The sequence below is a fragment of the Prionailurus viverrinus genome, chromosome A1 (assembly GCF_022837055.1).
Source record: "Prionailurus viverrinus isolate Anna chromosome A1, UM_Priviv_1.0, whole genome shotgun sequence".
In the NCBI taxonomy this organism is placed as follows: domain Eukaryota; kingdom Metazoa; phylum Chordata; class Mammalia; order Carnivora; family Felidae; genus Prionailurus; species Prionailurus viverrinus.
This window is the reverse complement of record NC_062561.1, coordinates 205,443,588-205,565,483: the sequence shown is the minus strand read 5'-3', so window position 1 is coordinate 205,565,483 and position 121,896 is coordinate 205,443,588. Positions and strand designations below refer to the sequence as shown.

At 39.5% G+C, this 121,896-nt stretch overlaps 2 protein-coding genes and 1 non-coding gene across 9 annotated transcripts; 1 reads left to right on the top strand and 2 right to left on the bottom strand.

Annotated features, from left to right (window-relative positions):
- Positions 1 to 1,213: 1,213 nt before the first annotated feature.
- NNT (nicotinamide nucleotide transhydrogenase) lies at positions 1,214 to 97,418 on the top strand. Of its 7 annotated transcripts, none has more exons than XM_047849563.1 (22): positions 1,214 to 1,256; positions 6,613 to 6,816; positions 11,724 to 11,953; positions 14,254 to 14,471; positions 19,115 to 19,202; positions 25,409 to 25,497; positions 30,695 to 30,882; positions 49,632 to 49,765; positions 50,070 to 50,261; positions 50,883 to 51,036; positions 54,317 to 54,478; positions 55,760 to 55,870; positions 56,880 to 57,025; positions 58,267 to 58,462; positions 61,015 to 61,248; positions 62,419 to 62,579; positions 64,593 to 64,772; positions 72,673 to 72,832; positions 73,960 to 74,041; positions 91,889 to 92,007; positions 93,251 to 93,366; positions 95,055 to 97,418. In XM_047849563.1, the coding sequence occupies exons 2-22, from the start codon at positions 6,660 to 6,662 to the stop codon at positions 95,202 to 95,204; spliced, it is 3,267 nt and encodes a 1,088-aa protein (XP_047705519.1). In that variant the 5' UTR covers positions 1,214 to 1,256; positions 6,613 to 6,659; the 3' UTR covers positions 95,205 to 97,418. The 7 variants fall into 7 exon arrangements, 5 of the variants coding, with proteins under 5 accessions (XP_047705519.1, XP_047705547.1, XP_047705535.1 ...); XM_047849579.1 differs by lacking the exon at positions 1,214 to 1,256 and adding an exon at positions 1,494 to 1,511; XM_047849570.1 differs by lacking the exon at positions 1,214 to 1,256 and adding an exon at positions 1,707 to 1,813.
- Positions 47,425 to 48,527, bottom strand: LOC125160566 (ubiquitin-conjugating enzyme E2 N-like). The gene has a single exon (XM_047849614.1). It carries the CDS (start codon positions 48,449 to 48,451, stop codon positions 48,035 to 48,037), a length of 417 nt encoding a protein of 138 aa, XP_047705570.1. The 5' UTR covers positions 48,452 to 48,527; the 3' UTR covers positions 47,425 to 48,034.
- Positions 90,213 to 90,297, bottom strand: TRNAR-UCG (transfer RNA arginine (anticodon UCG)). Its single transcript has one exon. It is a non-coding gene; the product is annotated as a tRNA-Arg (tRNA).
- Positions 97,419 to 121,896: the final 24,478 nt, after the last annotated feature.

The following is a 121,896-nucleotide window of genomic DNA, read 5'->3' as shown; positions in this document are numbered from 1 at the left end:
AGCTAGGAGATCATGACCTGAGCAGAAAACCAAGAGCAGGATTGGATTGAGCCACCAGGCACTCCGCCCTCAGGTTTTAAAGCAAGTGGGTTTTTTTTCCCTCCAGTTTTAGTTTTTCCCCCCAGTTTTATTGAGATATAATTATTTTTTTCTTTTTTAATTTTTTTTTATGTTTATTTTATTTTTGAGACAGAGAGAGAGAGAGAGAAAGTGGTGGAGGGGCGGAGGGAGAGGGAGACACAGAATCCGAAGCAGGCTCCAAGCTCCGAGCTGTCAGCACGGAGCCTCATGTGGGGCTTGAACTCATGAACCATGAGATCATGACCTGAGCTGAAGTCGGACACTCAACTGACTGAGCCACCGGGGCGCCACAAGATATAATTAACATACAGTACCGTATATATTTAAGGTGTATAGCATAATGATTTGACTTACATATATCGTGAAAGGGGCTTAGTTTTAATCCTTATCAGTTACTTCTGCCTCATTGAATCTACAGTATCTGGAACCTGTTTCTATGGTTGCATTTATCATAGTTCATTATAGTTTTTAAAACATGGGGCTTGTGTCGTTTCCTGTCTGTGAGCTCTTTCACGAGTGGGGCAGTGTTTTCCCTTGACATCCTCTGGATGTCAGTGAAAGTCCATTAGTTGAATGACCTTTTATGCTGGTTAAACACAAGAGATGTTCTTAAAGGAAGGGTTTCTCTGACCTCTCTTTCTTTCTTTCTTTCTTTCTTTCTTTCTTTCTTTCTAAAGGAATATCTGTTTTGCCAATCTCAAATATTTCACTTAAAGTAAAATGCAGTGACCATGCTGACACTTAATGATGATTCAGCTTTGGGCAAGTGAACCATTTTATACTGTAAATTTTATTCTTCCCACTTTCAATCAGAAAACACCTGCAGACTAACAACTATGCGCAAAGAACAAATAGGCTCATGTTTTGCTGAAGTCAACCTAGGCCTTCTCAAGACACTTAAGGTCCACCAAAGACGCTCTCTAGCCGTTGGATATTAATACTACCAGCAGCACACGGCTTTCTCTGGGCCCATCGGGGGAAGATGAATACGTAGACGTGTGTTAATTTTCGGGCCTTGACATCGTTTCCGAGGAATTTAACTCCACCTCTCCCGGCAAAAAGGAACAACAACGCCCTCATTCCCGCCCTTCACCACCCCTTGGCCTCCTCCCACTTTCCTTTTGGTCCTCTTCTGTTACAGAAGTTCTGATTTTTCCTAGAGTGCTAGAGGAAAGGTACCAAAGTGGAATTATATTACCCTCTTACTTGCTCTGGTGGGACACTAGAGAGGAAATCACACTTGGGATTGTAACTGGCTCTCCAGGGGAGAGAGCAAATGTAGCCTTGAAAACTTCAGCGGCCGCGTTGGGCTCCAGGTTTGATTGACAAGGACGCGCCGAGGGAAGGCGCGGAGGCGGGGCAGGGGGCCTCGGGTCGAGCCCAAGACAAAGAGGTTTTGGTTGCCACCCAGGAGTGGAGGGCCCTTTGGGGTAACTAGCCTTGGCGCGCTAAGGGGGCGTTTGGTGCGGTCGCTTTCTTGTCCGGAGGGAGGGCGGTAGGCTCTGGGGGCCCAGAGGGCAGAAGGGCCTGGTGGGGAGGGGGCTCCGGGCGGAGGAGGGGGCTTGGGGGTGGGGGTTGGGGGGGGCTGCGCCACCGTCACGTGGCCTCCGCCGCCGCCGGGTTGGGGCTGTTCTTCCGGGTTGGAGGCGCAGCTCCGCGGGGCCCGAGCCCAGGGCTGCCAGCGCGGCTTCCCTCGCGGCGCGCTGCCCGGCCGCCCTGCCTCCCAGCCAAGGTGAGCCGCGCGGCGCGGGCAGTCCTGGCGCGCGTTTGGGGCACGGCTGGGGAGGGGGCGCGGGGCTGTTGGGGATGGTCCGGGCCCCCGCAGGGGAGGAGACCTGTCAGGGAGAAGGGGGCGGGGTCGGTAGGGACCTGGATGTGGGGTGCACCCGGGCGCCCGCAGGCCAGAGGCTGGGGTCCGGAAGGAGAACCGTGCCTTGAGGGCCCCATTCCTTGTCTTTTGCCGGGGCGACGTGGAAGGGAGCGGGCGGGTGGTTGGGAAACTGGGTCCTTGCAGAGGGCAGGGAACGAGGCGGCAGCTGTGTAGGTGCAGGTCTTGGAGCTTTGGGAGGACAGCGGGAGTCCTACGGGGTCATTTCGACTGGCAAAATGGGAGGAGGGGGGAGGTCATAGAGGACTTTCCATAGAGGGTGCGCCCAGAGAGGTGGTAGCTGGACGCCCCGAAATTGTGCTTGAACCTTGAGGGAATTCAGGGTCGGCGATCGTTTGGTGACTTAGGAGGTGGCGAGCGAAAGTTGTGAGTGTGTATGTCTGTGAGGGTTGGTGGTCTGAGCAAACTTCATCCAGGCAGAGAGAGGGGCCCGGGCTGGCGACCGGGAGGAGACAGCAGTGGGGGCAGAGCTGATCTGAACCCCGGAGGAGGAATGACTGTAAAGCGACCGGGGCCAATAGGCTTCCAGGGAAGGTTATAAATAGCGGTCCCGCGCAGATGCCAGCCAAGCTGTAGTGTAGTTGCCCAAGGAGGGGCGGGACCGGTGGGTTTGGGCGAGGTCACGCTGCCTGCCAGTCTAAGCTTCTGTAGGGTATTGTGTCCTTGGTTGGTATGTTTCGCTTTAAAAACGTAACTTGTTTACGGTGGCAGGCGTCCTTTATTCGCCCTGTGGTGCAGGGCAGTCCTAAAGCGATCTCTTTATAAGGAGTCTTTTAGGACAGACTCTTCCCATGGTGTTTGCATGCTTTTATTAAAGTGCTTCCCTCTTTAAAAATGTTCATGTCTTCTGCCATTTTTTAAATGTTTATTTATTTTGAGAGAGAGAGAGAGAGAGAGAGAGAGAGAGAATCCCAAACAGATCTCGTGCTGGGGCTCCAACTCATGACCTGAACGGAAACCAAGAGTCCCTCGCTTAGCCAACTGAGCCACCCATGTGTCCCACTTCTGCCCATTTCTTAACTGGATTATTGACTATAGAGAACAAACTGAGGTTTGCTGGAGGCGGGATGGGTTAAATGGGTAATGGGGATTAAGGAGGGCACTTGTTGTGGTGAGCACTGGGTGTTATATGTAAGTGATGAATCACTAAATTTTACTTCTGAAACTAATATTACACTATATGTTACCTAACTGGAATTTCAGTAAAAATCTGAAACTATAAAAAAATTAAAGAAGAAAAAATATTCCCCTTTTCTCTGTTGCACACCTTTTATTTGCAAACCTGGCTTAAAATTTTTTTTTTTTTATTAAATGGACAGTTTAGGACTACTTTTTTATCAGCAATGTGCTAAGCTGTTTACCTTTGCTGATGGAATCAATCTTCCGCAAGGCTACACAGCATTTCGTTTTCGAAGGAAATTTCCTGAAACTCTGGAGAATGTGTTTTTATAGACACGCAGGTTTCAGGTTACCTAGTCCTAGTTATTTATTCATTCAGTTAAAAAGTACTTGCTTTTCTCCTCCTTTGTGCAAAGTACCGGGCCGGAGGTAATACCAAAGTGAGTAGTAATAGCAATAAAGATATTGTGTCCTTTTACTCCTTACAACAACCCTATATAACACAGGTGCTATTATCATTTTAAAGATGAGAAAATCAGGTTCAGAGAAGGTAAGTGACTGACTTGCCAAGGACACAGCTAATAATTGCAGAATGAGGGCTTGCAACCCACAGTTCACCTTGTTAGCCTCCTAGGCTGTCATCATTCTGACGTGCTTGCCCTCAAGAGTTTTAGTACCTATTAGGGGAGATAGTTGCCCAAATAACTTACACTGCTGTATGAGTGGTATACTAAATTTTTTTTTTCAGTTTTGAGTTGTAAAGCTTTCCCCCATTGCTTCAAAGCCATAGAAGCACATGAATAAAATAGCTTTAAAATAATGAAAGGGGAAATTCAAATATTCTCTGAATATATTTCAGGGTCATTTGTATTTAATTTAGTCTTAGCGATAGGGACTGTTCTTGCCAATAAACTACTTTCTTAAACATTATTTGTTTGTTTACTTTTTAATGTTTATTTATTTTTGAAGGAGAGAGAGACACACAGTGTGAGCAGGGGAGGGGCAAAGAAAGAGGGAAACACAGAATCTGAAGCAGGCTCCAGGCTCTAAGCTGTCAGCACAAAGCCTGACACCTGGCTTAAACTCATGAGCTGTGAGATCATGACCTGAGCCGAAGTCAGACGCTTAACTGACTGAGCCACCCAGGTGCCTTTTTAAAATTTATTTTTAAGATAGAGTATGAGTGGGACAGGAGTAGGAGGGGGGGGGGACAGAGGATCTGAAGCATGCTCTGTGCTGACGGTAGAGAGCCCGATATGGGGTTTGAACTCGAGAAACGTGAGATCATGACCTGAGCTGAAGGCAGACACTTAACTGAGCCAATTGGTGCCTTACCAATAAAACTACTTTCTGTTCACTGTCTTACATGTTTATAACTTAAATAAATTGGAATTTTGGGGCGAAATTGGTCTCTGAAGTCCTCTGCCTTAATTGCCATCGGATGCTAGGGATCTATTCAACATCAAATTACCATTTTCCAAGTAGGCAAGGCTGTTTTTCCAGATGGCCCGAAACAGGACTTCTGCTTTAAAACATTGTAAAATCTTATCTATTCATAAATGTTTTAGAGCCTAATGGGGCCCTACAAAAAACTTTCTTGTGCTTTTATATGTGAGCAGACTGAGGTGCAGAGAGATTCAGGGAGTGAAGTGGCCAACTTAGACAATACACGGGCTCTATTATATCTAGCTTTGTTCTCTCCCTGATGAGGTCTGGGTAAACCTCATCAGCCCCATGAGAACAGTGGTTGTTGGGGAGCTGGGATGATCTAAGAAGAGAAACTAGAGTGAATGGGGAGGCGGAGATAAGACTAGGTCATTGGTAATGGTAGGACAAATCTCCCCCAAGGCAAGAATTACCTTTTATATATCTTTGTATCTCCCTTGGTTGTTGGCATAGATTCAGTGACTGTTTTGAATATGTGGCTGAGTTTCGAATTTTTGGCTCTCTGTTTTCAGCCATGAACAACCCAGAAGTGACCCATGAATAAATGAGGAGTGTATTTATGGGATTCAGGGGTGCTTGGGATTGAAATGAAATGACATGTGGAAACACTGAAAATCTAAAAACCTGTTCAAGTGCAAAGCATTATTATACATTTTTGATTGCATGCCTGAACCCATCTTGCATACTTCCTCTTCCTTAGCTTTTTTCATATTACTCTCTCTATCTCAAATGTGTTTTTTTTTTCTTTTTCTGAGCTCTGTAGAAGGACATAATCTCCTTTGATCCCTCAAAGAACTTTGGACTTGCCTTACTCTGTAGTGTTATTACTTGTTGACTTTTCTTATCTCAGAGCGTGTGATCTATTCCAGTTTGATTCCACAGATGCTTCTAATGACTGTGACTCTGAAACTCAGCCCTCTATATGTGTTTGTTGAATTAAAGGTCATTTTAAGAATAAGCACCATCTGGATTAAGGATTTCCATCCCCCGTGTTGCTTTCTGGTATTTGTAAGAAGTTGCTTCAGGGAGTTGTGGCAGCAGTTCTGAGTGAACTAGACCTTTCTTCCTCTGGAGACTGGAAGAATGTTCATGGAACTGCTGGGATTGGGTGCTGGGCCCCCTGAGGGCCCACATGATGGGGCAGAGCCTAAAAGTGTAGTTGGTGGAGTTAGCTGAATTTGACTGAGAGTTCCAAATCTTCTGCTTCCTGATTTTGAAGGAAAGAAAAGAAAGATGGGGGAACTCTGAGAATCAAGGGGATGGTGGGCGTGCCTTCCATGCACCCCTGGGGATCTGCCATGGAGAACAATGGAGGTTGGTCAGTAACAGCAAAGGTCAGTGATCCTCCATCCAGCCCAGTTAGAGCTGGTGCAAAGTGGCTGCTTGTGAGAACCACTGATGGAAGAGTTCCTAGTTACACCCATATCTACAAGCACAAACCTATGTGATATTGACATTCTTCTTTTTTAAAATTGGAGTCATATCCCACACATGCTTAATTTTCTTGAGATGAGCACTTGGCAGACACGAATCTCATGTTCACTCAGGCTCAATTCAGGGGGTCTTACAGGATAAGCATCTTGCTGCACTGAATAGGTTGCCAGTGTTTTCTGTACAACATTTGTAGCTAAACAAGTTGCTATTGTACTATACAGCATTATAGACAATTTAAGGGAAATCCAAGGGTGACTATGCAATTTTTGCTGCGCATGCAGACTTAGAAGATAACTTTCATGTAAGATGTGATTGGACTCTATAGCAATTTTCTTTTTTAGCTTCCCTGCTACATTAAGGATCAATTAAGGTGACCAAGGCTTGGAATTGAATAGTGAGTTTATAACCACAGTTTTAAGTGGGAGAATGGATTCCGAGTTTTAAATATATGAATTGGAAACAAACTTCTGAAGCCATCTTCTCTAAGTAAAGGACTTGGCAAATAAAATTCACTGTAGATGCCCACATACAGCTGTTATATCCCAAGCTCTTTGAATTAGTATTTTTTAAAAAAATTTTTTGATGTTCAAATGACAAAGTATGTTTTTCTTGGCATATAAATATTTTATTTTCTTTCTTCTTAGTGATTTACCCTCAAGGAAATTTGGGATTCAGGAAGTTGGGAGCTCATATGAACATGGCGAACCTACTGAAAACCGTGGTGACTGGCTGTTCGTGTCGTTTACGTAGCAATTTGGGGTCCTGTAAGATTATACCCGGGAAGAAGGATTTTTTACGAACATTTCATACTCATCAGGCACTGTGGTGTAAAGCCCCTGCCAAACCAGGTAAAGTCTCACTTCAGTGTATATAGATCAAACCTTCAAGTTGTAGGAGCGAATAGATCTCCTGATGATTGATAAAAGGAAAAGCGATGCAGTTTTATAGCCTGGTGTTGGTGAGTCATCATTTTTCGTTAAAAAAAAAACAACCCTAATGAGTGCTTTTAAAAATATTTTCCGTGTATAGAAGTTTCTGTCAGTGCTAATAGAGAAGAAAATAAAATAGAACAAGAGAAATGATAAACCAGTTGAGTTGTATCCGGGAAACTATTGCTCATAGTAACCATTTGTCTTAGTAGCTCTTCCTCTTTCCTTGTCTTTTTTGAGGCATTGTACTGTATATGGCTCATCTATGCTGAGGAACAACTGAGTGTATCAATTAATTTGTAGTACTGCTTCTCGATTTACTGAATGACAGCTTCATCTCAGTTGCTCAGGTCAGAAACCCTGGAGTCATCTTGGTCTTCATAGTAGGTATGGGTTAGCTCTACCTTGTATCCAGGGTCTGTTCTCATCATCGCCATTGTTATCGTCCTGTTCCGAGCCACCATCATCTGTCCCCTGGACTGCTGTGCTAGTCTCCTAAGTGCTCTCTATGCTTTCTGCCTCTGCCCCCACGACAGTCTGTTCTATACACAAAAGCATCGTCTTTTTAAAATGAAAGATCATGGCGCTCTTCTACTCAGAATTTGCCACCAGTGTCCTAGCTCATGCAGAGGAAGAGCTGAAGTCTTTGAGTAGCCTACAAGGTGTTCCCTGCGAGGGTCCCCACTCGCGTCTGTTCTTGTGCGCAGGTCAGAAGGAGAGGCTAAACGAGGGCTCCCTAAGCTGAGGGAGATCCCTTTATTATGCATTTTGTGCAAAGACCTTCATAGCTCTCTGTACTTCATTGGCAAAAACTCAGACAGGCGGCAATTATTTAGCTGTTAAGGGAGACTTGGACACAAAAGAGGTCCTTTATTCCAGATGGGGACAAACTCAACTAAAATTGGCATTCTGTTATTCAGGTGGAAGACTAGGATAGATACCTGTCTTTGCCACATAGAATAATGCCCTTCTTTTTAATTTAAGTTTGCAGGACTCTGGGCAATCAGAATCCCTACACTGCTATGCTTTTTGAGTTCTTATGTTTGTCTTTAATAGATTTCACAGCCTCTTTTCTTGTTCTCATGTGACAAGTGACTGTTGGCAGGGTACCTGTCCCTGAGAGCCCTCAACTCTATCTTCAGATTTATTTCTATTTATTTTTATTTTTTTATTTCTATTTTTTTATGTTTATTTAGTTTTTGAGAGAGAGAGACACACACACACACAGAGACAGAGAGACAGAGTGCAAGCGAGGGAAGGGCAAAGAGAGAGGGAGACACAGAATCCGAAGCAGGCTTCAGGCTCTGAGCTGTCAGCACAGAGCCTGATGCGGGACTTGAACTCACGAACTGCGAGATCATGACCGGAGCCAAAGTTGGATCCTTAACCAACTGAGCCACCCAGGCATCCCTCTTCAGATTTTTATTTTAGGTGTTTTAGAAAGCCGGCTTATCCAAGCGTGATAAAATTGTGTCTAAGATAAAAGTAAGTAATTGCACTGAGGACATGAAAATTTTCCTTGTGAGTAAAGGCATGGACATCAAGATCTCTATATTGACTATGCAGGAGACTTTTAATTTGTAGTTCTTGACTATTTCCCAGATAATTACTTTTTATCTCTAAAAGATAGGGATTCTGTTTTAAAAAATACATAACCGCAATTTCATTACCACATTGCAAAGCATGAAAAGTAATTCCAGTCAGTATTCGTATTTTTTCAGTTTCTGTTTTTACAGTTGTCTTATCCAAATAAAGATCCAAACAGGGTCCACATGTTGTATTTGCATACTGTATCTCTCAGGTCTTTTTTGATCTCTGTTCTCCTTTTTTTTCTTGTTTCTTTATTTCTTGAAGAATGTAGTTGTTGCCCTGTAGAATTTCTCACATTCTGGGTTTGGCTGAATGAATTCCCTTCATATTATTTAACCAGTTTCTCTGTTCCTTGTGTTTTCTGTACCATTTAGCTAGACCTAGAGGCTTGGTTAGACTCAGGTTTGTTTTTGTTTTTGTTTTTGTTTTTTTTTGACAAGAATACTTCATAGGTGGATGCTGTGTACTATCTGTGGCATTTCGTCAGGAAAATTAATCAGTGAGTTTAGATGTTGATATTCATCCATTATGGAGCTCCCATCAGTTTTTCACTCAAAGGCTATAACAGCCATTTAATGATCATCAACTAAATCCATGGTTTTATGGGGAGGGGGTTTGAAATGGTGATACACTATCATTTTATCTTCATTTATTAGCTAGAATTTTTCTATAAAGAAAAACTTTCCCTCTGTTATTTAGTTACCCTGAGGTTGTAGTGGTAAGGTGGGATAAATGTTTGGTTCTGTCCCATTCTTTTTTTTTTTTTTTCAACGTTTATTTATTTTTTTTGGGACAGAGAGAGACAGAGCATGAACGGGGGAGGGGCAGAGAGAGAGGGAGACACAGAATTGGAAACAGGCTCCAGGCTCTGAGCCATCAGCCCAGAGCCTGACGCGGGGCTCGAACTCACGGACCGCGAGATCGTGACCTGGCTGAAGTCGGGCGCTTAACCGACTGCGCCACCCAGGTGCCCGTCTGTCCCATTCTTTATAGTTTTGGTAATAATCTCTTGGTTTTCTTAAAGTATTAGTTTTCTATTCAGCTGTAACAAGGTAACACAACTTCATACATACACGAATTTATTATCTTACACTGCTGGAGGCCAAAGTCTAGAATGGCTCTCACTAGGTTCACATCAAGGTGTCGGTGGGGCTGTCTGTATTCCTTCTGGAGACTTTAAGGGTGGTCTGTTTCCTTCCCTTGTCCAGCTTTTGGAAACTGCTTATATTCTTTGGCTCGTGGCCCCTTCTTCCATCTTCAAAGCCAGCAGCATAGCATCTTCAGACTACTATTTGACTCTGGCTCTTCTGCCTTCTTCTCTCACACTTAAGGACCCTTGTGAGTACAGTTGGCCCACCCAGATAATCCAGGCTAATCCTTATTTCAAGGTCATTTGATTAGCAACTCTAATTCCATCTGCTACCTTAATTCTCCTTTGCTGTGTATCCTGACACATTCACAGGTTCTGAGGATTAAAAGTGTGGACACCTATGGAATACCATTATTCTGCTTATCACACACCCGCTAAAGTTGGCCAATGAAGCTTTTAAAAAATATTTATTTTTTGAGTATCATAATGAACTCCTGCATTTTAACATCCTCGGATGTATTTTATTACATTGCAATTAATTATTCTTTTTCATGCTCAAATTGTTTCATATTTGGCCTTTCAAGTTGGCTCCTGAACCTGTTTGATGGGACTTCATTTGTCTTTGGTGGCTTCTTTGACTTATGGTATATAGGGCCTAGGTAATTTGACCTTGTCAGATAAGTGAACTCCAGATGTTTATGTGATTTAACTTTGCACATCAATCTGGAATATTTTCCAGCTTTCTATTATTTTCCTCCCTCTCCTTCAAACAGAGGTTAAGGTTCACCACATGTTTGCCTTTGGCTTACTTTTAGTTATTACTGCTAATGGAGTATGGGGTTTAAGACTCTGTTTGAATGCAGGTATTTTTAGGTTGACTTAATTTCTCTAAGGCCTCAATATTGTTACTCTGTAGAGATAATTTGTTTTTTTATTATGTATTTTCAGAGTTTAGGTTGCTAGAGTGGATTTCCTGAACTTTGGTACAACATACAGAAGCAGATTTTTTTTAAAAGAAAAGTCTATTTGTGCCTGCGCGTTGAATAAAACAACAGAAGCAACTTTAGCTAAAATTGTTCAGAGCCATATATAAATACTTTATGTATTTTATACAGGCTCTTTTGGGTTACAAGGAACAGGATTGCATCAAGGTCCTATTTTGTGATGAGGGTTTATTGGGTGTATCCTTGGGAAGTACAGAAGCCTAGGAAACCCCTCATCTACTTCTAGGAAAAGTGGAATGGTATTCTGGATTCCATAGCTATGGCTCATCTTCCCTCTTTGTATCGCCACTACTGATGTTTCTGCTACTGTTGCTGTAGACCTCCCTTTGTCTACCTTTAACCTCATGGCTGCTTACAGATAGCTTTTGTACCCTTTACTCCCCCTGTCCTTTTCTGTGGGTCTCGCATTCAGACACTCAGAGTACCTGAATGGGTTGGGTCATCACTGGCCAACACAGAGTGTCCTTGGGCAGTTCCTATGTAAGTCATCTCAGGGACTCTCTGGCCTATAGACTATTATCTTTGACCCAGCTGTTGATCCTTGGTCTTATTCGCTGTGGCCAAGAATGTAGGGTCTCAGGATACAACACTTGGAAATCTGTGAGGAATTGCCTGTGGCCAAATTGCCAGGAAGAAAACTTTGAGTGTAGCCAACAATGTGTCTAGTATAGGGTTGTTCTTCAAAACAGCTAATTAGTTCTGTCTTCCTTAAAGGTGAGGACAAGGAGACCATAAATCCCAGAGGATTAGTTTGAAGAGTGGAGTTAGCATTTTGATTGATCTCTCAACCCATTTTTTTCCTAAGAATAATCTAGTCATGTGCCTTGAAGAGAGCTATTTGGTTAAATGAAATATTTGGAATTTAAGAGAGTGGGCATAAATATTTCCCATTATTCAAAAAACTCAATTATGATTATGAATCAGGAACATTATTTTGAGCAGCAACTTGTATGTTCAGTATATTTTGAACAGACTGCCCATTTTCATTTTTTGAACTGTTATTAAAACATTATTTTTATGTTTTTTACTGAATTAATTTTTCTTTCTTTTTCTCTCTCTCTTTCCCTCTCCCGTTCTTTTCTCCTTTTCTTTCTTCATTTCTTCCTTCCTTCCCTCCTTCCTTCCTTGCCCTCACTTTGTAGGAATTCCATATAAGCAACTGACTGTTGGCGTCCCCAAGGAGATTTTCCAAAATGAGAAACGGGTGGCATTGTCTCCTGCTGGTGTTCAGGCCTTGGTCAAGCAGGGTTTTAGTGTTGTCGTGGAATCGGGTGCTGGCGAAGCTTCCAAGTTTTCTGATGATCACTACAGAGCAGCAGGTGCCCAGATCCAAGGGGCGAAGGAAGTGCTGGCTTCTGATTTGGTGGTCAAAGTAATTATTCCTTTCCACCCCTCATTTATAGCTCGCTTTTTAAAAAGTGTTCATGGAAAAATCATATTGTTATAACTCTTCATATTTTCAAACACTGCCTTTTCTCAGAGAAATGGTTGCCTGTTGTGAATATTCTTCATAGTCTGGTAGAACTTTTATCAGGCAGTGTGATCTCTGTTTAACCATGAGAGTAGAAAAAGTGATCTTCCTTTTTAGATTTTCATGTGGAAATTCCCTTCTTATTGGCTAGGGAGAATTTGCACTTCATGGTTCATACATATCCAGAATACCCACAGGTGAGTATTTAACTGCTACCAGAATGGAAAAAGGGCATGGGACTCCTCCTAGGACTGAACGTACCCTGATCTTCTGATATGTAGAAGGAACAGTGATTTAACTGACCTAAGTGCTATTTCTAGAGAGGGCAGGGCTGCCTTGGAGAAAGCAGCACGGGGCTGAGTAGAGACAGCCTTACCTACTTTAATGAAAGGTCTTAATGTGTAATAGAAATCTATGTGCTGAAGAGCTTCAGACATAAAATCTGAAGTAAAAAAAAATCATATGGAAAAAGGAAGGGACTATCACAAGTGTACCTTAGATAATTATTAGGGAGTAGCATTAGCCTAAATCCTAAGCCTTCTGCAGCCAAGACAAAGAGGGAGATAGGGATTGTAGTAGCATGATTATTAGGCAAAAAGAAGCTCCTCACTTGCTCAGGAAAGACCAGCTTTTTTTTGTATGTGTGTTTATTTGTAAGGGGCATCAATCATGTAACTGTTTTTTTTTTTGTTTGTTTGCTTTTTTTTTTCTTTTAACATAAATTCTACTGAATAACTTGGTAGAGTAGTGATCTTTGCAGAAGACAAAACAATTTTTTGGTGTGGAAATTAACAGTGAAATTTACGGTATGTGGGGAAGTTGCAATTCAGCCAAAACTTTTAAAGTGTTTAGGTGTACAGATACTTGGTGGTATAACTTAGTATAGTAAAAGAGCTTAGGGCAAATAGAAAAATGAGTATGATCCATTCCAACATATGCTCTAGGGATCAAAACCTTTTGAGATACCCCACAATAAAGGGTTAGTAGGGTGTATATAAGTTGTGGAAGCACTTTGTGTTCCTTTAGATCCACAGTGTGTATGAGCATGCTACAAGCACGGAGAAATCCTATGATATAGTAACTTAGATAACTTTATACTTGCATTAGTAAACTATTTTTGAGTCAAGCCTGTTAATATCCTGGGGAACTAGTGATCCAAAAAGCACATTCATGAAAACATTCTGTTGACTTAACTCACTCATATGCCAACAGTCTCAGCTGAGCATTTGATAAGGGCCAGTAGGATTAATTCAAAGTTGACCTCTAATTTTTATTAAATATATATTTTAGATTCTCAGTGAGGAAAAATAGACCTTGCCAAGGAGTCTTTTTAAGTTTATTTTAGAGAGAGAGAGAAGAGAGAGGGAGGGAGGGAGGGAATGAGTGGGGGAGGGGTAGAGAGAGAGAGGGAGACACAGAATCTGAAGCAGGCTCCAGGCTCTGAGCTGTCAGCACAGAGTCTGATGTGGGGCTTGAACCCACAAATCGTGAGATCATGACCTGAGCTGAAGTCAGATGCTTAATCAACTGAGCCACCCAGGTGCCCCTAGAGAGTCTTAAAATCCAGAACCTTAATTAAAATCATATGTGTCACCAGATCAACAACTGAAGTGGCAGTAACAAAGATGTTTCCTAGGTAAATGAGATGAAGTGCTATGAAATGAAAATATTGACCCAGTGTTTGTGTTTCTGTTTCCTTTAAAAATTTAAGTCCCTGAGCTATTGTTTTCTGGGCTTACTTGCCTAAAAGTGCTACTGCGAACTTAGAGCTAAGGACATGATACATGTTAATTGAAGATCGATTTTAAACTTGGATATAAAACACACCTTAAAAGCCCACAAATGAATCTGCTTATCTGAATGTGTTTCTGCAGAAACTTAGGAAAAGCTGGCAATGGTAAAGCCATGTTATGAGCCTTACTTAAAAATAAAATTTTGGGTGGGGGGGGGGGGAAACCTTCCAGAATGATAGCATGTCTTTACTCAGATCAGTTCCTAGGTTGGTCATCAGTCAGAGGACAGATGGCAAAGATCTTGGTGCTCCTTACCTTGTTTAGGAATTTAGTCCAAAATTTATTGCTGAAAGATTACTTCTGGCCTATTATTTCAATCATGGCATGTCATTTAGATTGTCCTGTTAACTTAAAAATATGATAAAGGTATTTACATTATTAATCAGTGACTTGACTTTTTTTCCTCAGGTGCGAGCTCCCATGGTTAATTCAACATTAGGTGTTCATGAGGCCGACCTTTTAAAGACATCGGGAACATTGATTAGCTTTATTTACCCAGCCCAAAATCCAGACTTGCTAAATAAACTTTCTAAAAGAAAAACTACAGTTTTGGCGATGGACCAGGTTCCAAGAGTCACGATTGCTCAGGGATATGACGCGCTAAGCTCCATGGCCAACATTGCTGGGTATGTTGATTCCTTTCCATTTTGGTTGAACAAAGCACAGTGCTACTCTAGAAACATGCTCATTGTGACTCTTCTCTCTTACAGTGTTTTTACTTGTAATAATTGTTGGGGATAAAAGTGCCAACACTTTGAGAGTGCCCTTATTTATTTTTTTAATTAAATTTTTTTTTAAATGTTTATTTCTGAGAGAGAGAGAGAGAGAGAGAGAGACAGCACAAGTGGGGGAGGAGTAGAGAGAGAGGGGACACAGAATCCAAAGCAGGCTCCCGGCCCTGACCTGTCAGCACAGAGCCTGATGCAGGGCTTGAACTCATAAATGATGAGATCATGACCTGAGCTGAAGTTGGAGGCTTCATTGACTGAGCCACCCAGGTGCACCAAAAGTGCCCTTATTTTTTAAGGCTCGGTTTATTATTTCATAGTTAAAAGAAATGACTCTTCATATTCTACTCTTCATGGGTAGAAGTCTTATTTCCTTCCACCAGGGCAAATGATTGTGAAATTATTTGTATGAGGAATAGACTGTCTTGCATGTATGTGTGTATATACGTGTATACACATGTATACATTAGGTAGAAATTGCTACTTTTTTTCTTAAAAAATTTTTTTTTGATGTTTATTTACTTTTGAGAGAGAGAGAGAGAGAGAGAGAGAGAGACCGAGCACAAGTGGGGGAGGGACAGAGAGAGGGAGACACAGAACCCAAAGCAGGCTCTGGGCTCTGAGCTGACAGCTCAGATGCAGCCTGATGCAGGGCTTGAACCCACAAACTGTGAGGTCATGACCTGAGCCAAAGTCGAATGCTTAACCGACTGAGTGACCCAGGCACCCTGCTACTTTTTTTCAGATTTTATTTGAGATGATTGACATATAACATTGTGTAAATTTAAGGTATAAATATAATGATTTGATATATCAGTATATTGTGAAATGATTGCCACAGTAAGTTAGTTAACATAAATTGCTGTTTTTATAGGTCAAAAAAGGTCAGATATTGGCAGTTTCATATTCTTCAACCTGACACATACATATTAGCATTTACCATTTTAATTATGTTTTGCTTAGGTAAATGCATAAAATATTTAGCAAATATGGAAAATGTCTGTATTTGGCAAAGTTCTACCTGGTGTCAAAACACGTATTAATAGGGGCACCTGGGTGGCTCAGTTGGCTAAGTGTCCAACTTCAGCTCAGGTCATAATCTCACTGTTCATGAATCTGAGCCCCACGTCAGGCTCTGTGCTGACAGCTCAGGGCCTGGAGCCTGCTTTGGATTCTGTGTCTCCCTCTCTCTCTGTACCCCCCTGCCCCCACTTATACCCTGTCTCTCTCTCAAAAATAAATAAATGTTAAAAAAGTTTTAAAAAATTATTACCCCCCCCCCCCCCCCCCAAACCACATATTGATAACTGAGGGCTAACTACGTCCTCTTACCTTTGCCTGCCACTGCTGCGTTCCCACTTTACTGCCTGGAGAGCTGCTCTGAGAGGAGACTAAGGCCCCTCCTGCTCTGAGGAACAGGGCTCTGACTGAGCAATCACGCCTGCCCGGGGGGATGGGGTGTATCGTGTTGCTGACTGACTAGAGAGCGGGAAAAATCTGGAAATTGAAGATGCTTATGAAATCAACTCCTCAGGAGATAGTTGAATTAGATTTTAAGCATGCAAACTGCTGATAGTGACAATTTGCTAATATGAATGAGGCACCAACAAATGAAAACGGTTAAAAAAAATCAAACAGTGCATGCAAGAGAGACTAACGTGAATAAAGCCTTTTATGGCCTGACACATGACCTGAAGGTTTTCTTAGGTTTTATAGCTTAGGTGTAGCATATCAGCTAGGCCAATAGATCAAATAGAGTCTACTTTGGGTTTCATTTTTGAAAGAAAAGCAGAAAACAAAAAGGACAAGCTAAAAACACATTTTGTTATCCTTACTATAATATAGCAAATGGTTGGTTTGAAGATATTTTTTGTGATATGAAGTATACACCAAAGGACCAAATAAATTTTTGCCATATTATTTTGTTTGTAGAAAAGTTACATTATGTATCATGGGACTTCAAAGATTTTCTTTTATTTTTTTTAAAGTTTATTTATTTATTTTGAGAGAGTGAGCGACTACAGGGGAGGGGCAGAGAGAATCCCCAGCAGGCTCTGCACTGTCAGCCAGGAGCCTGATGCGGGGCTCGAACTCACGAACTGTGAGACCATGACCTGAGCCGAAACCAAGAGTTGGATGCCTAACTGAATGAGCCACCCAAGTGCCCTGAGACTTAAATGTTTTCTGTAGAAAACGTACAATGTGATCTTTGATTTTGTCTTGTTAAATGTAGAATATGAAAGGTTATCAAAGCCAGTGGTTCCAGCCCAGTGCTTTTTAGCCGTAGAATCTTTTGGGCAAATGACATATTATGAGGCAATATAAACAAATGCAATAAAAGCAGAGTGGCCTTAGTTGAACTGAGGGACGGAGGGGTGTCCAGAAACATGTTTGTTCTCTACCCCACCCAGTATGGCCCCAGAGTTGGCTGGAATTTGAACCTTTGGGGATCCATGGGACACAGTTTGAAGAATCGCTATCTTACATCCTGAGCTGATATATGCAAAGGGCATAGTTTGAGGTGCATCTTCTAGGATACTTATCCACACAGTACGTGATAAATCATTATCTAAGTCACACACACAGCCATATTACAGTGAAGACACGCTCCTTCTAGTTCATTCATGTCCATTCTGAGCTTTTTTTGCTGTCATCAAAAAGAGGCAAACTGTTATCACTTTTCCCCACTATCAACGTTTTCTTGTACATTCCTGTGTAACTCATCTCATTTTTGTTATTTGTTTCAGAATAGCAGCTGAATCTTTTAAAACATTAATTCTAAAATTTCTTACAGTGGCCTTTGAATCTTTATCATGTTTGGTTTTTTGAAAGTTTCTGTCACTTGGATTCAGAAGTAAGACTAACAAGTAATGTGATCTCTATAATATTGCCTTTCTGCTATAATATGATTTAAAGTCGTAGTGGTTACCATTATATGCTTTTGCATCAATTATTATATCAAGTATTATTTTATAAAAAATATGGCCAGGAAAAAAATATGATCAGGGAAAGGTTTTATTGTCAGCTAGCAGGTAGATTTTAATAAATAGTTGCATTGTAATTTTAATTATAATGTGTTATAGTTAATGTGTAGAGGTGCCTTTTAAGGATAAAATGCTCTGAAAATGAAATTAGTATAATATGTTAACAGTATCCTCGTAAGAAAAGATTGTATGTATGGTATATTTTACTTGTTTTTGCTGCACAGAATGTTTCTTTAGCCAAAAACACCAGTATTTACCAAACACTTATGATGGCAGGCTTTGTGCTAAGTGCTTTACCTGCCTGGTCTCACTTAGTCCTCATAACAACACTAAGAGATGCTCTTTTTGTCCCCACTCTGTAGATGAGGAAACCAAGGATTAGGGACTTAGAGAAATTTACCCAAGGTCACAAAGCCAGTTAGTGGTAGAACTGGGCCCTGCACGGAGGTCACTGTGTCTCAAAATTCCATACTTTCAACTCTTAGTGATCAAGGGAAGTTTTTTTTTTTTTTTAATTTTTTTTTAACGTTTATTTATTTTTGAGACAGAGAGAGAGACAAAGCATGAATGGGGGAGGGTCAGAGAGAGGGAGACACAGAATCCGAAACAGGATCCAGGCTCTGAGCTGTCAGCACAGAGCCTGACGCGGGGCTCGAACTCACGGACCACGAGATCATGACCTGAGCCGAAGTCAGCCGCTTAACCGACTGAGCCACCCAGGCGCCCCTTGTTTTGTTTTTTAATTTAATTTATTTATTTTGAGAGAGAGTGTGCACAAGTGGGGGGGGTGCAGAGAGACAGAATCCCAAGCAGGCTCTGCACCATCAGCGTGGGTCTCGAACTCATGAACCAAATGGCGACTCATAACCTGAGCTTAAGTTGGATGTTTAACCAACTGAGCCACCCAGCTGCCTCAGGGGAAGTTTTTTGTTTGTTTGTTTTCTGGTTTTTTTTGGTTTGGTTTGAGGTTAGAATTTTATTATGTACAAGCATATAGCTATATGTCATTTCTTTTTCATTTTAAAGTTTTTCCCTATGACATAAATACTACATAATCATTAAAGAAAATTTGGACAATACAGTGAAGTAAAACAGAAAGTCTGAAGTGTCTGTAGTTTCAGCACTGGAAGAAAACCGTTGTTAGCATTTTTTTTGGTCTTTCCTTCATTTCTTTTTTTACACCAACTGATCTTCTTCAGTGTTCATTCTGAAAAGGCCAGGGAACATCGTGGATAAGAGTGTGCTTGTGGAGGTAGGATGCTAGCCAGGTTTAGGCTTCTGGTTCTGCCATTTGCTAGCCGAGTGACAGCAAGTCTCTTCCACTCTCTGTGTGTCTGTTTACTCACCTATAAAATGAAGGTAAAAACTGTACCCGTCTGTAGGATTGTGGAGGAGGTTAAAGGAGTAGTTATACATGTAGCACTCAGCGGTTTTTGACACATAGTAGGTACAATTTAAATGTTAGTGATTATCTTTGACTATTAAAGCTTCATTGGTGGCTTACAATAATATATTAGTCTAAGCTCTTTAATTTTATGGAAATATTTATTTTTTCAGCTACAAAGCTGTTGTACTAGCAGCAAATCATTTTGGACGGTTTTTTACTGGTCAGATCACAGCTGCTGGAAAAGTTCCTCCAGCTAAGGTAGGTAGAACTTTTAATGTTTCTTCAAATACGAATTATTTATAATTTTTTTAATGTTTATTTATTATCAAGAGACAGACACAGAGCATGAACAGGGGAGGGGCAGAGAGAGGGGGAGACACAGAATCTGAAGCAGGCTCCAGGCTCTGAGCTGGCAGCACAGAGCCCAACGTGGGGCTCGAACCCACAAACCGTGAGATCATGACCTGAGCCGAAGTCGGACACTCAACCGACTGAGCCACCTAGGAGCCCCCATAATATGAATTATTTAAAGGTGAGGGTATGTGTAGTACTAAAATACAGTTATTTTAAAAGTTTTGTTCTGTGTTAACTTCACAGTGTTAACCCTGTGTATATTTGGTACAAATATATGGTAAAGCCTCAAAGCTGTTTATGATTGCTTGACAAAAAAGAATTTTGACATTTCTGGAAGTTCTAGTTTTTTTTTTTTTTTTTTACTTACTAACTTGAATTCTTAAAGGGGTTTTGGATAACTTGTTCTGTGTATGTAGGGTGTTTATTACTGATGTTTGAAAAAGCTTCAAGATACCATTCAGTAGATTCTTGATTTCCCAATGTTGTGACACTTGGTTCATGGAAAAGATTGTCTTAGTTTTGTAGATTCTAGATTTCCCAATTGTGACATTTTGTTCATAGAAAAGATTGTTTTAGTTTTTTCACTGGGCAGAGAGAGAGGGAGAGAGAGAATCCCAAGCAGGCTCCCAGCTGATAGCGCAGAGTCTAACTTGGGGTTCCCTCCCACGAACCATGAGATCACTATCTGAGCCAAGGTCAAGAGTTGGATACTTAACCAACTGAGCCGCCCAAGCACCCCTTCACTTTTTTTCAAATATGGGTTAAGAGGATGGAAAAAGGGAGGTGGTGTATTTGGGTAATTGGCAAAGAGAATGGGTGTGGTTTCTTTAATGTAGATTGAAAGCAGAGAGGAGCAGTTGATGACAGGTTGGGATGGCTAGGTAAAAGAATAGATTATGTTATGACCCTTCAACATTACATATACTAATTGACCATATAAGCATGTTGTCTCGGTATAGAAAATAGGACTTTAAATGTTGTTCATCTATCTGAAGAGTATACTCTCTGCCTGTAGGCATAGGTTTACTCAGTGCTTCCTGCTCTTATGTACTTTGTTATATAAACCGAGAATGCACATGAAATAAATCTCCTAGAAAAAAATGAAAAAAAAAAAAAGATACTAGCAGCTTTGAGAAATAAATTGCTTTAAGAACAGGCCAGGTAAAGAAAATGCAAGTGCTTCGAGTGAAGGCCAGAATACATAACAAGGAAGTTAGCAAACAACAACAGAGATGTGCTATGTGAAGTGACTATTTTTTTTTTTAAGTTTATTTATTTAAGTAATGTCTACACCCAAGTGGGGTTCAAACTCATAGCTCTGAGACCAAGAGTCACATGCTCTTCAAGCTGAGCCAGCCAGGTGCCCCTGAAGTGATGACGTTTTGACTCCTTTGTCAGGATTGTGGGAATGGGTCTGGCACTTACCGTGGCCAGAAGTTGAATGCTGGTTTTATTTTATTTTATTATTTTTAAAGTTTATTTGAAAGAGAGAGAGATCGAGAGCACATGCGAGTATGCTTGTGCAAGGGATGGGTAGGGGGAAGGGGGAGAATCCCAAGCACAGTGAGGAACTCGATGAGGGGCTGGAACTCACAAACTGTGAGATTATGACCTGAGCTGCAATCTAGTTGGACGCTTAACCAACTGAGGCACCCAGGTGTCCCTGAATGCTGTTTTCAAACTGGCCAAATGCTTTGATGCACAAATCTGCTACTCAGTTTTGGTTAGACTCTTTCTCGAACTATGTGGAAGCTGAGAGGAAAGCTGTGAATATATAAGAGATTAAAAAGTGAAACAAAAGACCAGAGGCTTAAAGGAAGGAGAATCAATCAGCCCTTAAGAGGTAGAAAAGTGACTGTCTTTCCTGCGAATTTAAATTGCAGCTTCAAGGACTTTGGTTACATGTCAGAAATAGTTACATATTGAAGAATTAGACATTAGGTGAGTTTATCAAGGTAGATTGAAGAATACTTTATTTGACTTTTCTTTTAACATGGAAGGTTCTTACTTGTCTACAATGAGCTATCAGTTAGTTATTTGATGGCTTCCAATATGCCAGGCACTGCTCTAGGAGCTGGACTATGGGATGAACAAGGCAAAGGAGATCCCTGTCATATGAAACTTACACTCTAGTAGGGGCCATGGTGAGGTGATAAATACATAATCTAATCAATAGGTGAGATCATTTTAAATATAAAAGAAATGAACAGGATGATAGGATAGTGAGTCATGGGAGCAAGCTGCTTTTGCTAGGGTGATGGGAAGGCTTCCATTTGACATTAGAACCGAGGCCTAATGGATGGTGCGAAAGAAACCAGGTATTTAGGATTTCAGAGGAGCAGCACGTAGGAAAAGGAGCTTCCAAAGGAGCAGCACATATGAAGCCCTGAGATGGGAAAGGGCAGACTAAAGAAGGCTGTTGGTCTGGAGTGTGGTGAGTGATTGGAGATGATGGTGGAAAGGTAGGTTGGGGCTGGATGACGTTGAGCTTCTCTTACAGGTCTTGTTCACATTTTCTCACAGAGGAGGGAAGTGTCTGATTCAGGATTGTTTTGGAAAAACTCACTTTTTTTTCAAATAGAACGCTTCACTTCTGACATTCTGGTCACCTAATATGTGGGGGTTTTCTCCACACAAAGCAATTCTGTGACACCAGCAGGGTATGCTACAACTTAACTCTGTTCTAACACTGTCTACCTGGAGGTTGTGTCAGATCCCGCAGGTGAAGGGCTAGTCCCACGAGACTGCCTTCTCCCCGCTTCACATGACATTCGCAAGCTCAGGTTGTTGCCTGTGCCTCTGACAGATTGACTATAAATCATTTGGAGGTTCCCACGACTCCCTCCTTAGGTTCGGTTAATTTGCTAGAACTCAGAGCTCAGGAAAATAGTTTCCTTACTGTTTACCAGTTTGTTATAGAAGGATATGATAAAGGATACAGGTGAACACCCAGATGGAAGAAATGCATGAGGCGAGGGATGTGGGAAGGGGCATGGAGCCCTCCTTGGACACACTACTCTCCCTGCACCTCCGTGTGTTCACCACCCTGGAAGCTTTTAAACCTTGTACTTTGGGAATTTTTTATATGGAGACTTCATCACATGGGAACAATGGATGATTAACTCCTTTTCCAGCCCTTTCTTCTCTCTCTGGAGAATGGGAGGTGGAACTGAAAATTCTCAGCTGCTAACCATGGGCTTTCTGGTGGTCAGCTGTCATCCAGGAGCGAACCAGGAGTCAACTCATTAGAACAAAAGACACTGCTGTTACCCTCAAAATTCTAAGGGATTTAGGAACTCTATCACTAACTAGGGTCAAAGACCAGATATTGAAACAAAAAAATGTTCCTGCTGCTCTTGGTTTTAGGAGTTCTGTGTCAGGAACTGGGGACAGAAACTAATATATATATATATATTCTATTATCTCACGAGGATTTAAAAAAGTCATCTGGAAGTTCTATGGGCGAATGGATAGTAGGGGGAAGGGTGAAGGCAAGGCCTGTTCAGGATTGATTGCTGAAATAGTACCCTGGGAAGGTAGTGGCAGTAAAGATGTAGAGAAGGGGGTGGATTGGGAGATCTTTGGGGGTTAACTCCAAGAGTGCTTGCTGAGGGATTGGAGGTAGAAATGTGCAAAGGGAGGGCACAAGATGACCTCCCTGTTTTGGCTTGAATGGTTATGTTGCACAGTTAGTGCCCTTAACTGAGATGGGGAGGTCAGGCGGAAGAACAAGTTAACTGACTGGAAATTAAGAACATTCCTAAACGTCATTCCATTCCCATGACCTTTCCCCTATTTTCTGAGTATATGTCTATGTTGTGCCAGTTAGCAGTCAGTGCTTTGTATCTCATCATTTAATGTAACTGCCTTCTGGGAAGGTTTTTTAACTGTGTTATTGCAGATACTAAGCAGCTTGCTCAGAGTTACCCAGAACTAGTTGGTAGCCGATTCGGGATTTCACTCCGATTCTTAACCTCTGTCTTTTCCTTCACCCCATCCTGGAGAGAAAGAGTAAATTCCTGTTGTCAGATCTACCTGGCTTTATTATTGTGTGATTCTGCCTTTTAAATTATGAGGTCTTTGTTATTTCTGGATTCAGGGTAACTTGGTCTAGTCCTGTGATTTTTACTTATTTTATTTTTATTTCACATTTTCATTGTGTGGAGCAGGGTTGGTGCCTTGGATCCCAGAGCCAGCTTGTTCCCTGTGCTCCTTCTTTGTCCCCTTCCCTGTAGCTTAACACCCTCCCCCGTGACCTTCACCATCTAGATCAATTCACATGATCTTGGAGACACTGCTTAGAGGTCACTGGAGTATGGTTTGACTAGCCTTTTTTTTTTTTTTTTTAAAGACAGAAGTCTTTTTTTTTTTTTTTTTTTTTTTTTTTTTGAGAGACAGAGAGCACGCAAGTGAGAGCAGAGAGAGAGAGAGAGAGAGAGAATCCTGAAGTGGGGCCTCGAACTCACAAACTGTGAGACCATGTCCTGAGCTGAAGCCAGATGCTTAACCGACTGAGCTACCCAGGCATCCCTTGACTAGCCTTCTTAAAGAGGTGGAAGGAGGGGCGCCTGGGTGGCTCAGTCGGTTAAGCGTCCGACTTCGGCTCAGGTCATGATCTCACGGTCTGTGAGTTTGAGCCCCGCGTCGGGCTCTGTGCTGACAGCTCGGAGCCTGGAGCCTACTTCCGATTCTGTGTCTCCCTCTCTCTGACCCTCCGCTGTTCATGCTCTGTCTCTCTCTGTCTCAAAAATAAATAAACATTAAAAAAAATAATAATTAAAAAAAAAAGAGGTGGAAGGAGATGTGGGCATGATGGGTAGGTGGGGATTTATAAGCTTCACTGTTTTCTGTGGGTGGCTTTTTTCCTTTTCTTTCTTTTTTTAAACAGCAACAAGGAGTTGCCTCAATTGACTGGGAAGTATAATAGAACTTTTCTCTGAAAGGCCCATTCCAGACTGGAGACAACATTGCTCTTACTGTGTTTCTTAGAAGGCCGGGAGACTCTTGTTTCTGAGAAATTCTTTGGTTTTCTTGGCTCTAACTGTTCAGTGGTTAGGGAGATTAGTTATGTTGCTTTGGTCATTCAAATTGGTTCAAAATTAGATAGTTGGTCACCTGCTGTTCTTTCAGAAGCATTTGAACTCAAAATAGAAGGTAGACATTTTATCAAAGTTGTATCCATCTTTGAAACTTATTTTGCTATTTTGTGAACATAGAGGAACCTTAACATTTGTGAGGGGAGAGATAGCTAGAATGCTGCGCTAGGAGTTTATTTCAGTGCAGGTAGCTTTTACACACTGAGAAAGACCTGTTAATCTATTTTTCTTTAACGGTTACCTTATTTAAGTTTTTTTTTTTTTTTTTTTTTTAAATTTTAGAGAGGGAGAGAGCACATGTGTGAGCACAAAAAAGAGGGGCAGAGGGAGAGAGAAATCTTAGGCTCCATGCTCAGTGTGGAGCCAGACATGGGGCTTGATCCCATGACCCTGGGATCATGACCTGAGCCAAAATCAAGAGTCTGATGCTTAACTGACTGAGCCACTCAGACTCCTCAAGACCTGTTAATCTTTAACACGTATAATCCCCATTGTGCTGTACGTGGCTTCCACACCGAGATGCTGGTTGTCAGACTTCTTAGTGAAGATTGTGGGCCTTTGCCAGCAGTTGTTCCTTTGATAAATTTTTAAAAACAGCGGAGGTTCAGATAAAGTGTTGTCTATCCACTCAGTATATTTATTGAGGGCTGATCACCACTGCCAGGCACCACCTGGTGTATTATTGAATGCTGTGTACCAGGTGCTGATAGTTATCAGCTGATGATTTTTCATAGCCAGTTGATAATGAACTTTTTAAAAAACATACCGTTCTGGGGCACCTGGGTGGCTGAGTCGGTTAAATGTCCAACTTTGGCGCAAGTCATGATCTCATGGTTCGTGGGTTCAGCCCCGCGATGGGCTCTGTGCTGACAGCTCGGAGCCTGGAGCCTGCTTCTGTTTCTGTGTCTCCCTCTCTCTCTGCCCCTCCCCCACTTGCACTCTGTTTCTCTCTCTTTCAAAAATAAGTAAACATTAAAAAAAAATGGAAACATACCGTTCTGCCTTTTCCCCTAGATTCTGATAGTTGGTGGTGGTGTTGCTGGGCTGGCTTCTGCAGGTGCAGCGAAGTCTATGGGTGCTATTGTTCGAGGATTTGACACCAGGTAAGTGCTCTATGAGTGACTGCTGTTAAGGTGAAAACATTTTGTTTCAGGTGGATATTATGCTGTCTTTGGAATTTATAAATGGAAGTTTCACATTGAAAACTGCTTTACAAGCTCTTGACATTTCAAAATGTTTCTACTTCTTCCAAGTTAACTCAAAGTAGAAAAATATTATCTAGTGGGAAAAAATATCTAAGGACCCAGACTCCATACAGCAGAAATAATTTAAAAAGCAGAAGAATTGAAAACAAACAACTCGTATTCAGTTTTCTTTATGTGGATTAGCAGTGGGACCAGAATTATTCCCATCCTGAGTTTGTAATCTGTTGCTCTGCAGATTGCATTTACAAGTCAGGGAGGACATGAACCAAGATGTCTGTAAGTTAGAGGAGAGTGGTATAGGAGATATTTTGGGAACACCTGGCTGGCTCAGTCACTAGAGCATGTGACTCTTGATCTTGGGGTCATGAGTTTGAGCCCCACGTTGGGCATTGGGTTTCCTTAAAACAAAAAAAGTCAGCATAGGAGGTATTTTGGAAAACAGACGGGGGGTGGGCAGAGGGCGGGGAGAGGTATGCTCTGCATTTTGATGGAAGCAAATAAAGCTGATTGGGCAATAGTGGAGCCCCTAGGAGAAAATACTCAATTATGTTCATTGCATAATACTTTAAAGCAGACATATCAACATTTTCTAGAATTCTTTAAAGAAAAGTTTGATTAAAATTGTTCTTCATTTCAGAAGATATTAGATGCTGGATTTTATGAAATGCTTATTGAGAATTGCTGTTATTTTTATGTATGAATACTATTTCAGGGTTAAAATGCATAGTTCTTCATTATCAGCTGAGATCAGTGGAGGAATAATACTGCTGCTAATCTTGAATATAGAATGATCAAAAAAATTTGCAGCCATTCAAAGTTGGAAAGAATGTGACTTTCTGGAGTAAGGAATGTTCCATAGAATATGATTTACAGGGCTTACGTGGAGTTTAGAGAAGTGATGTACTGATAAAAAGCTGTCCTGCTGAAATGAGAAAAGGCTTTTCTGCAATAACGAGGATGCATGCCAAGGATAGCCAGTGTTAAGCATGTTATTTGTGCTTTTAATTTTTAATGTTTGTTGATGTGAAGTTTTTGAAGACATCCAAACCTGGAGAGAGGAGGTTGTGCAAGTTTTCAGTGTAGCGACAGTAGCGTTAATGTGGAAATGTGCATATTTGACTTAGAGATGATTTGAAACTTGGTGTTGGGTCAGCTGCTGAGAATTTAGTGTGTATTTTGATGTCATTGGTTTAGATAGTGTACAGATCTGATAGCTAGAGGATGGCTGTTGCTTAACTCCATTTTTATTTACCATTTACTAGGATAGCTCAAGTACACAATGAAGAAAGATGTGGCTGAACTATATAATCCTTTTCTAAGGATTATACATACCTCAATCACTATTTTTTTTTCAATGGTTTTTTTTTTTTTTTTTTTTTTAATTTTATTTTTGGGACAGAGAGAGACAGAGCATGAACGGGGGAGGGGCAGAGAGAAAGGGAGACACAGAATCGGAAACAGGCTCCAGGCTCCGAGCCATCAGCCCAGAGCCTGACGCGGGGCTCGAACTCACAGACCGCAAGATCGTGACCTGGCTGAAGTCGGACGCTCAACCGACTGCTCCACCCAGGCGCCCCTCAATCACTATTTTGAGACTAGGGGTTGGTATCATAAATATGAAATCCAAACACATTAGAAAACACACTCGATTATAAATTCTTGTTGGAAGACTGAACAGTATATATTTTCAGATAAACATCCTAAAAACTTAAGGACAACTCATTGCTCATCAATATTAAAGGAGTGTGATTTTTAAATTTTTTCAAACAATAGCTAAGAGATTCCCCTGGTAACAATAGTGAGCATCCTACCTAATGCCTGTGTCGCAAAGTTTAGAAATATAATAGCTTTACTTTATTTTTCTTTATGTGTGTGTTCCAATGAAGCTTTATTTACAAAAACAATTGGCAAGTCAGGAGCTATAGTTTTCAGACACCTGTACTAATGTTTACTCTCTTCCAGGCATTGTGCTATCTGCTTTGTTTTATTTGTTCTTTACAAACACTTAGGGCACCTGGGTGGCTCAGTTAGTTAAGTGTCTGACTCTTGTTTTTGGCTCAGGTCACGATCTCAAGGTTGTGAGACCAAGCCCTGCTTCTGGCTCTGCACTGGGCGTGGAGACTGCTTAAGATTCTCTCTCTCCCTCTGCCCCTCCACTGCTTGTGCTCTCTTTCTTTCTCAAAAATAACAACAAAAAAACCTATGATGTGGGGATGATTAGCCCTATTTTACATACTATAGACATATCAATTTTATAACATTCAGTTTCCTTTCTTATCATAAAACTAATACATGCTTATTCCCCCAATTAAAAAAAAAAACATTAAAAAGTACAAAAAGTGAAAATAAAATAGCCTATTCCCTGGAAAGAACTGTGAACAGTATATATTGTCTTTTCTCCACATTAACTAAAAATGTAATTTTGCTAACAGTACTATTTTAACTGGCTTTGTTTTTACTTAGCAGTTGATTGTGAAGATCTTGATTAACCTACAAACATATTTAATGGCTGCATAGGATTCCACTGTGTGGAAGTAGAGTGACTTCTTTAATTAATCTTCTATAATGGACATTTTCACTGTATATAAACAATACTGTATATGTCTGTGTAAGAACATATGTATTTGGAGATAGTTCATTATTTCCTTAGGATAAATTCCTAGAAATGAAATTTTGGGGTCAAAAATATTCACATCTTACTTACATTTTGATACATTATAATAGTTTTAAGTGATAATTATTTTGAGGGCAGAGATTCTAACATAGCATTTATGTTTCTGATTATTTATACATGTCCACTAATGAAAAATACAGAGAAACATCAGAAAATGAAAATACCTTTATAATTCTACCAGCTAGATCCAATTGCTAATGATTTTTTTGGTATCATTTCTTATAGATATTTATGCAGATACCCTTTGAATGAAATTGTGATCACTCACACATACATATAGGTCATTTTAATTTCATCTTATTTCATTAAAACTAGTATACATTTCTTAAACTTTGTAAACAGCAGTATCCTTTTGGCTGTAAGGAATAGAAAACACCAATTCAGACTGGCTTAAACTCTAAATAAATGTATTAGCTCTTTTAAATGAAAATCCATGGGAAGGAGTCCCTTTTCACATTCGAGTCAGCAGTTCATTGGTGCCGTCCAGCACCGGGTTCTTTCTGTCCTCTCGGCTGTCCTCAGCTTTGGCTAATTTCCCTGTGTCACAAGTTGGCCTTCCTGGGCAATCAGGACTACAAGCTTCCTTGTTCAAGCCAGCAGAAAGGGTGAGAACCTCTTGCTGAATCATGTCCTACCCTTTGTGTCCTCTCTCTGACCATGACTGTTGCTTGGGACTGATGGCCTCAGGCCACGGTTTCCCAAACTTCCCTGATGGCCAGAATTACCTGCAGCTCTTGCTAAAAATAAAGCTTCTGGCCTCTCCCCTGGAGATTGTAATTCAGTGGTCTGGGAAGGGGTCGATGTCATTAGTGGGGTTTGGGATTCACTATCGTGGGATAGGAGTTGGTAAGTTAAACACACTTTCCACCACAGAACTGAGATTTTTGTTGGCTCTGGTTTTCCAGCTAGTACACGGTGCATGGCTAGAGTTTATTTTTTTTAAACTGAATGTATTTTTATATAGTTTGAATGTGTTGGCTGTTCACATTTTAACATACACTATTTATAGGTTGCTTTTTTCAAACACAATTTAATGAGGACTAGGAACAAAAATCATTTTATTAAAATATTTCTAAGAGTCCATTATATGAGAGAAGTCCCCATAAATCAGAACATTTACAAATGAAAATCTCAACCTGAGTGATTGGAATGAAGTCAAATGTTAACGTAGGTCAGAGCTCATGTCATCATTGACAATGGAGGCCCAAGAAACATAATTGATTATTGGAGTTATCAGTAGTGAAATTCCTTTTGCAACTGAACTAAGTAGAAGTTGGAATTCCCTATAATTTTTATTTTTCCAGAAAAAAAAAGTTATAGAAGTGGTATGCACTTCTGGAGATAATTGAAATAGTCCAGTCAAAGCTATCAAAAGAAAATCTCCAGTTTTGAAGATAGACAGTTCGTTCTTCTTAAAACTCAACACCCAAAAAATAAATAATCCAATTAAAAATTGGGCAGAAGACATGAACAGACATTTTTCCAAAGAAGACATCCAGATGGCCAACAGACACACGAAAAGAGGCTCAACAGCACTGATCATCAGGGAAATACAAATCAAAACTACGGTGAGATACCACCTGACACCTGTCAGAATGGCTAAAATCAGTAACACAAGAAACAACAGGTGTTGGTGAGGATGTGAAGAAAAAGGAACCTTCTTGCACTGTTGGTGGGAATGCAAACTAGCGCAGCCACTCTGGAAAACAGTATGGCGGTTCCTCAAAAAGTTAAAAATAGAAGTACCCTACGATCCAGCAATTGCACTACTAGGTATTTACCCAGAGAAAATAAAAACACTAATTTAAAGGGATACATGCACCTGATGTTTATAGCACCATTATTGACAATAGCTAAATTATGGAAATAGCCCAGTGCCCTTTGACTAATGAATGGAAAAAGAAGATGTGGTATATGTGTACAATGGAATATTATTCAGCCATAAAAAGAATGAAATCTTGCCATTTGCAACAATATGGATAGAGCTGTATTAAGCTAAGTGAAATAAGTCAAAGAAAGACAAATACCATATGATTTCACTCATATGTGGAATTTAAGGAGCAAAACAAGCAAAGGGAAAAGAGAGAGGGAGAAGGAGGGGTAAACCAAGAAACAGACTGTTAACTATAGAGAACAAACTGATGGTTACCAGAGGGAAGGTAGGTGGCAGGGGGATGGGTGAAACAGGTAATGGGGATGAGGAAGTGCACCTTTTGTGATGAGCACAGGGTGTTCTATGGAAATGTTGAATCACTGTATTGTACACCTGCAGCTGATATTACACTGTTATGTTAGCTAACTGGAACTTGAATAAAAACTTAAAAAAAAACCTCAACCCCCCAAATATGTATGTAAATAATGATCTCGATTTCTGCATTAAGGGCCTGAAATAACCCCTGCTTTCCCTTCAATAATCACCAGAGCTGCAGCTTTGGAGCAGTTCAAGTCTCTTGGTGCTGAGCCCTTGGAGGTGGACTTGAAGGAATCTGGTGAAGGACAAGGAGGATATGCGAAAGAGATGTCCAAAGAGTTCATCGAAGCTGAAATGAAGCTCTTTGCTCAACAGTGCAAGGAGGTGGATATCCTCATCAGCACAGCCCTTATTCCAGGTGTGTCATTAAGCCCGGGGTCATCAAAAGCACTTTCACTGATGATATTTTAAAATGAGAGTGAGAGTTGTTCAACATGTGAATTGCTTTAAGTAAAGATTAATTTACTTTCTAGGAATTGAGAAAGCATATGAAAGGCAGAAAAGACCAAAATCACTGTAGCCTGTAGAGAAAAATGATCGTTAATAATGTGATATGTTTTTGTTCAGTCTTTTTTTCCCATGTATTTTTATCTAGCTGTGTTCATAGGTCATATTCTGTGTACAAAATTCTATTTGTAAGCAATTTCCTGTTTACACCTTTGATAAATTGGTTTTTAATTTATTTCTGTTCTCTTTGTTAAGATACAATGTTCTTATTGTAGGACATTCAAACAGGACTGAAAAATATGAAGAACAAAAGTACAGACCTAAAATTCTACCAGAGATGGCTGTTATTAATATTTTAGCCATTTTCCCATGCATGAGAGAGAAAGGGACTTTGCATGTGTGTGTGTGTGTGTGTGTGTGTGTGTGTGTGTGTTTGTGGAATTTCCGGTATATATTTTTTACTAAAGGATATGGCACTTTATCACTTTTTAATTATTTCCTTTGGCATGTTTGGTCTTTGCAACCAAATTGTAAGCTTTTGGATGGCAGGAATTACTTTTCAGTCCTTTGCCACATCCTCTTCTAAAGAATATTCTTCATTCAGTAGATGATTGATGCCAAATCAGTAAGCTCTTATTAATCAGTAAAGAGTAACTTGACCTAGCAAGATTTGGGAGTGAAAAACATTCCACCTTTTTTCCTCCTTTCCTTCTGCTATTGAATGATGAATACCATGCCAACTCTAATATTTTCCTTTCTGAAAGGAAGTGGGCCAGATAATGAGAGTTTACAGGGCTAATGGTTACTTGTGTCAGATCTTACTAAAGGAGACTTGCTTTCTAATGTTTCTCAACATTAGAAGTTGCTTTGTCATGAGACCATGGGAGAGGAGAAATTCTCTTCTGTCATTTTCCCCCAAGCCCCAGTCTGAATAATATACAAGCAAGGGCAGGAAGATGATTGACATCATATCTATGAGCTTGTGGGGGAAAATATGTCCCTCAAGCTCTTCTTTCTGTCCTGTTTACCTGAGTGATACCAGATAGGTAAGCTGGGCTCTCAAGACAACCAGCATCCCACCAGAACTGGCTACATGAAGCAGACTGGACAGGCTCGTGACATGGCTCAGCCCATAGAAGAATCTGTGAGTGTAGAAATGAGGCTGGGTCGGTCACTGGAGGCGGAATGCAGATCAGTCAGGCAAGCCAGGGGCTCAGGGTGATATTTTGAAATCTGCCGGCTATGATAGGACTCATGAACAAGCAGTGGCAGGAGGGCATTTAAGGATTTTGTTCTTTCCTTTTGTGGCAGTGGCCTCTGGCCCAGCTGTTGCATGGGTGGCTTTGAAGGAGGGATGGGGTGGCCTTTACTGTAGCTACCATCTGACCTTTGGAAGTTAGCTCCATGGTGGAGAGTGGTTATGAGCTGACTAGATATAAGTGGCCAGTAGAGGGTGCTAAAACATTTCCTCATGGAGTAAATGATGCAGACATGAAGCTAGTTTTAGTCAAGTCATACTCTCATTGGACACGGGATACTTTGGACATAGTATATAGAATTATTATTGATTATAAAGCCCAAAGTAAGCGATACAACTCAAGACTTCTTATGTAAAACACATAATTGACTTTTAGGGTCTACCCCTCCCTGATAATATCTTTTTTTTTTTTTTTTTTTTTTTTAATAATTTCCTAATAGTGTGTTTTGGTAAAAGGTCAAATAGTCTTAAAGAAGATTTGTTAAAAACGTTTTGTTAATCTGTTCCACTGAAGCTTTACTGTTTTCCGTCTTTTCTGAAGCTGCGATCTGCTTGGAGCACATTTAAGTTAGACAAAGTCCTTGACCAGTGGACTGACCCAGAGCCGGTACTCAGAGGGCTGGTCTTTCTGTTATCCTTTTTTTTGTTTTATTTGAAAACAGAAAGAAAAAGAAAGAAAAGAAAGAAAGAAAGAAAGAAAGAAAGAAAGAAAGAAAGAAAAAGTAAGTTAGTATTATAAGGAAGAAGATCTTTCTAAAGGTTTTTCATATTGCTTGGGGAACTGAGACCTGAAAGCATAAAGCATGAGCATTAAAACAAAAAGAGGAAAAGATTCTATAAAGGCATAACACCCTTTGAAAAACCATCCTTGGCATTAAACGTTTACTGGTTTATGTCCTGAGCCTTTGCATAGGTCACCTGATGGTGTGTTGAGCTCATGAAAGACTCTTGGAACAGAAGTTGTTCTCAGGTTTTCCTTGAGTGGATCCAGAGGAGATTAAGTCAAATGTCAAAAGTCCTTCAAACTGAGATTGCTTGCTAGGATCCAGGTGCCTTGGAGGCTGCCCTGAAGACCTGACATGGATAAGAATGCCGAGAGGGGCACCTGGGCAGGTAGCTAGCTTCAGGTAGCAACCTCACAGAGTTGGTAAATTTTCATTCCTCCAAGTCCAGGGGCTTGAAACAAAAATAATGGTATATTTATGTTGATTGGATGTGGAATGAGATATTTCTGTAGCTCACTAATTATTTTGCTGCCTCGTGCCATCATCTGGACTCCCTAGATTGGGTTGGGTGAAGGGTTAAAGGCTGGAGTGTCATTTAACACAGGTCACTTCAGGATAGAGTTGACAGTCCCATTTTGTGGTGTTGTGCACACAAGGGAAAGCTCTCAGCTTTCCTGTCCAGCTCTTTGCCCTTTGGGGCTATTGTTAAAGAGGAAGGCAGCCCCACCTTTGGTCATGTTCAGGCTGTGCTCACAATCTTTTCTGTTAAACTTTTTGCAACCAAAGAGATTTTTCAGCATCTTTATTGTTCTGGCACCCTTTTAGACTTTCCACAGACTTGGAATATTTCATCAGGAACAGACTGAATCAGGTTGAAAATGTGATGGGTAAGTTAGGGAGGGGTGGTGTGGGGTGAGGAGGAATCGTATGGTTTAGCACTACCTCTCTGTCAGGCATATTTCACCTAAATCCCAGTGTAAGAATGAGGAGTTCTGTGGTGCCCATGCTAAATCTCCTCTGACAGAAACAACCTTCTGCATATAAAACCTTCCTGATGACTGTCTCACTAAAAAATTATAACCTCGTAAGCTCCTCCACCTTTCCTGCTCTCCTCTTTACCCCCTCCTCAGGTCTTCCCCTTATTTTGTAATTGAACCATAGCTATTGGAAAGCCTGGGTTTTTTGTTTGGTAATGATGGCAGTGACTTGGACCACTGGGGTTCCCACCATCATTGGACAAGGCACCTGAAGTGATCAGGATTGGCTTACAAGCCCCGCCCACCATGCCTTCAAGTTCATGCTCCTTGGTAAGGTATCTGTTGCCTTTTAATTTCTAGTCTCATTTCGCCTTCGGGCCTCATGTTAAACTAATTTCTTACTCTCTGGGCCTAATTTCAGTCATGCTGGCTGCTATTGTCTTTTCAAATAGGCCAAGGACTTTCAGACCTTTGCACATATTATTCCTTCTCTTTGGAATGCTATCGCTGCCTTTCCCTGCCTTTTGAAATCCTGCTTAACCCAGTTACCACTTCCTCCACGGTTTCTGCTCTCTCCTACTCATCCGTAAACACTGTTCTTTCTGCACCCACAGCACTCTCTGCCTGTGCCATGGATTCCCCATAGTTCCCAGTCTCATTGCCCCTAGTGGCCCCATGCAGCATATGTTGGGCTTCTTAAGATCTGTCATGGTGGGTGCTTACCACAGGGCCCTGTGTACAGCAGGGGTTCAGCAAAAGTTGTTGAGCTAATGTTCCTGGATGCCTTCCTTAGGTCTCCGTTGGTACGGTCTCTTCTTTTTCCAGTGCTATCCAAGGAATGAGAGAGAGAACATTCTGTTGGCTCATTTTTGGATGGGAATAATGCAGAGGCTAACCTAAGACTGGGAACCTAGCTTTCTTAAACTGTCAAAACTAGGACACTTGCCAGGTTTGCAATTTAAGGTGGTTAGCTCCTCTTAGGAGATAGACTTAGGAAGTAGTAAGGTCTGTCCTGGAGTTAGAAAGTATCTACCAGCCAGGAGGGAAGATAGTCGTTGCTTGATTATAAATTATAATATCTCAGTCCATATATACTTGGACTTCTTTTTAGGCACAATCCAGATTATGGTAACAATACTTTTTATCTACACTAGATAGGGTCTGTAGAATATACCCCTCAAAGGACACTTGTGATAATTTTACGTGACTCTAGAGAATTGGCAGGGCGGCGGGGGGTTGTTTTCCCCAAAATAAAGGCCTTACGCATATCACACCAAACCGGAGAAATTTTGCGGTCTCCTTGGAAAATCAACATTGGTTCTTTATCTGACATTACTTTTGTCTTTTTGAAATCTGTCTTTCATAAAGAGCAGAAATATAGTACAAAAAAATAATTTTTCACAGTAATGTTCACACTTGTTCTTTCAGCCAGGAGAATAACTGATATGGTGATAATATTTGCCATTTGTGAAATTCCACAAAGACAACACGGCTTTGACAACTCTACAAAGTTTTTGCCTAAAGTAAATGTTTATTGTTCAGGTTGTTCTTTTCCTTCTCTGTAAGCATGATGATCTGACAGGACAAAGCTCATATAGATCGGCCATTTCTCACTTTTTTTGAATTATTTATTGCTTTGTTTACTGACTAACCTGATTCATCTGTCACCCTCCCCTCCCTCAAATGTATTGTATGACTGTATGGAATTTCTAATATTACTTCTACAAAGTTTCATTTGTTTTCAGAATTTTGAAGGACAGAGAGAAACACTTAAGTGTTGCAACATCAAAGATTGGTAACCACAGGCTGTCTACACACCTCTTGGTAGCTTTCAACACGGACAGGGCAACTTGTCATCAAGAGGAAGATGCCAAGACTGGGGAGTGTCCCATTACCATTTATCAGTCATGACTTCTTAGAGTGTGTTTGAGCGCGCTTAGTGAGTTATTGGGCCGAATTTAACAAATGTTTGTTAGGAAAATTTATGGCACAGAATTATATTCTGGTTTGGTCTATTATTTCTCCAAACATATGTTGCAAGATTGGAAGTTGTGTTTCCCTCCCTGGCAGTCCCTGAGTTGAAAAGGATTGGGAGGCTGAGGCCATCCCTGGGGAAGCAACACCCCATGGAGTTACTGCTAACAGCTAGTACTGCCTACCACATGTGTTTCTGTATTTCCTTCTTTCCACGTTCCCTATACTTTCTTGTGTCTCAGCGTCAGGGTGGTCTGGCTGCTATAACAAATCAGCACAAAAGCCTGGACGTGATAGAAATTTACTTCTTGCTCAGTTAGCAGTAACGGGTGGTTGACATGTTGGTGGGCATCTCTCCTTCACGTGGTCATCTGGGGACTCAGGTATGACAGTGTCGCCATCATCATGATGAGGCTCTGAAGATCACTGCAGGCACTGTGTCTCCTCCAGCCAGCCAGAGGGAAAGGGACATAGAGGAATGCACATAGGATGCCTATGAATGGCACATACCACTCGTCACATTTCTTTGGCTAAGACTTAGTCACATGGCCAACCCTAACTGTGAAGGAAGCTGGGAATTGTTTCCTAGCTGTGTGCCCAGGAATAATAGAACATTGCATTAGTTTGCTAAGGCTGCCGTAACAAAATCCCAGCTTACACAACTGAAATTTCTTTTCTCACAGCTCTGGAGGCTGGAGGTCCCAGGCCAAGGTGTAGGCAGGTTTGGTTTCTTCTGAGGCCTCTCTCTCTGGCTTGTAGATGGTCTTCTATGTAGATTTCTTTGTCTTCTATGTAGATGGTCGTCTTCTTGCTGCGTGCTCATGTGGTCTTGGTGTCTCTTTTTTTTTAATCCACATTTCTTCTTATTTTAAGGATGTCGGTCAGATTGAATTAGGGCCTCATTTTGACTTGATCACCTTTCTTTAAAGGTGGTTAAAGAATTCACCAATTTCCCAGTATCATATTTTAAGGTAGTAGGGGTTAGGGCTGCAACGTATGAATTTTCTGTGGACATAGTTCAGCTCATAACAAACATGGATTTTGGTGAACAGCTAATAGCTTTTTCCTTTTTCTTGCTTTGTAATTTTATCTGCTTATGTTTAATGTATTCACTGGGGATCAGATCTTGGATTTAGAGCCAGAGAAAGTAGATTCAAATTCCAGTTCCGCTGCTTAAGAGCTGATGTGTCTCTCTGAACCTCAGATTCCTCATCTCTGAAAAGGAGGTAAACATTTTTATCTCCCAGAGCTGATTCATTGAATAGATGAAGAAAAAAAGCCAGTGTAGGGATCAGGGCCTGGCCTAGAGAGAGCATTAGCATCATTCTCTTTCCCGCCACGGGTGATGTCTGGTCCTGCACATATTACTCAGGACTGAAAACTTACTGACTTTGTGAACAGAAGGTCTAGACATTCTCAAGGATTACATGGAATGTCTAAGGCAGTCCCTGAAAAACTGAATTTTCTGAAGATATGCATTTCAGCAAGGCTCTTTTGTCAATTAATCTCATTCTGGCCTAAGTTGAATAACATGGGAAATAAATAACATGGTAAAAAAATGTTTCTATTTTTAGAAAGAATCTTTTAATTATTTTATAAAACTAGTTAAATCAGGTTGTGTAATAAATATTCATTTTTTTATTTTAAGGCATTTTGGTAGCAAAATGCTAAACATGCATTGGAGAGAACACAATGTTATAATTTATATAAAAATATTATACATTTCCTGTTTGTGCTACCATTTAACTTTGGTAGACTGTTTTAGTGTTTTAAGAATTCCCATCATTTATGGAACCATGGTAACATCTTGACTAATTATGATCTTTATACAAATTTATAGCTATGAGAGGTAAATGATTAAGATGATCCTTAAAATTTTTTATAAATGTGTTCTTTAATTATTAGGTAAAAACTTGTTTTTAGGTTTTTTTTCTTCAAACAGATCTTTAGGGATTTCTCCAGTTTGCTAAAATATGCTGTTGACTAATCCTATTTCGTAAGTATTACATTTAGAAATATCGCGGTATTCAGTTTGTAAAAGCCAAGGTTTTGCTGGCCTGAGTTTCTCTCTAGTTCCTAATACAAATAATTAATTGTGCAGAGAAAATTTGTCTCTAGTTCCGTGGACAGAATTCACCAATAAAGTACTCTGCTGGGGTCAGAATCTCTTTTCATGAACATAGCTGTCTATAGCCTAGCCGGTGATAACATAGATAAAGGGGTTGAATCAGTATGTTGCTGTCTGCACCGTGAGGCTGCCTAAATCACAGACCCAGGGGCAGCTAGGTGGCTCAGCTGGTTAAGCGTCTGACTTCAGCTGAGGTCATGATCTCACAGTTCGTGGGTTTGAGCCCTGCATCAGACTCTGTGCTGACAGCTCAGAGCCTGGAGCCCACTTCAGATTCTGTGTCTTCCCCTCTGTCTCTGCCCTTCCCCAACCTGTGCGCTCGCTCACTCTCTGTCTCTCTGTCTCTCTCTCTCTCTCTCTCTCTCAAAAATAAACAAACAAACTTAAAAAAATTTAAAAAATCACAGACTCATTAGATGATAGATCAGTGGATCAAATATTCAGCAGTTTCTTGCCACTTCCTGTCTATTACATAATCAGTTACCTGTGTGTGTGTGTATATATGTGTATATATATATGTATAAGAAACTTTTTGTCCTTATCTGTAACATCTTTATAGCTTACAAACCATTGCTTTAACCCCATCTGTGATTTTGAAATTCCAGAATTTCGTGTGTATCAGTTAGCATACCTTTGGCTGTCAGAAGCAGAAATTCCAACACAATCTGCTTTAAATAAGAAAGGAAAGAAACTTCTTGGGTCGCGTATCTGAAGAAAGTCCCCTTGTAAGTGTGGATAGGTGTGCTGACATCAGGGGGACTTTGGCTGTGCTCCTGTAGTCTGTCACCTTGCCCTGCTCTGTAGAAAGAAGGCAGCAGCGGTGTGGGGCCTCTAGTCTGCAGGACACGACATCTGGAAGGAAGGCCAGTTCTGATGGCTCCCTCTTGAAGAGCAAGGAAACGTCTTTTTCAGAAGCCTTTAGTAAACTTTTCTTTGTTCTTATTGGCCTTAATGGGGTTCGTGCCCATTCCTGAACCAGCTGGTGGAGGCAGGACAATGCGATGCCCCTTGGCTTACATCTGGATTTCAAAATGGTCACTAATAATATGATGAGATTATCCTTAGGCCAGCCTGCATCTGGAGTGGTGTCTGAGGTTATTTCTCCTGAAGTTCATGGACTGTGTGGAGAAAATGGAAATCAGAGTAGTGACAAGAGGAGGAGATGGGTGCTGGGTAAACAACAATGCTCAGTGCAAAACTGTGTTGTCTTCTAATGATATTTCTTTATGTGTAAATGCTGTAGTTCACACTGTCTTTACATGCTGTATTTTCCACTGAGTCTGGAGAGTATTGCATTCCATTAATAATTATCCTTGTTTTCTTAGTACTTATTCAGGAGAAATCTATCTTGGTTTGGATAAATGTATTCTTTAATTTGTATTTTTTCTTTTTCTTTTTTAAAGCTTATTTGAGAGAGAAAGAGTGTGCAATTGTGTGCGAGCGGGGGAGGGGCAGAGAAAGAGTCCCAAGCAGGCTCCACACTGTCAGCATGGAGCCCGATGTGGGGCTTGAACTCAGAACCCAGCGATTATGACCTGAGCCAAAATCAAGAGTCAGATGCTTAACTGACTGAGCCACCCAGGCACCCCTATTATTTGTATTTTTATCTCTTTGCTACTATACTGTTGAATATACTATGATCCTGTTAAAGCAGAAGGTTTTTCTTGAGCCTGTCTAATCTGACACCTCACTGGCCAGAAATTCAGGAAGTTAGAAATTTCCCCATCTGATTACATGCTATAGAGTAATCCCAGTAAATAATGCTAAATGCTGTTTGGAATCAAAATTTTGTGGTAAACCCATTTCATTTTGGTGTCTTGTTGTTCTTAATATTTTTAGTGGTTTCCTCTTAATGGTTTTTTGTTTCATTTTGTTTTTGGGTTTTGCTGCTGTTGTTGTTGTTGCTTTGGTGTGGTTAAAGTTGTCTGTGAGGGCTTAATTCTTTTCCCAGTAAGGTAGAATCTGAGAATTTATTGATTTCAGATGATTAGGTTAGCTCTGATTCATTTAATGAAGTATAATGTATTGTAAGACTTTCTGATAAATCTTCACCCATTGATATTTAGTTTAAGCTAAATCACTCCTTTTTGAAATTAGTGCTACAGAGAAGCCAATGATTCTTTTGCTACGTAGCCATAGTTGTTAAAGCTATTTTTTTCTTTTTCTTTTTTTTAAAATAATCTCGACACCCAACGTGGGGCTCGAACTCATGATCTTGTGACTGAGCCAGCCACATGCCCCTGAAGCTGTTTTTAGAGAGGAGCAATTTTTTCTAGAAGTTTCTAGCTGTAATACTTTTAAAACTTCATCTTAGTATTTGTTTAATGAGAAAATACAGGAGTATGGAAAGAATTCTGTGAATTCTGTGGCCATACATGCATACATCTAGAAACGGTGCACATGTGAGGCATGTTTTCAGTCTATAGTCAATTCTTGGTGTACACAGAGATTCAAGGATACCTTACGGTCATCTATGCCATCCCTGCTCACCCTAAATAATGGCCAACCAATTGGGAAACCACACAGATTTTTAGATGGCTGCTTTATTAAATACCTCAGCTATTTTGGATAATAAAACTGTTTACTGACCTTTGAATATAGCCTCTTTCAGTCCTAAAATATTAGTCTTCAGAGCTGTAAGGAAAATTTTCCTTCATATCCAGTCTGCACATGGTAAGCACTAAATATTACTTGAGTGGATAAATGGATGCGTATTTGAATGATGACTGGGAGTGCATTTTGTCCTACCATTGTTTTGGCTACAGTATGAAAATAGATTCCCAGCTGGGAGGGGACCGAGGAATCTTCCCAGGGAACTTAATGTCCAAGAACGAGAAGGCACCAAGAAATATTTCATGAGGTTGTACATCATGCCAAATCCTTCATCCACATTTTGCATTGTGCTAGGAAATACATTTAAAAAAATTCTCTCATTAATTTTTTCTGTCATATTGATTTTTGTTATTGTTTTGGGGGAAATTGTAAAAATTTCAGTTTATTTGTATATCTCCTCTTTGGCAGATAAAATTATAAAATTAAAAGAAATGAGCAATCAAAAGGGGAAAGCCCAATTGTGCTTGCCTCAAAAACAAAAACAAAAACAAACATAACTCTTACCTGCCACCTTCTTTTTTTTTTTTTTGTCACGTTTATTTATTTATTTTGAGAGAGCGAGAGACAGCAAGAGTGGGGTAGGGTTAGAGGGCGAGGAAGAAAGAATCCCAAGCAGGCCCCCCGCTGTCAGCATAGAGCCTCATAAAGGACTCGAACCCTCTAACTGTGAGATCACGACTTGAGCCAATATCGGGAGTCGGGATGCTGAACTGACGGAGCCACCCATGTGCCTCTGCCTTTTTCTATTAATTCTTCTGACATCTTCTACAGTTATGTCTTGAAAGATCTGATATGATCACTTGGCCTTTTATTCTTGTGTCTAAAATCTATACCAGACTATCTCTGGGGTATATGGGACATCTCTTTATATTTGTAGGATTTGTATTAAACATTGGGTATATTCTTCTCTATGTTTTATATTGTAAAAATCTTCCTGTTTGTTATCTATCCTTAGTCTCTGACTCACTTTGTAAGTGTTTTAGAAGCACTCTTTGAAAGGCTGTCCTAACTGTATAGCTTCATTTGCTGTAGGGAGGGCACATAACGTTGAGTGAAGCCTTTCAGTTGGTAAGTAAATAGATTGGTCTGATGGCATTTTTAAGTTATTTTAATTTTCTAGTACAACTCTGAACCTGTGTCTTCAACTTAAAGAAGAAACTGGTTGTGATTACGCAGGAGTACTTTATTTTATTGTTTTTTATAAAAATAGTATGTGACTTTTGGAAATGTAGTACGAAGTAGAAAATACAAAGTAGAAAGTAAAGATCATCCATCATCTCTCTACTTAATGAAGAATACTATTAACATTTTACCATTTCCTTTCATCCTTTTTTCCATGCATTTTTATCATGTTAGAACAGGATACAGTATCTTTCTCATTTTCTTTTCTTTTTTTTTTTTTTTAAATTTTTTTTTTCAACGTTTATTTATTTTTGGGATAGAGAGAGACAGAGCATGAATGGGGGAGGGGCAGAGAGAGAGGGAGACACAGACTGGGAAACAGGCTCCAGGCTCTGAGCCATCAGCCCAGAGCCTGACGCGGGGCTCGAACTCACGGACCGCGAGATCGTGACCTGACTGAAGTCGGACGCTTAACCGACTGCGCCACCCAGGCGCCCCTCTTTCTCATTTTCTACATATAATATTATATCATAAATTTTCCCCTTGATATAATATGATGAGTCATTAAGAAATCTTTGTAAATGGGGCGCCTGGGTGGCTCAGTCAGTTAAGCATCCGACTTCAGCTCAGGTCATGATCTCACACTCTGTGAGTTCGAGCCCCATGTCGGGCTCTGTGCTGACAGCTCAGAACCTGGAGCCTGCTTCGGATTCTGTGTCTCCCACTCTCTCTGCCCCTCCCCTGCTCATGCTCTGTCTCTCTCCATCTCAAAAATAAATAAAAAACATATGAAAAATTAAAAAAAAAGAAATTTTTGTAAATATATTTTAATGGTTTTATAGAATTTTCTTGTTTGAATGTACCATATTTTATTTAATGGTTCCCGAAAAGTTGGGCTTTTCATTTAATTCCAGTTTTTGCCAATTAAAAATAATGCTCTAACCTTTTTTCTGAGTCATTCCAATGTGTGTATTTTCATTTATTTCCCCAGGATTAATCAAATCTTAGAAGTAGAGTTACTGGATGAGTGAATATCAACATTTTTGGCCAGTTGATACATGTTTGTAAACTATGCTTTCCTGAAACTTGTGCAGTCCATAATCTCATAAATAGATCATCCTGCTACTTGTTTCATTTCAACATTATGATTTAAAAAAAATTTTTTTTAACGTTTATTTAGTTTTGAGACAGAGAGAGACAGAGCATGAACAGGGGAGGGGCAGAGAGAGAGGGAGACACAGAATCTGAAACAGGCTCCAGGCTCTGAGCTGTCAGCACAGAGCCCCACGCGGGGCTCGAACTCTCGGACCGAGAGATCATAACCTGAGCCAAAGTCGGACGCTTAACCAACCGAGCCACCCAGGTGCCCCTCAACATTATGATTTTTTTAAAAGATTTTATTTTTAAGTAATCTTTACACCTAACATGGGACTTGAACTTATAACCCCAAAATCCTGAGTTGCATATTCTGAGTGAGCCAGCCAGGTGCCCCTATTATTAATTTTTGACTCTTTCAGTTTTAGAGGCAAAGAAAAAAAAGTATCTCACTTTTTGTAACTCACATTTCTTTGATTCATTATGAAGGTGAACTTTTTTTTTAAGTTTATTTATTTATTTTGAGAGAGAGAGAGTGTGAAAGAGAGAGCATGCAAACAGGGGAGGGGCAGAAAGTGAGGACAGAGAGAGAATCCCAAGCAGGCTCCACACTGTCAGCGCTAAACTCAAGTGGAGCTTGAACTCACAAATGGCGAGATTGTGACTTGAGCCAAAACCAAGAATCGTTCACTCAACCGACTAAGCCACCCAGGTGCCCGGAGGAGGGTGAACATTTGAAAAAAAAATTTAGTTGTTACCATTTCTGTTAGAATTGAGTGTTTGTGTTTGTTGTTCATTTATTAGGATCTTTGTGTTTCGTTTTTATTTAAGTTTCTGTGAGCTTTTTAATATATTTTTTGTCATATTTATTTTTGAGGACGATAATATGTACTTTTTTCATACTTAAATCTATTGTTTTCCCATTTGCTTTAGGAAATACTTTATTTTAAAGTTTATTTCTTTAGTTTGAGAGAGAGAGAGAGAGAGAACACGAGTAAGCACTTTGCATGCAGGCAGGGGAGGGGAAGAGAGAGGGAGAGAGAGAATCCCAAGTAGGCTATGTACTATGGGTAGGGGAGCCTGATATGGGCCTTGATCCCATGATCTGCAAGATCATGACCTGAGCCAATATCAAGAGTCCGATGCTTAAGTGACTGAGTCACCAAGGCACCCAAGAAAATACTTTTTAATCCAAAGACTAGAGGGCTATTCACCAAGGTTCTCTTTCTTCTCTCTTCCTTTTTGGGTTGATTCTCTTTTTTAAAAGTTTTATTTGTTTTGAGGGATCTCTATACCCAGTGTGGGGCTCAAACTCATGACCCCAAGATCAACAGTCTTATGCTCTTCCTACTGAGCCACCCAGGTACCCCAAGGGTTGATTTTTTTGTAATTCATTCTGATGTATAGAGTTTAAAGTTTAATTTGAAGTCCGGTAGTAGATTCACCCCTCCATACCTAACTAATCATCTTATTCCTTTTGTTGCTTCCATTTTGTGATGCCACATTATCATTTTTGCCCTAGGAGGACATCAGGGTAAGATAGTATTTTGAAATTTCCTTCTCAGTCTTTCCTCCTCTTGAACTATTCTTTTGAGGATTTTCTCATTTGGAACTTTTATGTATTACCCTGCTCCTCTTTTGGCTCTATTTTTTCCCCTTCTGTTTTCAATTTTCATTTCTACACTTCCAGAATTAAAAAAAAATTAATCCACATGTGAATGCTTAAAAGCCAGCTGTACTGTTCTATTCATCATTGTATTCCCTGTGGCCTTTATTGATTTTTTTAAATTATAAAATTAAAACTAGCTCTTAAATTTGTTTTATTTATTTATTTTGAGAGAGAGCATGAGCAGGCGAGGAGCAGAAAGAGGGAAGAGAGAGAATCCCAAACAGGCTCTGTGCCATCAGCACAGAGACCAGTGTGGGGCTCAAGCTTACTAACTGCAAGATCATGACCTGAGCCCAACTCAAGAGTTGGGCACTTAACCCACTGAGCCACCCAGGTGCCCAAATTAAAACTAGCTCTTATAGAAAATTTGTGAGATAAGGAAAAGCACAAAGAAGAAAATATTCTTAGCATTTAAAGATATCCTGGTATGGTTAAATGTTATACTATACAGAATTTACTAGAAACTATATAAGATATGTAGTATAGTATATGTATATATAAAAATACATACGAAACACTCATAAATATGTATGTGAAATTTTTTTACCAAATGGCAGTAGTATATACATACTATTTTGTTGTGTGCTTTTTATCTGTAATAATTTAACGTATCTTAAATATTCCTATGTGACTTAAATTTTAACTCATCCTCTAGTTATTTGACTATACACTAAATAAATTATGTGAAGGAATATCCTATCCTTTCAAAAGTGATTGAATTTCAGAGTGACAATATGGACAGAATATTTATTATTTTTGTTAAGATGCCAGTGCGTATGTATGTGTGTGTGCATTAAAGTTGTGTCAGCCACTGCATAATTGTTTTGTGAAGGTTGAGTGAGTAAAATCAAAGACAAATAGGTAATATATAGGATGTTTTCTAGGGAGCCTAAATGGTTTTGGCCACTTGAGGTCTTGTAAAGTCAGTAGGGTTACAGTCCTGGAATTGATCCTTAAAAAGAAGGAATCCAGAATTTTTAAGGCAGGAGGAATTAATTAGATGCCAAATCAAATTTGTGAAGTTGATGGCTATACAGTTAGTGCAGTTAGAAGTCAAAGGGGGTGGGCCTGGATCCAAATTGCAGTTAAAGGCACATCAATCTGAGACTGGAGGGTACAGGTAAGGTGTGAGGAAAAGCTGTAGCAAACAAGAGGCTGGTTAATGGAAAAGAGGCTCTGGACTAGAGAAGAGGAAGGAGGATGATGGTAAATACCTAGAAAGCACACATTAGCGCTTTAAATTTGCCACTTTATGTGGATGCATCTATATGATCTGTAGCTTTAAATTACTGCAGAGCTGAGCAGCATAACCTTTTTTTGCGGGGGGGGGGGGGGAGGAGTCCTCAAATGTATGTGGTTTGCATCCCCAGATTGTTATGTTTAATAAAGTTTAAATATTCAAGCTTTTGTTGGACTGTAGTGGGGAGAGTAGATGAAAGGAGTATTTCCAGAGAATTTTGAGAAATGATGAAACCACCAGGATGTCAGAGTATTGTCTTTGGGGAAAATATCTCCTTATTCTTGCTCTTTCTTGGAAACTCAAAAGATTATCCGACAAACTGTGTGGCAGCTAGCTACCCCTGTGTGGCTGGAGCAGAAGGTCCAGTGGGGCGGTAATGAGAGAGAATGTGAGAAGGAGTGAGGGAGGAAGGCCTTCAGTAATAGGAGGCTTAGAATTTGGACTTTATCTTGGAAGTATAAAGTTGGCATTGAGAAAGAGGGAGGTACTATATAAATACCGATTTGTTATCTTTTCAGCTTTTTTCCCCCACATGTGCCACAAATATTTCTTTTTTCTTTTATTTTTTTAATGTCGAAAATGTAATTTTAATAGATAATTCTTCATCTTACATAGAAGCACAACAAAATATACCACATTCTGAAGAAACTCCAGACGTTATGAGAATAAAGAGTAGGGGAAACTCAGATGGGCTACAATATCCATTACCTTAAATTGCAAGACAAAGGTTCCAACCCACAGGTTAACATTTACATACTTAGGACTGGCTACACTGATGTCTTAAAAATAACAAGGATCAGAAATTACATACGGAAACGGGTGGGAAAGAACAGTTTTTCTGAGGGGAGGAACTCTATCAATGCAGAAAAAATTACTGAATGTCAAGCAATAGCTCTCAGAGCAAATACTGAAGGATGAAAATAAGAATCATGAACTGAGGATTTGATGTTCACAAAGGAAGAAACCTTTCAGATGACACTTCTGCCAGCTGGTTGCTTGAGGTCTGCTCGTGAGGTCTACAAGGAAGACTCATAAATGTCTCCGCAAACCCCAGATGGTTATCAGATTGGTGTTTCCTAATAGTATCATACACCAGTGGTCACACATGGAGTTTTCAGACAAAAACTAAGAAAGAGGTCGTACCCGAAATGCCAGACAAACAAGTGTGGCACAACATGTGAGTCCTACACAAAGCCAGTCACAACGGCTGCTTTGCTGTGACTCTCCTGTACAGTAATTTTCAGACATCATGGCAAGACACTAATGATCATCTAATCAGACAACATATATTTCAAATTTCTAGGAGGTAAAGAAAATATCAGATACCAATGCTTTATGCATGCTCAGGGCCAGCTTATAAATACTCCATTCAGTGATATCTTAACACAAGTTTGCATCGGTGAAAAGAAACGGGCAAAATCCACCTCTTGTCATTCGACTTGTCAGATGGTGAAGACCAAAACAGAATGTTCCATCAGTTTTAATTTTTAAATACGATTATCACATTGAGAAAATGAGACACAGTAAAATAAACTGTACAAAGTAGAATAACAAAAAATATTTTACTATAACATAAGATTTACAGAAGTTTCCAGATAAGCCATACAAAATGGTCACAAGGTTTTTTTGAAGGAAGGATTCTACACTTGACAGCAAAGTCACAATGTTATGAGAGCTGTAATGTCTGTTTAATGTTCCCATTTTGGTTCAAACAATCAAGCTTGTCCATCTACAGCATCTAAATAAACTTAGACTTGGCTAGAGAGCATATTCTAAAGAACTGGTTAGATGCTTTTATCCAATGCAATTAGATCACCATAAAAAGGGGAAAGGAGCCCATAAAATTAAAACTACCTCCCCCCCCCCACCAAAAAAAAGATAATAAAGAGAAAACACCCACACCCCTTGCAGCTAACCCTGACCACTACCTTCATTCACAGTGCTTTATACTTTAACCACTATTGGGGGAATGAATAAAAGCAGAGAGGGGCCACTGCTTTTAAATGTTTCACAACAATCCAGATGGTACTTCTAGCCTCTGCTCATGCTTTACAACAGTGAATCAGGACGAGACATAGATTTGCTAATGTGCATTTAATCACCAAAGGACTGAAGATGTCTGGGCTTTTATTCTGTAATGTTTCTGTGTCCATTAAATGCAAACAGAAAAGGAAGAAGTCTTGGCAGAACAGGAGAAGTGATGCACACTTGATGATCAGATCGATTTTAAATATTATTCATGGCATATAGCCTATCCATGCTCTAGCCGTTTCTGTTGCTTGGGCTTCGTTGGTCTTCCACTGCTCTATCATTTGCTAATGGATCATCTGGATTGGGAGCACTTAACAATGCCTGGGTCAATAGCAGAACTGTGCGAATCTGCAGTGCTGGGGACCACTTATCTTTCAAAGTATCTAAACATACTCTTCCCAACTTGTCTACATTAGCATGATAAGTTTTGCTCATGAAACATACTTTAGGGGCTGCCATTGGGTATTCTTCTGGAAGGAATAGTTGACGTTTAAAAGTCCCTCCCTCAAAGGGGGAATCCTGGGGGCCAGCAATGACCACATGAAAATAATGGGCGTTGCTTTTGTCAGGTTCTGCTGTAATGCCAGGAACTGGTTCCGTCAGCAAATGCTGGGTTTCCTTGATAATCCTGCGGGGCAGCCCGGCCATCTTGTCAGATCCCGAGCTCGGCTTCTGGTCTCGACTCTGGCTCCGCTCACCTCGAGCACCTAGTTTTCTTTTTTTAAACCCATATGTGTTCCAATCAAGAAGATTGAAAAACAGATTATTATTATAATGGAAATTTCATTTGAAATTAATTTTCATTTATAAAATTGATAGTACTTTTACTAAAATTCTGTAAACACAGAGTTGAAAACTTACTAAAAGAGGAGAAGATAAAGATAATTAGGCTATTAACTCTCTACTTTCCTACTACCAATCTCACAAGTTTATGTTCTTTGTCTTTTGGCTTAGGTATTTATTGTTTTATGAAACTTGAACACTGTAATATACTGACATTGTGGGTCCCATTTGAACATACTAATACGTTAGGTTGGTGCTTTATCTTCTATGTAAGAATTAGTGAATGAATTTAAAATGTGAACTGTCTCATAACTAGAGTGTTCCATAAGAACAGGGATCTTTTCTGTTTATCTACCAGTATATTCTGAGCACCACGTATAGGGCTTGACTCATCAGAGGCAGAATAAATAGTGTTGGGGGAAATAAAAGTGAATGAGTGATTTCCAACCCCAATCCCAGGTTGGGATTTCCTATTGTTTTCGTTTCATGGCATTTCTCTGTCTCTCCCTGAAGTTCTCCTGTGTTAAATGTAGGTAGATTAATTTAACATGTTGGAAAATCTGGTGAGTTTGTTAAGATGTTTGAAAATATTCCATTTTTTAATTTGGTAAATTGCTAGTGAGTATTCCCCTTGACTTTTGTGATCTTTATGGATTGTCCAGTTCAGGTGCATATAGTTTCCTTAATAGCTTATTATGCATTAAAAAAAAAAACCCAGGCAAATGGTTATGTCTTCATGAGTGGTGATGAATGTAAATCAGTGGGGAAGAGCCGTGCTGAGATTTCCATGCTGAGTAAGTAAACGGAAAGGCTGGCTTATTAGCCACACATCTCCCTCCCGCATATCGGCTTTGTGGTTTGTACTAGCCATATTTCTTCCTGAGGAGGATGACCATTTCCACCTGTGTATAGACTTTTGGGTCTCTTGAAAGAGTTAAATTTCAGATGTTACATTTTTGAGCCTCCAGAGACTACTGTAATAATTAGAAAATAGAGTTTAAAAAAGTATAATGTAATTTGTTCTGTTTTCTTTCCATTTTATTAGGTAAAAAAGCCCCAGTTTTATTTAGTAAAGAAATGATTGAGTCAATGAAGGAAGGTTCAGTTGTTGTGGATTTAGCTGCTGAGGCTGGCGGAAACTTTGAAACCACGAAGCCAGGAGAACTTTACGTTCACAAGGTATAGGAAACAGCTGCTTCTCTCTGTGGACAATGTCCCATGGCTCACCATAGTGATTTGCAAGAGAGTATTTATGCCTCAAAGCTCAAAGTGTTCAGAGAAACTGAGGCCTGAAATTTTTTAAAATTAAAAATAGGCACATTTAAAGCTCTTTTTGAAATATACTGTTTGTTTGTGAGATGTGTGCATATTTACAAAGATCATAATTTCACAGCTTAGCCTTGGCTATGACTGCGAATTGTCCTAGCAGGAAGGTGAACAGACCGGATTAGACCTTTCAGACTATATATTTTTGTTCACGTAGGGAGTTACTCACATCGGCTACACAGACCTTCCCAGCCGAATGGCCACTCAGGCCAGCACCCTCTATTCCAACAACATCACCAAGCTCCTGAAGGCCATCAGCCCTGACAAAGATAACTTTTATTTTGAAGTGAAAGACGACTTTGACTTTGGTACAATGGGTCATGTCATTAGAGGAACTGTAGTGATGAAGGTAAGAGACCCAATCCTTCCTGCATTTTCATTACAAATGTATGTGTTGTGTGTAGAGATAACTTAAAATCTTTAGGGGCACCTGGGCGGTTCAGGAAGTTGAGCATCTATCTGACTCTTGATTTTGGCTCAGGTTGTGGTCCCAAGGATGTGGGATTGAGCCCTGAGTTGGGCTGCCCGCTGGGTGTGGAGCCTGCTTGGGATTCTCTCTCTTCCTCCCTCTGCCCCTCCCCTGCTCACACATGTGCTTGTGTTCTTTCTCTCTCTAAAATAAAAATAAAAATCTTAAAAGAAAAATTGTATTTAATTTTCTTTAATGTTTATTTATTTTTGAGAGAGACCAAGCATGAGCAAGGGAAGGGACAGAGAGAAAGACATAGAATCTGAAGAGGTCTCCAGCCTCTGAGCTGTCAGCACAGAGCCCGATGTGAGGCTCAAACCCGCGGACCATGAGATCATGACATGAGCTGAAGTCAGACACTTGGCGGACTGAGCCACCCAGGAGGCCCAGAAAAATTATATTTAAAAGAACAGCTCTTTCCGCCCCCCAGCACTGTCACTATCTTCTGTGTTTTTGAAATGCTGGATTGACTTTTAACATTGTTTTTCTAATTTCTGTTAGGATGGAGAAGTGATTTTCCCCGCTCCCACTCCGAAAAATATTCCTCAAGGTGCCCCAGTAAAACCGAAGACAGTGGCTGAGCTGGAAGCTGAAAAAGCAGCTACGGTCACGCCCTTGAGGAAGACCATGACTACGGCTTCTGCGTATACAGCAGGTGAGGACCCCCTTCCTTAGGGTTGAGTCCTAATTATTTGGATTTTGTAAGAAATGTATCAATTGTCAAAATTAGCGAACGAAATGCTGTTCTCCTTTGGATTCCATTAGGAAGTGGGCCTGTTAGAAGCGAGTTTTCATAAACGTGTTACTTGTCTCACCTCTGTGGCATTATACAGGTGCTCGCCAGATACTGGAATGAATGTGTGTGAAAGCATATACAGGCTGTTAATGCTTTTCTTTCATAGAAAACATTTAAAATATAGCTGTTAATAGCTTCATCTTCCATCAAATATATCGAGTAGTGATGTGTGTTGGATTGTGTTGGTTTTAAGTGCCCGTAAATGTAGTTACTTATTTATCTATCTTCGTGGGTTGTAAAACATCACTTGTGATCATCTGCACATCAGGGAAGCCTAGGGAACCAAACGTTTGCATTGAAGAATCAACAGTACGATACAGATAGAGCCCTTGAATGTTTGTCTAATATCCTAGTTATTTACCTAGTAAAAAAATTCAGGTTTTAAATTTTCATTTCTTTCTTTACAATTGAACACAAATTCTCTGCTTTTCAGTTCATCTTTTTTTTTTTTTTTTTTTCAACATTTATTTATTTTTGGGACAGAGAGAGACAGAGCATGAACGGGGGAGGGGCAGAGAGAGAGGGAGACACAGAATCGGAAACAGGCTCCAGGCTCCGAGCCATCAGCCCAGAGCCTGACGCGGGGCTCGAACTCACGGACCGCGAGATCGTGACCTGGCTGAAGTCGGACGCTTAACCGACTGCGCCACCCAGGCGCCCCTTCAGTTCATCTTAACGAAAACATTAAGCAGTCACTGTAAAAGAGTGATAAATATTCATTCTGGGTATGAATTATTTGAGTTTGAAATATGGCCATTTGGTTTTAAATTGGTTTCTCTCATAGAATGAATTAAAAATATTTAGATCTACTTAGAGCCAAAGCAAAAAGAAAAGCAAACTAGAAAGAATTAAGGACCAGCACCAGGCACACAATTCTTGTAGCCTCAGCATTCTCTAAATTCCCATGCGAGCCCAGATGTTTGAAAGCGAAATGTGTAACTCTCCTTGAATAAAGAGCAAGTCTCAGCAAAATGACTGAAAAGCCTCTAGTTCTGAACATGGTGAATAAATGGGGCCATGTCCCGACTTGCACTTACTTGTCAAAGAAAAAAAGAAACCAGCTTATTATATTGTACCTGCAGAGGATTTTTGGAAAGATTGTAAATTTCCATTTCTCTTTGAGATTTGTCAGGAAATAGAATGAGGCATATATGATGGTTTATTTTTCTAGGTTTGTTTTGTGTTAAGTCAAGGTTTATTGCATTTTAATAGATATGACAATAGCATATTCTAGTGAATGAAAGGATGGCCATATACTTGTTTTTCTTTACCTTAAACTTCCTCCGTAATAATAAAAACAAGTATTTTTCTTTTACATGTGTGTTAGGAATCTGTTTGAATAGTATTCTTCAAAGAATATGATTTACTTTTTTTTCCTTTCTTTTTTTTCTCTTTCTCTTCTTTTTCCTCTGTTACAAAGACTATAGAAATAGCATATTTGACATTATTAAATATGTTATAGAAAAGACATTAGTTTGTTAAATAGTTGATTAAAAAAACCTTCAGATATGTGATTTTTATCTTAGATGCCCAACAAAAGATGGATACTTTAGTGCTTCTCGATTAATGTAGTCCTTTAATGAGTGCTAAGCATTGCACTAAACACTTCATATGCCTTAACTTATTTACTTCTTACAAGACCTCAGTGAGGTGCGCATATTATTTATTATTTTCTTTTTCCAGCTGAGGACAGAGAGGGCTAATAATTTTACAGATAAGGATACTATAGCACAGACAAGTTAAGTAACTTGCCTGAGATCACACAGCTAAGGAGCAGTAGACCCAGGATTTGAACGAGGCATTCTGGCTTATGAAACCATATATATATTTTTTTGAAGCTTATTTATTTATTTTGAGAGAGAGAGCTCAAGGGAGTGAGAGTGCATGTGAGTCAGGGAGGGGCAAAGAGAGAATCCCAAGTAGGTTTTCACCCTGTCAGCGCAGAGCCCGAAGTGGGGCCCATCTCACAAACCATGAGATCATGACCCGAGCCGAACTCAAGAGTTCGAGAGCCACCCAGGCGCCCCATGAAATGTATTCACCACAGCTCTATACAGCTTCTCTGATGTTTAGCTAGAACACAAAACAGTATTCTAACTCTACCTCCAGATGGTTAATGGGCCATGCATTGGAACCCTGGCAATTTTATATGTGGGTAGGGAAATATAACTTAAAACTGCAGTCTTATTACATGATTTAAAGTAAACTTAACGTCAATTTCTAGATGTTCTAGCTGTGCCACTTAGAAAGAAGTAGTTCATATCAAGGAAAAAAAGTACCTTATTTCAGAAAGTTGAATTCCAGCTCCCTGGTCCCCCCATTAGCATTATTTTTACTGACCACTAGGTAACCCTTCTGTTGCAGAACAGCCATCCACATGTTTGCTATTAAGAAAGGCAATAATTAAAGATGTATGTTCAGAGCTGACTTTGTATTCTGCACATTCTTAATTTAATTTGTTTTTTTTTTTTTTTTTCCTTTTCTTTGTAAAATCCTGTTTGCTGACTTGGTGTTGAGGCTGGAGCTGACTGCCCTGGCCAGCAGTCCAGTCCAGATTCAGGAGCAATTGCAAAACTTCTGTCCCGGGTGGGTGGAAGCCATATGTTTTGGGGAGGTGCTGGAGTGAATGAAATCCTTCCTACTCTTTTAAAATCCCTCTTCCTTAGCCAAATCTGAGTGACATGAAATTGGCTTCAAAAAAGTCCTGTCTTGTAAAGGTTGTGTCTTGCCCAAGTAGAAATGCTTTTTGGTAGATCTGTATAGGTCTGTAATTCTGGAACAGAAACACTCATATAAACACATGTGGCATTGTCAATGGAAATTAAAACAGGGAAGAGGACAATGGGGAAACTGTTATTCAGGTGACTCATAAATTCTACTAGATCTTTATAGCTTGTTTTATTTTGAGAGGTGGCAGTCAGGAAGTTGAGTTTGTTCATAATACCTTTAACCACCCCCCCCCCCCCCACTCCCATCATGAAATGTGTAAAAAATCTCATTATTGGCAAATCTCATTATTGGGTGCAGAATTTAAAAGGATTGACTATTTCACATGCTTGTGTGTGTGTGCGTGCGTGTGTGTGCTTTTAATCTTGAGGTAATTAATTGGATGTCAGCTCACACTCTTCTCTTTCTGTAGGTCTCACTGGGATTCTGGGTTTGGGCCTTGCGGCACCCAATTTAGCCTTTTCCCAGATGGTGACCACTTTTGGCTTGGCCGGCATCGTGGGCTACCACACTGTCTGGGGAGTGACCCCTGCTCTCCACTCACCACTGATGTCTGTGACTAATGCAATCTCAGGTTTGGTCCTCTCTTGTTTTCCCTCATCTTAGGTTTTCATGGGCTGTTTAGTTCTCCAGCCGCTTTCAGTGAGGTTTATAAAGTCTTTGTTTACAAATTGTATGGCTTGGCATCTGAGGCGGTGGTTGTGGTGATTTGGGCTCCCACAGGGGCAAGGATGGGGCCAGAAGTAAGGGGCTGAGCAAGTAAGTGTCAGGCCTTTGGGCTGCTCCCATCTCAAGCAGTGCAGAACCATTGTTATTTCTTTCAATTATAATTTCCTTTATTTTTATTTATTTATTAAAAACATTTTTTTTAATGTTTATTTTTATTTTTGAGAGAGAGAGATACAGAGGACGAGTAGGGGAAGGGCAGATAGAGAGAGAAGAGAGAGAGACACAGAATCTGCAGCAGGCTCCAGGCTCTGAGCTGTCAGCACAGAGCCCGACGTGGGGCTCGAACTCACAAACCGTGAGATCATGACCTGAGCTGAAGTCGGATGCTCAACCTACCGAGCCACCCAGGCGCCACTACAATTTCCTTTAAAGAAGGGATTCCTGTGATATAATTTGGAAACCACTGTTTCACAGAATTATAGTTGCGACATCTGTTAGGAGCTTTTCTTAGATTCATCTAAACATTCAGCTCAGCAAGTCTGTGCGCAGCAAGCCATACCTATCCTCAGGTTCACCATGAAGGCTTTGGAACAGGAAGCCCAGCTGGCCAGCCAGAGTAGCATCAGGCATTTCTTTTTGGTGTGAGTCTTGATGGTGGTCTGTGCAGCGGTCCACACAGTTGTCCAGGAGCTGGTCTCTTTGGCCCCCTGTGATGGCTCAGGTCTAGGAACGAGACCCACCCTGGATCTGCCCTGGCTTGGAAGTCTCATGGCACCAGTGCACAGCCCTGACAGCAGTGCTGGAGGCCCAGCATCCGAGGTCTCTGCACGGAACGTGTCTCATTCCCAGAGGCACTGTATTCTGGAAAGTTCAAAGTTACGGCTCCACCATCATGTATTTATAGTTCGTGCCAAGTTACTTCCAGTTCAGAAGCAGTTTATCCACTTTTTGATAATGTTATTGATTTATACCTTTATCGGAGGAACAGAGCTAGAAAGTTAAAGGAAGGCTGAATTTTTATGCAAGAGGAAAAACATTTGTTAGCTTTTTGCCCACAATAGTACTTGAGTGACAGTGTTGTGTGGGAACGTTCTCCTTTGTGTCTATACATGTGAGATCCTGCAGCTATGAATTGGGTGTGGCTGTGTCACTATGCCTGTTCACCATCTTGATTCTTTCTTCTTAGGGTTGACTGCAGTTGGTGGGTTGGCACTGATGGGAGGACAGTTGTATCCTTCCACAACTTCTCAGGGCCTTGCTGCTCTTGCTACGTTTATTTCCTCAGTCAACATTGCAGGTACGATCGCAATGGTGGTAAAAGAACCCACGGTGCTGTTTATGTATGTATGTATGTATGTATGTATGTGATCTCTATACCCAACGTGGGACTTGAACTCACGACCCCAGGATCAAGAGTTGCATGTTCCATGCTCTTCTGAATGAGTCAGCCAGGCGTGCCCCCCCCCCCCCCCCCAGTGCTACTTTTAATGGAGACATGAGAAGCAAATATAAATCGATATAGACTTTTGGAGTGTTAGACATTCTGATTTTAAGAATTTAATTGTGCCTTTAAAAATGGTCTCACTCAGATCATAAATGCTCTCTGTGAAGAAAAATTATTTTGCCCACTTGTAATTTTTAGAAACCATTTGATAAAAGAACACCCTCTTCCCCTGTGCCCCGAAATAAACAGAATGATTGTCTTGCTAAGGTTAACTAGAAAGTTATTGAATGCATAGTTTTGAATTAAGTTGACTTGTAGCTATCACCGTAACATCTCTAAATGAGTATACTTTTAGATAAAATTTTAGCCTTTTGCCTTATCCTGGCCTGTGTTCCTGAAAACTGAAAGCCTGGCCCATCACTTGTATAAACTCATTTGATGCTATTTTGTATCAAAAAATCAGTTAATATGTCCAAGAAATCTGGTGCCTGTTAATATGGCATTTTTTTCCTTTTATCACTTAATATAGGTTTAACAAACAGAATAACTTATTAAAAAAAATTACTAGCCTTTGATCTTTTGTGTTTCCAAGCTGTTTGAATGCCTGTTTACTTGCAGTCACGCAGAAAGAGTTGGTGCTGCACCCTGGTCACAAATTTTGTTTTTGAATATAGGGTTCCCTGCATTCAGTGGAACTGGCTTGAGTAATAGCCTAACTTAATTTTGAGCTCTTAAAATGTTACTTAATATTATATTTATCCTTAGGTGATAAAGATGTGCTTAAAATAGGAAAAGTGTACCACTTTAAAAATCATGTTGCTAAATGAGATACCTCTTTCTGTTTTATATTTACTTTGATAAGGTGGCTTTCTGGTGACCCAGAGAATGCTGGACATGTTCAAGCGTCCCACGGACCCCCCAGAATACAACTACCTGTATCTGCTCCCTGCTGGCACCTTTGTTGGAGGATATTTAGCAGCTCTCTACAGTGGCTATAACATTGAACAAGTAAGAGGCTGTTTTGAGAATTTTTAATTTTGCCACTGTGTTTTCTTTCCAACTAGATTTCACATTATCGTTATCAAAATTCAGGCTCTGACAAGCAAATATAATAATAACTCTAGAAACATCTTGGTCAAATGGAGCATTCCTATCCCCTAAGAATCCGTACCCCAGATTCTAGTGACAGATTTTCCTGCTAACTGAATGTGCTAACGTGGGTTTCCCTGTCTGTCCCTCAGTTTTTCTACATGTAAAAAGAGTCAAGAAAGTTATTAGTATCCTCTTTATGTACCTGGCTGGATTGTTGTAGGGATATGGTGAATTAATCAGTAAAAAATTTTGAAAATTTTCTGTTTCTCCCCCAACAAATTCAGTGCATCATCTTTTGTAAGCAGGAGATGTTATGTCAATTCATTTAAAAAAGACAGTTTAAAAATAAATGTTATGTAGAAAAGCAGAAATAATCAAGTTGAACTTCGAAAGTTCCATGTTCCAATATAATTATAATTGAGACTCAATTTTGTTCTGAACTCAGTATTTTTTTTTTATCACTTTTCAATGACTGTCATGTGATTGCATCTACTCTGACAGCAGGAAAATCGTGTCTCCCTTGGTTTCCGCTGTTCCCAGCATTTCTTACTTGTTGATTGAACAAAATCTTTTTTGAGAACAGTTGGAGTGGTACGTCAGGGAGACCCTTGTCTGAATCCCAGATTTGCTATTTTCTGATCATTTGACCTTGGAAGAATTATGTAGTAACCTCTTTAAACTTTGGTTTCCTATTGTAACATGAGGATGATGACTCTTTCAACTTTTGGGAATCTCATGGGACTGACTTACAACTTCAGTAAAGTATAGGGCATGGTCCCTGGCATTTACTACGTCAGGGATTGGCTCCTTTACAGCGTTTGGTCAGGTCTAGAGCCCATAACTCTGTTTAAACTTAGGTACTTCTGTATGCATTTGTGCATGCCATCCAATACAAAAGAAACCAATTTACCTAAATGGTATAACTGCAAGTAGAATTTCAGGTATTTAATTTGTTAATATCCCTAATGGATAGAAAGATATATTGAAATATTCAAAGAAGAAGTCATATTGGTCCCTCTATTATCTGAATTTAAAGTTGTTCTTAGGAAATCACGTTTCCTCAAGAGAAGTCCTCCCTATGCTAATAGACTGAAAGTTTTGATAGTCTTTCTGTCTCTCTCTCTCTTTCTCTCTGCTCTTCTCTTTTGTTTGCAAAGATCATGTATCTGGGCTCAGGTCTGTGCTGTGTTGGTGCCCTGGCCGGCCTTTCCACCCAGGGAACAGCTCGTCTTGGCAATGCATTGGGCATGATTGGGGTGGCTGGAGGCCTGGCAGCCACTCTCGGAGGACTAAACCCATCCCCAGAATTGTTAGCCCAGATGTCTGGAGCAATGGCTTTGGGCGGTACCATTGGTAAGCACTTGGCAGGTTTCTACCTTTATGGGAACCCATGCCCATTTTTTAGCTCACTCTTTTGGTGCAGTTGATGTACTTACTCAGTGTTAAATGTTTTAAAATGTTTGTATTTGAATGAGAATTATACCAACTTGATGACTTTTCACCAAAATAAAATACATTATATTAGAAACAAAGGTAATTATATTATTTATAACTTTCTAATTTATTCGAGCTTATTTTCTATGCTCTTGAGATTACCCATGTTTATTATCTGTTTTTAGGAATACCGTGTAAAGGTGGGCTTCTGTCCATGGCTTCCCATCTCCATAGTTAATGACATAACCTTGGTAGTTAGAAATTGATCATGATGGTTGCATTTACACGGTGGAAATCAACAGATACTAACATATCTGGGTTTCATTTATTGTTTTGTTGATTGTCCAGCCCTGAGAAAGTGGTGGAGAAAATATTAATAATGCAGCTTAAATTCAAAAGTGTGCTGTGTCTATAGCCATTATGTGGTGAATATCACAAAAAACTGAGCAAATATCCTCATAATGTTTGAAAACTATCATCCGATTTAGTGAAGCAGCTGCTCACATTGTTGATAATGAGTGAGGTTCTCACATGCATCTTTCAGTTTTGTCTTACTTGTTAATGCAGACAAAAATGTCAGCCAACATTCCCATGGGAACCACACTCATTCATCAGTTGCAACCACTAGGTTGGTGACAGACACAAGAGTTGGTAAAAGTCAACAAATACATTCTGTGAAAGTCAATTGGCTACATGGAGTTTACAATAGAGAGTATTATATGTTTTGTTATTTGAAACTTGTGTGCTCTATACCTTTATATCAGCGAAAACTCATGTACATACTTCTAACAGGCACAGGCACGTGTTTTTATCCCAAGGAGCTGGTGGTTATATATTTACCAGCATAACAGTAGCTTTAGACCTCCTTTTGTACTTTCGCAGGAATGCTTTGTGTCCTTTCTCAATAGTCCCTGGAAAGGAACTGGAAGGAAAATGTGTTGTAGGTTCATGGCAGAAAAACTTTTAGACAGGATCTTAGCAAGTATTCTGAGAGGCACTCCTGTACCACCTGCCTAGAACCAGGCAGGAGTTCAAGAGTCTCCTCATTTGCACGTTTACTCTACCCAGCTATTTGCATGTGTTCACCTTTGCTCCCACCCACCGCCCTGAAAACCTAAGCCTTCTTCAAATATTGAAGAAGCAAATATTGGCTTTTGGAGAAGAGAGCTTGAGTTATTCTTGCAGTAGGGGGATGTAAAAGCATGTGAAGAAGCGTTAGTCAGGGGAGTGTTTGCAGGTTGTGAGGGAAGAGGCAGGTGTCAGTGCTGTGTGTTGGGTTTTGGAATTGGACTGTGTGTTGAGAAAGCCTGCTATTTTGAAAGGGTATACATAGCCAGCATCCTTACCTTCTGTATAGTCCCTGTGAGAGAATATTTAGCCCATATGAGGAAGCAGATAAATACTTATTAGTGATAATGATTGGAAACCCTTAAATGTGTATACCCAAAAAAATTGAGGTAGAATCGGCATACATTGTATTAGTTTCAGATGTATGAAATAATGAGTCAGTATTTGTGTATATTGCAAAATAATCACAGTAAGTGTAGCAAATATCTGTCACCATACATAGTTGCAGAATTTTTTTTTTCTTGTGCTGAGAACTTTTTTTTTTTTTAATTTAATTTTTTTTTTTTAATTTTTTTTTTTTCAACGTTTATTTATTTTTGGGACAGAGAGAGACAGAGCATGAACGGGGGAGGGGCAGAGAGAGAGGGAGACACAGAATCGGAAACAGGCTCCAGGCTCTGAGCCATCAGCCCAGAGCCTGACGCGGGGCTCGAACTCACGGACCGCGAGATCGTGACCTGGCTGAAGTCGGACGCTTAACCGACTGCGCCACCCAGGTGCCCCATTTTTTAAATTTTATTTTAGAGAGAGAGTGTGAGCAGGGGAGACTGGCAGGCAGTGGGGAGAGAGAGAATCTTAATTAGGCTCTGTGCTTAGCACAGAGCTGGACGTGGGGTTTGATCCCATGACCCTGGGATCGTGACCTGAGCCGAAATCAAGAGTTGGACGCCCAACCGACTGAGTTATCCAGGGGCCCCTTGTGATGAGAACTTTTAAGGTCTACTTTCTTAGCAACTTTCAAATACGCTATACAGTATTATTAGTTATAGTCACCATGCTGTATGTTACATCCCCACGACTTATTTTGAGCCTGGAATCTTCACCCATTTTGCCCGTCCCTCTTCCCCTGCCTCTGGCAACCACCAGTCTGTTCTCTGTATCATGAGCTTGGTTGTTTTTTTGTTTTAGGTTTCATATGCAAGTGAGATCATATGGTATTTGTCTTTCTCTGTCTGACTCATTTCACCTAGCATGATACCCTCAAGGTTCATCAATATTTTCACAAACGGCAAGATTTCTATCTTTCTTTATGGCTGAATAATGTTCAGGCATGGGCTTTATCAGAGTTGCTTCTCAAAGCTGTGTTGAGTTTTAATATCTCTTTGACCTTCATTTCCCAACAGGACTGACAATTGCCAAACGCATCCAGATTTCTGATTTACCTCAGTTAGTCGCTGCTTTCCACAGTTTAGTGGGCTTGGCAGCGGTGCTAACTTGCATAGCTGAGTACATTGTAGAATACCCACATTTTGCTGTGGACGCAGCAGCAAATCTCACCAAGATCGTGGCCTACCTCGGTACTTACATCGGAGGCGTCACGTTCAGTGGCTCTCTTGTTGCCTATGGAAAACTGCAGGGTAAGTGATTTAGCACCTACCTATATTATTCAGTGTAAATATCTCTTGTTTAGGGGTCCATTTCAATTTTAGAAAATGGCTTAACTGTCAAAGCTGTCAGGTGAAGAATTCAGGTAGCGCTCAAATATATAAAAGACCCCCTCCTCCACATCACGGTTGCTTTCCTTTATTTGAGCCTTCCAGATCTCCTAAGGCTTTGAAGCTGTTCCTTCCGTAGACAGCCAACGGAGGAAACAAGTGCACAGAAACTTGTGTAGAGGGACTAGTTGACATTTGATGATAAATGTGAACAAAACAACATCTTCATAACCCTTAGAGATGCCTCTGTAGAGTTCACAAGAATGAACTTTATACGTTTTCCAGAATAGAGAGCAGCTTATTGAATAAGCTGATGTGATCACTATGCAGTACTGATTCTGAAAACAGATACACATTTTACGGCTGTAGCATGGCATCTTCTGCTCTGCCAAAGTCAGCCAGGAAAATAGAAGTGGGGGTAAAAAAAAAAACAACAACAAAAAAACCAAACCTCACATAGGCTGTTTTCAGTGTTTTCATGCAAAAGTGAGTCTATATAGAAACTAGTTTATGATATAAAAATCTGGTCTGGCCTCTCAGTAATCAAGTCATTAAAATTAAATAGGAAACTTCCATGGAACTTAAAATCCCAAAAGAACTTCAAGCCTACGATGTTCTTGTCTCATGCTTTGTTTTTAAAAACAAGTAGCAAACCAGGGCTCTGCTCCCTTGGGCTCAGTTGATAGAGTCAGAAATGCTAATGTGCTAGGACTCTGTTTTGAAGTTTTAAATAAATGAAACCACACTTAACAACTTGTGTGTCGGTCATACGGAAAAAAAGTAATTTTTTAAGATTTTGTGACAAAGAGTAAAGAAATTGTTGTGTGATCAAAGTAAAGAACAGTTAAGTTGAGCCATACTTTTCCTATTTCTGTTAACATTTGTTACGTCTAAGAGCCCTAATTTGCTTTTATGTTTCAGGTCCTTTTTTTATGCTGATATTAAATTTTGGTAGTTTAGGATTAAATGACACACACGTGTGTGTGTGTGTGTGTGTGTGTGTGTGTGTGTGTGTGTTGTTGTTGTTGTTGTTGTTGTTGTTTTAATTTAATGACACGTGCTAGGTTCTGACTGACATGCCCTTGGTCCTAGGTATCCTGAAATCTGCCCCTCTCCTGCTTCCTGGAAGGCACTTACTTAATGCAGGCCTGCTGGCTGCTAGTGTGGGTGGAATCGTCCCATTCATGATGGACCCTAGCTTTACCACCGGTATCACCTGTCTGGGCTCTGTGTCGGCTCTCTCTGCTGTCATGGTAAGAAGTCCGAGATGGAAAGCATGCACTCAGTGAGGAACTGGCAGTATTTTGTTTGATTACAGTCTAATCATATTTCTATCTCTTCAAGACCCTTGATGGAATAAACATGTTTCAAAATGATGTCACATGTTCTGTTTAGAATTTGGAAAACACAGAAAAGTGTAAGAAGAAAAATCCACTCTTTCTTTACACGTAATGGTTCCTTCCAAAGTTGTCATGTGACACATTTATTGTTCTGGGGTCTTTTCACTGGATCAGTGTGTTGGTGAATAGGGAATTTTAAAAAGCCAAGTGTTTTCAATACCATTTGTTAGGAGCCTCCCTGTTGTGACAGGGCCCACAGAATAATGCTTTGGGTTTTATGCGATAAGTGGAAGGTATTCTCTGCCAATTAGTTGTGCTAACATTTATTGGAAACTAGGATACCAAGTTAAATAACCACAGTAGATAAAATGGAATGCAGTTAATAAATCCTCTGGGCTCAGTGGGGGAGTTCAGCAAAGCCTTTCATGGTAGGTTTGGTCCTCCTCTGCCTCTCTAATTTTTGTATTTAGTATATTGATACATATAGCATTCTCTAGTTGCCCATGTGCTACAGTGTAGCATTTCATTATATCAGTGAGGAAGCCTTTGCAAACAGCTCTCTGTTATTCACTGATTCCCTTATTTGTCTAGTCTGGAGTCAACCTTATAGACAAGGTTAATGTTTTAAGTTTTTAAAATAATTTGTAGTGCTTAGCACAAAATTAGACATATAGTAATTGCTTATGAAACACATATTGGCTGCTTGATTCATGATTTACAGTGTTAAAATAATACTTATTATTATGTAATCCTAAAAGGACTGATTTTGACCAAGAAACTTTAGAAGTCTGAAAAGTAACTTAAAATTCTTTTTATGACTACTGACAATCCAATTTTTTTCAGGATTATATAGCACTGATTTTTGTTTTATTTTAAACCAATGAAAAGTAGTTTTGACTTTTTTTTTTTATTCAGGAGAGCAGAAGAGGTAAAAAAATGTCTCAAAATAAAACCAATAGCATAGAAATAGAAAATTTTAAGAATTACTATTTTTGAGAAGAAATGAATTTGATATTTAAGAGCTACTTTATGCTTTTATAAGGATGTCTGAGTAAGATAAAATATTTTGTGGACTATTTTAATTGCTTTTGACTTAATTAAGTAGCCTGTGAATACATTCACATTTTAAACTCAACATATGTGGGAGTATGTGGAATAAAAAGCAAAACTCTTCTTCCCCATCATGTTTTTCCTTTCCTGTGTTTAGTGATTTGGGGTTGCACTAGACAGACTTTGGATTCTGTTGTATTCCTCCAAAGAGTATTGATCATTATTTTTTAATTTATTTTTGTAGGCAGCTAACTTGGCTGCCTTCAGATTTCAAATCTAGCTCACCTATGATTGCAGGGGGTGGGGGGTGGTTGCTGAAATCTGTTATTAGATCAATGAGTAATGCATAAAGAGTGAGCCAGATATTTGGGCCGAGTTTATATATAGAGTTTGGGGCTCCCTCTCTTCAGCCTGCTCCTTTGCAGTTTGCCTTCTGCCTTTCCAGCTGCCTTAGTCACCCTAAATCCTGTCCTTGGATCTTCAAACTAGTGAGACTGTGGGCTTATGATTTAGTTTCAGCTCTTTCTCCTGGCACGAGCAGGTGCCTGCCCTTAGACTAACCATAAAAACCATACAATTCACTCAGTGCTCTCACCTTTTTCCAAGTGCAGACCCCTCTCTAGTTTCTGCCTGCTTTTCATCACTGCCTTTTAGGGACTTAGGGATATTTCGGGGCGGGGAGGTGGTTCAGTGTTCTCACTTGGTGCATCTGCGGGAGAGTTGACCGGATAGGAGGCACTTGGTTGTTACTGGCAGGAGAACTTCAAGGGAAGTAGGTTAATTGGAACACCAGAATGACTAAGAACCAAGATGTCCAGTGTCAGAGGTTTCATTTTTATCGTATTAATTTTGGTTCTGCTCTGGTTTTCATCGTAGGGTGTGACTTTGACAGCTGCTATCGGGGGTGCAGACATGCCCGTCGTCATCACCGTGCTGAACAGCTACTCAGGCTGGGCCCTGTGCGCGGAGGGCTTCCTGCTCAACAACAACCTGCTGACCATCGTGGGCGCACTCATAGGCTCCTCTGGTGCCATCCTGTCCTACATCATGTGTGTGGTAAGAAACGTGTGTGCACAAAAAAGACATGGTGTTCTCAAAATAAGGATGTGTTTGGTATTTTATTTGCAGTAGAAACGACTGTGTCCGTTCCTATTTTCTTCAGTAGAAATCTCAGAGTGTTTCATCTGGATAAATTTGCAAGACTGCTTTTAAAGCACCCAAGTGTAGATAATTAGGAAAATTAAATATAAAGATAAAAAAATCTTCCGACTCCCTCCAGCTGGAGATAAGCATTTAAGATTTCGGTCTATCTCTTGTATTCTCTTTTTTTTTTCTCTTTTACATACCCGTGTATTTACTTGTCTGATCATATTGTGTACTGTTTTACATTTTATTCTTTTCGTCTTACTATATTCGGTCATTTTATTATTTTGAGTATTATTTTTTAAATAAATAATTTCTGTTTATTTTTTAGAGAGAGAGAGCGCACGTGTGAGAGCAGGGGAGGGACAGAGAGAGAGGGAGACACAGAATCCAAAGCAGGTTCCAGGCTCTGAGCTGTCAGCACAGAGCCTGACGTGGGGCTCGAACTCACGAACTGTGAGATTATGACCTGAGCCGAAGTCGGTTGGTTAACCAACTGAGCCATGCAGGCACCCCTCTTGCCATTTCCTTATTACAAGTGATTTTTAACTAATATTTTAATGGACTTCATATAAATCCATCATATGGATATATAAAATTTATTTAATATTTCCCTATAAAAATTATATTGTTTGAGTTTTTTTAAAAAAAATTTTTTTTTCAACGTTTATTTATTTTTGGGACAGAGAGAGACAGAGCATGAACGGGGGAGGGGCAGAGAGAGAGGGAGACACAGAATCGGAAACAGGCTCCAGGCTCTGAGCCATCAGCCCAGAGCCCGACGCGGGGCTCGAACTCACGGACCGCGAGATCGTGACCTGGCTGAAGTCGGACGCTTAACCGACTGCGCCACCCAGGCGCCCCTATTGTTTGAGTTTTAATTTTCTTTGTAGAAAGTACATATTGGGCACCTCTGATTTTTGTCTTCGGATCGATTCTTCGAAGTGAAAGAGTATGCTCGTTTTTATCAGTTCTTTCTACTTATTGCTGTGTTGTTTCCGGAAAGCTTGTTTCAATTAACACTCCCACTGGTCATCTGTGAGAGTGCCTATCTTGAAGTTTTGTGGTCAGCATGATCTTTTTTAAAAAAGCAAAAAAAATTAAGAAAACAAATACCTCTTAGCTTCCTTTTTGTTGTTTCTAATTCTCTTCTGGATGGCAAGAAGATATCCTGCAAATAATTAAAGGTTTGACTAGAAAATGTTTTCAGATGATAGATACTATTCTCTAACAGTTCTGAATGACTGTGAAAGGGCAAGTGTGAAATGGAGTGACATCAGAATGTGGCTCTGCTGATTAATAATTCGGGCAGAAAAAGGACATTTATTCTGCCTCCATTCTTTTATTACAATATTTAAAAAAGACCCACCCTTATTTTATAACTCAGAATTTCTCAAATGTTTTCACTGAAAATCTCTTTGTAAATTGAGTGCTGAGGTTATCTTTTTATAGTAAAAAAAATTAGTTTTCTTTGGCCATATTGTAAAACAAAGGATTTGATAGCCCAAGTTCAAAGAAAGGAAGAGGTTTTAAAATGAAATCTTCCAGGGTGTTCAGGGAATTTGGAAAGGTGGAAGCTTGTGTCTCCTGCTTGAAAGGTGTCAGGCTTTGGGGTTTAAAAAAAACAAATGTTTGGGGCATCTGGTTGGCTCAGTTGGTTAAGCATCCAACTGTTGATTTTGGCTCAGGTCATGATCTCACAGTCCATGAGTTTGAGCCCCAGGGAGGACACTGTGTTGGCAGCACAGAGCCTGCTTGGGATTCTCTCTCTCTCTCTCTCTCTCTCTTTCTCTCTCTGTCCCTCCCCTGCTTGCACTCTCTCTCCCTGTCTGTCAAAATAAATAAACATTAAAAAAATTAAAAGACAAAAACCAAATGTTTGTGAACAAGGAAAAATGTATTCAATTGTATTAGAGATAGTTTTCTTAAAAAATGAACTTTTTTAAAATTAAGTTTTTGTTTGATTCCAGTATGATTATATACAGTGTTATATTAGTTTTGGGTGTACAGTATAGTGATTCAACAGTTCTGCACATTACTCAGTGCTCATCATGGTAAGTTTACTCTTCATCCCCTTCACCTATACACCTGTCCCCACCCACCTCCCCCCTGGTAACCATCAGTTTGTTCTCTGTAGTTAAGAGTCTGTTTCTTGGTTTGTGTCTCTTTTTTTCCTTTGTTCATCTGTTTTGTTACTTATATTCCACATATGAATGAAATCATATGGTATTTGTCTTTCTCTGACTGACTTATTTCACTTAGCATTTAAAAATGAACTCTTGGTTTGACTTTGCTTCATTTGGTGAATTTGAATGACCAGGAGGGGGCAGCAGGTTTTCATCATTACTTAAACTTGTTGGTCAAAACACTGATTTTAAAATTACACGGGAAGACTTAAATTTTAACAAAGCCAGTGGCATACTGATCTGGGGAGAGGTGAGGAGTACTTATGTCTAGTTCTTAGAACATCATCATGGGTCTTTCTTGGCTTTATCATTTTTTTTTCCTTAAATGGTTTTATTTAGGTTCTTAAATCTTATCAGTAGTATTTCCCAAATTTCTGTGTGTCTTTTTTTAATTTCCTTCCCATTCCCTTCTTCATCTAGTTTCTTTTATTATTGTTGGTTATAGTAACTACAGAAACTTACAGTAGCAATTCTATGACAGTAACTAGAATAAGGTAGTGAGAGGCAGTTGTTGAAAATACTTTTTTCTGTGTGTACTTCTGTGACTGTATCATCTTTGTCTTATGCTTTTCTCTTCTTTCATATTTCTTGATCTGGTTTCTGTATTTCTTTTTTTTCTTTCAATTTCTACCACGTCAGGCATGTCATTTACTGTCAGCATTTCACAGATATTTTTTATTCCTGTACCGTATAAGGCTAACAGGGTATTCTTACAGCTGTCTGTGACCCTAAGTGTCACTCTGGATCAGACTGATACTCTGTTTATAATAGCAACTCAAATTAATTTGGATTCAAGGACAGCCGAAGCTTTAAATTTTTAGAAAATACTATTCAATTACAAAAATAAAAGATGCTTAATGTGGGAAATTTGGAAGAAAGTAGAAAAGGATAAATACATAAAATCATTTGCAATGCCATTACCACTTAACTCTTAAAATTTAATATTCTAATTCCAGTATTTTCCCATATACCTATGTTCAAATATATTCTGTGTTGTTCAATGTTCTCACCAATGATTTTCTAATAATTTTTGGGGTCTGCCTGTTGTATCACACAGATATGCCATAATTTATCCAAGTCCATAGTATTGGTTTTTGTTTTTTTCTTCAGTATACCTCCTTGTACATTTTGATTTTTTCCTTTAGCTGACCTTTTTGTAAGTACAATTACTTGGTCAAAGGGAGTAAGAGCTTTCTGTTGGCTCTCAATATCTATGAATTGATGTCCACAAAGGACTGTCCAGTCTTAGCTCTCAACGGTGATGCGTGGGGAGCTAGTTTTCTCACACTCTCTTCAGTCCTATGTCTTATTATGAAACAAACAAGGCAACAACAGAAACGACCCTGCTGTAGTTTTCAGTTTTGAAGATAGAAATTTTCTCTCCTTCCAGATTGCCCCGATTCCTGACTTTTCACATTAATCTTCATTGATTCTTGGCTTGTGCTTGTTTTATTATCAAAAAAATTGTTTCTTCGTGGCCTATGCTTTAGCAGCTCAGAGTGGTTCCTAATAAAAATAAAAATGAAATAGCTGCTCGTGATTGGGCATTAAAGCTGGGTGCTTTACAAATGTTAGCTCGTTTAATCCCCACACTAATTCCAGAGCTAGGAGATACTATTCTTATTTTACAAGGAAGATATTTTAAGATGTCATTTACTGTTTGCCTTTGTGTTTACGGGGCCTGACCTAGCACCTGGCACCTCAGATGAGTATAATACTTGTTACGTGAACATTAGATAAATATTTGTCAGCTCATTTCATATTTTGGAATCTTCTCTGGATAGCATATGGTAACAGATGTACTATCATATATCGATATCTATTAATATTACTAGTATGTTGTAGCTTCATTATTTTATTATTTATTAAAGGAAACATGCAAGTCCAAACCGGAACAGAGTGCTTTTATTATGTGAGAGGGAATGAAATGCTCCCCGAGTGGCTAATCAGTAATACCGAAAATTGAATTTTTGTTTTGACAGTTCTTCTCTTGTGTGTCTTCTGAGCCGAATGCTGTGGTTATACAATACCCAGTGTTAAACTGAAAAATATCGATAGTGTCCAAAGAAGCAGCTCAAGTGAATAATTTGCTTTATGTCTAGAAGTCACATAGACATTAACCTCTTCATGATTTTACAGTCCATGTGCTTGAGATTGTGTCCAAACAGCCTGGGAGGTAGAGCGCTTGTAGAAGGGGAACAGCATTTTCCGACCGAATTTTCTGATTTTTGTACTTTGTTGCTTATTTCCAAATGAAAATAGAACAGAATGAAGCACATCAAAGCCAAACCAAAAATAATTTCTTTTTTTGCTTTGCAGTCAATTATTTGGCACCCACAAAGCACTGAAATGAGAAATGATAGTAAATGGACTGTATGTTATTATTGCGTTAGTTTTGTCTATTTTATGACCTTTCTTTTGTTTTCAGATTTATTTCTTATAGTTTGCTTGGAATGATGTGAATTAAGGGTCTCTTTAATGTAGCATACAGTTTTCATTATAGGGCTTAGTAACTTGAAAGGAAGTCTTGGATAGTGTTGCGAATACTTTGTCTTGGGAGCTGGGAACTCCTCAGTCTGCCCAGGATAGTCTCATTAATCACTTGAGCAAGCAAAAAAAAGAAAGAAACAAACAAACAAAAGAAAGCCCTACACCCTAAGCATTTGTTGAAAATATGATGTTGCAATGGTAAATTCAGGGATGAAAAATAATTTAGTTTTTAAGAGACCACATGGAATTAGCTTAATGGTGATATAATTGTGGATATGTGTTTAACAAGTTGACTTTGATTGTTAAACTACTGTGTGGTTCCCTTTCTTTCTCCTGAAGATGCCATTAGAAGTGGGTAAACATTAATTAAATGTCCTCAGAAATTCTTCTCCTCCATTCAGTTTTATAGGGAGAGAAGAATGGTTCCTTTTACACCAAGTTAGAGTAAAGTGGTCATATCCTTGTACATCTGTCCCTCTGCAGGACTGAGTGATGCAGGTGATGGAACCATTTTGTATGTTTCACTTTTTAAAAATTATCTATGAGCTGGGGCACCTGGGTGGCTCAGTCGGGTGAATGTCCGACTTTAGTTCAGGTCATGATCTCGTGGTTTGTGAGTTCGAACCCCGTGTCGGGCTCTGTGCTGACAGCTCCGAGCCTGGAGCTGCTTTGGATTCTGTGGATTCTCTCTCTCTGCCCCTCCCCTGCTCATGCGCGCTCTCTCTCTCTCTCTCTCTCTCTCTCTCTCTCACGAATAAATAAACATTAAAAAAAATTTAAAACAAGAAAAAAGTTATCTATGACAGAAATATCTCTATGTCTGAAATACTCCTTTGAATCAAATGTTTTTTAATCTTTCAAATTTTTATTTAAATTCTAGTTACTTAACATACAGTGTAGTATTGGTTTCAGGAGTAGAATTTAGTGATCATCACTTACATATAACACCCAGTGCTCAACACACATACCCTCTTTTATACCCATCACCTATTTAACCCACCCCTTACCCACCTTTCCTCCAGCAACCTGCAGTTTATCTTCTGTAGTTAAGAATCTCTTATGGTTTCTCTTTCTCTCTCTTTTTTCCCCTTCATCTATGTCCATCTGTTTTGTTTCTTCAATTCTACATATGAGTGAAATCAGATGGTAGTTGTCTTTCTCTGACTGATTAATTTCGTGTAGCATAATACACTCTAGGTCTATCCACGTCGTTGCAAATGGCAAGATTTCATTCTTTTTGATGGCTGAGTAATATCCCATTGTATATATATATATACTACATCTTCTTTATCCATTCATCAGTCGATGCACATTCCTTTGATTTAGTTTTTAAGGCAAACATTTATTTGGTAGAACATATTTCTGTTAATTTCAGAATCTTCTAATTCAAAACTAGAAAGGATTAACAAAATCAACAAATGTTGAATGTTTGGAAGTCTCAGACCTGGCTATTTGGATTTTCAATAAAACCTGGATTTAAGTATAGGAGGTTGGGTTAAGAATTTAAATCTTTATGTCAGATTGGGACTCTATACCTAAATAAAACCATTATGAATTTTTCTCCGGCCCTCTTGTCTGTTCATAAATATATAAAGATATTCTGGACTTTATTTTGTATGTGATAATCTTAGACAAGTTTACCAGAGTTTGGGCTCTGTAAAATGCGAATGCTGTGTCTGATAAGTGAGCTTAGGTCAAAAAGGATAATTACAATTCTGACAACATTTGGATCTATCCTCTTTATGTTATTGATATGCCGCCTTTAGTCAGGTATGGCTCTCTGTTCATCGCCTCTGCACCTTGTCCTCCCTGCCTCTACCTCTGTCCCACTTCAGACGTGTATGTTCACGTCTGCATGAAGGTGGTATAGCAGGCTGGGCTGTCTTCGTGTGGGTTGTCGTGTTTTTTTCTCCTAGTGTGTTTACATGTCCCTGGAAATCCCAGTTGCTTTTCATTCTTTAAGAATACAGTATTGTCTTTTTTTTTTAAGTAATAGATTGCATTTATATAGCTTTTACATGGTATACACATTGGATCAATCATATGTTTATTATAGCCCTTTCAGAAGTGAGAAATCCAGTGCTGATCATGTAGAATGACTGCTTTGTTCATGTACAGTGATTTGCATTTTTTTAAAGCTTATTTATTTATTTTGAGAGGGAGGTAGAGACAGAGAATCCTAAGCAGGCTCTGCATTGTCAGCACAGCGCCTGATGTGGGCGAGAACTCACGAACCGTGAGATCGTGATCTGAGCCAAAACCAAGAATTAGACACCCAACCGACTGAGCCACCCAGGCATCCGTGCAGTGATTTGAATTCTTAAAAGGCATTTGCTTCTTGTCTTTTACCACAGCTCCAGAGGTCTACAAATGAACTATTGTAGAAACCAGACCTGTGATTTTTTCACATGATTCACTTGTGTGGCACATTGTTGGATGATTGTAAATGAGCATGCCTTCCTCTTATTTTTTTTTCCCCAAGATTATTTTTTTAGTTAAAAGGGTGGGTATAAGTTTTAATGAAATGGTGTATGAACTTACTCGTTTACCTTTTTGGAAGTAAAATATTTTAGGAACCTAATGATGAATCCAGTCACTTCTGTTACTGCTTCCTGGAGCTGTATGTAGTTGGTTTGGAAAAGAAGAATGTATCAACTCCCACATTTCTTGTTTTCTTGACGACAGAGGGCAGCAGACTCCTAAATGATGTGAATTCCTATCCTTTGGATTCCTCCCTGTTGGAACTGGTAGCAGGATTCACCTGAGAGATCTATAGAGTCACCTTGTAAAATTTCTCATAGATATCGTTCTCTTTCACTCTGGTGAAATACATATGGAGGTAGAACTTGCTTAATCAGAACACAGACAGTAATAACTGGATCTGAATTTCATTAATTTCTTAATGTTACTGGTAATTTTCCATTAAATTCTTTCTTAAAATTAACTTTTATTGAAAACATGTCAGTGTGCAGTTGACTTCATAGATGTGATCTATGTGATTTTTTTAGATGATCAAATAAAAACCTCTTTAAGTGATTGTGAATATTGTATACATTGGATACAGTAAGTTACATAGATTAAAACTTTCAAAAAGTTATGTAGATTAAACTCTCACAGCTGCTTATTTTGTTCTCCAGGCAATGAATCGCTCCCTGGCTAATGTGATTCTTGGAGGCTATGGTACCACTTCAACAGCTGGTGGAAAACCCATGGAAATTTCTGGCACACATACAGAAATCAACCTTGACAATGCAATTGACATGATTCGTGAAGCTAATAGCATTATTATTACTCCAGGTAAAAAACCAAAAGCAAAAAGTAAACAATCTATAAGAGCTGCTGGAATTTATTGTATTAATACAGTTTCTTACAACAGGAAAAAAATTGAATTGGAACTTACTTATTTTTTGAAAATGTAATGGAAACATAGAAACAACCCTCTGATTACCAAGTAAAAAATGGTGAGAATCCTTGGCTTAGGTTAATATTTTGGGAATCATATAGAGATTTTACAAACTGATATAGAGGGTTCTCGCCATGTCTTTCTCTGATTCTGTACAAATGTTTTAGTCATCTTTGAGTCTTGGTTATTTTTTTCTCAATGATCATTTTTGGGATTAATGTGAGTATTAAATTAGAAATCGTGTATGAAAGTATCTATCTCACTCATTAGACTCAATAAGTGCTAGTAAATGTTAATCTCTTTCTTATCAACAGTAAATATTTAAAAAAATCATTGAGAATCATGTGATTTCCAATAAGGTGAGGTAACATGACCTAATAGAAAGAACCTGATCTGGGAGTCACAACACCTCAGTTTTGTTCTTAATTTTACCTCCAACAATTGACATGACATTGACCAAGTCATTTAATCTCCTAGCCCCAATCCCTAATTTTTCTCAGGTTTAGCTTAGTTTTTCTTTAATCCTACCCCAGAATTCTGTGGTATTACAGGTAATACATTGGCTTCAGATTAGGATTTTAACTCTATCATGCTATCGTAAGAGTTTTCTAAAAAGGAAATCTATTGATTTGACAAGTCTAGAAGTTTGCTTTCATTTCTAGTCCTGTTAACAGATTGCCCCTTTTTTTTTGGCCTAAAAATATGTTTTGAAGGGGCGCCTGGGTGGCTCAGTCAGTTAAGCATCTGACTTTGGCTCAGGTCATGATCTTGAGGTCTGAGAGTTCGAGCCCTGCGTCGGACTCTGTGCTGACAGCTCAGAGCCTGGAGCCTGCTTCAGATTCTCTGTCTCCCTCTCTCTGTGCTCCCCACTCACACTCTGTCTCTCTCTCTCTCTCTCTCTCAAAAATGAATAAACATTAAAAAAAATTGTTTAAATATGTTTTGATCAAGGGAGAAATTGTAGTTTATAAGATTTCAAAATAAAAGTCACATTCTTCTGTGTCCTTCATGTTCTTTGCAGGCTATGGTCTCTGTGCAGCCAAAGCGCAGTACCCCATCGCAGACTTGGTGAAGATGCTCGCTGAACAGGGCAAGAAAGTCAGGTCAGTGCTTATAGTGCCTGGTTTGCAGCACGTGTGTGAGAGGAAAGGAAAATAGAGGACTCACGTTTAGATGACTTTCTTACAGTGGAGTTTTACGTATGTAATCCCAGGTAAAGAAACTAAGTTGTCAAAACCCTATTCTAGCCTTAGTCTTGCTACCTAGTTGCACTGAATCTAAATACAGCTCCATTTTAGAATGGGAAACTTTATTATACCAAATTCCGGGATTTTTGTTAAAGGGGTAAAACAGAAGTCCTGTTTCTGGTTGGATTTGGGGAAGGAGGTCACACAAAGCATTAGAACCACATCAGGTTGTACCTTTTGGTTTCTCTTGTTCCCACTGACTGAAGAAAAACCTCTCAAACGAGAGGTCTTTGTAGAGTGAGTGGGACCCAGTGGTGATCCCGTGGGCTGATTAATGTTTGACTGCGTTCGCTCTCCAGTTCTCATGGCAAAGACTGTTGAAATTGTTTTTCTCCTAAAGCCATACGTTTTTTGAAATATGGATTAGGGCAGTAGCTGTCCCTGTTACTTGGCATTTGGGCACTAGACTCTGCCCTTGAGAGGATCTTGAACACAATGAGGAAGTTGAGGACTCTGCAATTCTAGATTATTCCCATGACCTTGGATAAAGGGTTTGAGGGATGTAAAGGTGGGGCCAGTGGGTGACAAACCCTTGCAGTACTTTGTATCTGGCTTATGCACTTTTGGATCCCTATTTTGGAGTGAAGAGACTGTCTGGAGGACTGTCCTCCCAGGGGGGAGGGATACCTGTTTCCTCTTGAGTAGAGAAGCTGTTCTCTAGCAGTTTCACTGACATAGTATCATAAGTCAGAGAGACAAGCCAACTCTATTATCAAATAAAGTTAGTTTGTTCACCTGAAAGTTAATGTATGTTGACAAAACTGTTAATGTCTGTTCATGAAAATCCCTTTTAGATGTCTATCTTATACTTTTTCTGGGGAAGATGATAAGAATAAGCCTTAACCACGTGCCTAGAACTAATCAGAGCTAGTCAGAGTGTCTACACAAGATTGAATCCTGAATGTCCCAGCTATTAATAGTGGTGAAGAGACTTAGCCGATGATAGAAGGGGATCTAACATTTTAGCATCAGCTACATTTTTTTTCCTTCCTTCCTTCCCTCCTTCCTTCCTTCCTTCCTTTCTTTCTTCCTTCCTTCCTTCCCTCCCTCCCTCCCTCCCCACTCTCTGCCTTCCTGCAATCCATAGTTAGTCTGTGTTTTTCAAATACGGAGAGTCAAAATACTATTTTGTGGTAGGACCAGCTTTTCTGTGATGTAGATGTTACCATATTTAGTATAATCTTCGAGGAATTGAAAATCGAAGATGAGAAAAATCACTGGCTTTGTTTTTTGATTTTCACATATGAAGTCTCATTTTGGTCACTGATTCCCATCTTCTTAATCCGGTATTGTACAGGGCCACCCTTTCAGTCATACGTTTGCCACTTAAGGCATTTGCAGACCTACACAAGGAATGGATGTGTTAAAGAATCTTTTATGATTTTCCTAAAAAGAAATTGTTTCTCTTTTATTCAGTCCACATGTGAGAAGTCTAATGTATTAGTAATGCCTTCTGTTACCACAAATGTTTAGGACGTGAGTGGCAATCCTAATGAAGTAGAGAAAGATAGCTTTCCTGTCTTAGTTCTCCTTTGGGAAGGGATGATTAATCTGACATACCTCCCTTATTGCCCACGGACCAGCCTATATTAACCAGACAGCTTGGAAAATCAGTCCAGGGTGAGGTGGATGCAAAGTTGGGGAGCATCGTGACTATAGGGTAGTTTGACAGAAGCAGGATGTGAGGGGAGAGGACTAAGAGGGATGGAAAAAATGATAATCAAAGGGATGAGACAAATGAAATTTCGGTTTCTGACCTAATTAAAATGTGATTTTGACCCATGAGGACATAACAAAAATTGTTGTTTTAGGTTGATTTCTGTTACACTGCATGGGAAAAATAATTACTTAAGATTGATGGGAGATATTTAATTAAACATATGTGAATAGTTTCTCAGTTACAATTTGTGTTTTATTGAAGTAATTTTGTGAACAGAATATCAGACTTTATGTGAGAGAGAGTTCCGTCGTTTTACTGAGAACGTTTTACTGAGAGAGTTCAGTTTTTTACTCTGATCTGTTGAATTTTCACCATGGGCTTCATATGCAAATGTCATGTTTGAGTTAAATGGAAGCGAAGTGTTCTTGCTAACACAGTGACAGTAGATTATCCTATTTTTCCTTTCTAGTTTCTGAGTGGGTTTTTTTTTTTTTTAACTGAAAGGGAGTCATAGAAATTGTTGATTTTGTCTCATGTGTATTATCATCTTTTCCTGGGAGAAATGCAGATTTTCTTGATGAAGTTAGGAATATGTCTGTCTGTAGATGCTGCCTTTCTTCTTCTTCTTCTTCTTTTTTTTTTTTTTAGGAGACAAATGTCTGTTTGCATGAGATGGCTGCAGCATTACCTCGTATTTTAATGAAATAAATCTGTATTTACAGTTAGCAGTAATTTCGTCCTTTCATCACTCTGTGGAGCTCCCACGGTGTTCATTGAGCACAGCTGCTGGGCCTCTGGTGTCAGTAGATCTTTGTGCCTCAGGACCCCAGCATGCCTAGCATCCAGATGTGGTGACATATTCGCACACATACCCCATGGAAATGTGCCAGTGAGGACATACGATTGTCATCAATTAGTTATGCCCAAGTGGTGCCAAGAAAAATTGCATCTGTCATACAGTCTGTCTGGCTTCATGGCCCATGATTGATTTAGAGACACTCCTGTTTTCCTTTCCTTTGGCTACAGTCATAACATACTCACCGGGAGCTGAGATTGCATAATGCAGCACATGACATTTCATGACAAGAGCTCCTTTCCGAACGGCATGAATGTTCACTGACTTAGACTTTCTCTAGTGGCCAGTACATTGTTGCTTCCCAGTTGGCCAGAACGCCTCTATAGCTTCCCTAACCTCTGCTTGATCTCTAAAAGCATTTTATTACCAAAATCTTATGCTACAAAAATGTAGACATTTTTTTTTCTCTTTATTTCCCAATCTTTGGATCAATACGATGGGCTTTTCATTATAAAGCAGAGATAGTGTTCCCAGTGAGTAATTCTTAGAAAGAGGTGTAATTTTTTTCTGTTTGCAATTAATCACTGCTGGATTTTCTTTTCAGAAAGCCTTATTGCTTGGCTCACCACAGAAGTCTTTTGAATTTGTGAAACCACCTTTCAGTTTCTCTAATTTACTGACTGATATTATGTATTGCTTTCCTATTAATGTTCAACTACATCTTTCTGTTAATAATTTGTTGGTAGAAATTTATACTAGGGATTGGGATTCAAGGGTGCATAAGCGCAATTCCCACTCTCAAATGTTTATAGTTATGAGGAAAGCAAATCTGTACACAAATGAATCCATGAATGAATTCCATTTAATGTGATAGTATGGTAGGAAAAGTAGAGTGGAAGGAGGATCAGAATGCAGAGGAGAGGAGTAGGTAATTAACCAGGGGACGTTTGAAACCTCTTGTGCTACTCAGAACATGAATTTTTTGCAGGTTTTTAAAAACATTTAATCTTTTTCATTCTCTGTCTAAACACATCTAGCTGCCATTGGTATTTGCGGTTTAATAGTGCTTTACAGTCTCGTGTGGCATGGCTATCGGTTTAAATATGTGTTATTTTTTGCTAAGGAATCCGTTCTTTGAAGAGAGTTGAAGATGAAATATTTTGTCAGTCTAACTGGATTTTCTTGTTTTTCGTGGATTACATATAATTCAAGTAAACAGAGTTCAGCCTTCTTGGATTTGTTATGTATTGGGATGCAGGAAGAGATAGGACATTCAGATTTATAAGGTAATAAAGGTACATGCTTCTGAAGAGAATAGATATTAATTAGGCCTGATAAAATATTCTGAAATTTGAGTAACGAAAGAAGACATTTTATTTAGCATTTCAGCGACAACTTGCAATACATTCTTTTTAGACATGACTGTTCATGTTAATGACCATTCACTGAACAGATAGTTATATAGTGTTTGGTGCCAGGCACCGTTCTAGGTCCTGAGAATAGGTCCTTGAGTACACGGATGAAAATTCTGCATATTCACAGTGAAATGTACATTCACAGGGAGGTTATATCATAGGCTTGAAGATTCTGACTTGGAGACACTTACAGCCCCATTGTGTCTTCAGCTAAGATGCAGCTGAAATGATGACAAACAGCTGTAGCATAGAAAATTGTATCAGAATTTCGGAGTTACAGCTGGTACTACTGGGTGATGAATTAGTCAGTGCTTCAAGTTTTCTGAAAGAATATGGTGTTATTTCTTTGCACTTTGCTCCGAGCCTACCTTTTTGAAAAACATAGTGGCCAGGAAGGTGGGTGTGATGGGAGTTATTTGTGTAATTAGTCATATGAATGAAACTTTTGGTAGAAGGGAGGAAAACCCAAGAAAGTATGTACATTCACTCACGTCTGTGTTCAGCCTATTGTATAGAATTGCCAGTAACTTCTCAGATCAGAGGTATTAGTTGTGCTCCTAAAAAGCGATCCTGTTCCTCGCAGGTTGACTGTTGGCCAGACCACCTTTGGCCTTCTATTTGTATTGTTCACAGCATATTGGTGTGGTGGAAAGAAAGCCTGTGATTTGGGTATTTTGTAAAGGCTCTGCCATACCCTTGTAGGACTCATTTCTTGGACACGTTTGTCATGGGCATTCTGGTGGTCTGAGGGAGAAACTTTTACTACTCATGAAACTGGTGCCTCTGACCATCAGGGTGGTTTTTGGCTTCTTGGTCTAGTATTAGTCATAATAAACTCTTTGAGCCGATGTTCTTCAATGAGGTTCATGTAAACATGGCGGAGTATAAATAAATAAAAGCCCTTTTCTCATTTCATGTTCCAGTTCTTCACTATCTTGCTGACAATTTCCATTTTATGGTGCTCACTGGCTGTTGCCTTCCAACAGCCGTTCTGCAACATCATTACAGTTATTCAGACAGGAAGATAAAATTATGTATAATTCTTACCAAGTCTCTGTAATATGCTGGAATATAATATTTTAGAACATTGGTGAAAAATAGAATTTTGGTTTTTTCCTCTGATATCACTCTTCATAGTCTTGTTGGTTATTTTGAAATAGAAAGCGTGTCAGTAGTCATACCGTTTCTATTCTGGGCTTGGTTGCTGGATTTGGTTCAGTGATGGAAAAGCCAGATTTGGGCACAATCTATAAAAACATCCTCAGAGTGGAAAGGGTAGTGTGACGCAGTTCTGCAGAAGACTGCATTGATGTTTGCATTGTTGTCTGACCTGATCCTCTTTTAAAAAAAATTTTTTTTTAATGTTAATTTTTTTGAGAGAGAGAGAGAGAGAGAGAGAGAGAGCGAGAGAGCGAGAGAGAGACTGAGTACAAGCGGGGAAGGAGAAGAAAGAGAGGGAGACACAGAATCCCTCCCTGGAGAAGCAGGCTCCAGGCTCTGAGCTGTCAGCATAGAACCTGATGCGGGGCTGGAACCCATCAACCACGAGATCATGACCTGAGCCGAAGTCAGGCGCTTAACCGACTGAGCCATCCAGGCGCCCCTGACCTGATCCTCTTTAGATGACTTCTCATTCTTTGGCTGGACCTCAGCATCACCGGGCACTTGCACAAATGGAAAACGTGACCATAGCCTTCTGTCAAACATTTTCTCATTCACAGTCATAGGACAGGTTCTGTTATTCTGTCTTGGAAAAATTGTGCCCCTGAGACATTTTTGTAAGCTCTTTAACATTCATAATTTTTTTTCCTCCAGAAGGGAAGGCCATAGATGAACACCAGATTTCAGACCCGAGTAGCAGTTCAGCCCTTATTTGCCTTCAAAAAAAGAATGAAAGGTACATAATGTTCTCTAGTTCTGGCTATTGGAAAGTTCTAGGAAATTAAATGAACATTTTTTTTTCATTCAGAATTGTACAAGTGAGTTTGTCTGAAGCACTGCTTCGAAGGGCTTTCACAATTTTCGAGAGGCGGGTGTCTATCCTTTGGCCTAAGAAGCCTTGCCAGAAAGTTGATTCCACAGCTTTTCCCATCAGTCCGTTTTTGAGGGTGGCAAGGAAGATTTTGTCCCACTTCATTACTCTTCTTCTATTCAGATGGATAAGCTAACCTTGCCCAGCTGGTCCTAGCCTTTTCACCAGTAAGGACGGTGTGTGTTATGTTTACCCCGCTTCATGTTTTAGAAGGTTTTATTCTCCACTGCATTTAGTGAAGTTACTTTTTAAAACAAACAAGCAGACAAACAAAAAATGCCACTTTTCCTTGTGCTTCTCGTCAGTGACTTGTAGCTGTCAGTCAGAAGTTCTGATCAGAATGTGATGCACCAAAGAAACCTGCCCTTTCAGATCCCAGCATATTTTTCACAGGTGAAATGCACAATTACATTATGAAAGTAATTGAATGTAGTAACAGATCCTTCTGTTACCTTCATGGACCCTCCCCAGAATGGAGCACTGCCATGTGCAAACATAGAATACAAAAGTCCTTAAGGTGTATGTTGCCACCAGGGACTGTGTGTTGCACCTGCAGTGCAGCTCCCAGCCTGCTCTGTGACACAGTACAGTGCACCCGTATTCGATGTAATTCTAGATAAAGGAGGCCTGCCTGAGGAAGTAGTTGGATTAGAGAATCTGTAAGGTCTATTTTAACGCTTTTTTAAAAATTTCTTTTTTAAGTTGTTATTTGAATTCCAGTTAACACAGTATTGTATTAGTTTCAGGTGTACAATTCCATACAACACCCGGTGCTTATCACAAGATACTCCTTAAGCCCCATCACCTATTTAACCCATCCCCCCACCCGCCTCCCCTCTGGTAACCATCAATTTCCTATAGTTAAGAGACCGTTTTGGTTAGTATCCAAAATATATAAAGAAATCATAAAGCTCACCACCCAAAAAATGAAAGATCCGGTTAAGGAATGGGCAGAAGACATGAATAGACATTTTTCCAAAGATATACGGATGGCCAACAGATGCATGAAAGCATGCTCAACATCACTCCTCATCAGGGAAATACAAATCAAAATTATGATGAGATACCACCTCACACCTGTCACCCTGGCTAAAATCAACAATACGAACAACAGGTGTTGGTGAGGATGTGGAGAAGGGGAGATCCCCCTTATACTGTTGGTGGGAATGAACACTAGTGCAGCCACTCTGGAAAACAGGGGAGTCTCCTCAAAAAGTCAAAAGTAGAACTACCCTATGGTCCAGCAACTGCACCACTAGGCATTTACCCAAAGAACACAAAAATGCTAACTCAGAGGTTTATATGCACCCCAGTGCTCATTGTAGCATTATCTACAATAGCCAACTTACGGAAACAGTCCAAATGGCCATCGACTGATGAATAGGTAAAGAAGATGTGGTATGTTTACACAACGGAATACTACTCAGCTATCAAAAAGAATGAAATCTTGCCATTTGCAACAACATGGATGGAGCTAGAGAGTATTATGCTAAGTGAAATAAGTCAGAGAGACCATATGAAACATATCTTTACATTTTTTTAAGTTTTTGTTTTTTTTTTTTTATCCATTTTGAGAGAGAGAGCAAACGTGGGGAAGGGGCCCAAGCAGGCTCCATGCTGTCAGCACAGAGCCCAACATGCAGCTTGATCTCAACTGTGAGATCATGACCTGAGCCAAAATCAAGAGTCGGAAGCTTAACTGTCTGAACCACTCAGGCACCCTGAAACATATCTTTTAAAGGTTCTTTAGTGAGAGGTTAATGGTAGATTTTCTTTCATTTTGTATACCTTAAAATTCCTTGGTGACAGTTCTTTTCTCTCCATCTTTGAAGATTTTATCCCACTGCCTTAAGGCTTCCCTTGCTCAGAGATTATTACAGGTTCAGTTCCAGACCGCTGCAGAAATCTCTCAGCGCCTTGATCCCACATTTCTCAGCCTCCAGAACTCAGCCACCCGGTTTAAAGTATTTTGTTATAGCAGCCTAAACAGACCAAGACATTCTTGTTCATGGAGTTGAATGGCGTTCTCCCTGAGAAATATCATCGTCATTAGCGCCCTTGAAAAAATTCTTTTACTGGAGATCTTTGGATGATAAATGACAAATATCTGAGAAATCCCAAGGTAGGGGAATGAGGAAAAAAAATGGTGAACTGACTCCCAACAATTGGTTCTGAGTGTGGAAATTGTGACTCCGTCTCACCTGCCACCCCAAGAGGGAGAAATGGCCTCAGGACAGAGGGGTGAGGCCCACAGCTTGTCCCACAGCCCGGCCCCAGTGCTGACTAGCAGGCGACAGCCATCCACAGCCTGCTCCCCAGCCCTCTATTTTAACTCGAAAGGTTTTATTGATTTATAAATATTTATGGTTAAAAAAGAAGAAATAGGCTTTCAACAAATGAAACTTTAAAAAAATTTCCCCATGTTATGTCTTTTTTCTCATTAATTTGCGAACTTCCTAGGAGCTTAGAATAACATATTTAGGAAAATTGTGGGATGATGGTATTGGGAAGGCAGAATTCCCAAATGCAGTCTATGTAATGTAAAAATATAAAACACAGTAAAGAACTACAAAGCTGTAATCATCAAGACAGTATAGTATTGGCACAAAAACAGACACATAGACAAATGGAATAGAATAGAGAACCCAGAATTGGACCGACAAATGTGTGGCCAACTAATCTTTGACAACGCAGGAAAGAGTATCCAATGGAAAAAAAGACAGTCTCTTTAGCAAATGGTGCTGGGAGAACTGGACAGCAACATGTAAAAGACTGAAACTAGGACACTTTCTTACACCACACAAAAACAAACTCAAAATGGATGAAAAACCTAAATGTGAGACAGGAAGCCATCAAAACCCTAGAGGAGAAACAGGCAACAACCTCTTTGACCCCAGTTACAGCAATTTTTTGCTCGACACATCTCCAAAGGCAAGGGAATTAAAAGCAAAAATGAACTATTGGGACTTCATCAAGATAAAAAGTTTCTGCACTGCAAAGGAAACAATCAACAAAACTAAAAGGCAGCCGACGGAATGGGAAAAGTATTTGCAAATGACATATCAGATAAAGGGTTAGTATCCAAAATCTGTAAAGAACGTACCAAACTCAAACCCGAAAAACAAATAATCCAGTGAAGAATTGGGCAGAAGACACGAATAGACACTTTTCCAGAGAAGACGTCCGGATGGCAAACAGACACATGAAAAGATGTTCAACATCACTCATCATCAGGGAAATACAAATCAAAACCACACTCAGATATCACCTCACGCCAGTCAGAGTGGCCAAAATGAACAAATCAGGAAACTACAGGTGCTGGCGAGGATGTGGAGAAATGGGAACCCCTCTGCACTGTTGGTGGAAATGCAGACTGGTACAGCTGCTCTGGAAGCCAGTGTGGAGGTTCCTCAAACAATTAAAAATAGAACTACCCTACAACCCAGTAATAGCACTACTAGGAATTTATCCAAAAGATACAGGAGTGCTGATGCATAAGGGCACATGTACCCCAGTGCACTTTCAACAATAGCCAAATTATGGAAAGAGCCTAAATGTCCATCAACTGATGAATGGTTAAAGAAGATGTGGTTTATATATGCAATGGAATACTACTTGCCAATGACAAAGAGTGAAATCATGCTATTTGGATGGAGCTGGGAGGTGTTATGCTAAATGAAATAAGTCAGTGAAAGACAGATATCATATGTTTTCACTCATGTGTAACTTGAGAAACTTAACAGAAGGTCATGGGGGAAAGAAAGGGGAAAAAATAGAGAGGCAGGGAGGCAGACCAGAAGAGACTCTTAAATACATAGAACAAATTGAGAGTTGATGGGGTGTGGGGGAGAGGCTAAAATGGGTACTGGGCATTGAGGAGGGCACTTGTTGGGATGAGCACTGGGTGTTGTATGTAAGTGATGAACCACGGGAATCTACCGCCAAAACCAAGAGCACACTGTACATACTGTATGTTAGCCAATTTGACAATAAATTATATTAAATAATAAAACACAATGAAAGAAAGGAAATTAGCCATTTGAACATCTTGAGTATGAAAACATTTTGCACAGTGACTGGCAAAATGTATAACCAAATTGTTGCAGGTTGTAAAAAGATTTTTTTTTAAATCTGAAGAGATTTTGCAATATTTATAATAAATAGTAAGAGGTTGTAAAATGGAGAAAACACTCAATACTGTAGGATGAGGCCCAGTTGTCTCTGTAGTTTCTTTGTCTTATTGTTGAATTGGGATACTTGACTCTTCTTCATGTTTTATTGCTGAACTAAATCTGGATATTTTCATAATGCAAGAAGGAAAATGTAGTTAATTTGAACGGTTGTGGTAAGATCCATGTGGTGAATGTTTTATACTCTTTACTAGTCCCACATGTCCAAGAACCAACTGCTGTAACGCACCCTGGTCAGGACATATTGTCTCCATGACCCACAATCATGGGAGTAAACATTGTTGTGTCCCCTTTGGAACATGTGGTGTCTAAAATCTAACGTGAAGTTGCGAAAAGTGTAAGAATAGGCTTTATATCATCATGTACTGTAAAAAAGTTTTAAGAAATAGGGTGTCTTTTGAATTGCATCTTTACCAAGTTCTATCCAGGTCACGCAATATTTACAAATAGCCCTTGTATACCCTCTTACTTGTTTTTATTCTTTCTTGGTTAGTTTAAAAGGCTCTGAAGATCAGGTTGATTTATTTGAGTAGATCATTTCACTGGTTTTGAACTGTGCCTGGGTCTGTCTTTAATCAGGGACCGAGGCCTTAGTTTTTATTCTATAATGTTTTGCAAAAGGCTGTCATTTTCATATTTGAGAGAGGAAAACAGCAAGAAATGTTCAAATTTTTCTTGTTTCAAGATAATTGAAGAGATTATCCTGACTTAACAACATTTGTTGTATCTGTCAGTTGAGGAAACAATGCTTTTTTGCCTAATAGTATCGGTGGAAGGATTATGTATAGCCTTTTAAAATTTGACTTTATCAAATAAGTATGTATTTGAATATTAGTTATGACCAAGTTCCCAGTGAGTGCAGTATTCACAATTACTAGCCTTCATCTATTTTGACTACATAATTTCTCTAGTCTTTTGATGTAGTTGTGAATACAAAGAACTTCTGGCTTTTATTGGACTATATTGATATTTACTAGAATTTCAAGGTAAAAATTAGAAAGCCAACCAAAACATGTTGACATCAAACTAACATTTGTTTTAATTAAAAAAATGTGTATTAATTTTTATATAAGTGATCATTAAAATGTATTTGTGTGAAAAATACAGAGAGCATTTATATTACAGAAATGTATTGGAATAGAATTTTATAATTGCAGCTTCATTTATTAAAGGCTTATTGTGCTTGGCATTGGTCTAAAATACTTTGTATAAAAAACTCTTTATGTGAACTATCTCACTTAAATCTCACAATACTCCTCTGAAGAGGTTTTATTATCAATCCCATTGCACACAGAGGAGGCGTGAGGCATACAGACCAAACTGCCCAAATGCTGTGAATCCAGGCAGTGGCACTCTACAGCTTTTAACTGCTGTTTCTTGCCACTTCCCTAAATTCTTTCTCTAAAAAGAGACATAAAAATGTATGAGTCTGTGTACCTTACTGGGCACACTGTGTTTCTTAAAACCCTTTCCTTCCCTCCCTCTCTTGGAATCCCTATAAGGAGTGCCAGGTGCTGTGGGAACTGACAGATAAGACACGGTTCCTGTGCTCATGTTGTGCCCAGTTTGGAGGGCACAGTCATGTCAACCAGTTACTATGATGCAGTGCATCGTAAGGAGGAGATGCATAAAGAAAAAGTTGTGGGAACGTGGAATATCTTTTTTTTTTTTTTTAATGTTTATTTAGTTAGAGAGAGAGAGGGAGCAGAGGCGGGGGAGAGAGAGAGTCAGAGAGAGAATCCCAAGCAGACTTCACACTGCCAGCGCAGAGCCCGACACGGGGCTTGAACCCACGAACCACAAGATTATGACCCAAGCTGAAATCAAGAGTCAAATGCTTAACCAACTGAGCCACTGAGGCACCTTGGCAGATCTTTGTGATCTCATTGTAGTATTTATTTTCCTTCTGTAGAATCTTGTAGACAGGCACAGCTAATTCTGCTTTAAGCATGTGTACAATAAAGATAATTTTCATGGCTCAGAGGAAAGAACTAAAAGGCTAGTAGGCTTTGCATTTTGAAATTCTGGCTATTCTTCATATGATGATGGAACATTAATGAGCATTGTCCATCAGTTCCTGGAAATTGCTGGTTATGGCCAAACCATTGTCTGGTATAATTAACTTTAATACTGACTTTGGAGATTAGTCAGTTATATGGGCCAGAATTGTTATAAACTCACATTGGCTTATCAGTGTGCACATATATATTTCTAAAAATTTAGCGTGTTCTGTTATTTCTCTCAAAACACTGGCATTTTCTTGTTAGAGCCTTGCATGTGTTTTTCTCCAACCTTAGAGTCTTAAGGTTTACTATAATAAATTATTATGCTAACAGATATAAAATGGTCTATCATTTGGGATATTTAGCATAACATATTGATTAGCTTTGTGATTGTTTACCCTTCACAACTAGCTCAACAGAAATAATGTCTTTATGCAGTCTGTAGCTAATTAAAAATTACAGTAACAACAAATACATTTAGAGGTCTTTGATTTCTAATCTGGCCCAAGACATGTCAGTTAAAGCATAAAGATGATAGCTAGATGGATTAATTTAAAGATAAGCAAGGGCAGTATTAAAAACAAATTAATTACTATTGTTTTATTAAAAACAATAAAATTACTAGAATAAAGGAAGGATACAGAATTGAAATCCAAAAGTAATTTACATACTGTATATATTGACTTTTCAGCTAAAATAGAAACCCTAGTTCCTGGAATTTTAGGACTAGAAAGGAAGTTTGTGGTAGGCTGAATAAAGGCCCTAAAGATGTCCACTTGTTTTTCTTTTTTTTTATTGTTCTAAGTGTTTTAAAAAATGTTTATTTATTTTTGAGAGAGAGAGAGAGAGAGAGAGAAAATATGAGTGGGGGAGGGGCAGGGAGAGAGGGGTACAGAGGATCTGAAGCAGGCTCCATGATGACAGCAGAGAGCCAGTTGTGGGACTTGAACTCACGAACTGTGAGATCATGACCTAAGCTGAAGTCAGACACTCAACGAACTGAGCCTCCCAGTCACCCCCAAAGATGTCCACTTTAATCCCCCAAACCTGTGAACATGTTACTTCACATGGCAAAAGGGACTTTGTAGATTTAAGGCAAGGATTTTAAGATGGGGAGACTATCTTGGATTATTCACGTGGGCCCATGTGATCACTAGGGTTGTCATAAGAGAGAGAAGAGGGTCAGAGTCAGGGAAGGAGATGTTATAATGGAAGCAGAAGTCAGAGGGATGGAGTGATAAGCCAGGGAATGGGAACAGCCTCCAGAAGCTGGAAAAGGCTATATTCTTTCTTTCTTTCTTTCTTTCTTTCTTTCTTTCTTTCTTTCTTTCTTTCTTTCCTTTCTCTTCCTTCCTTTCCTCCCCTCCCCTCCCCTCCCCTCCCCTCCCCTCCCCTCCCCTCCCCTAGGGGGCTCCACACCCAACATGCAGCTCAAACTCATGACCCTGAGATCAAGATTACATGCTCTACTAACTGAGCCAAACAGCCACCCCTAAAATACTATATTGTTACTAAAGTACTAAAATGATATTTATGTTCATATTTGAGTCTTAGTAAGTCTCAATAAGTCTGATTTATTGAGCATATACTTTGGTTCCTGGAGATTTTTTTTTTCAAATGTTTTATGTTATTGCCACTACAAAAAAACACTAAAATCTGAAAGAAGTTACCTTAACCAGAGAGTCCACTTACCCCTGCAGAAGTGTTTTCTCTGAGGCAATTTGAAAACAGCTGCAGTGCTGAAGACAGCTTGCATTACCACATGAAGAGTGGGAGCCTAAATTGTCAGTATTTTGCCTTATTTCTTTTGTTTTCAGGAGTGATTGAAAACTTTGGTTTGATATAGACTATGACATTAAGATAGCAATGTCTAGTTTAAAAAGAAAGCAACTGGGGCACCTGGGTGACTTAGTTCAGTGTCTGACTCTTGAATTAGGCTCATGTAGTGACTTCATGGGGTCATATGGGACTCCGTGCTCCCCATTGGGCTCTGTGTGGGAGCCCACAGAGTGCTCCACATTGAGCCTGTGTGGGAGTCTCTCTCCCTCTCTCTCTGCCCCTCCCCTGCCCATGCACTCCCTCCCTCTCCCTCTCCCTCTCTCTCTCAATAAATAGAGAAACATTTTTTGAACCTAAAAAGAAAGCAATCTTGTTTTTAGAGAACATTTAAAATTTTTTCTCAGGTGTTGAACTGTTACAGTCCCCAAAACGACAGGAGAATTTGTGGTGGAACAACTTAAAACCCTGTGAGGTGGTGAGCATGGTCTGGAGTGAACTAATGACTGGAGTGAAACAATGACTGCCCTTAATTTTATTTTTGCTAGAACAAAACTACAGCTAGCCCACTGAGGGGAAAGGTGATGAAGTAGTTGAGATAGATGAGACATATTTTTCTTCTGTGTCTGTTTGTTCATGCAGATATTTAATTTTTTTTTTTTTTTTCTATTTTATAGCTTGTAGCACTGTTGAAACTTTCTGGGCTCTCAATTATTCTCAAAGAACACTGCGAATTGGATTTTTGGAACTCCTTTTTTTACCCATCCAAGCAGAGAATAATAAGTATTTCTCAAACCGTTTCTACACAGTTTTATATAGCCCTTGGCAGGATATGGGCTGATAGTAACAGCCGGTTACTACTCTGGGAAAACTGAGACAGTGAGAGTCCTTAAGTAACCTGCCTAGCAGCAACATAACTAGTAAAACCTGAGCTGTCAACTAAACAAAATACCTCTCAAATATATATCTCCCTTATACTACTATAATGTATAGAGCTAAAAGTTCAGACTCTTGAGGCAGAAAGACCTGAGTTTGAATCCCAGCTGTAACTATTTACTAAAAAAGTTCTACAAACTGCATAGCACATCAGGAAGAGCCAGCATTGGCCGTTGTGCCAGAATATATACCAGCAGCCCCCCATACTACATTCTTGCTTCTTTCTGTTAGGTGTATGGGTAAAGCTCTGAAGCTCTGCTTATTTAACGAAGGACTGGGTTTGAATCACTTGCTCTTACATTCTAATTCTTTTTGTTTTATTTTAATTCTTTTATTTTAGAGAGAGAGAGAGAGAGAGTGAATACATGAGTTGGGGGTGAGTGGGGGTGGGGGGAGAGAGAGAGAGAATCTTCAGCAGGTTCCACACTCAGCGTGCAGCCGGACGCGGTGGTCGATCTCACGACCCTGGTGTCCTGATCTGAGCCAAAATCAAGAGTTGGGCACTCAACTGACTGAGCCATTCAGGCGCCCCAGTGTTCTAATTCTGGATGGAGAATTTTAAAGATGATTAGGGATAGAATGGAATAATATATGAGAAATCATTTGTAAATGGTGTTACAATATAATAGCATGAAGTATTAAGTTATTTTAGATGAAGTTAATTTTTCCCACCATAAAAAGTGTACATTCTCCTCCTTTCAGCGACTGTGAAGCTGGGAAGATCCCGGCTGGGCCAAGGTCACTGATCTCACTGTCCTCCTAGCCCTTCAGGGTTTCCCCAAAGCCTCTTAATCACATGGTTTGATTCTCCCACAAAAGTGTACATTCTCATAGAAAATCGGGAAAATATATTTAAAAAAGAGGAGAAATAAAATGATTATCTGTTGTATAACTGCATAGGGGTAACTGTTTTGTTTCCTTTTAGCCTGGGGTTTCTGTTTTTTTATTAAACATAAATTATTATTTAGGGGCATTCGGTGATCTCTAAACTAAGATTAAAAATAAATTTGATAAGAGAGAGTACCTGTCACTTGATGTCCCCCCCCCACTACAAGATCCCCCAGTAATTCAGACTCTTCATTATCACTTTAAAAAAATTTTTTAAATGTTTATTTACTTTTGAAGGAGAGAGACAGAGTGTGAGTTGGGGGGTGGGGAGCAGAGAGAGAGGGAGACACAGAATCTGAAGCAGGGTCCAGGCTCTGAGCTGTCAGCACAGAGCCTGACGCGGGGCTCGAACCCACAAACCGCGAGATCACGACCCGAGCCGAAGTCGGACGCTCAACCGACTGAGCCACCCAGGCGCCCCTTCATTATCACTTTTAAAGATGTGGGAAAATCCCTTATCATCTATTTAGGCAATTAAATGGCCATTTTAAAGCCCTTTTCGGGTTTGTGTTTTTGGGAGGGGTCAATTCCTGTGCTGCTTTAATCTGTTCCCAGGAGGACCTCTATTAACAGTGGGGACACCTGACTTGGCAGCAGTTTCTGTGTCTTAAATGACATGATTTTTGTGTGAGCCAGCAGTGTATTTTGGCGGCCCTAAAAGCTAAGGCCGACTTAGGCATCATTGTCAATGAAAGGTCTAAGGATGGGATTTTCTTGCTGTGCCTTATGCATCTAGATTGCATCCAGCATACTGTATTCACTTTGGGGGACTGAGATTTGAGCTGGATATTGCATTGTGGAAATGGGACTCAGACAGCAGCGGATCTGTCAGCATTGAGTAATTGAAAGAATTGAGGATGTTTTGCTTAGTAAGCATCAAGGATAGCTCAAAGGAATCCACATATGAAAGAGGGAATAAACTCATTATGGCTCCAGAGCAAAACTACAGACCTTGGAAAGCAATGAGATAGGGGTTCCCTTCGGTCGAATATGAATGTGTGTGTGTGTGTGTGTGTGTGTGTGTGTGTGTGTGTGTTATATAATTTTTGAGATTGTCTAGTAATGGAATAGACCTTAGGAAGGAGTAAGTTTCTGGTTACTGAAAGTGTTTAAACTGAAGTCGGATAGATCCCTGCCAAGAACTACTATCGAATGCATTTCTTCACTGGATTCATTCACTCATTCACTCACTCACTCACTCACTCACTCACTCACTTTTTATTGAGCCCTTCCTGTGTGTCAAGCACTGTGCCCAGTGCTGAGGAGACAGAGATCAATACTGTGGGCAAGGGGCTGGATTAAATGACTCCAAAGATCCCATTATGGTTGTGGTTGAAAGAAATTGCTTGATGCTTCAGTTTCTTTTGCCTTAATAAAAGTGTGGAGCTCTGATTTGTGTATCACTCCGTCTTTGAAACACTCCAGCATGTTGCTATCACATTTCTTCTGGGATGCAGAGTAATGCTTCATATCATTTTCTGAAAGATTGTAGGCTGTTAACTCCTGTCCATGACACTATTTTATTTCTCCAGCTTTGAACATAGAGGTTAAAGTTGAATGTGAAGTCAGCTTTTGATGGAATAATGTTGATTTTTCATGGCAAGTGTTTAATTCCAGGCTGACTTACATAAGTTTTTAAAGATTCAAGATTTATCAGAAAGTATCATGAGAGAACATAATGCTTATTAAATGTAAGGTGATCTTATTTATTAATGTTGTTGGAAATTCTTTGTACTTAAAACATATGGAAGAGTCAGGTTCTAAGGTTACACTTATTTTTTGAGAGGAGTTATCATTTGTGTATACTGAGATATTAAACCTCCAACTTCAATATTTGTAGATTGATCATATATCTGGACTAGTTCTAGTCCCGCCTGTAGAGATCAGATAGTACCAGGAAAAGCAGAGGTGCCAAGAACAAAGTGTGCAGATTTGGAGGTGATGTTGGGGTCTCTGTACATTTTGGCCCATCAAGTAAGGCCAGCTGTTCATTTGTTTCATGTCTAGGTTTGGAATTCACCCAGTTGCAGGCCGGATGCCTGGTCAGCTTAATGTGCTGCTGGCTGAGGCTGGGGTGCCATATGATATTGTGCTGGAAATGGACGAGATCAACCATGATTTCCCAGGTAAGTGGTAGAGGCGATGCTGAAGTCTAAATATTCTCAGTCTGAATAAAGCAACCCCCGTCTTAGGACGTAAATTGTGGGATTTCTGAACACCCACTAGTCCAATGAAGAGTAACCTACTCCTAGTAGGTGTGCAGTTGGAATGAAAGCAGTGAAAGACGGTACTGAATAAGGCACAACAGACTTGTGAGTAGCATGGGTACTTTTGTGCCTTTGAGGGGTGGTGAAAATCTTGAGAGATAGTGGAGCTCATTGCAGAGGGACTCGGAAGAGATCTGGCTTTGGGATCTAGGTCACAATTCTCGCTTGTTTGCACTAGATCCCAGCCTCAGGTTCCTCATTTATGACATTGCTTCTGTTGCTAATTTAATGTATAATGCTAGCAGTGTCTGAGATTTTCCAGGCTTCTAATTGTACTGATTCATAATCAATAAAGTAGTTTTCTATTTTCTTTTAAAGCACTAGGATTTCAGTAGATAAGGTGCTGTACTTTATGGCTGTCATTGGGTAGATGTTGAATGTTAATGACATTTGGCCCAAGATCATGTTTGTTAAAGTTAAACCAGTTCCCCCTGGCAAGTATCCACTGTAAACTTAAAAAATACTGTTTATTAGAGAAAAATAATGAAGTTATATGTGTATCTACATTCACATGGCATTTTTGGCAAAGTTCTAAGGTAATTTATATTATAGTCCTTAAAGAGGGAGTTTGGACCATTTTAATTTTATGCCCCCTTTGAGATTTCACTGTTGCAAAATTTTGTGTGAAACCTGCCAGTTCCAGGAATTATGGGCACAGCTTTAATACAGTACAGACTCTTAGACCATTTTCTTGGAGACATCAAATAGCATCATATGTGGTCATTTTAAAAGCTGAAAATGGAATGCCAGTCTTCTCAAAAATAATATAACCAACAAGATCATTTTGAGATAATAAAAAAACCGCAAAGTCAGATTAGGTAGATGCATCTGGGGGGAGGGAAAGCACAATAATGTAAGCTCCAGTCAGCATGCTCAGGTTCACATGCAGGACCTACTGCTTTTAGCTGTGTGGCATTGGCTAAGTTACCGACCCTCTCTGATAAAGCTCTTTGTACAGTGCCTGGCATAAGTGTGCATCCTATAAATGTTGGCTTCTGTTACTATTGTTATAAAGTGCAGATCACTATAATTTGCCTGAAAAAAAAATGAAAGTAGCCTATTTGAGACTTATATTTTCTCTTTTTTTCCCTTTATTACGTAGACACCGATTTGGTCCTTGTAATTGGAGCTAATGACACTGTTAATTCAGCAGCTCAGGAAGACCCCAACTCTATTATTGCAGGCATGCCAGTCCTCGAGGTCTGGAAATCAAAGCAGGTAAAGTTTCAGACTTGTGTTTCATTCTCATAGTCAAATGTCTCTTCAGACATGCGCACAGAGCCATCCTGGTTCACTCGGCGAGGAGCGCTGATGCCTTTTAAAAGCCGCAGGAGCTTGAGTGGGCGTAGGGCCTAGCTCTCTATATCCAGCTTCTGTCTGTTCGGTGGCCGATAGAGAACCCGAGTGAATGCCCTGGTCACCATTAGAACCAAACGATATTATGTGGATGGATTAACAAAATCTGTAGCCACAGCTGAAAAAAGAGCTGTGAGCTTTTGGAATGAGTCTGGCTGACTTCCAGATAGAGTCCAGTGAAGCAGATGGCTTCCCTCTGGGACAGTGAGTCAGTATCATTGCCTTCATATACGAAGATGAGCATGTTTTTTCATTTAATTTTTTTAAAGGGAATTTGTTGTTGTTATGGGGTGTCTAGAAGAAAGGTGATTTAGAAATCCAAACCATAATGTGGCATAAGGAAGCAAGGCCTGCTCGCGCACATCACCTCTGTGGAGGCTCACCGCTGGGTCATAGAGACTCAAAGGCTTATACCTTTCCCCTGCGTCATTCGAGGGACATGCCTTTACTACCCTTAGGTCAGATCTGCATTTTAACAGTCATAATTATGTAATTATGTAAGTACATTTCCCTTTAATTTTGTTTCTCTTCATTGAAAATATGGGAGTGTGATACGCACTTATTCATGTGTAGATAAAAAATTACTGCATTCGTCATCAAATTGGAGAATTTGAAGAAGACTATACTAAGGCTGAGTAAAGTGTGAATAAATTTAGACGCTTTCATTTTTGGATAAACTACCTAGACAACCACAGAAAGGCTTTTTATTTTCCTAAGAACTAACTTGCTATTTAACAGGATAGCACCATCCATAAGCCATGTTAGGTGTCAATGACTATACTACATCAATATTAGAGACAGGTTTGCTTTTTCCATTTTGCTTTGTAGGACTGTAATATTATTACTTCTGTCATGTGATGGGCTAGATTGCTCTTTGGGCTTTTGTCTTGGCACCTTCTTTTTCTTTTTAATGTTTATTTATTTATTTTGAGAAAGAGAGAGTGCGAGTGAGCCAGGGTGGGGCAGAGAGAGAGAGAACACCAAGCAGGCTCTGTACTGTCAGCACGGAGCCCAACCTGGTGCTTGAACCCACCACTGTGAGATCATGATCTGAGCGGAAATCAAGATTCAGACACTTTACTGACTGAGCCACCCAGGCGCGCCTGGAACCTTCTGATGTACTTTAAAGTGGTGGAATAGGAATCATGCCATTTTCCCATTAGAAGCTTATGCACTAAGTTTGGTCTCTTTAACACATTAGAGAAAGATGCTTATTCTTCTGAGTAGAAAATGTTACAGGGTCTTTATAGAGAAAAGCTCTGAGAAGAAAATCACTTGTAATCTTATGTTTCATAGATAAACTATTTACTGTTAACAAGATTTTTCTCTCTTGGATGTGAGTATGGGCACATTTAAAAAATTAAAGTTAATACAGTGTGTGCCTGCATTAAGAAAACGACTCCTTGTGTATTTTAGAAAACTGTGTACTCAGGAGTTAGTAGTGGTGGTGCTTCATTTAAAGCTAGGGCAGGGCAGTGTGGGCATACCTATCACATCCCAGCCCAGTCTGTTAAATACACTCATTTTGCCCCTTAATCTTTGCTCCTTAGGTCATCGTTATGAAGAGGTCACTGGGTGTTGGCTATGCTGCAGTGGACAATCCAATCTTCTACAAACCCAACACGGCCATGCTTCTAGGCGATGCCAAGAAGACGTGTGATGCGCTGCAGGCAAAAGTGAGAGAATCCTACCAGAAGTAAATTTTCAAGACCAAGCTGTTGTCCGACAAAGCCACCTCTTCTGTTGTGAGAACAGGCAAATAAAGTATCACTCTATACAGCTGATAGACATCTGTAGCAAAGCTCTTGGAAGAGAAGGAAGACTGAAGAATGCAAAGCAAACAGGGATATTTTTCAAGATCCCTTGATTTTTTTTTAAAAGATTGAAAATTCTGAATGTCTTTCTGTGCATATTTTTTGTGTTATGAATTCCAAAAGTATTTTATAAAAGGAGAAAGAACAGCCTCATTTTAGATGTAATCCATTTGGATTTTTTTATTCTTCCTCAATGGTCAACAATATTTTAAGAGATTAAGTTTTTAGGATCTTAGGACTTATATACATGGATCTGAACACTCTGACCTTGTAAACATTACAGGTACCTTCGTTTATGTTTTTTCAACAAAGATTACTAATTTGAGACTTGTGTCAACTCCTGAGCTATCCTCTTACCATTTAACCATGATCTGAATTAACCATATCAAATTGGCTTCAACTTTTCAAACTGTACTACCAATTCTAGATTTCAGGGATGTATTTTCTCACTTCTATTTTAATACCTTAAGGGACTAGGTAATCTTTCAGAGATGCTGGAAACAATGACATCATTTGCTTTGTATGTTTCATCAGGACACCAGTGAAACATATCATTTGAAATCAGTATTGTATTCTTAAGAATCCCATTTCCAATCAGAGGTGTTTTTAATTTCAATCAATTTATAAAGTGTATTACTGTATTAAGTGCACTTGAATGGAATTCAGCTATTTGACTAATAAATTGAGTTCATCATGTTTGTGTAGAGATGTAGCAATGGTCTCTGGTGACAAAAGGCTCAAGTGAATAGTTTTGCTGGTTACTACCATCCGGGGAAGACTTGCCACTGGGAAATAGATGAAATTACTCGCTCCCTTAATTGTTGGCAAGAATTTTTTTTTCCAAATCAGAATGTGTTTTGAGGTCTTATGTAATTGATGACATTTGAGAAAAATGGTGGCCCTTTTTTTTATTAGCTACCTCTTTGTTTATCTAAACATCAGTAAAGACCATGTCTTTTTGCAGTAAAAGTGTAGATTTTCTTTGTGACTTTGCTACTGTGCCAAAAGCTGTATATAGGTGAATGAATGAGTGAATACTTGGAATATCTGTCTCTCTCTGTAACTAATTTGGTACTAAATTTCTTGAAATAATTATAAGCACATATAAACTATCTCTAAACCAGAAAAAGAATTAACTGTTGTGAAATTTTTTACTGTAATGCTCATGTTTACTCAGTTTATAACTCACAATATCTATTGGTTTGGTAATCAACTTCTGTTTTGCTGTGCTTGAGATTAAGATCTGTTTGTGTGTGTTTGTGTGGGTGTGTACATGTGTTTTAAAGCAGGAAAGGCTCCTTTTTAATTTTTAAGTAATAAATGCAATTTGCTAATGGATCTCAGGTCATTAGTAACCTCAAGTCTGAATTACATCATGAAAGTTCTACTAGGAAAACAATAAATCGTATCTTTATGCCCTTTTCCTTTTCCCAAAGTACTTGTGGGTATATCTGGAAAGCAGCAACTTGGTTTTTTTTTTTTTTTTTTAATGAGATAATTCCTGGATTCAGCTTAAACTAAAAATAATGATACTTGGATTTATTTATTTTTGTTATTGTAGCAAATCTTTTTCTATATTTTCAGAATTTAGGACCTCATTCTTTGCTGCTGACTAATCCTTTGTCATCTAGTTGTATTACTTGAGTTAAAAACTATGCTTCAGTTGGTTTTATTTTACTTTATTGCTTAGGATATTTAAATGATTTTTTGGATACAAAATTTCTTAAATTAATACTCCCAAAGGTTGGTGACCTTGGATTATTTATGGTGAAGTCTAAAACCAACAGAAATAATTTTCATCCATCCTATTTTATTGTTCTTTTTTTTCTAAGGCATACAACTGGAAGATATGACTTATTTTTTATTCTTGTATTGTTACACTATGTATAGATATTCAACTGGAAATAATTTTTTTAAAAGTCCATTGTACCCCACAGTGCGTTACCAAAAAAAAGAATTACACGTAGGCAGTGAAGTGCTAATGTTGATGTGTCTTTTAGGCCTTTTTGACCATCCGTTATTTTCTCGTTTGTCTTAAATTGGAAGTTTGTGTTTAAATTACTCATCTAAGTAAAGAATATATATAAGTAAATGGATAAATTTTAATACATTATATGTATGTTTCTGTCTAACTCTGGACAGTTTTTCAGTATATAAATCTTTTTATCATTCTCTCTGTATTTTTTTTCTAGGGATTGGAATAGGACGGAGAGAGAGGACTAATCTTTTTCTGCAGTGGGCGTTCAGGCCTTGATGGAGTCAGGGAATAACAGTTAGGTATTTTGTAATGAATCTGGATAGTGGGCCTTGGCCTTTCTGATTCTATCCAAGTCATGGCCCTAACTTTTAGATTTTGCTGTTTTCTCATCCAACACAAATATGGGATATATTATCTGTCAGTCAGGTTTAGGGTTTAGTTCAATTTATCCTATCCCAAAGCCTTATTATGTATAATTAATAACTCATAACCCATGTGTTCATCTGACTTAGAGGCAAATTTTCAAGTCCCTTAGGGCATACGTCTTGTGAATTAAAGCATTTTAGTACTGGAAAGTTGGACAGCTCATTTGTATAGCTAGGGGAGAATAGTTCAAATATCTAATTTATAGCTCCTGCCAGTTTTTGAGAGTCTTTGCCAACAAATATTGGGTCGGAATGGTAAGAGGAGAAAAACAAACAACCAAAATTCTACACGTCAGTGGCAGCAACTTGCATGTTCCAGCTGCTCTTTAGATTCCCAAAGGAAAGATAAATTAGTGTAATTAACAAGGGGGAAAAAAACACTTTTAAGTGAGACTTTTTTTTTTTTTTTTTAATTTGAGAGAGAGAGAGAGGACAGGAGCAGGGAGAGGGGCAGAGGGAGAGAACTTGAGAATCTTAAGCAGGCTCCATGCTCAGCACGGAGTCCAAAGTGGGGCTCCATCTCATGACTCTGGGACCATGACCTGAGCTGAAATTAAGAGTTGGACACTCAACCCACTGAACCACCCACATGCCCCTAAAGTGAAACTTTTAAAGTGTTAGTTAAGTAAAGCAGTAGAAATGGTAACATTTGAATTTTGAAGCACTCAAGATTGCTGTTCTTTTTTATAAATGTTTATTTTGAGAGCGAGTGAGAGAGAGAGAGAGGGAGAGAGGAAGAATGTGAGCAGGGGACGGGCAGAGAGAGAGAGAGAGAGAGAGAGAGAGAGAGAGAACCCTAAGTAGGCTCCCTGCTGTCAGCGCAGAGCCTGATGTGGGGCTCCATCCCACAAGTCGCGAGATCATGACCTGCCAAAATCAAGAGCCAGACGCTTAACCATCTGAACCACCCAACACCCCAAGATTGCTGTTTTTAAACTTATCTCTTAGAAGTTACATATTGGGCTAAGGAATTGAACTGTACACTATTTAAGTGGTTATATAGACATTTAGCATGGTATATACTGTAATTCTGGAGGGAAATCTTTTGGATAAAGTAGGTATAATGAGATAATGAGACAGTAATTAGATAATGAGAGACAGTAATTGAGATAATTAGACAGTAATTAGAATGAGACAGTAGATAGTCTTGTGCAAAAGGAAGGAGACAATGAGACAGCAATTAGAATGTTGACTATTTCAAACTCTTGACTTACGATGGTTAAGATAGTGGGAGGAAAAGATAGGGTCTTGGTAGATAATTTATTTGGGGGAGGAGTGGAAAATTATATTGAATAGGTAGAGAACATCTAGTTTATGATTATGAAGAACTTTAAAGGCTTGGACTCTAAATAGTGGTGAGATATTACATCTCTGTCACGTTGATTGTGAAAGCATATGACTACCTCATTCCACGTAAAATATTTGTACTTCATATTCTTGTCAAAGATCACAACTTTAAACTCTGCTTTCCAATTCTTTTAAAAAGCCTATTTCTGAAGTATAATACTAATGAAAAAGTAGTCTAAAAGTTTGAGAGTCCAGTTTGCCCCTGGATATTTCAAATTTCACCCATAGACCAAAACAGCCCTCAGAGATCTGGGTACTTGGACTTTTGTTGTGTGGAGTTACTGGGGATAACAAAGGCAGAGAGGTAATGGAATGGGGAGGAGAGTTATCCAGCTCACCTAAGGTCACTGTGAGTTTGGGGGCACATACAAGTGGCAGCAATAGAATGGCGGGGAGTCAAAGTGGTTGTTACAGACTTTGAGAAGAATTGAAGTGATGTGGATTTGGGGTATGCAGGTGACATGTGGAATGATGGTGGCTAGTTCCTTCCCCCAACAATGGAGAGACACGAAAAAGGAAGTGAGAACTCAGGGCAAGGGATTGCAGGTGTTCCTGTTTCCTCTACCATAAAGAGAGAATAGGAAGATCTAAGAACCTTCTCCTTCTCCTTCCTTTTGCACCTGGGAAGATGAAAAACAGCAGCAATGTGATTTGATGTAGGGCACAGTCAAAACACACGGAAATGGACCGTTCAGAAATTGAAATAAGGCCACTTTTTTTTTTTAATCCCCCCATCCACCTACGTTGTTTCTGGCTTACTCTAGGAAAAGCAAAACTTGGAAACTTCTCTAGTAATGTGTAGAACTGGAGTTAGCCAGTGAACTTTTATCTAAATGAGCTCTTTTCTGGACCTGATTTTCCAAAAGCCAGTGAGTTGCTATCAGCCAGCCTTGCCTTTGCCCCTTCTTTCTCCCATTTGGGGAATGCACTTTCCACAAGAGTACAGGGCTTACACTCATGTGGCAGGGTCTGTGCCTGGTTAATTCTATCCAGACCTTGTGATTCTAGTTCTCTGCTACACATACATAAACACTGGTTTGAACTGAAATGTCACATTTAAACGTCTATAGAGAAATAGGATAAAGTGTGACTGACTAACCACCTTGTGTTGTGTCAGTAGGGAGATAGCTTTTTCCCCAGACGGATGAAACAGAATGTCATGGCTTTATTTGTAATCTTTTTTTCCTTTAATGTTTATTCATTTTTGAGAGACAGAGATTGAGCATAAGTGGGGTAGGGGCAGAGGGAGAGGGAGACACAGAATCTGAAGCAGGCTCCAGGCTCTGAGGTGTCAGCACAGAGCCTGACCGGGGGCTTGAACTCACGAACTGTGAGATTGTGACCTGAGAGGAAGTCTGACACTTAAACAACTAAGCCACCTGAGTGCCCCACATGGCTTTATTTTTGAATGTTTTGTCACTACTCTCCGAGTTTACTGGAACAGTTTGCTTCAGAAATCACTCCCTCTAGAAAAGTGCCTTTAAAACTTTCGGGCTTCTACTGATTCATGGAAAATTTTGTTCTTGCAAATTATAGCCAGCTCTGTGGTTTTGTCCCATTGGGGTATGTATGAGCATGGAAGCTTGGACAGGACATGCTTTAGGTCCACACCCTTGTGTCTGATTGGGGATCACTGCTTCATTAGTGTTGGGTATAATTATAGTAACTTGGAAACATGGTCACATAAAGATTAGAATCATGGTTGTAAATGAGACCAATAGAGCATTCGAAGACTATAATAGGAAATCTTATGAAAATCTTAACTCTATATGTAAGAACTTTAGAGTACTTGTACTGGATTTGGTCCTTGCTGTAATGCATCTCACCCAGAATACGGTCTGTGTAAGCACCAATGGTTGGATTTTAATGATGAACACAGGACAAGTAGTTGGATGATGGCATTGCCAGGAGAAGGGTTACTGTTTTCTCTAATGAAAACATTCATTCACTTTTGGTCATGCATACATTCCTGGAATGTTTCACCTTTTGCTAAATTAAATATAAAGGCATTTTATTAATAAGTATATTAGTATGCAGCTTGGATGGAGGGAGGGGAGTGCATTTTTGTGTGTGTCCCACATGGATTTATGTTTAGGATTCATTATCTAGAAGCTTATCTTAACTTTTTTTTTTTTTTTAATTCCAGATAGACAGACTTTGTCGCCTTAGTCAACTTAGTATCTCAGCTGGTAATAGTAACAGTAGCTACTAGTTAACGAGTACTCATTTTGTGCTAGGCAACATCCTGTCCACATCCTGTGGGTTTTCAGTGCCTTCTACAATAGAAAATGGCAACCTAGATCTGGCGAGGTTCCACTTAACTGGGTCCACTTAACCACTCTGTTGATGTTTCTTAAACAAAAATAGCTAAAGGAAAGATGGCACTCAAGAAAGGGAGGAACCATATCTTTCTAAACTGTTTAAGTATATTTTTAAAAAAACCCAATTGAGATTTCAGCAAGAAGATACCAACCACTGACAAAATGATATGAAGAAATGTGAACCTTGTAGAAGAAACAAGCGACAGCTGTTTTTACATGACGAAAGTTGCTGGTTATCCAGTAGTGATTTGTCCTACCCTTTCTCTCTCCCAGCAGCTGCTGCCATTTGCCGCATACACAAAAGTTTAAGTCCTGGGGTCACTTCTTACTTAGGAGAAGAATAAAGGAGACTTTGGAGCAGATTTTCCAAAATGCTTTCTATGTTATGCTTTCCAGAATCATACCTACTGCACGTCCATGCCTACTTGGACCTCCAACAACTGCCCACCTGACAACCAGTCTGGCCAAAGCTTTTTGCTATGAATTTTCATCTCCCAGGCCACAAACTCAGACGTCCCAAAATATGACTTTCTTTTTTTTTTTTCAACGTTTATCCATTCCTGGGACAGAGACAGAGCATGAACGGGGGAGGGGCAGAGAGAGAGGGAGACACAGAATCGGAAACAGGCTCCAGGCTCTGAGCCATCAGCCCAGAGCCCGACGCGGGCTCGAACCCACGGACCGCGAGATCGTGACCTGGCCGAAGTGGGATGCTTAACCGACTGCGCCACCCAGGCGCCCCTGACTTTATTTTCTATAACTGAACTGACTTCCATTTTATTTTAATTTCTTATTTCTTATTTTATTTTATTGTTTTTAACTTCAGCATAATTTACTAAAAAGTGCTCTCAGCACGAGTTGTTGGTTATGGGGTTTTTGTTTTGTTTTGTTTTCCTTTTTATTTGTTTATTTTAAAATTTACATCCAAGTTAGTTAGCATGTAGTGCAACAATGAATTCAGGAGTAAATTCCTTAATGCCCCTTACCCATTTAGCCCATCGCCCCACAACCCCTCCAGCAACCCTCTGTTTGTTCTCTATATTTAAGAGTCTCATGTTTTGCCTCCCTCCCTGTTTTTATATTATTTTTTGCTTCCCTTCCCTTATGTTCATCTGTTTTGTATCTTAAATTCCTCATAAAAGTGAAGTCATATGATCTTTGTCTTTCTGACTAATTTTGCTTAGCATAATACCTTCCAGGTCCATCCACATAGTTGCAAATGGCAAGATTTCATTCTTTTTGATTGCCAAGTAATACTCCATTGTGTATATATACTATGTCTTCTTTATCCATTCATCCATCAATGGACATTTGGGCTTTTTCCGTACTTTGGCTATTGTTGATAGTCCTGCTATAAACATTGGGGTGCATGTGTCCCTTCGAAACAGCATACCTGTATCCCTTGGATAGATACCTAGTAGTGCAATTGCTGGGTTGTAGGGTAGTTCTTTTTTTAATTTTTTGAGGAACCTCCGTACTGTTTTCCAGAGTGGCTGTACCAGTTTGCATTCTCACCAGCAGTGCAAAAGAGATCCTCTTTCTCCACATTCTCACCAACATCTGTTGTTGCCTGAGTTGTTAATGTAAGCCATTCTGACACGTGTGAGGTGGTATCTCATCGTGGTTTTGATTTGTATTTCTCTGATGCTGAGTGCGGTTAAGCAGTCAGTTGGCCATCTGGCTGTCTTCCTTGGAAAAGTGTCTATTCATGTCTTTTGCCCATTTCTTCACTGGATTATTTGTTTTTTGGGTGTGGAGTTTGATAAGTTCTTTATAGACTTTGGATACTACCCCTTTATATGATATGTCATTTGCAAATATCTTCTTCCATTCTGTCAGTTGCCTTTTAGTTTTGCTGATTGTTTCCTTTGTGCAGAAACTTTTTATTTTGATGAGGTCCCAATAGTTCATTTTTGCTTTTATTTCCCTTGCCTCTGGAGATGTGTTGGGTAAGAGTTGCTGCGGCCAAGATCGAAGAGATTTTTGCCTGCTTTCTCCTTGAGGATTTTGATGGCTTACTGTCTTATGTTTATTTATTTATTTATTTATTTATTTATTTTAACGTTTATTTATTGTTGAGAGACAGAGCATGAGCATGGGAGGGGCAGAGAGAGGAGGAGACACAGAATGTGAAGGAGGCTCCAGGCTCTGAGCTGTTAACACAGAGCCCGACATGGGGCTCAAACTCACAAACCCAGCGAGATCATGACCTGAGCCAAAGTCAGATGCTTAACCGCCTGAGCCACCCAGGTGCCCCTTACTGTCTTATGTTTAGGTCTTTTATCCATTTTGAGTTTATTTTTGTGTATGGTGTAAGAAAGTGGTCCAGGTTCATTTTTCTGCATGTCGCTGTCCAGTTTTCCCAGTACCACTTGCTGAAGAGACTGTCTTTATTCCATTGGATATTCTTTCCTGCTTTGTCAAAGATTAGTTGGCCATACATTTGTGGGTCCAATTCTGGGTTCTCTATTCTGTTTTATCGATCCGAGTGTCTGTTCTTGTGCCAGTACCATACTGTCATGATGATTATAGCTTTGTAATACAGCTTGAAGTCTGGGATTGTGATGCCTCCAGCTTTGGTTTTCTTTTTCAAGATTGCTCTGGCTATTCGGGGGTCTCTTCAGATTCCATACAAATTTTAGGATTGTGTGTGCTAGCTCTGTGAAGAATGCTGGTGTTATTTGGATAGGGGTTGCATTGAATATGTAGATTGCTTTGGGTAGTATCGACATTTTAACAATATTTGTTCTTCCTATCCAGGAACATGGAATCTTTTTCCATTTTTTTGTTTCTTCAGTTTCTTTCATAAGCTCTCTATAGTTTTCAGTGTATAGATTTCTCACCTCTTTGGTTAGATTTATTCCTAGGTATTTTATGGTGCAACTGTAAATGGGATTGATTCCTTGATTTCTCTGTCACTTCATTATTGGTGTATAGGAATGCAACCAATTTCTGCGCATTGATTTTATATCCTGCCAGTTTGCTGAATTCATGGATCAGTTCTAGGAGTTTTTTGGTGGGATCTTTTGGGTTTTCCATATAGAGTATCATGTCATCTGTGAAGAGTGAAAGTTTCACCTCCTCTTGGCTGATTTTGATGCCTTTTATTCCTTTGTGTTGTATGATTGCTAAGGTTAAGACTTCCAGTACTATGTTGAATATTGGAACATAATGTGGACATCCCTGTCTTGTTTTTGACCTTAGGGGGAAAGCTCTCAGTTTTTCCCCATTGAGGGCGATATTAGAGGTGGGTCTTTCATATATGGCTTTTATGATATTGAGGAATGATCCTTCTATCCCTACTTTCTTTAGGGTTTATATCAAGAAAGGTGGCTGTATTTTGTCAGATGTTTTCTCCGCATCTATTGAGAGGATCATGGAGTTCTTGTCCTTTCTTTTATTGATGTGATGTATCAGATTGATTGTTTTGTGGATATTGAACCAGCCTTGCATCCCAGGTATAAATCCCACATGGTCGCAGTGAATAATTTTTTTAATGTATTGTTAGATCTGGTTGGCTAATATGTTAAGGATTTTTGCATCCATGTTCATCAGGGAAATTGTCCCATAGTTCTCCTTTTTTAGTGGGGTCTTTGGTTTTGCCATCAAGGTAATGCTGGCTTCATGGAAAGGGTTTGGAAGTTTTTCTTCCATTTCTATTTTTTGGAACAGCTTCAAGAGAATAGATGTTAACTCTTCCTTAAATGTTTGGTAGAATTCCCCTGGAAAGCCATCTGACCCTGGACTCTTGTTTATTGGGAGATTGTTGATTACTAATTCGATTTCCTTACTGGTTATGGGTCTGTTGAAATTTTCTATTTCTTCCTGTTTCAGGAATTTGTCCATTTCTTTCAGATTGCCCATTTTATTGGCATATAATTGCTTATAATATTCTCTTGTTATTGTTCTTCTGTGTTGGTTGTGATCGCTCCTCTTTCATTCTTGATTTTATTTATTTGGGTCCTTTCCTTTTTCTTTTTGATCAAACTGGCTAGTGGTTTATCAATTTTGTTAATTCTTTCAAAGAACCAGCTTCTGGTTTCATTGATCTGTTTTGTTTTTTGTTTTGTTGTTGTTGTTGTTGTTTTGATAACATTGATTTCTGCTCTAATGTTTATTATTTCCTGTCTTCTGCTGGCTTTGGGTTTTATTTGCTGTTCTTTTTCCAGCTCCTTAAGGTCTAAGTTTAGGTTGTGTATCTGAGACCTTTCTTCCTTCTTTCGGAAGGCCTAGATTGCTATATACTTCCCTCTTATGACTGCCTTTGCTATGTGCCAGAGGTTTGGGGCTGTGGTATTATCATTTTCATTGACTTCCATGTACTTTTTAATGTCCTCTTTAACTTTTTGGTTAGCCCATCCGTCTTTAGTAGGATGGTCTTTAGTCTCCAAGTATTTATTATCTTTCCACATTTTTTCTTGTGGTTGATTTAGAATTTCATAGCGTTGTGATCTGAAAATATGCACAGTATGATCTCGATCTTTTTGTACTTGTTGAGGGCTGATTTGTGTCCCCGTATGTGATCTATTCTGGAGAATGTTCTAGTGCACTTGAGAAGAATGTGTATTCTACTGCGTTAGGATGAAATGTTCTGAATATATCTGTTAAGTCCGTCTGGCACAGTGTGTCATTCAAAGCCATTCCTTCCTTTTTGATTTTCTGTGTAGATGATCTGTCCATTGTTGTAAGTGTGGTTTTGACGTTCCCTACTATTATGGTTTTATTGTCAATGAGTTTCTTTATGTTTGTGATTAATGATTTATATATTTGGGTGTTACCATGTTTGGAGCATAAATGTGTATAATTGTTAGATCTTCTTGGTGGATAGACCCCTTAATTATGATATAATGCCCTTCTTCATCTCTTGTTACAGTCTTTACATTAAAGTCTAGATTGTCTGATATTAGTATGGCTACTCTAGCTTTCTTTTGGCCACCATTAGCATGATAGACTGTTCTCCATCCCCTTCCTTTCAATCTGAAGGTGTCTTTAGGTCTAAAGTGGGTCTCTTGTAAACAGCATATAGATGGATCTTGTTTTCTTTTCCATTCTGTTACTCTATATCTTTTGATTGGAGCACTTAGTCCGTTGACATTTAGAGTGGGTACTGAACGATGTGAATTTATTGCCATTATGTTGCCTGTAGATTTGGAGTTTCTGGTTGGTGTTCTCTGGTCCTTTCTAGTCTTTGTTGCTTTTGGTCTTTTTTTTTTTTTTTAATTTTTTTTTTCAACGTTTATTTATTTTTGGGACAGAGAGAGACAGAGCATGAACGGGGGAGGGGCAGAGAGAGAGGGAGACACAGAATCGGAAACAGGCTCCAGGCTCTGAGCCATCAGCCCAGAGCCCAACGCGGGGCTCGAACTCACCGACCGCGAGATCGTGACCTGGCTGAAGTCAGACGCTTAACCAACTGTGCCACCCAGGCGCCCCGCTTTTGGTCTTTTAAAATACGTTTTATTTATTTTATTTTATTTTTGTTGTCTTTTCTCCCCTCAGAGAGTTCTCCTTAAAATTTCTTGCTGGGCTGTTTAAGTGGTCAAGAACTCCTTTAATTTTTGTTTGTCTGGGAAACTTTTTATCTCTCCTTCTATTTTGAATGACAGCCTTGCTTGGTAAAGAATTTTTGGCTACATATTTTTCTGATTCAGCACATTGAATATATCCTGCCACTTCTTTCTGGCCTGCCAAGTTTCTGTGGATAGGTCTGCTGTGAATCTGAGCTGTCTTTCCTTGTCAGTTAAGGACTTTTTTCCCTTGTTGCTTTCATAATTCTTTCCTTGTCTGAGTATTTTGGAATTTGACTATGATATGCCTTGTTGATGGTCAGTTTTTGTTGAATCTAATTGGAGTCCTCTGTGCTTCCTGGATTTTGATGTCTGTGTCTTTCCCCAGGTAGGAAAGTTTTCTGCTATGATTTGCTCACATAAAACTTATACCCGTTTTTCTCTCTCTTCATTTTCTGGGGCCCCTATGATTCTGATGTTATTCCTTTTCAATGAGTCACTGAGTTCTCTAATTCTTAAATCATGCTCTTTTGCCTTAGTCTCCCTCTTTTTTTCTGCTTCATTGTTCTCCATAAATTTGTCCTCTTTATCTCTGATTTGCTGCTCTGCCTCTTCCATCCTTGCTGCCATGACATCCATTTAAGATTGCAGCTCAGTTATAGCATTTTTTATTTCATCCTGACTAGCTTTGACTTCTTTTATCTCTGCAGAAAGGATTTCTAACCTATTTTCAATGCCAGTATTCTTATTACCGTGATTCTAAATTTTGGTTTAGGCGTCTTGCTGTATCTGTGGTGATTAACTCCCTGGCTGTAATTTCTTCCTGTTCTTTCTTTTGGGGTGAATTCCTTCATTTCATCATTTTGAAGGAAGAAAAGGAATTAGTAAAGTAAAAAAAAGAAAAATTAAAAAATTAAAAACAACACAAAAAAATAAAATAAAGGATGCTAGATCCTAGGTGTGTTTTGGTCTGGTTGTTGAAAGGAGCTTGATAGATTAGAGAAAAAAGGGAAAGATAAGAAAAGAGAAAAAAGGAAAACGTTTGAAAATTTGAAAACATGAATATAATAGAATAGAAAAGAATGAAATGATGGAAGTGAAATGAATTTTAAAAATTTACAAAATAAAAAATATAGTGGGAAAAATTAAAAATATTTTTAATAAAAATGGAAAATAAATATAATTTTTTTCTCTTTCTGTATTCAAGAATAAGAAAAGAAAAAAAATCGAATAGATGGACCTGTGAACAGACTGAAATATGATTGAAATTACATCGGTTTCTCCTAGAAGTCAAACTACGAAGCATGTTAGAGTCAGTAAACTAAGCAGATAGAATGACTTGTGGTGTTCCTAAAGTGCACAGTTGGCCCAGTTGGATGGAGCTTAGTGTAATGGCTCTATTCTACACTAGATGGCGCTGCTTAGCTTGCTGGGGGTGGATTGTTGTGGCGCTTATAGGTATGTATGCAAATGCACGGAAAGGGTGAAAATAGCGTCACCCAGCTACCCAATCCCTAGTACCAGAACTCTATGCTTTCCCAGCCAGACCATCAAGCACCCCACCTTTGTCTCTGGCTTATGTCCACTCCTTGCTTTTACACTGTAAACAAGCCGTCAGGCTGCCAGGCGACACCTCCCTCCTGAGTTTTATCTCAGATGCGGCTGTGTTTCCCAACCCTTCGCTTCTGAGAGATTGGGGCTTTGGCCTGTTCTGACCCTCTGGGTGAGGGTCTCACCAAGCAATTGCCTGGTGTCAGCTACCCCCAGGGATGTTTGGGAGACTGCACTGCTGCCGATTCCCTGAGACTGTAGGTGGGTGCCAGCCCACCCCAGAAAAATCTCACATGATCATGTAGCAGCAGCAACCAGGGATCATGGAAAAATCACAACACCCATCTGTCACCAGGCTTCCCACTTAACGTCCTTGTTCCAGTACCAGTGAGTGTGGTTGTTTGCCAGGGTCTGCTGGGACCTTTGCCTGTGGGGTGGCTGCACAGCCTCTACCAGATGTCCTCCCAGCAGGGGAACTGCCTCGGGAACTGACCCGAGGACCTGTCAGACCTTGCTCTCTGTTCCTAAGGATTCGCCCTTCCCACCAGAGCACCACCAGGTATTGAGCTGTGGCATTTCAGACTCTATGCTTCCCTGTTTATGGAGTCTTAATGGAATTTAAACCCTCTCCTTTCTCCTTTCTCCCTTTTTTGTTCAGTCTCTCGTGTATTCTTTCTTTTCTCTCCAGATGCTTTCGAGTGGGGGTATGCTATCTGTACTCTACCCGCCCCCCACCATCTCCATCCTCTCTCCACAAGCAAAAACAGCTCTTGCCCCCCCCCCCCAATGGCTTCTCTCTACCTCAGTTCATCTCTCCACACCATGTACCTCCTGAGTTCTGTGTTTCAGGTTGTATAGATTGTTGTGTTGATCCTCAAATCAGTTTTCTAGGTGTGCAAGATGGTTTAGTGTTGATCTGGCTTCATTTCAGGGAGGAGAGACGCAAAAAACAATTTCCATGCTGTTCCACCATCTTGGCCCATCCTGTTTATTTTTTTTAAGAGAGAGAGAGAGACAGACAGGAAGAGCACAAGCAGGGGAGGGGCAGAGAGAGAGGGAGACACAGAGTCAGGGGAAGGCTCCAGGCTCTGAGCTTTCAGCACAGAGTCTGACATGGGGCTTGAACTCACTAATCATGAGATCATGACCTGAGTCAAAGTAACATGCTTAACCAACTGAGCCACCCAGGTGCCCCCTGAATTCCTTTATTAAACTCCCATTTTCCTTGATGATGGAAACTTGACCTTAATTCAGGGTGTTTCTGTCTCCTTCTACTCCTGGGGGCACATCTTCATTCAGAGGCAAAGTGGGGTGGAGAGCAAGGTGAGTTACAATGATGTTTGAATGGAGTGGGTTGGGTCCTTGGTCTTCATCCATCCAGTCTGGCATCCTCTGAAGTGTTATTCCTCCTACCCAGTCTTGGTTACTAATACCTTTACACATTGACATTCTGTAATTTCCTCTTTGGTATAAATGAAATAAAAGAGGTTATAAGAATGTTTAAAGCAATATGGAATGGGAGGGAAGAAATACACAAGCGTGGATGATATGATCATCTCAACATATTTTGGCAACTTTCTCCTACTATGATTCATATTTGGTGTGCAACTTGTAGCCTTTGAATGAGGAAAGAATATTAATTTTATTTTCACAAAGAAAGTAGTAGGTGCTCTATTTAAGTAGTTTAAAGTGAATTGATTCAAATACTTCAAGCAAAGAAATTCTGAGGAGCCATTTAATTATTCTCACGAGACTAACTGAATGTGAGCTTCAGAGACCTTATTTTTAAAAATTTAGACATTGAGTTGTTTGGAGGAAGGTTTTTCATATGTTCCTCTGCCCCATGAGGAATTTAAAGTGCTCTATCATCTAATCTCTATTATTTTATGAGCAGTACTTTGGTACTAAATCTATAGCTAAAAGTTGAACCACTCATTCACAGTTGGAGCACATCTGAAACAAAGATAGGTCAAAAATAGCTCTGTGATAATTATCATCTTTTTGAAGAACACAGGTTAGCATTTATAACCCATCTAATTCTTTTGTACTGATGAAATATATTTTTTAAAAAATAACGATTTCTGTGTATGTTATTAATTGTAATTTTCGCTGGGGAAATTGGAGCACAAAACATCACAATGTTCCCCTAATTACACTGTGGCAGATGGAACAAGAACTGTATCTTCTGCCAATTAACTGTGTTTTTTTTTTTCTTAAATTACAAGTGCATGGTCATTTCAATAAATGTCATGATTCCTATTTTATGCATAAGCTTTCTGCTCCTCTGGAATATTTTCTTGCCCCCCATGGAAATAAAGGAAGTTGAGCAAAATGGAACAAAGAAGATAACAAATACATTCAAAAGTGCCATTATTTAATATTTTCATGCCACCACGTGAGAATGAAATTAGACTGCAAGGGACAACATGGGCAATTGGGCAGACCTTTGCATAATAGGTGTTCCTATTATACAAGAATCTGGGGGATTAGAGCATTTATCCAGGTGGAAGAGAGGGTGAGAGGAAGTGAATTGGCCACTGCTCAGCCTGGGGGAGATGAGGTGGAAAAGCCTCTGAGAAGAGAGACCAAGGGAGCATTTACAAGATGGGTGAAACCCAAATTTTGCTAGTTCTTTTAGATCCCAAGTGGAGGGAGTGGATGTCAAAGGAAGGAAGAATCAGAGATCATCGGCATGAGATTTTTAGAAGGGATGTGGAGTAAGGAGTTGGAATTCAAACTGGAAGAAACCACAAAAAGAGTTAATGGTATGGGACACCTGTGTGGCTCAGTCGGTTAAGCATCTGACTTCAGCTCAGGTCACAATCTCACAGTCTGTGGGTTCTAGCCCCACATCAGGCTCTGTGCTGATAATTCAGAGCCTGGAGGCTGCTTCAGATTCTGTGTCTCCCTCTCTCTCTGCCCGTCCCCCTCTCTCTCAAAAATGAATAAACGTTAAAAAAAAACAGTTAATGGTAGCACTAATGACATTTTCTAAGTTACAAGGTGATATTAGAAATTGCTTACACTTGAAATGTTTTTATTTCTGTTCCTTCCACCATTGATTTGGTTGGGTTTCCTATCTATAAAATATATGATCAAGTGGCGATGACAAGCCTATTATTTATTGTGTGCCATGTGCTGTGCCAATTAGCAGAAGCATGTAGCATGGTCCCTTGCAGTGAAGTATGGGATGCATAGAAGAATGATAAAATTATAATTTGGTGGCATTGCAAAAATTAAATGATTTGCAAGTTATGGAGGTAGCTCATAGAAGAGAATGATTGTTGCCTGGGTTTGAGTAGGGAATTCTGGGTAGCTTTTGCAGAGAAGTGTTCTAGAAGATAAATAAGAGATGGTTAGGTACATAAGGAAGGAACAGCATTTTAAAGTTTATTTATTTTGAGAGAGACAGAGACAGTGCAAGTTGGGGGTGGGGTGGAGAGAGACAGAGATAGAGAATCCTAAGCAGGCTCCGTGTTGCCAGCCCAGAGCCGGATGTGGGGCTTGAACTCACAAAACTTTGAGATCATGACCTGAGCCAAAACCAAGAGTTAGACGCTTAACCGACTGAGCCACCCAGGAGCCCCAGAACAAGTATTTTAAATGGAGGAGATAGCATGTGAAAATTCACTGAATCAAGACATTTCAAAGGAAGTAATTCTCTTCAAATATTTAACACAATACAGATTTTAATTCATAGTTATTAATGTTTTAAATAAAACTCTTGTGCTAGAGAACTGTCATTTTCCCGGTCATTTTGAGGGGAATTATTATTATTATTATTTTTTTTTTTTCTACTGCCAATAGTCATTTGCCAATTTTGGTACTGACTAATGTCTCTTTCCCCATGCTGCTCTCAAAAAACACCCAAAAAACAAAAAAAATCACATTGCTTGTATTTTTCACAATCTGTTACTTACTCCATCTTTGTCAGAGCACCAGTGAAGGAGGAACTCTATTCTTTGCATTAGAGAAGGCTCAAGTTACCAAGAAATTATTGAGTCAGTTGCAACTGGGCAGTGGTAATTCAGTAGTACTAATACTCGGAGCTTTTCCCAAGGTCTTGGGCTTTCTTTGCCTTCTGGGTGGATCTCAGAAGATGAGTCTATCAAGCAAGAAGCAAGCCTGTTTCTGATGGGTGGTGGCCATAATTCATGTGGTTTTGTGTCAATTTAGCTAATCTGGAAGTGCAGTGCCTAGAATTTCCTTCCTTGTCTGATGCTAGGTTAGTCCCAAGAGAAATTTTGTGAAATTCGGAAGATGAGGCCAGGCAACGGCTGTTATCACTACAAAGGCTTGTGTGGCTGGGTACTACTGCGGCATTGCGTGACTGCTGCTTCCAGGTCCGCTTGTTGACCTTGCACACTAGCTGGGACCCCAGCTTCTCTCACTCCTTTTGCATCCCTTTCTTCAGCTTCTCAACTTTCTGGGAAAAGCCCATGTATGTGGTCTTGGCCGAGCACACTGGCTTCTGCAGGACACTCGTGTTAGGTGTGAGACAGACAAGGGTTCAAGTTTGTCCTCACTCTCCCCCACTTCACGTTGGCTGTCAACTCTGCTCACTGAGAGTCACTTCAGGCCTGTGGCCAGAAACAGAGCCAATGGCATCCACAATTGTGTAAAGTTGCATTCGTAGTAAGTCTCTTCTTTCCTACTGTGGTTCTGCTTCCCTGATCGAAACTTCACTGGTACAGTCCCCTCACCACATGTCATGATGCTCATATAACTAATTTGTGATTATTAATTGTGTTAAGGAATTTGAATGGCATATGTAATTGAAATTACAGGTGATCAAAGGTCTCGTTTAATAATTTCAATGATTTTGGGGCGCCTGGGTGGCTCAGTCGGTTAAGCCTCAGACTTCGGCTCAGGTCATGATCTCGTGGTTTACAGGTTCGAGCCCCACATCGGCCTCTGTGCTGACAGCTCGGAGCCTGGGGCCTTCTTCAGATTCTGTGTCTCCCTCTCTCTCTGCCCCTCCCCCCTCACGCTCTGTTTCTCTCTCCTTCAAAAATAAACATCAAAAAATAAATATATAATTTCAACCATTTCTCCTAATAAATATTAAAATTAGATGACTCACATTTCACCACCTTTACAAATGGATTGAATGATGAATTCAGTTAATGATTTTTTCATATAAATTAATGCTCTTTCCAAAGAGCACAACTTAGTGCTGGGGGGATTAAAACCATTGTAAAACCTATCCTCTTTTTGGCATACAGTGGGGGTGTGTGGACAGAATGTTTACAGGTAGGATAAAAGGAGAAGGCTAAAAATTTAAATGATGATTTGGTTATAGTATCAGTACACATACAAATATTGACACCATTTTTAGAAATTCCAAGAGCTCTTGTTCTTGCACATGTGAATCAATCCTTATTGACTCTGGGCTTGACCATGCGATTTTCTTTGGCTAACAGGCATTAGCAAGGGAAGTGCAGACAGAGGCTTGATAAGAGCTTGTGCATTGGGGCTTGGCCTTTTGGAAAGTTCCTTCTTTAGAGCTTGTTGCCATACTATAAGGAACCTTGGGCTGAGTCATGAGAAGCAATCTGGAGAGAGGCTTGGAGGATTAGGGGCTGTCTTGGACTTATCAACTGAAGGCAACTGCATGAGCAATATCCATGGAACAGGAGAATCACCAGCTGAACCTTGCTGGAATTCCTAATAAACGGAATTCTGTGGAATAACAGATTGTTGTTTAGGGGTGGTTGGTTATACAACAATAGAAGATTGAAATAGCCATGACAAAGCATTAATAATAAACTTGTTCCTTCTTCTTTTTTCTTTTTTTTATAAAAAACTGTGCATTGACTTAGTTCTGACTATGCCTTCTTTTACTCCTTCCTTAAATTCCTTATTACTTTTCATGGTCTCCACTTCTCCTTTTCTCATCAGAGCATGGGTGGTCATTCTTCTAGGTAGCATGAGTTGGGAGACACTTAGAAACCCCATATACCCCAGAATATCTTCCTTCTCAGTCTGTCCTGGTACTTGAGACTTCAACATTATTTAAAGAATGATTTTTTTCTTCTAAGCTATGAATTCCCTTCTCCAAGGACGAACTATGCCTGGACACATAATATTATCCTCTGTCAATCACCATGGAGCCAGGATTAGTTTGTTCGTTTGCTCTCCTTGGAAGAGGCAGGGAGGAACTGACTCTAGCTTGCCAGGGGGCCCTGCCCACACATGTACATCTGCCTGCAAGTCTTCCCCCTTATTCTGCCAGCCAGTTAACTACTTCTCTTCCTTCAGCTCTGGACTCCATTAACAGTTTCTTAGGGAAGTGTCCCTGAACCCCCTGATTAAATCTATTCTCCGATTACAGGTGCTCATAGAACCAACTGCCTCTTCTTCAGAGCAATTTCAATCAACCTTTTAAATATGTAATTATGTTATATTTACATCACCTGGGACTATAAGCTCTAAGGAGATAGAGATCATGATTATTTTTGCCCACTGTGGTATTCTCGATACTTAGAATATACTCTGACACATGGAGTGTATTTAATACATATTTGTTAAAGAAACAAATGAATGACTGGGTGAACTGAGATTCTGAACAATTGAATTCTCTTTTCCTTTCTTACTTTAGACCCTTTTGTGCCTGGACTGGATGTATTAATACTATTTTAGGCAAGAAAGAAGGCACGTGGCATTCTAAAAACTCTGAGATGTTTCAAGAAGGGAAATTATTAAAATGTCAATACTACCCAAAACAATCTACACATTCAATGCAATCCCAATCAAAATTGTACCGGCATTCTTCTCAAAGCTAGAACAAACAATCCTAAAATTTGTATGGAACCACAAAAGACCCCGAATAGGCAAACTAATATTGAAGAAGAAAACCAAAGTGGAAGGCATCACAATCCCAGATTTTAGCTTCTATTACAAAGCTGTAATCATCAAGACAGTATGGTATTGGCACAAAAACAGACACATAGACCAATGGAATACAATAGAGAACCCAGAATTAGACCCACAAATGTATGGCCAACTAATCTTTGACAACGCAGGAAAGAGCATCCAATGGAAAAAAGAGAGTCTCTTTAGCAAATGGTGCTGGGAGAACTGGACAGCAACATGCAGAAGAATGAAACTAGACCACCATCTTACACCATACACAAAAATAAACTCAAAATGGATGAAAGACCTGTGAGACAGGAAACCATCAAAACCCAAGAGGACAAAGCAGGCAACAACCTCTTTGACCTCAGTCACAGCAATTTCTTACTCGACACATCTCCAAAGGCAAGGGAATTAAAAGCAAAAATGAACTATTGGGACTTCATCAAGATAAAAAGTTTCTGCACTGTAAAGGAAACAATCAACAAAGCTAAAAGGCAACTGATGGAACGGGAAAAGATATTTGCAAATGACATATTGGATAAAGGGCTAGTGTCCAAAATCTATAAAGAACTCACCAAACTCCACACCTGAAAAATAAATAATCCTGTGAAGAAATGGGCAGAAGACACGAATAGACACTTTTCCAAAGAAGGCATCCAGATCACCAACAGACACATAAAAAGATGCTCAACGTCACTCATCATCAGGGAAATACAAATCAAAACCACACCGAGATACTACCTCACGCCAGTCAGAGTGGCTAAACTGAACAAATCAGGAAACTACAGATGCTGCTGAGGATGTGGAGAAACGGGAACCCTCTTGAACTGTTGGTGGGAATGCAAACTGGTGCAGTCGCTCTGGAAACCAGTGTGGAGATTCCTCAAAAAATTGAAAATAGAGCTACCCTATGACCCAGCAATAGCACTACTAGGAATTTACCCAAGGGATACAGGAGTGCTGATGCATAGGGGCACTTGTGCCCCCAATGTTTACAGCAGCACTTTCAACAGTAGCCAGACTGTGAAAAGAGCCTAAGTGTCCATCGACTGATGAGTAGATAAAGAAGATGTGGTTTATATATTCAGTGGAATACTACTTGGCAATGAGAAAGAATGAAATCATGCCATTTGCAGCAGAGTGGATGGAACTGAAAGGTATTATGCTGAGTGAAATAAGTCAGTCAGAGAAGGACAGGTATCATATGTTTTCACTCATATGTGGATCCTGAGAAACTGAACAGAAGGCCATGGGGGAAGGGAAGGGGACAAAAATAGATACAAACAGAGAGGGAGGGAGGCAAACTACAAGAGACTCTTAAATACAGAGAACAAGCTAAGGGTGGATGGGGTGTGGGGGAGAGGGAAAATGGGTGATGGGCATTGAGGAGGGCACTTGTTGGGATGAGCACTGGGTGTTGTATGTAAGCCAATTTGACAATAAATTGTATTCATAAAAAATAAAATAACACAAAACAAAATTTAAAAAGGGGAATTAAAAATTAAGGGTGCTATGCTGAAGCTAAGACTTACTAGAACATTGTGGACTCCCTTACAATGCCTTATCTATTTAAATTCCTACCCCTGGATAGAAACATTCCCAGAAATAAGAAAACTAGTAAGAGTTAACATGAGTACTAGCATGTGTTGTAAAAGCATTATGGGGCTGCCATAAATAGTATTTCTCTTTTTCCATGCAGTAATAGTTAAAAGCTTCCCTTTATAATTAAACAATTTTGGATTATTGAGGAAGAACTGTAATGCTTTATTTTAATTGAGGTATAAGTGACGTATAATATTATATTATTTTCAGGTGTACAATATCGTGATTTAATATTTGTGAACACTGCAAAATGCTCACCATAATAAGTCAGAACTACAATGCTTCAATACACTTTGTAGTTCTCGCATTTATCTTCATTAAAGTATGTAATAATTAAACAGTCATTTATAGTAGGTTTACTAACATGAGAAGAAAAAAAGAAGTGTTGGAGCTTTACATTTTATTTTAATATTACTATTCTCACTTTGAACAGGTTGAGCAAGAATGGCAATCATGATTTAGCCAGTATTTAATTTATGAAGAGTGTTTTTGTAATCCTCATAGCGTTGTGAAATCAAAACCTTCCACTTTTATTTCCTTAGGGATAATTGCTGTTTATTCTCCAATTTAGAATATCTGGGAAAATAATTGACCTGGAGAAGCATCTCTCAAAAATGTGGTGATAATGGCAGGTAAGAGAAGAATGGTTTCTATGGTTACAAAAGTTTAGGCAATGCTGGATTAAACAAAATTCAATGGTATTTTTCTCTTTTTAATCACAGGGACTGATGACACTCTGTAAAGCTCCAAGAAGAAAGGATATACAGCATTTCCCACTGTCTTCTGGTGACTGAATTTTAAAATGTAATTCAGCATTTTAATTAATTAATTAATTTTTATTTTCTTTGTGTGCTGTTTGGAATTTAAATGTGCTCTGCTAACCACCTAGAGAGAAGTCTTCTCTTAAAAAATTTTTTTTTAACATTCATTCATTTTTGAGAGACAGAGATAGAGCATGAATGGGGGGGGGGGGTTGCAGAGAGAGACGAAGACACAGAATCTGAAGCAGGCTCCAGGCTCTGAGCTGTCAGCACAGAACCCAATGAGGGGCTGAACCCATGAACCATGAGATCATGACCTGAGCTGAAGTCGGACACCTAACCTACTGAGCCACCCAGGTGCCCCTAGAGAAGTCTTCTCTTATGCATTTAGAGAGGTATGTCTATACATTTACCAAATCCCTGGTGACCTGTTTCTCTCCTGGCCTTTTCTATAGCCTATGATCCTCTTGTTCTAGGAAATACTTAGTGTGTTCCTATTTCTATCAGCATGCTAATTATAATAATAGTTACCATTTTGAATATTCACTATGTGCCAGGCATGACTGTAAAAACTTTCAATGTGATAACTCATTAATCACAAAAGAATAATCCTTTGAGTAGGTATCCCATTTTACAGATGTAGAGGCTCAGAGTCCAGTGAATTAAATAGGTGGTGGGATCAGGATTTGAACTGGGAAGTCTGGCTCTACTCTGAGCCACAATACTATGCCGTCACACAACTGATTTGCCAACTAACTTTAAGAAAACAACATCTTGGTAAGTTGAGAACTACTTGTAAATTGTGAGCTCTTCGAGATGCTAAACAAGCAAGGCAGTACAGTTTAATGTACCAATTTGACATTTGCTTAACTTCATGCATGTGTTTGGCAGTCGATTTTTCCAGAAGACTTCTTCACCTTTTAGAAATACAGAATCTGTTGTTTTGGTATGGTGCCATGATCCTGTGCTTTGCTGCTAGGATATGGACTACTTGTTTCTAAGTGCAGGCTGCTCTTGAGTTTTCCTTTTCTTCTGTTTTTTCTTTTTTTAATGGTGTAGCTGTAGACCTTATCTATTTAAACAAATATATCCACACTAGAAGCTACACATAATTCAACTACAACACCCATCGTGGTTCTGGTATTAACTACCACTCCTTTCTTTCTAGGAAGTTATGAAGCTTGTAGTCTAGACTGGTCCTCCTCTTTGCTATTACCTGAGATCTTTCTTGACTTCTGTTGCTCCATGTTTCCTACAGACGTTGCTTCTTTAGAGCAGAGCTTATTCAGTTTCTGCAGAACATTGTCTCATTCTGCAGTTGCTCCAGTTTAGAGTCCTCTCTTCTTTTTACAGCCTAATAATTCTGATAAACCACATTCTACTCTCTGTATTACCCCAAAGTTAGTCTTTCTATACTTGTTTATATAATAAATGTAAAATCAAAATAAAATATAAAAATTTATTGATTATTAGAGGCAGAGCACAGCTGAAGCTATATAATCTAAGGAGACTCAGGAGACTCTTCAGCTTTAATTACAGTTTTGTTGTTTTGCTCGCAATTGTGTAAAATTATCAAGGTTTTCTAAAACAAGAGAACTTAACTTTAATCCCAACATTAGTTTATCTTCTCTATTTGAAAGCTATTTTCTTTACCAACCAAAGCTCTCAGATGGGTAGTTGACTTTTGCTCACACTCTCTTCACTTGTCAGAACCCTTTGTTTTTGGCTCCTACCCTAATTATTTAGCTGAAATCACTCTCTTGGAAATCAACCTCCTTATCACGCAATGTAAATCTCAGGACTCATCTTCTTGGACATCTCTCTAATATTTGACAGCATGGACCAGGCACTGCAGAAAATGGCTCCTCACTGGTATACTACTGCTGTAATTAACATAGTCTATGAGCACATGACCTCCTTGACACTTCTTTTTCCTATATTGAAAAAGATCTTATATTAACTAAGATCCTTGACAATTCTTCCACACATGCTCCTGATAATTCATTTCTCTCCCATTTGTACTCTGTATTTTTTTTTTCTAACTTGGTTCATTTGGGCCCATTTCCTTTCCTTTGCGATAAAGATCCAGAAGCCTGCCATCCAGTGGGTTGACTGTTGCTTCTAACTTTGTGTTACCTACAAGTATGGCATCAATTTTTTCACCGAATTCACTGAGGGTAAATAATTCCCTTATTTCACAGAGCATAGGATGAAACTGAGTGATACATGCTACAGACTCTTCTCCAAGTCTGACATCAATCTGTTAATCAGGACAATTTAGGTACAAATAGCAATAAATCTATTGCATCCACATTTCTTCACTTTTTGTCCAGGAGGGTATCTTTAAAAGCTTTGTCAAATTTCTTCTGAAAATACACAGAAATAAGGAACTGACTAACCTAATAAACATACAAAAACAGAAGTGAATTAGTTCTGGTAGGACTTGTTTCCTATGACCTAATCATGATTCACATTACACACTGTTCCCTTTTAAAATGTTCATAGCCTGAGATTTTAATAATTTGCTCTAGAATGTAGTGGAGGATGATCAGTATATTTCCAGTCCATTGTTTATAGTATCTACGTCTTGCCATGTTTGGAACGTCAGGGATATATTTGCCCTCTATCAGTCTTACAGCATTTCTCTTATTTGTCTTAATTTCTCAAAGATGGCTGACCACACATTTAGCAGTCTCAAGGCATATTCTGAAATTATACTTGGAAAAAGCATGTACATATCTTATTTGGACACATTTTAGAAGAGTAAGAGGTTCTTTATAAAGTCTGCTCTTCTGCCTTTCCCAGCTAGAGTTCACTCTACTTTTCAAAGAAGAAAGGAAACTAGCATTTGAAGAAACCAACTTCTGTCTGTTCCTTATTACCAAGGTCTGAAAACTTGTGTCTCTCAAGTTCACATTTTTTTCAAAATACAACATAAAGAGCCCAGTTTATTGTTCTATTTTTCCACAATCTTGAGTTCACTTTGTACTTTTGCTTGCTTTGGCATTATTCTTATACCTCTATGCCACTTTTCATTATTGTCCTTGGTAATGAATCCTTTTATCATCTTTCGTTCACTCCGTTTTAATTTTTTTTAATGTTTATTTATTTTTGAGAGAGAGAGAGAGAGAGCAAGCATGTGTGATCTTGTTAGCAGGGGAGGGGCCGAGAGAGAGGGAGACACAGAATCCAAAGCAGGCTCCAGGCTCTGAGCTGTCAGCACAGAGCCTGACTTGGGGCTTGAATCCATGAACCATGAGATCATGACCTGAGCTGAAGTCAGACACTTAACCGACTGAGCCACCCACGTGCCCTGTTCACTCCCTTTAAAAAAAATTTTTTTAAATGTTTTTATTTATTTTTGAGAGAGAGAGAGAGAGAGAGAGAGAGAGAGAAAGGGGCAGAGAGAGAGGGAGACACAGAATCCTAAGCAGGCTCCAGGCTCTAGGCTCTGAGCTGTCAGCACAGAGGAACTTGAACTCATGAACCACCAGATCATGACCTGAGCTAAAGTCAGATGCTTAACTGACTGAAGCACCCAGGCACCCTGTGTTCACTCCCTTTTAAAGTTTGAAATCCTAGAAATGCTGTGTATTGTCTTTCTTGCATAAAGCATATTCATAAGCATCACCTAAGACTTCCAGGTTTAAAGAAAAATTAGAACAAGAATCTAAAAATACCTTCAAACCAGTTTGAATGCAGAATCATTCTAGATTTTTATGGTTTCTCCTTAATCTTCTATATTTGTCTCACTTCCACCTGATTCAACCCCAGTTTTTGAACTTATATTTGATAAATTGATGTAGTATTTACTGAAATTGTGTAATTAATATTGTATAACTACAACTAAATCTGGCATAGATGTATTTGGGACAAAATCTAATTGCCTCTTGTTGAGCATTCAACTCATCTGGTAGGAACAGAAGTTTTATGAACATTTTAGGGTAGCTTTCTAGCCTAAGCATCAGTAAGGAGTAGGTGTAAATCAATACATTTTATAGACATAATAGAGAGCTTTGGTTAATCTGGTGAGTTGGTTAAATGGAGGCTGACCAAGAGAGCTCCTACTGTAAAGATGTGCACCTTGCCATCTGATGAAATTGCAAAATGGTACCAGTTCTATTTCACCATTCTGATTAGAACTGACTAATTCTACTCTACACTATACTCTATCATAACACCTGTAATACTTTATGTCCCTAATGTCTATATCTGCTGGATAGTGAAT

Coding starts and splice junctions, on each gene's coding strand:
- LOC125160566 (XM_047849614.1), bottom strand. CDS start 48,451: ATGGCCGGGCTGCCCCGCAGGATTATCAAGGAAACCCAGCATTTGCTG.
- NNT (XM_047849563.1), top strand. CDS start 6,660: ATGAACATGGCGAACCTACTGAAAACCGTGGTGACTGGCTGTTCGTGT. Junction 49,766..50,069: donor GAGAACTTTACGTTCACAAG/GTATAGGAAACA, acceptor TTGTTCACGTAG/GGAGTTACTCACATCGGCTA. Junction 92,008..93,250: donor GATCAACCATGATTTCCCAG/GTAAGTGGTAGA, acceptor TTTATTACGTAG/ACACCGATTTGGTCCTTGTA.